This window comes from Callithrix jacchus, chromosome 16, assembly GCF_049354715.1.
Source record: "Callithrix jacchus isolate 240 chromosome 16, calJac240_pri, whole genome shotgun sequence".
Taxonomy (NCBI): Eukaryota; Metazoa; Chordata; class Mammalia; order Primates; family Cebidae; genus Callithrix; species Callithrix jacchus.
In genome coordinates, this window is record NC_133517.1 from 13,639,790 (window position 1) to 13,779,632 (window position 139,843).

A 139,843-nucleotide genomic window follows, 5' to 3' on the forward strand; every position below is an offset into this window, starting at 1 on the left:
AAGTGCTTGAGATATTCTGCAGACCCTGTACTCTATGCATCAGCTGGCACCCAAACGGATAAACTTGCTCATTTGATCTTGTGCCTTTCACCCAACCCAGGAACTGATTCAGTGTCAAGAGGACAATGTTGACTTTGATTTCATCTCTAACCCAACCAATCCTCCTTTCCCAAGTCCCTACCCACCAAGTTCTCCTTAAAATCCTTAACCCTAAATTCTTGGGGCAACCCATTTGAGTAGTGACTGTCTCGCACACAGAGAAGCTGGCGTGGTGTTAAGTTTTTTATTGCAATGCCATTGTCCGGGTGTGTAGGTTGCTTGTGCAGTGGGCAGGAATGATCTGTTGGGTGATTACAATTACAGCTTACCCTAACATGAAACGTAAGCACTCTAGTAAGATGAACACACTGCACTTTAGTTTTTTGTATCCGTCCTTACGCAGCTGAGGATTTGTTGTGGTTTAAAGTAGTGGTCCCAGGCCCATGGTTCTCTTTGTACTGAGTTTAATCTGCATACTGTGAAGATCGCTTTAGTATATTCACAAGGCTGTACGACCACAACACCTGATTTTTGTGGACATTTTGATCTACCTTCAAGTTGACTGACTTAATCTTTAAGTTCCCCGATCCTTCTGTATCAAGTCTCTCGAATCTCTCTAGTCAAGTTTATTTCACAGGTTATTGGGGAACAGGTGGAGTTTGATTCCTTAAGTTATTTAGTGATTTGTGAGATTTTGGTGTACCCATTTCCTGAGCAGTGTACACTGCACCCAATTTGTCGTCTTTTATTCTTCACCCCTTCCCACCCTTTCCCTGAGTCCCCAAAGTCCATTGTGTTATTCTCCTAGTGGCTTTCTGTGCCTCAAGCAATGGAACTCTGGCCAGCCCCTTTGAATGCTTAATAGCTAAAGACCATCTTTTTCCTAGCTGCTTGCAGCTAGCCATAGCCATATGACTAGGCACTGGTTAATACAGCTCTGACCACAGGTTGAGTCATTCCCTACATGCATGTTTTTCCTTTCTTCCCTCCTGATTTAGTAGACTTGTAACAGATAAAAGCCAGGGAAGTTATCTTGGACTATTAACGCAGAAAACTTCTGGATCAGTACCTCACATCCTCTGTATCAGATTGAATTGCTCATACTTGGACTGTTAGAGAAAAGCAAGTTCTCCTAAGCTGCTATATGTTTGTCTATTAGTATACCAACTATTAGTCACAGTCTTGGCTGCTATAAAGAGTGCCTTCCAAGAACTGAGGAAAGCTTGAAGGCCTCTCACTTTCCTCCAGAGGAGAAATAGACAGCCTCCTAAGAGCTTGCACTGATGGTCTGCTTGAGTTTCGGTGACAGCTATTTGTAATGAAATTAGTTGGGTGGACACCTTTCGAGACTCAAAGTTCCTCAGAAGAACCATCCAAAGTTCACTATGAAGAGATCCAAGAAATCCAACAAGAACTGGGACATTACCACATGTTAGAACCAGCACATGTAAGTCCAAAGTAGCCCATTATACTTCACCCCTCTACATTTGGGTGCTTGCCTCTCCTACTAGAACCTGAATGAAATGTCATCCACAGGATAAGCTGTCTTGTTTAGGCATATGAGACTTGGAGTCTTACAGTTGGCACCTGACAGTAATCACTTCAGCATACCCATAGAATGACACTCATGGCAATGCACCTGACAGCAACAACCTAAGGGTTGTCATGTGGACGTTGCCAGGGGGAGGGTGCTAAGTGGAAGTGCGGTATATGAATTGCATGCTTTTTTCAACAAGCAGTGGCATTCTGTCATGTCTGCTGCCACTAGACCTCTTAGTAAGGTTCCCCCAAGTATGCCCTACATATTTGCAGGAGCTAAGAAAATCTTCTAAGTGCCAAGACAATGGGATCAGGGTAGGGGAAATCTGAGGGAAATCACCAGCTGAACATCCACATCTATGTGGGGCCCGATGCGAGTATGGGGATTTCCCCACAAAATGCTGAAGGGTCTGAAACCTGTTGTAGGGGGTGGATCCAAGTGAAAGATGCCTTTGCTGTGGCAGTCATGATTGGCTGGATGTTCCTGACTGCACTTCAAGTAGCCACTGAGGTGGAGATTCTAGCACAGGCAAGCGTGTATCAGTTACAAAGTTAACTGAAACTAGAAAGATGCTAGGTGAACTCAGGTTGAAATGCAGACTGCTCCCACAGGCAGGTACAGGGATGGAGATCCCAGTTTGGCGGGTAAACCATTTGAAGGGCCAGTGATTGCCATATCGATGAGTCAGAGCTATCATGATTAAGTTGTCCCAAGACCCTAAGCCCTCAAGACCCCATGGAGACCTCTGGCGAGAAGAATGAAGACTGGGATGAATACATCTAGGTTTCCCATCTTATCTGTCCATCTGGTTGTCACCAAGATAAAAGTGGACCAACTGTACTCATGTAAGGTAGCACCGCAAGACTAGCCTGCACCTGCAAAGTGGCAGCACACCAGTGTGGAGCTGCATTACTGTGGAACCAAAGCTGGCAAAAAGATTCGGGCAGAAGGGCAGAGTCAGTCATGGGGTGGTATCTATGAAACATGGAGACAGAATGTATTGTACTCTGGAGTGGCACAATGGCATCCATCACAAACTACCTGGCCCTGAGGCAGGCCACTCTATGGTACCATTGAGGATCCGGCCATCCCCCAACAGATGGCTGTGGGCTGCAAGGGGTCCTGGCCAAATGAGGGAGACTCATCCTCATGTCTTTGTATTGACTGGAGGAACTGCAGAATATCCTCAGAATTAGAGGATGGAATATGCTATCTCTGCTGAGCACTAAAGGTCCCAACAATGCTTTCACTGCCAGAACAGATGCTACCTGTAGTCAGCACCCAACCAATGATATGGCATGCCGGGACCTCTTGGTAGGATAGCCAGTGTTTCAGGCAGCCCAAGCAACTGCCAAGTCTGGGGAAATGGAGAAACTGAGGGTTGTGCACTGAGGGGTAAGAGACAAGGGAGCCAAAGGAAAGGGGAAAGCCAAGGGGCCCATCAGGGTGACCCACCAACCAATGCAGTATGAGCTGGTGTTTGCAGGGCCACCTACTGTGAAAGTCAGTAACCTAGTGCTGTTCTTGTTGGACTGTGGCAGCTCGAGCCAGAACAGAGCTTCACTAAGGGAGCCTCGAGTTCAGCCCACTTCCCTTCCTGCACAGCAGTGGCTAACTGCAGCCTTGACCTCCTGGGCTCAAGCAATCCTCCTTCCACAACCTCCCAAGTAGCTGGAACTATAGGCACATGTCACCATACCTGATTAATTCTATAAAAAAAAGAAAAATAGTAGCGATGAGGTCTCACAGTGTTGCCTAGGGTGCTGACCAGTTTTAGAGTAATCACATTTGTGGGGCTGTAGTTTCACCTCCAAAGGCCACATCTCTTACTAGCATCACATTGGGGGTTAGAATGTCAACATATGAATTTTAGGAGACAGCAGCATTCAGACTATAGCACTAGTTAAGGAAGTTTTAATGGTGTATTTTAATTTTAATGTATTATTATTGCTTAAACTACAATGGTATTGATGTGGAGACATATTTCTGTATAGGGTGATCAAGTTATAGTAGTTGACCTTAATTTAGTTCCCAACGCAAACCTAAAATTTTCCTTAAAATGCAAATTAAAAATATTATGAAATGAAGATATGTCTGTTGCAGATGTTTGTTTTAAACAAGGAAAAAAGGGCAAACAAGCCTAGAGAAAATATCATTGTTATCACTACATATAGTCTCCTTGGCTTACATTCTTTTTAAAAATTCAGTAAAGTTCACTGGGCCTGGAGGCTCACACCTGTAATCCCAGCACTTTGGGAGGCCGAGGCAGGTGTATCACCTGATGTCGGAAGTTCAAGACCAGCCTGACCAACATGAAGAAACCCCATCTCTACTAAAAATACAAAATTCACTAGGTGTTGTGGCGCATGCCTGTAATCCCAGCTACTCAGGAGGCTGAAGCAAGAGAATTGCTTGAACCTGGGAGGCAGAGGTTGCAGTGAGCTGAGATGGTGCGATTGCACTCCAGCCTGGACAACAAGAGCAAAACTCCGTCTCAAAAAAAAAAATTCAGTCAAGTTTTCTGGAATTGTAGTTTATAGTATCTGTCCAATTGTATTGATTTTCTTCAGGAATTCCTGTACCTTTTATGTTGGATCCTGAAAGAGACTTAATCAGATTATTTCTCTTGAATACTTTTTCTCTTTCTTCATTGGAGCTCGATGGTGGAACTTTTAAGTTTCCTTTTTCTTCTTAGACTAGTTTACTTGAGGAATAAAATTTACATAAACAAGTTCTTAATAACCTATAGAGAGACTTAGACTCCCACACAATAGTAGCAGGAGACTTAAACACTCCACTGTCAATATTAGATCCATGAGACAGAAAATTAACAAGGATATCCAGGACTTGAACTCAGATCTGGACCAAGCGAACCTAATAGACGTCTACAGAACTCTCCACCCCAAATCCACAAAATACACATTCTTCTCAGCACCACATTGCACTCACTCTAAAATTGACCATATAATTGGAAATAAATCACTCCTCAGCAAATGCAAAAGAATAGAAATCAAAACAGTCTCTCAGACCACAGCGCAATCAAATTAGAACTAAGGATTAGGAAACTCACTCAAAACCACACAACTACGTGGAAACTGAACAACCTGCTCCTGAATGACTACTGGATAAATAATGAAATAAAGGCAGAAATAAATATGTTCTTCGAAACCAATGAGAACGAACTCACAACCTACCAGAATCTCTGGGACACATTTAAAGCAGTGCCTAGAGGGAAATTTATGGCACTAAATGCTCACATGAGAAGCAAGGAAAGATCTAAAATCAGCACCCTAATGTCACAATTAAAAGAACTAGAGGAGCAAGATCAAGCAAATTCAAAAGCTAGCAAAAAGACAAGAAATAACTAAGATCAAAGCAGAACTGAATGTGATAGAGATGCAAAAAAAAAAAAAAACCTTCAAAAAAATAAATGAATCCAGGAGATGGTTTTTTGAAAAAAATCAACAAAACAGACCACTAGCTAGACTAGTAAAAAAGAAAAGGGAGAAGAATCAAATAGATGCAGTAAAAAAATGATAAAGGGGATATCACCACCAAATCCACAGAAATACAAACTACCATCAAAGATTACTACAGACACTTCTATGTACATAAACCAGTACATTTAGAAGAAATGGATTAATTTCTGGACACTTACATCCTCCCTTACATCCTTCTAAGACTAAACCAGGAGGAAGGTGAATCCCTGAATAGATCAATAAAAAAGTGTGAAGTTGAGGCAACAATTAATAGCCTACCAACCAAAAAAAGTCTGGAACCAGACAGGTTCACAGCTGAATTCTACCAGAGATACAAAGAGGAGCTGGTACCATTTCTCCTGAAGCTATTCCAAACAATACAAAAACCGGGAATCCTCCCTAACTCATTTTATGAGACCAACATCATCATCTTGATACCAAAACCTGGCAAAGGCACAACTAAAAAAGAAAATTTCAGGCCAATATCCATGATGAACATTGATGTGAAAATCTTCAATAAAATCCTGGCAAACTGAATCGAACAGCACATCAAAAAGCTTATCCCTTATGATCAAGTAGGTGTCTTCCCTGGGATGCAAGGCTGGTTTAACGCAAATCTATAAACGTAATCATCATATACACAGAACCAAAGACAAAAAACATCTGATTATCTCAATAGATGCAGAGAAGGCCTTTGACAAAATTCAACAGCCTTTTATGCTAAAAACTCTCAATAAACTAGGTATTGATGGAATGTATCTCAAAATAACAGAAGCTATTTATGACAAACCCACAGCCAATATAATATTGAATGGGCAAAAACTGGAAGCATTCCCTTTGAAAACTGGCATTAGACAAGTGTGCCCTCTCTCACCACTCCTGTTCAACATAGTATTGGAAGTTCTGGCCAGAGCAATCAGGCAAGAAAAAAGAAATAAAGGATATTCAGTTAGGAAAAGAGGAAATCAAAATGTCTCTATTTGCAAATGGCATGATTTTATATTTAGAAGACCCCATCATTTCAGCCCAAAATCTCCTTAAGATGGTAAGCAACTTCAGCAAAGTCTCAGAGTTCAAAATCAATGTGTAAAAATCACAAGCATTCCTATACACCAGTAACAAAGAGAGAGCCAAATCATGAGTAACTCCCATTCACAACTGCTACAAAGAGAATGAAATACCTAGGAATACTACTAACAAGGAATGTGAAGGACCTCTTCAAGGAGAACTACAAACCACTGCTCAATGAAATAAGAGAGGACACAAACAGATGGAAAAACGTTCCATGCTCGTGATTAGGCAGAATCAATATCGTGAAAATGGCCATACTGCCCAAATTAATTTATAGATTCAATGCTATCCCACCAAGCTTCCATTAACCTTCTTCACAGAACTGGAAAAAAACAACTTAAACTTCATGTGGAACCAAAAACGAGCCCACATAGCCAAGACAATAATAAGCAAAAAGAACAAAGCTGGAGGCATCATGCTACCTGACTTCAAACTATACTACAAGGCTGCAGTAATCAAAACAGCATGGTGCTGGTACCAAAACAGAGATATAGACTAAAGGAACAGAACAGAAGCCTCAGAAGTAATGCTATACATCTACAACCATCTGATCTTTGACAAGTCCAACAAAAACAAGCAATGGGGAAAGGATTCCCTATTTAATAAATGGTGTTGGGAAAACTGTCTAGCCAGCTTTCCCAAAACCATTTATTAAATAGGGAATCCATATGCAGACAGCTGAAACTGGACCCCTTCCTTACAACTTATACAAAAAATAACTCCAGATGGATTTAAAGATTTAAACATGAGACCTAATACCATAAATATCCTAGAAGAAAACCTAGGCAGTACCATTCAGGACATCTGTATAGGCAAGGACTTCATTACTACAACACTAAAAGCAATGGCAACAAAAGCCAAAATAGACCAATGGGATCTAATTAAACTTAAGAGATTCTGCACAGCCAAAGAAACTATCATTATAGTGGACCAGCAGCCACGAAGGATACATTGAGATACCATCTCACATCAGTTAGAATGATGATCATTAAAAACTCAGGAGACAGATGCTGGAGAGGCTGTGGAGAAATATGAATGCTGGAGAGGCTGTGGAGAAATATGAATGCTTTTATACTGTTTGTGTGAATGTAAATTAGTTCAACCATTGTGGAAGACATTGTGGCGATTCCTCAGGGATCTAGAAATAGAAATAACATTTGACCCAGCAATCCCAATACTGAGTATATACCCAAAGGATTATAAATTGTTCTATTTAAAGACACATGCACACATATGTTCATTGTGGCACTGTTTACAATAGCAGAGACCTGGAACCAACCCAAATGCCCATCAAGGATAGACTGGATAAAGAAAATGTGGCACATACACACCATGGAATACTGTGCAGCCATAAAAAAGGATGAGTTCATGTCCTCTGCAGGGACATGGATGAAGCTGGAAACCATCATTCTCAGATAACTGACACAAGAACAGAAAACCACACACTGTATGTTCTCACTCATAAGTGGGTGTTGAACAATGAGAACACATGGACACAGGGAGGAGAACATCACACACTGGGGTCTGTTGGTGGGTAGATGCTAGGGGAGAGATAGTAGTGGGTAGGGGGATTGGGGAGGGACATTAGTAGAAATACCTAATGTAGATGACAGGAGGATGGCTACAGCTAACCACCATGGCATGTGTATACCTACGTAACAATCCTGCATGATCTGCACATGTACCCCAGGAACTTTAAAAAAAAAATTTTACAAAAAAATTCATTTTTCATCTTCAGTTTCTCTCTTTTTCTTTTTGCAATATACTGATCTTTTTTTTTTTTTTTTTTTTGAGACAGAGTCCCTGTCGCCAGGCTGGAGTGCAGTGGTGCGATATCGGTTCACTGCAACCTCTGCCTCCCAGGTTCAAGCAATTCTCCTGCCGCAGTGTTCTGAGTAGCTGGGATTACAGGCATGCACCACCATGCCCAGCTAATTTTTGTATTTTTAGTAGAGATGGGGGTTTCACCATTTTGCCCAGGATGGTCCTGATGTCTTGACCTCATGATCTGCCCGCCTAGGAATCTCAAAGTAGTGGGATTACAGACATTAGCCACTGTGTCTGGCCGGAATATACTGATGTTTTAACAGCTTTGTTAAAAGAATAATTGACATAAACTGCATAGTTACAGCATACAATTTGATAACTTTTGAGATCCACGTATCTCCATGAAACCATCAGTACAAATAATTTAGGGAATATAACAATCATGCCCCAAGGTTTTTCTTTGCCGCTTTGTAATTCCTATTTCTCTCCCTTTTCCTCACATTCCTAGTCTATCATGAACCTGCTTTCTGTTATTATTGGTTTGTTTGCATTTTCTAGAATTGTATGCAAATGGATTTTTGTGGTCTAGTTTCTTCAAAGGAAACTTCAGTGTCACTTTGAAATCCAGTTATATTATTGCATGTTTCAGTACTTCATTCTTTTTTATGATTTAATATGATTGCATTGTGTGGCTATATCACAAATTTTAAAATCCATCCACCTGTTGATGGCTATATTAGCTATCTGTTGCAATATAAAAGTTTATCTAAAAACTTAGTGGCATAAAACAACATGCATTTATTACCTGACAGTTTCTGTGCCAGGAATTTGGGAGTGGCTTAGTTGGGTGACTGCTCAGGGTTTTTCATAAGATTGCTGTCAAGATGTTGGATGCCTTGAAGCCATTTGAAGGCTTCACTGCAGTATTCAATTCAAAGATACTTCTATGGCTATTGGCCAGAGGCCTCAACCTCTAGTCTTCTGACCAAGGATCCTCTTTGCAGGAATGCTTGAGTGTTCTTTCTTTGTTTTGTTTTGATTCTTTTTGAGATGGTGTCTCACTATGCTGCCCAGGCTGGAGTGTGGTGGTGCAGTCTTGGCTCACTTCCACCTCCGCCTCCCAGGTTCAAGCGATTCTCCTGGCTCAGCCTCCCGAGTAGCTGGGAGTACAGGCACCTGCCACCACATGCTAATTTTTGTATTTTTAGTAAAGATGGGGTTTCATCATGTTGGATAGGCTGGTCTCGAACTCCTGACCTCAAGTGATCTGCCTGCCTAGGCCCCCAGAATGCTGAGATTACAGATGTGAGCCACCATGCCTGGCGAAGTGTTCTTATTACATAGAATCTGGTTACTACTAAAACAAGTGATCTAACAGCAGCGTGGGCAAAGAGGAAGCTGCAATGCTTTTTTTTTTTTTTTTTTTTTGAGACAGTTTCTCTGTATTGCCCAGGCTGGAGTGCGATGGCGTGATCTCAGCTCACAGCAACCTCCGTCTTCCGGGTTCAAGTGATTCTTGTGCCTCAGCCTCTCGAGTAACTGGGATTACAGATGTACGCCACCACACCCAGCTGATTTTTGTAATTTTAGTGGAGATGGGGTTTCACCATGTTGGTGAGGCTTGTCTAATTCCTGGCCTCAAGCAATCTGCCCGCTCTGGTCTCTCAAAGTATTGGGATTACAGGCTTGAGCTACTGCTCCCAGCTGGAAGCCTCAATGCCTACTATGACCTGGTCTTGGAAGTCACACATTGTCACTTTCCTCATATTATTTGCTAGAAATAAGTCACTATAACCAGCCCACACTCAAAGAGTAAAGAATTAGGGGCTGCTTTTGAAGGGAGCAGTATCAAATAATTTGTTGTAATATTTTAAAGCTATTGCAATGGACTTGAGGGTTGTTTTTAGATTTTGGCTGTTACAAATAAAGTGCTTATAAAATATATGTAAAAATATTTGTAGACATATAGTTTTATTTCTTTGTATGAATTGCTAGGAGTAAAGCAGCTAGTTTGTAAGATAGCATTATGTTTAAATTTTTACTCCTTTTACACTGAAGACTTAAGATATTATCTGTAATACCTATTTGTTCTTGGATTTCTTCTGATTTAGTACATTTTAAATTTTATTCTACTTAAGTTTTGTCACCTCATTTCTGAGTTTCTAATCTGAATGTTTTACCTTTTTTTGAAATTGGTAGTTTACCATTTTATCTGTTTTGTGTGTCTTTGATGTACTTTTTTTTTTTTTTTGTATGTTAGGATGTTATTCTACTTAGTTTTTCCCTAATAATGATTTTATGGGATTTAGATTTGATACCTTTCTGTTGCTTATTTTTGTGTCACAGTCTTCTTAAATGTTAGAAGGAGGCAGGATTTAGGATACTTTTTTTTTTTAAGAATGTAGGCTCTCACTGTGTTGCCCGGGTTGAAGTGCAGTGGTGCGATCATAGCTCACTGGTGCGATCATAGCTCACTGGTGCGATCATAGCTCACTGCAGCCTCAAACTCCTGGGCTCAGGCGATCCTCCTGATTCAGCCTCCTGAGTAGCTGGAACCACATTTGTGTGCCATCATGCCCAGCTCACTAAAAAGTTTTCTTTAAGAGATGGGGTCTTGCTATGTTGCCTGGGCTGGTCTTGAACTCCTGGGCTCATGAAATCCTCCTGCCTTGGCCACTAATAGTGTTGGGATTGTAAATGTGAGCCATGGCACCCAGTGAAGCTTAGCTTTTGTACCTTGTGTTGTTTTCATATGGCTTATAAAAATAGGGCCACTTGTGTATTTGTCTTACAGATTCTTCCCGAGTTTGCTCCATCTGGACTTTTTCTGTGTCTCTGCCACCCTGTGCTGCTGAGTGGATTCCACTCTCAACACTTTCAATGAGGGGCCCAGAAGGGATTCCACAGTGACCAGTTTCGGGTGGCCCAGGCTGCTCCCATGTCTTCACATCTTCTTACAGTGGCGCCCCTGCTCTCACCTAGATTCAGGCGCTGTTGTCAGTTCTGTCATACACTCTTCTCAGATCTGTCGTCTGCTCTTCTTCCTAGGGAGCACTGATACCTAGGTTCTCAGGGCCTCCTTGGCTCTCTTACTTTCCTTGGAGTCTTTCCTCTCAGATACTGATCCATGCCAGACCTTGGAGAGTTGGTGGTTTGTCTTTACCCACTTATGTCTTGGAGTTTGCTGATTAATTTTGTTCTCTGTTTTTGACTTTGCTGTCTAGTTGCTCTTTATGTGGAGATTTAGAGGCATTCAAAAACTATGCCTTTTCTGTTGCCACTCCTAGGTTTTCAAATTGTAAACTGTAAACTTAATGTCTATTTAATGAAGTTGATTTTGTTTGTTTTGTTTTTTCTTTTAATAATCATCTCCACAGAGAAAAAGGAGTTGGGATATAGAATGCCCATCCTTTCCAGGAGAAAGACCACTGCAGTTCCGAAAAGCAGGACTCAGGACACCTGGGGGAGCTGCCTCCCTCTCTGGAGCATGGCTTAGGTGTGGAGAAGGATTTCAGGACACTTCTGGGACTCTGGTAAAGTATCTGTAGAATTATTTTCCCTGAATGCCAAAGAAGAAATCCTATCTGAGTGTTCAAAACATTGTAATTACATTTCATTGAAATCCCTTTCTTATTCTTTTAGGTCACTGTAATTGGTGTACTCCTTTTACTTCCCTTTCATTCCTTGAATAATTGTGGCAAGTTAATATTCACATTTTTTTTTAACAGAGTCTCACTTTGTTGCTGAGACTGGAGTACAGTGGCATAATCATAGCTCACTCCAACCTCGAACTCCTGGGCTCAGGTTATCTTGCCTCAGCCTCTTGAATAGCTGAGACTACAGTTATACACTACCATGCCTAGCTAATTTTTTCTTTTTTTGAGATGGAGTCTCACTTTGTTGCCCAGGCTACAGTGCAGTGGCACTATCTTGCCTCACTGCAACCTCCGCCTCCCGAGTTCAAGCAGTTCTCCTGCCTCAGCGTCTTGAGTAGCTGGGATTACAGGTACATGCCACCACCCCCGGCTGATTTTTGTATTTTCAGTAGAGACCAGGTTTCACCATGTTGGCCAGGCTGGTTTGGAACTCCTGACCTCAGGTAATACACCCACCTTGGCCTCCCAGAGTGTTGAGATTACAGGCGTGAGCCACTGTGCCCGTCTGCCTGGCTAATTTTTCAAAAACTTTCTGTAGAGACAGGGTCTTGTGTTGCCTAGGCTGGTCTCTAAATCCTGGCTGCAAGAGATTCTCCCACATCCACCTCCCAGAGTGCTGGGATTATGGGTGTGAGCCACCGTGCCTAGCTATACTCACTTTTTAATTCATGCAGAACCTTTCTGCTTCTTTGTTTGTAAATGAAGGATATTTACTAAGAATGTTCTCAGAAGATGAAACCATTGAGTATACCACTCTTCACAAGAAATGTATTCATGAAGTGTTTATAGTGGCATATTCTGGAGATATTGTAGGTTTGCTTCAGGACCAAGGCAATAAAGTGATCACATGAATTCTTTGGTTTCCCAGTGCATATAAAAGTTATATTTATATTATACTGTAGTCTATTAAGTGTGCAATAACATTATGTCTAAAAAAGCAATGTACTTACCTTAGTTTAGAAATATTTTATTGCTAAAAAAAATGCTAATAATCATAGGAGGCTTCACCAAAGTATAATCTTTTTGCTAGGGGAGAGTCTTGCCTTGATGCTGATGGCTGTTGACTGATGAGGTTGTTGGTGGTTGAAGGTTAGGGTGGCTGTGGCAGTTTCTTAAAATAAGGCAAAAGTGAAGTTTGTCACATATATTTACTATTCCTTTCATGAAAGATTTCTGAGTAGCATGTAATGCTCATAACATTTGACCCATAATAGCACTTCTTTCAAAATTAGACTCAATCCTCCCAAAGCCTGCCACTGCTTTATCAATGAAATTTATAGGATATTCTGAATTCTTTATTATCACTTCAACAGTGTTCACAGCATTTTCACCAGGAGCAGATTTTATTTCCAGGAACCACTTTCCTTGTTCATCCATAAGAATTAACTCTTCATCTGGGTAGATGTGTCCAGATCACTAAAACTCTGTATTAGCAATAATGCTGTTTTACTTACTTATCATTTGTATGTTCACAGGAATAGGACTTTTAATTTCCTTCAAGAACTTTCCTTTGCATTCTCAACTGGCTTAATGGTTTGGTTCAAGAGGTCTAGCTTTTAGCCTATCTTGGTTTTTGTCATGGTTTCCTATAGCTTACTTATTTCCAGTTTTGTTGTTTTGTTTTGTTTTGTTTTTGTTTTTGAGATGGAGTCTGGCTCTGTTGCCTAGGCTGGCGTGCTCTAGTGCACTCTTGGCTCACTGCAAACTCTGCCTCCTGGGTTCAAACAATTCTCCTGTCTCAGCCTCCGGAGTAGCTAGGATTACAGGCACCTGCCACTAGGCCCAGCTAATTTTTGTATTTTTAGTAGAGACCAGGTTTCACCATGTTGGTCAGGCCTCGGCCTCCCAAAGTGCTGGGATCATAGGTGTGAAGCACTGTGCGCAGCCATTTTAAACTTGATTTAATGTGTGAGACATTTACCTGTTCTTCACTTGAGCACTTAGATGCCATTGTAAGGTTATTAATTGGCTTAATTTTAATATCGTTGTGTTGCAGGGAATAGGAGGCCTAAGGAGAAGGTGAGAGATGGAGGAGCAGTTGGTTGGTGGAGCAGTCAGAACACACACAACATTTATTAATTTTGCTGTCTTATATTGGTTTTGACTGTGGAACCTCAAATCAGTTACAGTAGTAATACCAGAGATCACTGATCTCAGACTATCATAACAGATTTAATAATGATGAAGTTTGAAATGTTGGAAGAATTATCCAAATATGACACAGAAGCACGAGTTTATAGGTGAGCACATGTGGTCAGAAAAATGGCGCCCATAGAATTGGGCACAGGATTGCCAGAAATTTTCAGTTTGTAAAAATATGCTATATCTGCAAAGCACAGTAAAGTGAAGCACACAAAAATGACGTATGCCTGTATATTCAGAATCTTTTGGCAATGAGATATTCTGGATAATTTTTGTGAATGTGGTAAATTATAGAGGAATGATGTTATAAACTCAAGATAATTTGGGTCTGAGTAGTAATGAGTACCTCATAGGTGGTCAGAGTCATATGTATGAGCAGATAGTAACCCTGAATGTTAGTGTGAAACATTTTGGTCAGGCAGATCTCTTTAGATTCTGGAAAACAACAAATTCATAAATATATGAGGAGTATATGCACTGGGAATACTGAAATTAGTGAATGGGTAAAGGAAATCGGAGAAGAAAATGTTAAGGAGAGTGTAGTTTAAGATTTTGATGTTTTATAAAATATTGGTTCTTCTTAGCATTTGTCACATAAATTTCATCATTATTATTTTGCCTGTAGTCATTAACAGCTGAAGAGAAGACGACTACAGTAAAGCACCTTGAATTATCACCTAGACCCAAGCAAGGTAATACTATTTTGTTGATTTCTTGACAGAGAAGATATAAGATTATATTCTTCTGTGATTATTTTTAAAATTTGCTTTCTAAAAAAGTTATGTGGTTTGGGTAGACTGTATTCATAGTTCAAAACCATCAAGACAATGTAAAAAGGTATTTTTGAGAACTCTTTCATCGCTGTCACCATCTACTGCATTTCTCCTGCCCACCTACAGATTATTAACATTTTTTGTGTGTCCTTCCTGAGTTCATTTTTATCACAGAGCCCAGTAGGTTAGCTCATGCTCATAGCTCCAGGGTTTCTTTTTTTTTTTTTATTTTAATCTGATTTGGGAAAGAAATGTGAACTATAGCATAAGAACTAGACTGCTTCAGGCTATGAAATCCTTTCTTGATGAATTAGGAAACTTTCAAGCTATAAGAAGTAGAAAATTCTGTTCAAACACTTCAGTGTTTGGACAAATGAGGTTGCATTTGTGTCCTGCAGCAGGACATCCAGAGGGCTAGACTCTTTCTGAATTCTGTAGCCTGAGTGTGGAATTGGTTCTCATGGTCAGGAGGTAGTGGCTGAATTCTTTAAGCTGAATTCTTGGAAGAGTGTAGGTGCTGAGGATTTTCGCCAAATCCGCTCTGCCTTTCCTTTGGGAAGGAATGTCCTTCCCAGTATCTCTACCTTTGGCTAGAAGCTATTACACAGGGTCACCTCCATTAAAGATGCTTGAGTGAAATTAAGGATTTGTAGATTGGTATGTTGCTGCTAAAGAAAACTGGGGTTATTAGTAATGAAGAAGGGGTGGATATCAGGTAGGCTGCTGGTTCTGCTGCCACAGTGAGCCAGCCCTGCTGTGAGTGTGTAGGAAGAGTGAGGACTTGTGACTTACTGGATCCTGCTCTGTCCCGGCTCTATAATCTTTGAAAACTAAGCTAAACATTTTCTGTCTCAGTTTTGTATCTGGAGAATTGACATAATCATTGGGTTATTATGAATATTAAGTGAGCTAAGAAAAGTAGATAAAATGCTTAGTTAAAAGGTACTTGATTGAGGACAGCAGTTGCTTTATGTCTGATGGCAGAAAGAGCTGTGTGAAAGCCTCTTCAGAGTTCTGCAGAGTGAACCAACTTTCTGCGACATTCTAAACCATATTATTATTTCAGTGACATGGAAGGGGGTTCTTTTCTATGCAAACGAAAAACAAAATTTGCCAAAATATTTCCTTAAAATTCATAAAATAGTTTATTATGGAATAAATTGGTACACATCTTTTAAATACTACTTTTAAATACTATAATCTTTTGATGGAACTGCAGAAGCTGTTGGCAGAGACAAGACTCTGACCTTATGCACACATTACAAAAGTATGTTCCCCACTCTGCTTCCCAGCTGTCTTAAAAATACAACCGCCTCACCCAAAATATAGTGTAGAATTTTTATCTTGGAATATTTGTTAATAGGATTTCTTAAACTAATACTTTAGAAGCTACTGTTAAAAATGAACCAGTTCTAGGAAATTCCTCAAGTCCCTTTTTCTATCAATCTCTACTACAAATAGCAAGCCTTTATTAAGTTATTGACTACTTTTTTGCTTAACAAGCCGCATATATTATAAAGTAACTATACATTCATACAAGCTCTTTTAACCTTTCAGAATATATTGATCATTCTGTAGAGTAGAAGATACATCAGAGTATTGGTCAAATAAGTACTGGTATGGGAAAATCATCCAAAATATCATTTTGTTATTAAAGACAAGATAACAACTTATTTAGTATTTCTTTCTCAAATTGAATTTACTATACATATTTTAAATCTCCAGAAAAGATTCAAACCATATCTGTTTAAAGACAAATATTTTCCTCCCATATATTATAAAGGTTTAGAAACCAAATTAGCTTGATCTTTGAATATTACAGCATTTGGCACTATGAGAAAAGGAAAAAGTTAAAATTAGCTGGCTAATAAATAATTACTAACTTTATTATTATTTCTGGACCTGCCTTTTTTCCCACTGGACCACTGGCTTCTTAAGGGCAGACCCCATCTGTTGCTCATCTTTATATCCCAGCTGAACTAGTTCCCAAAGGTTGGATCACAGCCTTTGGAAGTACCACAAACTGTGGGTGGCTTAATCAGCAGAAACTCTCACAGTTCTGTAGGCCAGAACTCCGAAATGAAGCTGTTGACAGGGTTGGTTCCTTCTGAGGGCTGTAGGGGAAGAATCTGTTCTAGACCTCTCCTTGGCTTGTAGATTACTGCCTTCTCCTTCTGTCTCTTTGCCAGGTCTCTTCACATTGTCTTCTCAGTGCAAGTCTGTCTTTGTGTCCAGATTTCCCCTTATAAGGATACCAGTCATCTTGGATTAGGGCCCACCCTAATGATCTCACTTGAATTTGATTACCTCTGTGAAGACCTCATTTCCAAATAAAGTAGCATTCTGAGGTACAGGAGGTTAGGACTTCAACATATGAATTTTGAGGGGGACACCGTTCAGCTCATAACACCAGGTGCTAGGACAGTGCCTGGCACACAGTGGGTACACCGAAATGTTCAGTCTGGCTAATATCCATCCTACAGTTCCATTGAAATGAGCCTTAATCTCAAGGATACTCTCTTTTCAGCAAGTAAAATGAGTTACTAGTCAATTCCTGGTAGTGGTTTAAATTATCTAGTTGTTCATTCAGGTGCCTATAATTCATGGGTTTATAAATCTAGAGTCCTGTTCTCTGAGGTTTTGAATGACATAACTAATGATTATCCTGTCTTTTAAATTAGATGGTACAAAAGCACCAGTTACATATACATTCCCTTAGATACTCACACCAAACTAATGGTGAAAGCAATTGCAGGTCTGGCTGACTTGGGAGCTTTGCATAATGGTTAAGAACACGGACTCAGAAGCTAAGCTGCCTAAGTGAATCTCTCAGGCACCACAGCTGCTGGCGAAAAAGAGGCATTACATTTGGGAAGTCATTTCCAATGAACGACTCATAACCTAGAAACTGTATGAATAAAGCTGGTAAATTCACCTAAATACAAAGGGAAAAGCAGCATGGCCAAAATGACACACATAAGTCTGGTAGGGTGGCACACGTCTGTAGTCCCAGCTACTTGGGGAGGCTGTGGTGGGAAGATCACTGGAGCCCAGGAGTTTGAGGCTGCAGTGTGCTGTGATCATGCCTGTGTATAGCTGCTGCAGTGCATCCTGGGCAACATAGCAAGACCACATCTCTTACAAAAAATTGCACATGTATACACAAAATTTAAAATTCAGAAAAACCAGGGAAAACATTTGTGGCTCATGTCACAGACCAAGGCTGATATTTCTAATAAAGAACTATCAGAAGTTAATCTAGGGGAAAAAAGATAACTATTGTAAAAATAATGATTATGAAGGGTCTGTTTTCAGGAAACATAAATGATTTTCAAACATATGAAAAGATACCCAGCCTCAAGGGCACTGAGAGATCATTTTTTTCTGATCAGTTCATCCAAAATCTTAGCATATGTCTGTTTGTTCTTTTATGTTCTTTTGAAGTCTTTTAAAAATGTGTACTTTGGTTTTACATATCTTCTAAGTTTCTTATAGGTATTTTTTTTTTGCTACTGCTTTAAATTTGATTTCTGTATTGCAGCTTGTACCTTGCTGCCTTTATTGGACTTTCTTATGAATGGTAGTAGATTTTCAGTTGATTTCTTAACTTTTCCATGAATTCATTTTATAATTTGAAAATAGTGATAATTTTCTTTTTGACTTATTTTTCAGATGCATAACAATGATAGAGATTGATAATGTCTCTTGCAAGCAAGTACTCAGCTTGGTTTTATTAGCTATTTAGATAGATGTAGATTCTTAAGGATATTCTGAATAGTTTATTTTTCCTTTTATAACATGAATGATAGATAGGCCACTTCAGTAATTCTAGATGTTTGTGGCACAAAGTAAGTGTTCAGTAAATGTTGACTATTTTATGTTTTTGTGCCTTTGTAAGTACTGTTTTTTCAGACATCATCTTGTTAGTGAATCCTCTTTTCCTGATCAGTGCAAAGTAGAACATTCAGTTTTTTTTGTGCCACCATTATTCTATGACATACACCTGGTATAGTGTTAAGTTTTTTTCGTGATTAGTATTTCCTTCCAGATCACACATATTCCTTGTGAGAAGGAGTTTCCTTTTCTTTTTTAGAGACAGGATCTTACTCTGTTACTCAGGCTGGAATGCAGTGGCACAATCATAGCTCACTGCAACTTCAAACTTTTTCACTTAAATTTGTCCTCTTGTTTCAGACTCCCAACTAGCTGGGACTACAGGGATGCACCACCATGCCCAGCTAATTTTTAAATTTCTTATAGACAAGCGGTCTCACTGTGTTGCCTAGACTGGAGTTTTCTTTGTTTCTTCATGGCTTACTGTATCAGAGGGCTTCTGTAAATATATATCTAATGAAGCCTAAGTTTATTTTCTGTAAAACATGAATTTTATAAATATCTAATCTCTTAATTTCATAGTGTTTTGAAATGTGTTTTGAAATATGTCAAATACCATACCACATAGGATATGATATATATATGTGTGTACATACATCTTAGCATTATGTCTACAATTATGAATGTGAACAGAACAATTGATTTTTATTAGTTATATATTCTTCTTCTGATCAGTATCAGAAATATTTGCTGTTGACTTTTGATTATGCCAAGATGAAATAGCTCCATTCTGTCTAGGTTTTCCACCTATCAGAATGGCTACAATAAAAAATAGTAACAACACCAAATACTGGTAAGGTTGTGGAGAAACTGGATCACCAGTACATTGCAGGTATACAGAAAATGGTACAGCCACTCTGGAAAACACTCTGGCCGTTTCTTAAAGACTAAACATGCAATTACCATATAACTCAACAACTGCACCCGTAGGCATTTGTCCCAGAGAATGGAAATTAAATTCACATAAAATCCTGTACACAGATGTTCATAAGCAGCTTTGCTCATAATAGGCCCAAACTAGAAACAACACAGATGTCCTTCAGTAAGTGAATGATGAAACAAACTATGGTGCATAGTACCATGTATACTATTCAGTAATAAAAAGAAGATACGTGTTGATATACACAACTGAGATGACTATCTAGGAAATTATGCTGAGTGAAAAAAGCCAATCCTAAAAGGTTACATAGTGATTTCATTTATGTAACATTTTTTTTTTCTTTGAGACTGAGTTTCACTCTTGTTGCCCAGGCTGGAGTTCAGTGGCTTGATCTTGGCTTACTGTAACCTCTACCTCCTGGGTACAAGCGATTCTCTTGCTCCAGCCTCCCGAGTAGCTGGGATTACAGATGCTGCAACCGTGCCCAGCTAATTTTTTGTATTTTTAGTTGAGACAGGGTTTCACCATGTTGGCCAGGCTGGTCTCGATCATCTAACATTCTTAAAATGAAAAAAATTACAGAAATGCAAAACTGAGTAGTGGTTGACAGAGCCAGGAGATGATGTGGCAATTAAAAGGTAATACAGGGCATCCTGTGGTGATAGAATTGATCTGTAGCTTTTGACCGGATCAATGTCAGTATCCTGGTTGTGTTATACTACAGTTTTGCAAGATGTTACCATTGGAGGGACTGGGTGAAGGGACACAAGGATTTTCTCTGTTATTTCTTACATATAGTTGTATGTAAATCTACTATTATCTTAAAATAAAAAGTTTAATTAAATACAAGGTTTGCTGTCAAGTGTTCTATGCACCCTGCTCCCAGAGCTCTTAACACGGCAAAGGAAGCACACAGAGGCATTCCTGTTATTCATAAGTTTGACTGTGTTTTGCATTTGAAAAGATTTTTTTGTTTCAGCAAATATCCAAGGAAGTTATACTTTTATAAATGTTATTTCAAGTCTTACTTTTCCAGTTTTCTTTTGTGCTCCAGTCATTTTCCTTTTTTTATATAACTTAACCAGTTCTACTTCTTTTTCTTCTTGGAACTTAGCTTCAACTCAGAGAATGTTAGTGAGATTGTACATAGCACTTTAGGCAGGAAGATTTGATGTAGACATTCCTTTTCCTATCACAGAGTTTTGTGTATTTGTGACTTTGGCAAAATTACATGCATAAGATTGTATTCTGATAAATAGCCATATAAGGGGATCATGTTTATGTGCTTTCTTTTTCTTCAACAGAAACCAGCACATCTAAGAGCACCAATGAGCTTACAGACATTACATGGAGTTCCAGTGGAAGTGATTTGTCAGATGAAGATAAGACACCTTCTAAACTACAGAGAGATAATGGACATGGCTCTAGAATAAACAGATTTTGTAAGAGGAGCATTTTGTGTTCAGAAGATGGGGCCAGTGAAGATAAATTGATAATTTTGTTAGAAATCCAGTTTCTGTTAAATATTGGATTTAATATTGGGAGAAACTTACATTCCTTTCTAGTATTTATCATTAACATTCCACCTATCAGAATGGCTACAATAAAATATAGTGACAATACCAAATGCTGATGAAGTTATGGAGAGATAGGATCACCAATACATTGCAGGTACACAGTAAAATGGTACAGCCACTCTGGAAAACAGTCTGGTGGTTTCTTAGACTAACTATGCAGTTACCATGTAACCCAGTAAGTGTACCCTTAGACATTTGTCCCAGAGAATGAAAATTAAATTCCTTTCTAATAGGATTTTACTGAGTCCCACCCTCTGTGCTAAACACTTCAGAAACATTTTCTTGTTTGATATTTCTCACGGTAACTGTAAGAGATAGGTATTATTTTTATAGTTAACAGCTTAAGCTTGGACTTACAAGAATGGATTGGGATTCCATTTTAGGTCTCTTTTGCTCCATAGCCAGTTCCTTCAACTTCTACACAGTGCTACACCCATACTGCCTTCTTGCCACCCTGTTATTGTTGGGTAAATACTGTGACAACCACTGTGTGATAGAGGTGTAACACACTGACAAATTTCTATTTAGATGGTGTTTTATATTGTGTCATGTGTTAGATAATTTAAAGCAAAGTTTCTCATCCTTGACACTCTTGACATTTTGGGTCAGTTGATTCTTTGCTCTGGGGAGAAGCACCTTCCTATGCCTTGTAGGATATTCTGTGTCCCTGGCCCCTACCTTCTGGGTCATGGTAGCATCCCAGCCATAGGGATGATAAACAAAGATGTCTCCAGATGTTGTCAAGGGTATCCTGAAGTACAAAAATCACCCCTAGTTGATAACCACAGATGTAGAATTATGGGAATCATGTCTTTTTAGAAATTTTACAATATACAAATCATCTAGAGTATTTAAAGATCTTAATGTTTTCAAAATAAGCTTGCGACTTTTAACTCTGACAGTTCATGATAGGTTTGTACAGACAGCTTCTTGGGAGGGTAGTTAAATTCTTTTGACCACTTTGTATCTCATTGTAGTAATTCAATACCCTTGACATTTTAGTAGTTACCAGGTGGAGTGGTGTTTTAAGATTATGTATAAGCTGATAGCACCAGACACATTAAATGAAATTTATTGTTACGTAACCCTTGGTTTGTCTTCATACATTTCAGAATACAATTTCAGTAGTACAACTTTGTGCTTTTTATGGGTAAATACTATGGTTTGCAAATTATATCCCAATAAAGCTGGTATTTTTTTTTTTAAAAGTTTATCTTCTTCTATGAATAGGGACATTCAGTACTTTCTAAAACTCTTAACAGTGGAAAGATGCTTTGGGCTAATTACTTAAGAATGAGTTTATAGTACTTTAAAATTGTTGACTTATCTTAAAAAGTTGAGCACTAAGTGACAAGTAGGTGATCCCTTGGGGTTTGTGTAATTCTGTATACAGCTTCTGGTTTATCTTTCTCTTCCCCCAACTCCCCATCCTCTGCTCGTCTCCTTCCCGTCCCCACTTCTTCCTGCCTTTTCACATTTACTGGTTAACAGCTGTTAATATTTATCAAGTTTTTGTTTGACTCAGACATTTGACTGAGTGTCAGATATGCTTATTTCCTTTGATGTCTGCTGTATCTTGTGTGCTAAGTAGTATCCTCATTTTAGAGAAGAAATATGGGACTTACAAGTCACTTGCCCAGAGTCACACAGTTAATAAGTGTGCCAGCTGGTAACCAGAACCAGGTTTGTCTAACCTGGATGCCGTGTGCCTCAGCACTATTGTGGTGGTCACCAAAGCTGGCGTCATATCAGAATTACCTTGTGAGCTTTAAAAACAATATTCCTAATGCTGAATACAAGCTCAATATATAAAAATCCATTTTAATTTCATATGAGTAACAAATTATAGGACAGTTTTAAAAAATGTTATTTACATTAATGTAACAAATATAAAATGTTAGATCTAAAATACAAAATGTGTAAGATATTTAGAATTATGTAAAAGATTAACAGAAATTAAAATGGAAATTTAAAAAAAGTAAAACAATATTCCTAGTCCTTTTTGCAGTCCTGCTGGATTAGTCTCTGGACCTTAAGGCCTGGAATTGGGCTTGAGAAGGAAGAATCCTGACTTAAAATTTCAAAATATTTTTCTCTTAAAAATACTTTCCCTTCCTTTTTTTTTTTGGAGATGGAGTCTCACTGTGTCACCCAGTCACTCAGGCTGAAGTGCAATGGCGCATTCTCTGCTCACTGCAGCTTCTGCCTCTTGGATTCAAGTGATTCTCCTGCCTCAGCCTCCTGAGTAGCTCGTGTTACAGGTGTGCACCACCACACCTGGCTAATTTTTGTATTTTTAGTAGAGACAGAGTTTCACCATGTTGGCCAGGCTGGTCTCAAACTCCTAACCTCAAGTAATCTGCCTACTTTGGCCTCCCAAAGTGCTGGAATTACAGATGTAAGCTGCTGTGCCTGGCCTCCCTTCCATATGGTTTTTACCAATTATCTAAAAGTTTATAAGGGCCGGGCGCGGTGGCTCACGCCTGTTATCCCAGCACATTGCGAGGCCGAGGTGGGTGGATCACGAGGTCAAGAGATCGAGACCCTCCCTGGTCAACATGGTGAAACCCCGTCTCTACTAAAAATACAAAAAATTAGCTGGGCACAGTGGCGCGTGCCTGTAATCTCAGCTACTCAGGAGGCGGAGGTTGTGGTGAGCCAAGATCGTGCCATTGCACTCCAGCCTGGGCAACAAGAGTGAAACTCCGTCTCAAAAAAAAAAAAAAAGTTTATATAACTTTGGGAAAATCTTTTAACTTATTGGACGGAGACCCAATTTCCTTATCTGTAAAATGCAAATTTAAGTGTAATAGTAGTATTCCTGCTTTATAAAAGTTTTGTGACTATAAAAGTTTGGTGATGAAAGTCCCAGATATTTCATAGCATGTATCACATTGCAATATGTATTAATCTGTGGAGTACACCAGGCTAGGAATAGTGCTGTTTTCTCTCTTGTATTTGTTTATTTTGTATTGTGAGTATCTTGAATGGTGTGATGGGCTCTTTTTAGGCACTTGCTTTGTCTAATGAATGAATGAGTGCTTCACAGATTTGTGATGCTGGCAGCAGCTCTGAGGGCACTTGTGTTTTTCCCTTGTCTCTCCCTGGCTTCCTGTTGGGAAGGTTCAGCAATCTGGAGAATCTCTAATATGCTCTCCTCCCTGGCTTCCATGACTAAATATGATGTTAGTGTGGCAAGTAGTTGCCATTATGCATCTGCTTCTCTCAATAGTGGTCTGACCTTCGGTCTGTTATGATCATTATAGTGGCTGTTTTTTTAAGAGAAGAGGTCTTGCTCTGTAATGCAGGCTGGGGGAGGGGTGCAGTGGATCATAGCTCACTGCAGCTCAAACTCCTGGGCTCAAGTGATCCTCCTGCCTCAGCCTCCTGAATGACTGAGACTACAGGCACATGCCACCATTCCCAACTTATAGTGGACTTTTACTGCATCTTCTGGAACAACAATACTTTTTTTTTTTTTTTTTTGAGACAGAGTCTTGCTTTGTCTCCAGGCTAGAGTGCAGTGGCATGATCATGGCTCACTGCAGCTTCCTCCTCCTGGGTTCAAGCAGTTCTCCTGCCTCAGCCTCCCATGTAGCTGGGACTATAAGCGTGCACCACCACGCCCAGCTAATTTTTGTATTTTTAGTAGAGACAGGGTATCACCATGTTGGCCAGGATGGTCTTGATATCTTGACCTCGTGATCTGCCTGCCTCGGCCTCCCAAAGTGCTGGGGTTACAGACATGAGCCACTGAAAAGTATTAATACTTATTTTTGTTTGTTTATTTCATTCCATACTTTTTAGCTTATTTTTTTCTTTTTAAGTTTTAAATTCCCTTCAGGTATTACAGCTAGCATTTAAAAAAATATGTTACCAGCTGGCAGCCTATAATATCAGCACTTTGGGAGGCTGAGGCAGGTGGATCACAAGGTCAGGAGTTCAAAACCAGCCTGACCAACATGGTGAAACTCTGTCTCTACTAAAAATACAAAAATTAGTCAGGCATATTGGTGCCTGCCTGTAATCCCAGCTAGCTACTCAGGAGGCTGAGTCAGGAGAAAAGGTTGAATCAGAAAAGGCTGAGTCAGGAGGTAAGGTTGCAGTGAGCCAAGATTGTGCCATTGCACTCCAGCCTGGGTGACAAAGTGAGACGCTGTCTCAAAAAATATATATAAGCTCACTTCATTAGAAGTGAGATTGTTGCTATCACACCTCCAAATAGGACCAAGATATCTAATTAGCTTTCTGAGTTGCTGAAGTAATTCCTAGGGAATACTTGTGCTTTGTATCATAGGGAAGGTTTGTGTTATCCTACCTCAGAGACTAATTTATCTTTAATTACTACTTTATTTGTTTAAGCATAGCAGATTAGAATCAGTACATTTGGTTACTTAGTTTATAAAAATAATTTGAGTTTGATAAAATTTTGTAAATGCAGCACTTAGATAATGTTTATGAAGTAAACTAAAGGCGGAAGGACTACTACTATTACACTTAAATTTGCATTTTACTTTCGTTGTTTCCTTACTGATAGTAGAAATCCATCGAAAAAAATCATTAGGTGAAAATATGCTTGAAAACATATTTTCTAATAGAAGACTGGTTAAATAAACTATGGTTCAACTATGTAATATGGAATACTATTTGTAGAAAAGAATGAGGATACATCCTGCTTATTCGTATAGTAAGTTTTCTTAATTATGTTTAGTGAAAGAGTTTAGCTGTGTAAGAAAGGAGGAAAAAATAAAATACATAGTTTATTTGCTTAAACATGCTGGGGAAACTATACAAGGATACAGAAACACCTACTAAAAATAGTTAAAATTGGGGTTGGAATAAGATTTGGAAGAATCAGTGATTTGAGATAAGAGTAGAAATGTACTTTTCACTGTTTAAATTTGTTTTTCTTGAGACAGAGTCTCACTCTGTTGCCCAGGCTGGAGTTCAGTGGTATGATCTCAGGTCACTGCAACCTCCACCTCCCAGGTTCAAGTGATTCTGGTGCCTCAGCCACCTGAGTGGCTAGGACTATAGGTGTGTGCCACCATGCCCAGCTAATTTTTTGTATTTTGTATTTTTAATAGAGACAGCATTTTACCTTGTTGGCCAAGTTGGTCTTGAACTCCTGAGCTTTGGCATTCCACCCACCTCAGTCTCCTCCCAAAGCACTAGGATTACAGGCATGAGCCACTGTGCCCGGTCCTAAATATGTTTTTTAAAATTATTGAGTGACATGGATATGTTAACTACTAAGAATAAAAGATTTAAAAGTGAAAGGCTGTGGAGATATATAATTAAGTTTAAAAATTGTATTTTTTAGATGAATTACAGTTTTTTGACTGGGAGATCGACAGTGACAGGGCAGATGCTAGTGACTGTAATGAATTTGAAGATGGCGAGGGTGCTGTGGAAATCTCGGACTGTGCTTCTTGTGCGAGTAGTCGGTCTTTGACAAGTGATGAGAAGCTATCTGAGCTTCCCAAGGTAAGAATGAATTCTTTCAAAACTTTTATTCTGTTTATAACGTTTGCTAATCATAGTCGTCTTGAGTTGTTGTTTTTTTTTTCCATCCTTCCTCAAGAACACCCACTTTTGACTTGGGATTCTTTTGTTCTTTACCTGCTTATCTCTAAATAACATGCTTGTGCTGTACTTCCCAACATGGATAAATATAGAGCTTTCTTCTCATTCACTTCCCTCCCTCACTGTACACTGAACCTTTTTTAATCCTACCATTCTCCTAGTACAGATATATAGCTTGATTAGATTATATTCAGCATTTATACAATTGTGAATAAATAACATTGATAACCAAGGGAAATGCTAATTATCATTATTATCCTTTGCAGCCATTTGCTTTCCCTAGACTTAATAATTATTTTGGTTTTTGTTCATCTGGTTTTATTTATTGATGGAAAAAATACTTTTTCACCATTGCCTAGCTCTCTTTGTTAAGATTTTCAGACAGCAGGCATTCTGTGAGTTTCATTGTTTTGGAGAACTCTTTCCTACAAAGTCCTGGGGGCTCCAGTTTGAACTCAGCATCCTCTCTGCTTTTGTGTACATTGTCACTCACACTTTGCTGTCATTCTGGGAATTTATTAACTTCTCTCCTGGATGGAGCTCTGTTATCCGGGACTTCACACTTTCTTCTTTCTTGGTTTTCACCCTATTTTGATTGAACACATCTTCCAGTAACTTCCTGAGGAATGATTTGGCATGTCTGAAGATGCTTTTGTCATATTTTGATATGTGATTAAAATTTTGTATTGAACTTTTAGGTTGGAAATAATTTTCCTTCAAAGTTTTGAAGGCATTGCTTCTTCATCATAGCTTGAGTTGCTGTCAGTAAGCTTGAAGCTATTCTCATTTCTTGATCTTTTAAGATTTTTTCTTTACTACTGTTTTTAAGCAGTTCGATTGTGATATGCCTTGGTATGATTTTTCCATTGGTGTTTGTCAAGCTTTTTCAATCTGTGGTGTTTTGGGGGTTCCCCAAGACCACCTTCAGGTTCAGCAGTTGACTAGGATGATACACAGGACTTGGCATATAGTCATACTTATGGCTATCATTAATTACACTGAAAGGATACAAATCTATTTTTATTTATTTATTTAGAGACAGGGTCTTGCTATGTCCCCAGGCTCAAGCGCAGTGGTGTAATCATAGCTCACTGCAGCCTTGATCTCCTTAGCTCAAGTGATCCTCTCACCTCAGCCTCCAGAGTAGCTGGTACTGCAAGCATGTGCCACCACGCTCAGCTAATTTTTTGTAGAAATGGGATTTTGCCATCTTGCCCAGGCTGGCCTCGAACCCTTGTGTTCAAGGGATCCATCCACCTTGGTCTCCCAAAGTGCTGGAATTGCATGTGTCAGCCACCATGCCTGGCCAAAAGGATACAAATTTAAATCAGCAGTCTTCCATGAGTCCTTTCCCAGTGGAGTCACACCGGATGTGCTTAACTCTTCCCAGCAAAATGTTTTGACAATATGTGTAAAGTGTTATGTACCAGGGAGCTCATTAGAGACTCAGTGCCCAGGGTTTTTATTGGGAACTGGTAACATAGGCACTGTCTCCCTAGAATCTACCCAAATTCCAGACTTCAGAAAGAAAATAGGTATTCAGTATAAACCATATTGTTTATACAGTTTAGGCACATTGTGCCACCCTTCTTATCATTTATGGATTGATGAAGATTCTCCTGAAATCTGTTTTCAGAAGCTAGGCAAGGACCAGTTTTGCAAGCAGGGTTTTCTAAGGAAAGCCACTTCAGGCCAACTATGTTAACTCTTTTCTGCATAGATGTGAGTTTGTAGTTTTCATCACATTTGGTAAATGTTTGGCTTTTATTTCTTAAGAAATTTTTTTTTTTCTGACTCCCCTTTTCTTTTTCTCCTGTGACTCCAATTACATGTATATTAATTAAGCTGCTTGATGATGTGTTCTGTCTCATTTTTTCAGTCATTTTTTTTACCTTTCATTTCATTTTGGGTGGTTTCTGTTGCTAAATCTTCAACTTTAATAACTTTTTTAAAAAAATTCAGTATATTCTGCGGCTAATACTCTCGAGTGTGTTAGTCATCTCTGATGTTGTATTTTTCATTTTTAGAAGTTTGATATCAGTCTTTTTATAATGTCCATGTTTTTCCTTAACATGTCATACTTTCGTCTGTATTTTGAACATATAGAGTATATGTATAATAGCTGTTTTTAATGGCTCTTTTATTAAATCTATCTGTGTCATGTTTCTTCTCCTTATGGGTTGTATTTTTCTGCTTTTTTGCATGCCTATAAATTTTAAAAATTATAAAATACAATGCACTATTATTTATTATAGTCATCATTCTGCATATTAGATTACTAAAGCATATTCCTTCTGTCAAAATGAAATTTTGTATCCTTTAATCAGCAACTTCCCTTTCCCCATCTACCTTTCTTTTACAGCCTCTGTTAACCAATATTCTACCCCAATTCTATGAGTTCTGCCGTTTTAGATACCACATGTAAGTTAGATCATGCTGTATTTGTCTTTGTGTGCCTGGCTTATCTGAGTTAACATAATGTCCTCCAGGTTCATTCATGTCAAAAATGATAGAATTTCCTTCTTTATTAAGACTGGATAGTATTCCATTGTGTATATGGACTACATTTTCTTTATCCATTCATCTAGACACCTAGATTGTTTTCAAATCTTAGCTATTGTGAATAGCACTGCAGTGAACACAGGAGTCCAGATATTTTTTTAACATACTGATTTCAATCCTTTGGCCCAGAAGTGGGATTGCTAGATTATATGGTAGTTCTATTTTTAGTTTTTTGAGAGACATTCATACTGTTCTCCATAATAGCTGTGTTCATTTACATTCCCACCAACAGCATACAGGGTTTCCCTTTTTGCTATACTCTCACCAACACTTGTCATCTTTCATCTTTTTGATAATAGCCTTTCCAACAGGTGTGAGATGATATCTCATTGTGACTTTAATATGCATTTCCCTGATGAGTAGTGATGATGAGCATTTTAATATGTATCTGTTGGCCATGTATACATCTTCTTTTGAGCAATGTCTATTTAGGTCCCCTGCCCATTTTTAAATTGGGTTCTTTGTTTTCTTGCTATTGAGTTGTTTGAGTTCTTTATATATTTTAGATATTAGCCCCTTATCAGATGTATGGTTTGCAAATATTTTCTCTCAACCTGTGGGTCATCTCTTGATCTATTGTTTCCTTTGCTTTGTATAGTCTTTTTAGTTAGATACAATCTCATTTGTTTTTTGCTTTTGTTGTCAGTGCTTTTGGGGTAATATTTTAAGAAATCTTTGCCCAGACCAATGTTGTGGAGCCTTTTCTCTGTGTTTTAGCTTTACAGTTTCAGGTTTTATGTTTAAGTCTTTAATCCATTTTTAGTTGATTTTTGTGTATGATGTGAGATAAGGGTCTAATTTCATTCTTTTACATGTGGTTAACCTGTTTGCCAACACCATTTATTGAAGATTGTCCTCTTTCCATTGTAAGTTCTTGGCACCTTTGTAAATCATTTGGCCATAAATGGGTGGGTTTAGTTCTGGGCTCTCTATCCTGTGTGATTGGTTAGTTGGTGAGTTTTTATGCTATGCTGTTTTGGTTACAATAGTTCTGTAGTAGATTTTAAAATCAGATGGTGTGATGCCTCTAGGTTTGTTCTTTTTGCTTTGACTGTTTGTTTTTTTTCTGTGGTTCCATATGAGTTTTAGGATTGTTTGTTTTCTTCTTTGAAGAATGACATTGGAATTTTGGTAGGCATTGCATTGAATCTGTATATCACTTTGGGTAGTATGAATAGTTTAACAATGTTCTTCCATTCCGTGAATATGGGTATCTTTCCATTTGTTTGTATCATCTACTATTTCTTTCACCAGTGTTTGTATTTTCTAATATATAGATTATATAGTATATAAATTATATAGTATATAGATTGCCTCCATAAATTTACTTCTGAGGAGTTTTTTTCCCCATGCTACTGTAAATGAATTTGAGTTCTTAATTTTTTTTTCAGGTACTTCATTGTTAGCATAAAGAAGCACTGTTGATTTTGTATCCTGCAACTTTGCTGAATTTGTTTATCAGTCCAAGTGGTTTTTTTGGTGAAGTTTTCAGCATTTTCCATATGTGAGACCATGACATCAGCAAACAGATGATTTCTCTTCTTCCTTCTGATATGGATGCATTTATTTCTTCCTCTTGCCTGATCACTCTGGCCAGGACTTCTACCTATGTTAAATAGTAGTGGCAAGAGTAGGCGTTCTTATCTTGTTTCTGATTATAGAGGAAAAGCTTTTACCTTTTTACTATGGAGCATGGCAGCTGTGGGCTTATTACTTATGGCCTTTGTTTTATTGATGTATATTCTTTCTGTACCTAATGTGTTGCCAGTTTTTATCATGAAATAGTTTTGAATTTTATCACATGCTTTTTCCATATCTATCAAGATGATCATATGGATTTGTCTTTCATTCTATTAACGTGGTATATCACATTTATTTATTTGCATATGTTGAACTGTCCTTGCATCCCAAGGGTAAATCCCACTCGATCCTGGTAAATGATCCTTTTAATGCACTATTGAATTCAATTTGCTAGTATTTTGTTGGTGATTTTCGCATCTTCGTCCATCAAGGATGATATGGTAGCTGGGATTACAGGCGCCCATAAACAGGCGCTGCTAATTTTTGTATTTTTAATAGAAGCAGGGTTTCACCATGTTGGCCAGGCTGGTCTTGAACCCCTAACATCAGGTGATCCACCCGCCTCAGCTTCCCAAATGTTCTGGCATTATAGGCGTGAGCCCCCATGCCCACCTGGAGTATTGTCTTTTAGGACATTTAACGGAAGTATTTGATACTGATAGGACTTTCCATATTGTTAAGTTGATAGTACTTTGATATTATTGTCTGGGTGTTTATAATTTATTTTATTGGTGCCTTCCAAGGACCATTTGCTATGGTTTAAATGTTCTCTCCAAAACTCCTGTTGAAATTTAATTACAATGGTAACAATATTAAATATCCAAACTGATATAGTTTAGATCTGTGACCCCGCTCAAATCTCATGTTGAATTGTAATCTCCATTGTTGGAAGTGGGGCCTGGTGGGAGGTGATTGGATCATGGGAGTGAATTTCTCATGAATGGTTTAGCACCATCCCCCCTTGGTACTGTCTTCACAATAGTGAGTGAGTTCTTGCAAGAGCTGGTCATTTGAAAATGTGTAGCAGCTGGGCCCCATGGCTCACGCCTGTGATTCCGGAACTTTGGAAGCCAAGATGGGAGGATCAGTTGAGCCTAGAAGTTAGCGACCCACCTGGGCAACATGGCAAGACTCATCTCTTTTAAAAAACATTAAAATAAATACATAAAAGTGTGTAGGACTCCCCTCTTTGCTCTTTTGCTTTCACCATGTGAAGTGTCTGCTCCCCCTCTCCCCCTGCTTTCACCATGTGAAGTGTCTGCTCCCCCTCTCCCCCTGCTTTTACCGTGTGAAGTGTCTGCTCCCCCCTCCCCCTGCTTTCTCCATGTGAAGTGTCTGCTCCCCCTCTCCCCCTGCTTTCACCATGTGAAGTGTCTGCTCCCCCTCTCCCCCTGCTTTTACCATGTGAAGTGTCTGCTCCCCCTCTACCCATGCTTTTACCATGTGAAGTGTCTGCTCCCCCTCTCCCCCTGCTTTCACCATGTGAAGTGTCTGCTCCCCCTCTCCCCCTGCTTTCACCATGTGAAGTGTCTGCTCCCCCTCTCCCCCTGCTTTCACCATGTGAAGTGTCTGCTCCCCCTCTCCCCCTGCTTTCACCATGTGAAGTGTCTGCTCCCCCTCTCCCCCTGCTTTCTCCATGTGAAGTGTCTGCTCCCCCTCTCCCCCTGCTTTCTCCATGTGAAGTGTCTGCTCCTCCTCTCCCCCTGCTTTCACCATATGAAGTGCTTGCACCCATTTTTGCCTTCTACCATGAGTAAAAGCTCCCTGAGGCATCCCCAGAAGCAGGTGTCACCATGCTTTCTGTTCAGGCTGCAGAACTGTGAGCCAGTTAAACCTCTTCTTTTATAAATTACCCAGTCTCAGGTATATCTTTATAGCAATGCAAGAATGGCCTAATACAGGGACCAGTAAGGTGATTAGGCCATGAGGGCCTTGCCCTCATGAATAGATAAATATCATTATCACAGTGGTGGTTTTGTTACCACAAGAATGTATTGTTGTAACAACACTTTCTGTCCCTTGCTCTCACCCTCACTTGTCCTTCTGCCTTCTGCCATGGGAAAGTGCAGGACAGAGGTTCTTACCAGGCGCCAATACCTTGATAGTGGAATTTTTAGTCTCCATAACTGAGAAATAAATTTCTTTTCTTTAGAAGTTACCAACCCTGTGGTGTTCCGTTATAGCAAAGCAAAGTAGACTAAGACACCATACCTATAGAGGGCAGCAGAGACATAGCAGTGAATTCTCATAACCTACATTTTTCAGGAAGTGTGAAGGAAATTGGATTTAGGTGAACTTTGTTATGTAATTCTCTTATACTTTATGTAGTGACCCCTGTGCAAATACAGGCTAATAGACACAATGCATATCAAATAATGTGAGTGAGATTCTGGCACTTTTGTAAGAAGGTGAACAACAGAAAGCTGCTGGCTGGCACAAATAAGAGATCTGAAAGTAGTTCATGTAATTTTAAAGGGAAAGCAAATGTGGCTTTCAAATTTGAAATATGGATTCATTTTTATGAGACAAATGTTTTGTTTGTATTCTTACCAGTAGGGGTAGGAGAAATGATTCAGTAACTCATAAAAGATGGAATTATGGAAAAGTTAAAAAAAAAAAAAAAACAGGCTGGGCATGGTGGCTCACGCCTGTAATCCCAGCACTTTGGGAGGACGAAGTGGGCAGATCACAAGGTCAGGAGCTTGAGAGTAGCCTGGCCAACATGGTGAAACTCCATCTCTACTAAAAGTACAAAAATTAGCTGGGCATGGTGGCGCATGCAGTAATCCCAGCTACTCAGGAGGCTGAGGCAGGAGAATTGCTTGAACCTGGAAGGTGGGGGTTGCAGTAAACCGAGACCACACCATTGTGCTCCAGCCTGGGCAACAGAGCGAGATTCCATCTCAAAAAAAAAAAAAAAAAACAGGAATAAACAAAATTTTATGTTACATGGGAGTATATTATAACCTTGTAGAAAGTGATCTGACACATCTTTAAAAATATTTCTGGCCAGGCACAGTGGCTCATGCCTGTAATCCCCTCACTTTTGGAGGCTGAGGTGAATGGATCATGAGGTCAGGAGATCAATACCAGCCTGATTAATATGGTGAAACCCTGTCTCTACTAAAAATAGAAAAATTAGCTGGGTGTGGTGGCATGTGCTTGTAGTCCTAGCTATTCAGGAGGCTGAGGCAGGAGAATCGCTTGAACCTGGGAGGTGGAAGTTGTGGTTAGCCAAGATCACGCCACTACACTCCAGCCTGGGCAACAGAGCGAGATTCCATCTCAAAAAAAAAGTTCTAAATTTAATGAGCGTATGTGTAATTTTCTATATTTTTACTTTTTTTGAGACAGAGTCTTGCTCTGTTGCCAGGCTGGAATGCAGTGACTTGATCTCAGCTCACTGCAACCTCCACCTTTTGGGTTCAAGTAATTCTCCTGCCTTAGCCTCCCTCGAAGCTGGGACTACAGGCACGCACCACCACACTCAGCTAATTTTTTTGTAATTTTAGTAGAGACGGGGTTTCACCGTGTTGGCCAGGGTGGTCTCAATTTCTTGACCTCGTGGTTTGCCTGCCTTGGCCTCCCAAAATGCTGGGATTACAGGTGTGAGCCATTGTGCCTAACCTATTTTTACTTATTTATATACAATTTTGAAAGTAATAATTTAGTTTTGCTTTTAATAGTGAATTAGAATAAAATGATATGACTGGATGTGTGCTAATTGTTAATGCCTAAGAACCGCCCATTGTTTTAATCTTTTTTACAGTGTAAACTGCACATAGCATACAGTTTACTACTTGACCGTTTTCAAATGTGCAGTTCAGTGGTATTGAATATAGTCGTAATGTTGCTTAACCATTACCACCATCTATCTCCAGAACTCTTTTCATCTTGTGAAATTGAAACTTTTTACTCATTAAACAGCAATCCCTCCTTTTGTCTTTCCCCCAGCTCTTGGCAACAACCATTCTACTTTGTCTCTATGTATTATTTTGACTGCTGTAATTAACTCCTGAATCATATAGTATTTGTCTTTTTGTGACTGGTTTATTTCACTTAGCATAATATCCTTAAGGTTAATCCTTGTTGTTAGAATTTCCTTTTTTTTTTTGAGAAGGAGTCTCACTGTCACCCAGGCTGGAGAGGAGTGGTGTAATCTTGGCTTACTGCAACCTCCACCTCTCAGGTTCAAATGATTCTCATGCCTTGGCCTCCCAGTAGCTGGGATTATAGGTGCATACCACCACACCCAGCTAATTTTTGTATTTTAGGTGGAGACGGGGCTTCACCATGGCCAGGCTGGTCTTGAACTCCTGACCTCAAGTGATCTGCCCACCTGAACCTCCCAAAATGCTGGGATTACAGGTGTGAGCCACTGTACCCGGCCTCCTTTCTCTCTCTCTCTCTTTTTTTTTTTTTTTTTTTTTTTTTTTTGTTGAGACAGAGGTTTACTCTGTCACCCAGGCTGGAGTGCAGTAGCACAGTCTCAGCTCACTGCAACCTCTGCCTCCCGGGTTCAAGCGATTCTTGTGCCTCATTCTCCCTAATAGCTGAGATTACAGGTGCGTGCCATTATGCCTGGCAGATTTTTGCATTTTTAGTAGAGATGGGGTTTCACCATGTTGGCCAGGCTGATTTTGAACTCCTGAACCTGAGTGATTCACCTGTCTCAGCCTCCCAAAATGCTGAGATTACAGGTGTGAGCTATCACGCTTGGCTCTCATTTCTTTTTGTGCAGAGTCTATAGCTGTTTTCTTCTTTGTATTATCATGGGGATTACATTTAATGTCCTAACCCTATAACATTCTAATTTGAATTTATACCAGCTTAAATTCAATAATGTACAAAAATTCTGCCTTTTTGCAGCTCTGTTGCCACTCGTTTGGGTTGTTGATGTCACAGAGTTACATCTTTTTAAATTGTGTGTCTCAAAACATAAATGAGTAATTCTTTTAAATTGTTTAAAGTATGTGGAAAACAATGTAGAGTTCAAAAGTTACAATAATAATATCTTATTGACTAATAACTTTTAAAACATGTATTACTCTCTGAAATTATGTAGAAAACAGTAAGTGACAATAATACTGACTTTTATATTTCCCTTTATTGAGATAATCATTTCTTCATATGGCTTCTAGTTACTGGCTAGTATCCTTTCATTTCAACCTGCAGGACTCCCTTGAGCGTTTTTGCATGGCAGGTCTAGTGGTAATAAATTCCCTCAGTTTTTGGTTATGTGGGAATATCTTAATTTCTCCCTTACTTTTGAACGAGTTTGGCCAAATGTAATATTTGGGATTGACAATTTTTTTTTTTTTTGAGACGGATTCTGACCCTGTCACTCAAGCTGGAGTGCAGTTGTGTGTTCATGAATCACTGCAGTCTCTGAGTCCTGGATTCAAGTGATCCTCCTGCCTCAGCCTCCCAAGTAGCTGAGGCTACAAGTGTACACCACCATGACCAGATGATTTGGAAAAAAAAAATTTTTTTTTTGGTAGAGACGAGGTCACACTATGTTGCCCAGGATGGTCTTGAACTCCTGGCTTCAAACAATCCTTTCACCCCAGCCTCCCAAAGTGCTTGGATTAGAGGCATGACTCACTGTGCCTAGCCTGTGTTTTTTTTTTCTCCTTTTTTTTTCTTTTAGTGCTCTTAATATGTTATTCTGCTGCCTTCTGGCCTCAAAGTTGCTGATGAGAAATATGCTCATAATCTTATTGATGATCCCTTATGTGTGACAGGTTGTCGCTTATCATGGGCCGGGCGCGGTGGCTCACGCCTATCATCCCAGCACTTTGGGAGGCCGAGGCGGGTGGATCACGAGGTCAAGAGATCGAGACCATCCTGGTCAACATGGTGAAACTCCGTCTCTACTAAAAATACAAAAAATTAGCTGGGCATGGTGGCGCGTGCCTGTAATCCCATCTACTCCGGAGGCTGAGGCAGGAGAATTGCCTGAACCCAGGGGGCGGAGGTTGCCGTGAGCCGAGATCGCGCCATTGCATTCCAGCCTGGATAACAAGAGCGAAACTCCGTCTCAAAAAAAAAAAAAAAAAAAGATTCTCTTGGAAGTATATTTGTTGTTGTTGTTTTGAGATCCACCCGCCTCAGCCTCCCAAAGTGCTGGGATGATAGGCGTGAGCCACCGCGCCCGGCCCTTGGAAGTATATTTGATTATAATGTGTTTCCATGTATATTTCTTTCACTTTATTTTTCTTGGAATTTATTGAGCTTCTTGGATGTTTTTATTCATATCTTTCATCCGGTTTAGGAAGTTTTCAGCCATTTTTTTTTTCAAATATACTGTTTCTTTCTCTCTTTCCGTTCCTTCTGATACTCCCAGAATGCATACATTGGTCCAGCTGATGTTTCATTTCCATTAGTATACTTTTCAGCTTCAGAATTTCTTTTTGGTCTTTTTTTTAGATTTTCTCCTTATTGATACTGTTATTCATGTAATATTTTCTTGCTGTTCTCTATATCTTCCTTTAGGTCTTTGAACAACTGTAAAACAATTGTCATAATGTCTTTGTCTGGAAGATCTGCCATCAGGTCTTTTTCAGGGACAGTTATGTTGTTTTGTTTTTTTTTTCTTTTGAATGTGTCATACTTTCCTGTATATTTGTCATTTTTTGTTGAAAACAAACATCAAAAACATCATTTGAATATAATGATGTGGTAAGTCTGGAAATGAGAGTCTCCCTCTTTCCCACTGTTTGCTGTTTACTACGACTACTACTACTATTATTATCATTATTATTATTATTATTATTATTATTGAGAGAGTTTCACTCTTTCATCTAGGCTGGAGTGGAGTAGTGCAGTATCCACTCACTGCAAACTTTGCCTCTTGGGTTCAACCAATTCTCCTGCCTCAGCCTCCTGAGTAGCTGGGATTATAGGTGCCTGCCACCACGCCAGGCTAATTTTTGTGATTTTTTAGTAGAGGTGAGGTTTCACCATATTTCACAGGCTGGTCTCAAACTCCTGACCTCAGGTGATCTGCCTACCTCTGCCTCCCACTTCTGATCAAGTAGCTTTCAGTAATCAGGGCACACATACCCTATATTTGTAGGCAAGAGTCCTTTTTGTCTGTCCTTGGTTCCTGTAAGCTGTGCGCAAGCTGCTCCTTGGAATGCATGCACAACTGCCTGTCATAGGGCTGAGAGTGGCAAACGGATAGCTGTTACTCTGCTAGTACCTGCAAGCAATTGAAATTATGTCCAGGCCTTTCCCTGGATGTTATAAGCCTTCAATAGATTCCAGAGTTTCAAAATAGTTACATAGGACAGATTCTGCCAGTGCAATGATCTTTTAGGTGGGGCAACACATTCATGGTGCTTCCTACTCCACCATTTTCCCAGAATCGTCTGATTGCATGTAATTTACATATACAGTTGAAAGAGTTTAATTCTGATGATCATGCATTTTACACACCTATCATATGACTATGTTTATTTAAAAACTGATAAAATTTAGTGCTTGTAAAGGGAATTCCAGAGTTCCTAGTCATGTTTTTTGTATTATTATATTTTAAAGATTTAATTATAGAAACATTGTACTGAAGTCTATGTTCCAGTGTGTTCTCATGATAAAAAGAGAAGAAGGTTGGAGATTGTGTTGAGGAGTGTATTTTTTTTTTTGCTGTTATTTTATATTTTAACTCATGTATTATATGATGTATCTGTTCATAACAATGGTATAGCATTTTTGGGCTTTTATTGTCTTTATGAAAGTAAGTAACTGTATATACCAATATCAATTGTTGCATCTGTGGCAGAAATTATGTTTTGTCTTTTCTTCATTTCCCGTCTTGTGTAGCTGAACTTTAGCTTATAAGATGTCAGGACAAGGAGTTTCTGTCAGTTTGTTCTTTTTCTTTCCATGAACCTTCTTCCCCTTTCACTAGCACCATGTCATCTCATTTCCCTTCATTGCCCTCTTTCTTGTCTTTTCATTTCCCAAATAATTCCTTTTTTTCTGATATAAGAAGGACTAGAACAGAAAAGGATTGTTTTAGGAAAATTGTTATAACTATGTAATGTTAAAAAGTAATAAGTCACTATGGGTGTGACTTTTATAGTCTTCTGGTATTATAAACAATTCTTAGGAGTTCTACTTTTAATGACAGAGTTGTGCATGTTGGACTACCTTTCCTGAAAATAACAATGACAACTTTTGGACAAAATATTAAAAAAAAACATGTATGTGAAGACACATAAGGAGGACAGAGAGTATGAAGAAACTGAAGGATATTGAAATTTGGAAGATAGACTGGTATAAGGTGAACGTTTCCGTTTTTGTGAATGTTTCCCAGAGGACAGGACTCAGTCATTGGTTGTGTAGGTGACAGCAGCTTGAATAGAAACCACAGACAGAGTTAGGGGTAACTCTAGCAGCTAGAAAGTTAGTGAGTGTAAAGTAGTCTTTCATAGAGAAAGGTGTCCTAAATTCTGCATAAAACTCTTAGGCTAAAATAACTAAAGATATTTTATTTGCACAAGAGAGACAGAGTTTAGAGAGGAGTATGGCCATGTTAACTACTTATAAAGCAGTACTCCTCAGAGGAACATAATCAAATCCAGAGTTTCTAAAAATGTACCATGCACAGTGTCCAGAATACAATCCATATTCAGTAGACACATACACAAACCGAAAAATGTGACCTGTACTTAAGTGAAAAGCCAATTAATTGAGACTGGCCTTGACATGACTCCTATGTTAGAAATAGCAGCTGTTATAACTCTTTTTAAGGATACATAAAGAAATATATACACCATGAATGAACAAATAAGAAACCTCAGCTGAAAAATGGAAACTAGATAAAAGGACTAAATAAAAATTCTATAAGTAAAAAGTACAATATTTGAAATAAAAACTGATTAGAGATTACAAAAGGCTAGGAAAAAGATTAAGGAGATATTGAACTTGATAGATTCATAGAAGTTATTTTTTCTTAAAAAGTGAAAAAGAGGCCAAGGCGGGTGGATCATGAGGTCAAGAGATTGAGGCCATCCTGGTCAATATGGTGAAACCCCGTCTCTACTAAAAATACAAAAATTAGCTGGGCATGGTGGTGTATGTCTGTAGTCCCAGCTACTTGGGAGGCAGAGGCAGGAGGATTTCTTGAACTCAGGAGGCGGAGGTTACGGTGAGCTGAGATCACGCCACTGCACCCTAGCCTGGGTTGTAAGAGCGAAACTCTGGCTCAAAAAAATAAAAAAAGTAAAAAAGAGATTTCAAAAAATGAAGCTAGCCTCAGTGGCTGGTAGGGCAATATCAAAATGTCTAACACTTGAAGTCCTAGAAATAGAGGCCAGGGGAAATTGGGTCAAAAAATTCTGGAGAAATTATGGCTGGAAATGTCCCTAAATTGGTAAAAAAAAAAAAACAAAAAAAACCATGAATTTACATATTGAAGAAGTTTAGTGAACTCCAAACAAGATAAATGCAATAAGATAGCACTTAAGCACATTATAGTAAAGCTGTTAAAAATGATAGACAAAAAGCTTGGCTAGGTGCAGTGGCTTATGCCTGTAATACCAGCATTTTGGGAGGCCAAGGCAGGGGTATTGCTTGAGCTAAGAAGTTTGAGACCAGCTTGGGAAATGAAATGAGACTTCATCTCTACCAAAAGAAAAAAATTTGGTAAGCACCCTGAGAAATGCTCATGAATGGTAGCTGACTTCTTATCAGAAGTAATGCAGGCCAGCAGGCTATGAACACCTTTAAAGTGCTGGTAAAATAAAAATCAACTCAGAATTCTATAGCCAAATTCTGTATTTTCTAACTAAGAAAATCTTTACAAGAAATGTTTAAGGAGATACTTCAATCTGAAGGAAAGTGATACCAGTTGAAAACTCAGATCTTCAGGAATGAAGAGCCCTGAAATTTGTAAAAATGTAATTCTTCCCCATTCCAGTAAGAAATATATAATTCTGACTTTTTAAAGCAGAAATTATAATGTTTTCATATGGCATTTATGCCATATATACATGTGACTGCTGAGCATTAAGAATAATGAGTCTAGGTAGACGGAGCTCTGTACTTACTGCGTTCTTATTTTATGTGAAGTGGTAGAATTAGCTTTAAGTCCACTGTGCAAAGTTAAAAATATTTGTTATGATTCCTAAAACAAACACTAAGGAAGAAAAAGATACAAAGGTGATAGGTAAAAAAAACAAGAGAAGTCAAAATGGATTTCTAAAATATATTTAGAGAATATATTTTGTATATATTCTATATATATAAAATATATTCTCTAAATATATTTACATCTATGGTATAAAGGAAGGAACAGTGGAATATAAAACAAATGAAGTGTGTATCAGTCTGTTCTCATGCTCTAATAAAGACATACCTGAAACTGGGTAATTTATAATGGAAAGAGGTTTAACCGACTCACAGTTCAGCATGGCTGGGGAGGCTTCAGGAAACTTACAGTCATGGTGGAAGGGGAAGCAAACATGTCCTTCTTCACATGGTGGCAGCAAGGAACAGAATGAGAGCAAAGTGGGGGGAAAGCTCCTTATACAATTATCAGATCTCATTAGAACTCACTCACTATCATGAGAACAGCATGAGGGAACCACTCCCATGATTCAGTTACCTCCAACCAGGTCCCTCCCACAACCTGTGAGGATTATGGGAAGTACACTTCAAGATGAGATTTGGGTGGGGACACAGCCAAACCATATCAGGATGAAAAGAAAACAAATAGCAAAATTCCAAACCTAGGTCAGTTCTATCAATAATTATATTAAGTGAAAATAGATTAAGTGTTTTATTTAAAGGCAGAGATTCACACATTGGATAGAAAGCAAGACCTCCATATATTCTGTCTACTAGAGATGCATTGTATATATAATGACACAGAGAGATTGAAAGTAAATGTATGAGAAAAGATGTAGCATGCAAATAGTAAGTATAAGATGGAGTCGTTATATTAATATTAGATAAAGTAGACTTCAAGACAGTATTATTGAAGGTAAAGAAGGGCATTTTCTAGTGATAAAACTTAGTAGAAATACATAGTAATCATAAATTTGTATGCACCTAATAAGATCTATAGTCATAGGTGGAAATTTTAACACTACTCTATAACTTATAGAAAACGTAGACAAAAAATCAGTTAGAACATAGAAGATCTAACTGAAGTAAAATACTTCAACCACCTTGACCTAACTGACATTTGTAGAATATCGTGTGCAACTAAAATAGAGTGTGCATTCTATTCAAGTATATGTCATATGCATACCGGGATAAATAATATATGGGTCCTAAAACATGTCTCAGTATATTTCAAAAGGTTGAAATCCTAAAGAGTATGTTCTGTAACTACAGTAGAATTTAAAATAGACATCAATAGCATTAAGATAACCAGGAAAAACTGAATATTTGGTAATTAAACAACATAATTATCCCTAGTCGATCCGTGAATTTAATATGGTTCAAATCATTATCTTAGCTGGACTTTTCTCTTCTGGTAGAAATTGACAAGCTGATTATAATATTTATGTGAAGATAGAAATGACCTACATTACACACAGCAATCTTAAGAGATTTACATCGTGGAAAATTTAAATTTCCTTATTTCAAGATTTAGTCTAATGATACAGTAGCTAAGACTGTGATATCAGCATAAGGATATATAGGTATATAAATGGAGCAGAACAGAGAACTGGTAAGTTATTTTTAACAAAGAAAGTTATCCAGTGAGGGAAAAGAAAGGCTTTTAAACAAAAAGTACTGGAACAACTAGCCATCGGTATGGATGAAAGTTCACCTTGACTCCCTACCCTCATGTGGTACACAAAAGATAAATCAAGATGGATCTAAATGTAGAAGCAAAAAGTATAAAACTTTTAGAAGAAACATGTAGAGAATAGGCAAAGGTTTCCTTGAGAGGATACAGAAAGCAGCAACTGTTTTAAAGAAAACACCTAACACTCTAAATTAAACTTCTTCAAACTAAAAAACTTCTACTTGTCAAAAGGCATTATTAAGACATGAAGAAAATAATAACAAAACCTGTATCTGTAAAGGATTTGTATTAAGACCATATAAAGAAACTCTTCAACTGAACAATGAAAATACAACTTGATTAATTGGAAAAGAATTAGTACAACCATTTCATGGATGATGCTATATTGAAAAACCAGTGAACACCTGAAAATGTTACCAAACATCATCAATCAATTATTAAGGAAATACAAAGTTAAACTGCAATGAAGTACTACTTTGTCTCGTTAGCTTAAATTAAAGAGTAATTCTACCACATGTAGAGCAATGAGAACTCTGAGAAAACTAAGAGTTTTTATACCCTAACCCATGACTTAGCAATTCTACTCCTAGTTATTTACTTAATAGAAAATAAAAATACATCTACAAGATTTGTTCAGAAGTGTTTATAATAGGCTGAAATGGGAACAGATCACATATCCCTCAGTTGGAGACTGGATCAACAAATAGGTATAATCATAAATGGAATACAACTTAGCATTGAAAAGGAACACTTGGTACATCAGCAACATAATGATTTTCAAATACATGATAGGTGAAAGAAAGCTTACACAAAAGAGTACATTCTGTATTCCATTTACCTCTTGTTCTAGAACAGGCAAAATTGATATATAATGGAAGAAAAAGCAGTGTTGCCTTCGATAGCGGGTTAAGGATTATTTGCGAAAAGTCAGAGGAACTTGCTGGGTGATAGGAAATGCTTTATTTCTTGTTAGGAATTTGAGTTAAATGCTGTATATATATATATATATATATATATATATATATATATATATATATGTGTGTGTGTGTGTGTGTGTGTGTGTGTGTGTGTGTGTGTGTGAAAACTTATTAAACGGTATGTCTTTTATCATATATAAAACTTACTGAAAAAAGTAAATACATATTAATAGAAAATACACTGAATTCTTGTTATTGATGTTCATGCTGAGGGTTAATGGGATGATGTGTACTGTCATCTGCAACTTTGAAATGCATCAAAAGGTAAGATGGATTGATGGATAGAGAAAAGTAATAAACTGGTCATAGCTAAATAATAACAGTTGTAAAGTCTTGGTGATATATATATATATTGGTTTTTACTATAGTATCTCTAAAAAATTTCTGGTTGAAGTTTGCATAATATTCTGTGTGACAAATTTAAAAAATCTTTTCAGGGAACATGGAACTGTGTTTTGTGTTTATGTAGGCAATTGTCATAATAATTATTAGAGAATCATAATATTAGAGAACTTAAATTTCTGATGTGGGTGTACAGTATCTCCTTTCACCACCACCTGAGTTTATTTCCAGTTGCTATAAAACAGTACAATTGATAATGAAGATTTTTGTTATTTTTGTCCTAGACATGAAATGTATTAGGACTAGCTTTTACTTTTTGGGAGACAGGAAAAGGCCCTGAGCATTGGTGTTGTATCAACAACCGTCCTAGGCTCAGATCTGCGTTCTACCTCTCACACGATGCTTGGCCCTAAGCAATGTATTTAACTTTTCTTTTTGAGATGGAGTCTTGCTGTGTTGCCCAGGCTGGAGTGCAGTGGCATGATCTCAGCTCACTGCAGCCTCTACCTCCTAGGTTCAAGCAATTCTTCTGCCTCAGCCTCTGGAACAGCTGAGACTACAGGCACATGCCACTATGCCCAGGTAATTTTTGTACTTTTAGTAGAGACAGGGTTTCACCATATTGGCCAGGCTGGTCTCAAACTCCTGATCTCATGATTCCCCCCACCTCGGCCTCCCAAAGTGCCGGGATTATAGGTGTAAGCCACTGTACTCACGCGGGTATTTAACTTTTTTTTGACCCAACTGGTTTGTCTGTCAAATGACTTCAATAATATATTCCTCACATAGTTACTGTGAAATTGGTGAGTCATGACACAGTGAACACCTAGAACATAGAAGACATTCAAGCAATGCCAGATTCATTTAGGATGCAGGTAGACATTCCTAGGTTTATAATAGATTTAGAAGCAGAATTCGTCTTTTACTGCTTCAGATCTCCTTTGAGTCTGAGTGACTACAGAACCCATAGACACCCGCCTGTAGTCATTAAATGCTGTGTTTCTGGTCTCTAAGGCCCGGTTCTATCTTGATTGGAAACTATTAGTTAAAAATTTGTAAGAAATAATACTGCAACCTTTGTTTAAGCTGAAAAAAATTTTTTTTGAATTTTAGTTTATTGGTCTTAGTTAATACTATAACCTTTACAGTGCCTCCAAGGCTGGCTAATTTTTTATTTTTTTTTTAGAGATTGGGTCTTGCTGTGTTACCCAGGCTGTTCTCAAACTCCTTTGCTTCAAGGGATCCTCCCACCTCAGCCTCCCAAAGGGTTGGGATAACAGGCGTTATCTGCCACGCTGGGCTCCAACTTCATTTTTTTGAATATGCAAATCTGGTTGTCCAAGCACCATTTGTTGAAAAGATTATTCTTTCCTTACTGGCAGGTCATGACACCTTGTGGAGTATGTATTGCATCTCTTATACAGAACATACAGTGGAATCTTTACTTTTTTTAATTCTGTATGACAGTCTCTGCCTTTGGCTAGGTTAATTTATGCTCGTTTGATTTTATTATTGATATTGTTGCATTTATGTACACCAGTTTACTTTCTGCAAATGTTTCAGGGTTTTTTCTCTGCTCTTTCCTCATTTCTTTTACTTTACAGCAATATTTTCTTTGGTAACATTTAGTTCTTCTTTTGTCATTTTCACCTTTTTTTTTTTTTTTTTGCAGACAGTGTCTCACTCTGTTGCTCAGGCTGGAGAGCGGTTGCAGAATGTTGGCTCATGGAAAACTCCACCTCCTGGGTTCAAGCAATTCTTGTGCTTTAGTCTCCCGAGTAGCTGGGATTACTGGCGTGTCCCACCACGCCTAGCTAATTTTTGTATCTTTATTTAGTAGATACAGGGTTTCACCATGTTGGCCAGGCTGGTGTTGAATTCCTGGCCACAAGTGGTCTGCCTGTCTTGGCCTCCCAACGTGCTGTGTTACAGGCATGAGCCACCTCGCCCATCCCGCAATATGTTTTTGAGTGAGATTTTATGGATTGCTTTAGTGCTTATCATATACATCTCAACCAAATTTCTCTCATGTTTCTTACTAGTTTTATTCCAGTGAGGCATGGAAACATTACCACTACATGGCTCTATTTTCTCTTCCTCCCCTTTATGCTATTATTATACATATTATATCTTTTATTGTTTTGTTAACAGATATAACAATTATATCTGTTATTATTTTTAATTAACATAATTTTGTCTTTTATACAAGTGAAAAGAAAGGAGAGCAAGTATACATTTATAGTGTTAGATGACTCATATATTTTTTGAGAAAGAGTCTTGCCTTGTCACCTAGGCTGGAGTGCAGTGGCACAATCTTGGCTCACTGAAACCTCCGCCTCACAGGTTCAAGTGATTCTCTTGCCTCAGCACCTCAGTAGCTGGGACTACAGGCACAGTGCTGCCATGCATGGCTAATTTTTTGTATTTTTAATAGAGATGGGGTTTCACCATGTTGGCCAGGATGGTCTTGATATCCTGACCTTGTTATTTGCCTGCCTCTGCCTCCCAAAGTTCTGGGATTATAGACATGAGCCACTGCACCTTGCAAAACTGACCCTTCTTATTTACCATTTCTGTTCTCTTCATTGGTTCCGAAGGAATCATGTTACCATCTGGTGTCGTTTCCTTAGTTTGATAAAGTTTTGTTCCCACACACCAATCTTCTGTTACTCACAGATAATAACATTTCTATATGTTGTAGGTACAGAAGTACCATTATATACATATTTTATGCAGCTGTTTTTTTAAATCAGCTAGGAGAACAAATACACACATATGCTGAGTTTTAATTAGATAATTACTTTTCTTGACACCCAGATTTTTCTTGTTAACTTAGGTGGATTCTTAGACCACCTGGCTTTAGCCTTAAGAAATTCTGTATGTGTGTTTTATCAGGTAGGTCTGCAAGCAATGATCAGTTTTTGTTTATCTAAAAATATATTTATTATGCCTTCATTTTTTTTTTTTTTTTTTTGAGATGGAGTTTTGCTCTTGTTACCCAGGCTGGAGTGCAATGGCGCGATCTCAGCTCACTGCAACCTCCGCTTCCTGGGTTCAGGCAATTCTCTTGCTTCAGCCTCTTGAGTAGCTGGGATTACAGGCATGTGCCACCATGCCCAGCTAATTTTTTGTATCTTTAGTAGAGACGGGGTTTCACCATGTCGACAAGGATGGTCTTGATCTGTTGACCTCCTGATCCACTCGCCTCGGCCTCCCAAAGTGCTGGGATTATGCCTTCATTTTATTGTTGGTGGTGTTTTTCTTAAGTTTTTTTGGAGAGGTTTTAGTTTTACAGAAAAATTGAAAGGAAGGTATGGATATATCCCTTCTTCCCCCACATATGCATAGCTTTCCTATAATCAATATCCCCCACCAGAATGGCATATTTGTTACAGTTGATGAGCCTGTATATACACATCTTTATCACTAGTTTCTATCAGGGTTAATTCTTGGCATTTTGTATTCTGTGAGTTTGAACAAATGTATAAAGCTATATATCCACCATTATAATGACATACAGAGTACTGACACTGCACTAAAAATTCTCTTTGCTCTGCCTAGTAATTACTCTCTACACCCTAATCCCTGGAAACCAGTGATCTTTTTACTGTCCTCATAGTTTTGCCTTTTCCAGAATGTCATACAGTTGGAATTATATAGTATGTAGTCTTTTCAGGTTTCCTTCTTTCATTTAGTAATATGTATTTAACTTTCTTCCATGTCTTTCATAGCTTGATTACTTATTTTTTTTCAGCACTGAATTATGTTTCATTGTCTGGATATATAACATTTTGTCCATTCATTTATTGAGAGACGTCTAGGTTGCTTATGAGTTTCGGCAATTGTGATTAAACATGCTATAAATTTACATATGAAAGTTTCCATGTGGACATACATTTGCAACTTCTTTGAGTAGATACCAAGCAAAGCAATTGTTGGATTGCATCAGTAAGAGTACTTTTATTTATATAAGAAACTGCCAAACTGTCTTACAAAGTGGGTGTAGCATTTTGCATTCCTACCAGTAAAAGCGTTCCTGATGCTCCATATTCTTGTCAGCATTTGGCGGTGTCAAAAATGTTTTGAATTTTAGCCATTCTAGTAGGTATGTCATGATATCTCATTGTTTACAGCATTCCTCTGGTAACATATGATGTGGAGCAATTTTTCTTGCACTTACTTGCCACCTGTGTCTACATCTTCTTTGGTGAAGTATCTGTTAAGGCTTTGGCCAATTTTTAATTCCTAAGGCAGAGGCTTAAGATTATTGATTTTAGGTCATTTTTCTTTTTTAATGCAGTCCTGTATCACTTAGTGATCAGAATACATCCCGAGAAATGTGTCATCATTAGGTGATTTTGTCCTTGGCAAACATTTTAGTGTTCTCACACAAACCTAGATGGTCTATCCTATTACACACTTATGCTATATGGTATAGCCTATAGCTCCTAGGCTGCAAACCTGTATAGCATCTTACTGTACTGGATACTGTAATCAATTGGAACACAATGGTAATTATTTGTGTATCTAAGTATAGAAAAGGTAAGGTACATTATAATATGACATAAAAGATAAACAATGGTATACCTGTATAGAGCACTTACCATGAATAGTGCTTATAGGACTGGACGGCACTCTGGGTGAGTCACTGAGTGAGTAGTGAGTGAATGTGAAGGTCTAAGACATTCCCATACATTACTATCAACTTTATAAACATGGTACACTTAGACTACACTAAATTTATTTTTAAAACTTTTCTGACTGGGCGTGGTGGCTCACACCTGTAATCCCAGCACTTTGGGAGGCCAAAGCAGACAGATCACCCGAGGTCAGGAGTTCAAGACTAGCCTGTCCAACATGGTGAAACCTCATCTCTACTAAAAAAATACAAAAATTAGCCAGGCATGGTGGTGGACACTTGCAATCCCAGCTACTTGGGAGGCTAAAGCAGGGTGAATTGCTTGAACTTGGGAGGAGAAAGTTGCAGTGAGCCAAGATCACACCACTGCACTCCAGCCTGGGTGACACAGTGAGACTCTGTCTTGGGGACAAAAAAAAATTGTTTCTTCAATAATAAATTAACCTTAACATTTTTATTTCTTGAACTTTTTTTTTTCACTTTTTGACTCTTTTGTAATAACATTTTATAGTAATTCTTTTGCAATAACACCTAGCTTAAAACACAAACATACTGTTTAGCTGTACAAAAATATTTTGTTTTTTTGTTTTTGTTTGTTTGTTTGTTTTCTCTTTTTCTGAGATGGAGTTTGCTCTGTCGCCCAGGCTGGAGTGCTGTGCGTGATCTCAACTCATATATCCTTATTCTGTCAGCTTTTTTCAAAAATTTTATTTTATATTTTTAAGCTTTTTTTTTGTTAAAAACTAAGACACAGACACACACATTAACATAGGCCTACACAGCATCAGGATCATCAGTGTCACTGTCTTCTACCTCATATCTTGTTCCACTGGAAGGTCTTCAGGGGCAGTAACATGGAGCTGTCACATTGTGTGATATCAATTCCTTCTTTTGGAATATCTCCTGAAGGGTCTACTTGAGGACCTTGAGGATGTTTTACAGTTAACTTAAAAAAAATAAGTGAAAGGAGTATACCTTATTATTATTATTTCAGATGGAGTCTTGCTCTGTCACCTAGTCTGGAGTGCAGTGGTGCAATCTCGCCTCACTGCAACCTCTGCCATCTGGGTTCAAGCTATTCTTCTGTCTCAGCCTCCTTAGTAACTGGGATTACAGGCACACACCACTACGCCCAGCTAATTTTTTTGTATTTTTAATAGAGACACGGTTTTGCCATGTTAGCCAGGGTTGTCTCGAACTCCTGACCTCAGGAGACCTGCCCACCTTGGCCTCCCAAAGTGCTCGGAATACAGGCGTGAGCCACCACGCCTGGCCATGGAGTATACTTAAAAATAATAATAAAAAGTATAGTATAGTAAATACGTAGATTAGTACCACATTCATCATTATCAAACATGTATTATACATAATTATATGTGCTATAGTTTTATATAGCCGGCAGCACATAGGTTTGTTTACAGTAGCATCACCATGAATGTGAAAATGCATTGCTCTGCAAGGTTACAACTGCCATGACATCATTAGATAGTAGTAATTTCAGCTCCATTATCATCTTACAGGACCATCATTGTCATATATGAGGTGTGTCACTGACAAAAACATCATTAGGTGGCACATGACTGTATATGCATTCAGTGATATAAATTTCTCCTATAAGCATTGCTTTCACTACATTCCACAAATTTTGATAAGTTGGATATTATTTTCATGTCATTGAAAACATTTAAAAATTTCTCATCAGATTTCTTCTTTGACCCTTGTGTATTTAGAAGTATGTTGTTTAGTTTTCACATATTTTGGGATGTTCTATGTATCTTTCTGTTAATTGATTTCACTAGTTTAATTTTATTTTGGTCTTAAAGTAGATGTTATATATTGTATGTTTTTAAAAAAATTTGTTAACATTTATTTTATGACCTAGAGTGTGATCTATTTTTATGAATATTCCATGTAATGTTGAGGATATGTATTCTGCTATTGTTGGAAGAAGTGGTGTATAAATGTCATTTATATCCAGTTGATAGGTAGTGTTATTGAGTTCAAATATATCTTTATGGGTTTTCTGCCTGTTAAATCTCTCTATTTCTGATGAGAAATCTTGAAGTCACCAGTTATGGTAGTGGACTAATTTATTTCTCTTTGCAGTTTACTAGTTTTCACTTTTTGCTTTGTGTTTTAACACTGTTGATAGATGTATACATGTTACATCTATCATTGTGTCTTCTTGGAAAACTGAATCCTTTATCATTGTGTAATACCCTTCTTTATCCTTGATAACTTTCCTTGCTTTAAGTCTGTTCTGCCTTAAATTAATGTGGCTACTCCTGCTTTGCATTGATTAGTGTTAGCATGATATATCTTTCTTCCATCCATTTACTTCTAGTTCATATGTATCTTTACATGTGAAGCAGGTTTCTTGTAAACAGCAAGCAGTTGGCTCTTGTTTTTAATTACACTTTGACAGTTTTTCTTTTAATTGGTGCATTGACTTTTAAAATGATCATTGGTATGGTTGGATTAATATCTACTGTATTTATTACTGGTTTATTATTTATTATTTGTTCTTTGTTTCTATTTTTATTTTCCACTCTTTGAGCATTTTGCATGATTTTATTTTTTTTTCTCATTTTCTTAGTATATCCTTTACACTTCTTTCTTAACTTTTTAAATGGTTGCCTTAGAGTTTGCAATATACATTTATAACTAATCCAAGCCAGCTTTCCAATAACACTATTACACATTCACAGATAATGTGATTATATTGTAATAGCAAAATTATCCTAATTTCTCCTTCCCATTCCTGGCATTCATATTACTTATATGTAAGCATACATAAATAAATATAAAGAGTATACATAATTAAATACATGTTGCAGTTTCTATTTTCAACAAACCATTGTCTTTTAGGTCAATTAAGAATTTTTTCAAAAATTAAAAAAAAATTTTACTGTCTTTATTCCTTCATCAGCTTTTCCTTTCTTTATGTAAAATGGAATTTCCAACCTATTTTATTTTCCTTCTGTAAAACTTCTTTAAACACTAATTGCACGGCAGTTTTATTGGCAACAAAGTCATTAGATTTTTGTTCATCTGACAGAGTATTTTTCCTTCACTTTTAAAGCATAATTTTACCCACTACAGAATTCTATTTTGGTAGTTTTTTTTTCTCAACAGTTTGTTTGTTTGTTTATTTATTTATTTATTTATAGATGAAGTCTCATTCTGTTGCTCAGACTGTAGTACCGTGGCATGATCTCAGCTTGCTACAACCTCTGCCTCCCAGGTTCAAGTGATTCTCTTGCCTCAGCCTCCTGATTAGCTGGGATTACAGGCATGTGCCACCACAACTGGCTAATTTTTATATTTTTAGTAGAGACAGGGTTTCGTCATCATGACCAGGCTGGTCTTGAACTCCTGGCCTCAAGTAATCCACCCGCCTCAGCCTCCCAAAGTGTTGGGATTACAGGTGTGAGCAACCATGCCCAGGCTGCTCTCAACAGGTTAAACATTTCACTCTACTCTCTTACTTGCATTGTTTCTGAGAAGTTGTGATCTTTGCTTCTCTGTAAATAAGGTATTTTTACCCCCTTGGACTTCCTTTGGAAATTTGTTTTTGTTACATTTTCCTGTACTTCAAAAATTATAATGTCCAAGTTTTTGCTTTTTTTTTTTTTTTCCTGCTTGCTGTCCTTAGTTTCTTGGATCTGTGTATGGTTTGGTGTGTGACAGTAATTTGGGGAGATTCTCAGTTATTGTTGTTTCAAATATTTGTAATGTTCCTTTTTGTCTTTCTTCTACTTCTGGTATCCCCATTAAGTGTATGTCTTTTATAGATGTTCCACACTTCTTGGATATTCTATTTTTTTAGTCTTTTCTCTGTTTGCTTTTCAGTTTTGGAGGTTTGTAGTATTCCATTGTATAGATATAGCACATTTTAAAAGCCTGTTCACCAGTTGAAGGATGTTTGGTGTTTTTACGCTTTTTGGCTGTTATTAATACTGTCACTCCAAAATTGATGTGCAGGTTTTTCTGTTAACATACAGTTACTGAAACACTGTTTCTTCCCACATAGAAAGCTGATGACTGAGACAATGAGTATTGCCAAAGAAGAAGGCTTTAATTGGGTGCTGTGGCTGATGGGAGCTCAGTCTCATATCCCTCTCCCTGACCAACTAAAATTAGGGGTTTATATAGCAGGGAAAAATGTAACAGTGTGTAAAAAAACAGGAGCTAGGGAGGGGCAAGGAAGCAATCATGATGAGGGGTCTTGCATCTCATTGTCTGGATGTGGTGATTGGTGAATTTCAGTTCTTTGATAATTTTCAAGAGCAGAAGGTCATTACATGAGGAAGGAACTCAGATAAATAAAAGTTTCAAACTTAAAGAATGTCTCTGTTTATGTTAAAAAACTATGGGACGTTGGGTTGGTTTCAGTATGTGTGCAGTTCTCTTGGATATATACCTAGTAGTCAAATTGTTAGATCATGTTATCTTTCTTTTTAACTTTTTAAGGAACTGGCATGATTTTTTCTAACGTGGCTGCACTGTTCTGCATTCCCACTAGCAATGTCTGAGGGTTTTCAGTTTCTCTACATTCTTATCAACACAGCCTTTCACCTCCTTGTTTATTATAGCATTCTAAGTGGGTGTGGAATGGTACCTTTTTGGTTTTAATTTGCATTTCTCTAAAGGCTAATGATATTTTCACGTGCTTATTGGCCATTTGTATATGTTCTTTGGAGAAATGTCTATTTAAATTCTTTGTCCATTTTTCAGTTGGCTTAATTGTGTGTGTGTTTTTTTTTTTTTTTTTTTTTTTTTTTGAGACAGATTCTTGGTCCATCACCCCAGGCTGGAGTGCAGTAGCCTGATCATGGCTTACTGCAGCCTCGACCTCCTGGGCTCAACCTGTCCTCCCACATCTGCCTCTCAAGTAATTAGGACTACAGAGAGGCTTACTGCCACCCATGGCTACTTTTTCTTTAATGTTTTTGTAGAGACAAGGGCCTACTATATTGACAAGTTTGTCTTGAACTCCTGGGCTCAAGTGAGCCTCCTGCCTTGGCCTTCCAAAGTGCTGAGATTATAAGCATGAGAGCCACTGTACCTCGCCCTTATTCATGTTTTTATTATTGAGTTGTAAGAGTTCTATATATATTCTGTGTATGTCTTTTTTTTCCAGGTATATGATTTGTAAATACTTTTTTCATCATTAGGTTTATTTTCACCTCCTTAATATTGTCCTTTTTTCCATAAGTTTTTAGTTTTGGTAATTTATATTTATATATTTTTTGGTTGCTGCTGCTTTTTGTGTCACATTTCAGAAACCACTGTTTAAAAAAAAGAAGAAGGTGGATCCCTTCCTTACAACTTATACAAAAATTAACTCCAGATGGATTAAAGATTTAAACATAAGACCTAACACCATAAAAACCCTAGAAGAAAACCTACACAATAGTCATAGGCAAGGACTTCGTGAGTAAAACACTAAAAGCAATGGCAACAAAAGCCAATAGACAAATGAGATCTAATTGAACTTCAGAGCTTCTTCACAGCAAGAAAAACTATCATCAAAATGAACCATCAGCCAACAGAATGGGAAAAAGTTTTTGCAAGCTACCCATCTGACAAAGGACTAATATCCACATCTACAAAGAACTTAAACAAATTTACAAGAAATAAAAAAAACCATCAAAAAGTGGGCAAAGGCTACAAACAGACACTTTCAAAAGAAGACATTTATGTGGCCAACAAACATGAAAAAATGCTCGTCATCACTGGTCATTAGAGAAATACAAATTAAAACCACACTGAGATACCATCTCATGCCAGTTGGGATGATGATCATTAAAAAATCTGGAGATAACAGATGCTGGAGAGGATGTGAAAAAATGGGAACACTTTTACACTGTTGGTGGGAGTGTAAATTAGTTCATCCATTGTGGAAGTTAGTGTGGCGATTCCTCAAGGATCTAGAAATAGAAATAACATTTGACCCGGCAATCCCATTACTGGGTATATATCCAAAGGATTATAAATCATTCTAATATAAAAACTCATGCACACATATGTTTATTGCAGCACTGTTCACAATAGCAAAAACTTGGAACCAAACCAAATGCCCATCAATGATAGACTGGATAAAGAAAATGTGGCACTTATACACCATGGAATACTGTGCAGCCATAAAAAAGGATGAGTTCATGTCCTTTGCAGGGACATGGATGAAGCTGGAAACCATCATTCTCAGCAAATTGACACAGGAGCAGAAAACCAAACACTGCATGTCCTCACTCATAAGTGGTTGTAACAATGAGAACACATGGAGATGGGAACATCACACACTGGGGCCTGTTAGGGGTTGGGGGGGTGGGGGAGGATTGTCGGGGGTGGGGGGATTGGGGAGGGATAGCATTAGGAGAAATACCTAATATATATGACAGGGGGATGGAGGCAGCAAACCACTGTGGCATGTGTATACCTCGTAACAAACTTGCACATTCTGCACATGTACCTCAGAACTTAAAATATTTTTATAAAAAAGGTCATGAAGATTTATACCTGTGTTTTCTTCTAAGACCTTTATAGTTTCAGCTTTTCAATTTAGATGTATCTCCATTTTGAATTAACTTTTTTGTTGGTATATTAGGTAGCTGTCCAGATTTATTACTTTGCATGTGGACATTCAGCTGTTGTAGCACCATGTTTTGAGAAGACTGTTCTTTTACCATTTAAAGGTCATGGGACCCTTGTGAAAAATTAGTTGACTATAGGTATATAGGTTTATTTCTGGATTTTCTATTCATTTCTGTTGGTCTATATGTCTATCCTCATGTCAGTTCCACCTTACCTTAATTAGTATAATTTTATAATAGGTTTTAAAATTGGAAAGTGGGAGACCTATAACTTTGTTTTCTTTTTCAAGGTTGTTTTGGCTCTCCTAGTTCTTTTCTGTCTATATACGAAGTTTAGAATAAGCTTTTCTGTTTCTGTACTCTTATCCCCAGCCTGTGGGTCTCTTGCCTGTCCCTTTCCTGGTGGTGGTGTGTGGGAGGCCAGAGGTGCAGTCCAAATGGAAAGAGGTTACATTCTTGTAGTGATCTAGTGGTAAGCATGGTGGAAGATTTCAAGATGGGACATGGTTAAAAGATATGTTTGTTCTAATTTTATGGTATGAAATTCCCAACATAAATTTAACATGACCAGAAATTTTGAGATTGTCAAATGAAACACCATTAACTACCTTTGAGAGAGTCATTGGAAGTTTGTATTCATATATGTTATAATGCAAGATGCAGCATCATCAGTAATGATTGAACCAGCATTAAATAAATGGCATTAATGAACTGCAGCAGATATATGTTGTCTCAAAACTAACATGTCCTAGGAGCCATGGCATTGTGAGTAATACTAGTATTGTTACCTTTTTCTTGAGTGACAGGAAATTAGCCAGGAAAAGCACATATAACAATGAGGAATTAGAGATGGTGCCTGGACACTGAGGAAAGTTCATGTGCATGATTGAACAATAAATAAATACTTAGACTATCTGTTTTCTACCTAATATTTTAAAACTTCACTAAAAAATCACTCAGGTGTTTATGGGCCCATGATTTTGTAATATACTTTAAAATCAATTTATTTATACATAAGGCCTCACAAAAATTTTTTGCCCAGGGCTTCTCTGTATCTTAAGGGTAGTCCTGCTCAAGTTTATGTTACTAGATACCATAGCAGCTGTTTTTATTGGTGGGTGGGGGTGGAGGGGGTCAGCTTGGCATTCTTTCAACTTAAATGGCTTAATGTAGGTGAGAATAGGGAATTACTTTCAAGAGTAAAGGACAAAATGAGTAAAATCAGTGGAGCTTGCATTGTTCTGGTTTAGATATAAAAGTACTACTTAGAGTGAATCTACATGAGTGAGAGGTCACAATGAGGAAGTAAAGAATTTCCTTAACTAAATCTATGAACTTGTTTTAGTACAACTGCTCAGAGGGTTTTTAAATATTTAATATTTAACATTTTCATTTGAAATTTTATCCAAGAATTAAGACTTGACACAGATTTGTGGGATTCAGTTTTTGGAAGTTTAGAGATTTTGTTTGTAACTTTTTTATAAAAAACAAATTGAAAATGTTCTAGTTTATGCTTTCATGAGATTGCTGCTTGTGTTTATTATATTTCTAGTGAGAATCAATTTACTATGCTCCTACTATTTTTCAATGGAGAACTAATCTAACATGCTCCTATTGAAAACTAATTTACCTTAATGTTTGTGTGATTCTAGCCAGAGAAAAATATTTGAAGGTGAAAATTTATTTACCATTCTTTTAATGTAATTAACCTACATTTTAATAATTTCCACATTTTTCTCACTTAACGAAAGAAGATCAGTAGATGAGAGTGAACTAAGTACTGGGGCTTGTGAAAATTTAAACAATCCACAAGATAAGGATATTCTTTCCATTTTGAGAACTTGTGTAGAGTGAAAAAGGAAAATCACTGTTTTTTATTTAAAACGAAAATTTTAAGTTGAATACATGTTGAGCATAACATAATTGTTTACATTCGTCTATTGCTGCTTTCATTTCTTTCCATGAGTGTCAATGTAGTCTTTCCATAATTGTATTCTAGTTGTGGTTTAATTTTGTGGGGCTTTTCCAGTTTTTCATGCTTATTATTTTTAGTGGCTATTAAAATTTTGTATTATTCCTTCTTTCTTCACCTTCCAAGAGGATAAACAGTTTCTAGCACAAAAGAGGTTATGGGCTTTATCAACGAATGTGTGCTTTCAAGGCATTTTGTCCCATATGTCTGCAAGTTCCCAAGGTGAGGTACAACTATGAGACTTGAAGTTTAAGTTCAGTTTCTGGCTTTTTCTCAGTGTGTACAATAAACAACAATAGGCCAGGTGCAGTGGCTCCTGCCTGTGTATTCCCAGCACTTTGGGAGGCCGAGGTAGGTAGATCACTTAAGGTCAGGAGTTTAAGATGTGCCTGACCAACATGGTGAAACCCCGTCTCTACTAAAAATATAAAAACTATCAGGAAATAGTAGCACCCTGTCCCAGCTACTCAGGTGGTTAAGGTGGGAGAATCGAGAATCACTTGAACCCTGGAGACGGAGGTTGCAGTGAGCCAAGATTGCACCACTGCACTCCAGTCTGGGCAACAGAGTGAGACCTGTCCGGAAAAAAATAAAACAACAACAACAACAAAAACCCACCAGAAATCCTTGGAGTGTCATTGTTATGTAATTAGGCGGAGACCTCTGAAGGCTTATCACCAGAAATACCAAGCACATGTTTAGAGGGCTGGGACTTCAGCTGCCAGAACTCTAGGGAGGTCAATGATGTAATCAATCATATCTGCATAATGAAACTCAAAACTCTGGATACTGCAGCTCAATGGGCTCTTCCTGGTTAGCAAACCCACCAGTGTGTCCAGAAGCTGATGCATCCTGGCTCCACATCATGGAGTCAGGAGAGGGTATGGAAACTATGTGTCTAGGACCTTCCCAGACCTCACCCTATGTCTGTCTTTTATAGTAACGAGTTCCAATTTTAGCGGTTTCCCTGAGTTCTCTGAGTTGTACTGAATTATTAAACCCAAGTGGACTGTGGAGGACCCTCTGTAGCCAGTCAGCTTGGGGAATGCCTGGCTCCTGAGACTGACATCAGAAGTGAGGGCAGCCTTGGGGAGGACTTTCCCTTCACCTGTGGGGTCTGTGCTAACTCAGGTAGTTACTGTCAGAATTGAATTGCAGTACACGCCATTCCATATTCCAATCAAATGTAGACAACTGTTCAAACCATGTTCAAAAAAGGCAGACATTGAGCTGTAACCAATCCAGCTGTTTCTGTACCTCACTTCCATTTTCTATGTATTTCTTTCCTTTTTTTGTCCATAAACATTCTTTCACCATGTGGCTGCACTGAGTCTCTGAGTCTACTCTAGCCTAGGAGGCAGATGAATTCACAAATTATTCATTGCTTGATTAAACTTTTTAAGTTTAATTCAGCTGAAGTTTTTCAACAACTTCTATGTGTCGAGCTAGCATAATTTTGGTTTTAGTTACAGACTGTAGTAATTACCTATCTGAAACATGAACATTTTATTAAAACCATTTAAGCTTAGGAATTTAGAGACTTTTGTTATGTCACAAAGTTCTTTTGCATGTCTTTATAGTAATTTGTACTAAGATAGCTGATTTTAAAAGAGCTTTCTATATTTATCTGTTTAATTTTTATAACTTGGAGCACTCTACCCAGAAGGCTTTGTCACTAAGTATCTTAATATTTCCTTAGTAATTTTCTTTCAATTTTATGGAAAATAGAAATTTTTTTTTTTGAGATGGAGTTTCCCTGTTGTTACCCAGGCTGGAGCGCAATGGCACGATTTGGGCTCACCGCAACCTCCGCCTCCTGGGTTCAAGCAATTCTTCTGCCTTAGCCTCGCAAGTAGCTGGGACCACAGGCACACACCACCATGCCCAGCTAATTTTTGTATTTTTAGTAGAGATGGGGTTTCACCTTGTTGACCAGAGGAAATTCTTTATAGTTTGGATGGATGGAAAGAACCCAGAAGGCAGAGTTTCTCATTTTATCACGTGTTTAGATGTGTGTGCCTGTCCTTTATTTGAAGGAGCTATACAAATGTTAGCACTCAAAACTGGTCCTTACAGTCCCGCATTCTCAACTTTTCTATGAGAGTGCCTGCACCTATGAGAAAAGGTGTTTATATAGTTTTAGTTTATATGATTTCATATGGGACAATAGCAATAAAAATAGATTGGGCCTGGTGAGATTTAAAATACTTTTACATTTTGGAGACACCAGGTAGAGAGAGAAAGGTAATTTTTGTTGTTTTACCCAATTTCATAAGCTAGAAATGGCATTTGTTTTTATAGTTTGCTCTGTCACCCAGGTGGGAGTGCAGTGGTGTGATCTCAACTCCCTGAAATTTCAGCCTTCTAGGTTCAAGTGATCCTCCTACCTCTGCCCTCCAAAAGCTGGGATTACAGGTGCATGCCACTACACCCAGCTAATATTTTGTATTTGTAGTAGAGACAGGGTTTCACCACATTGGCCAGGCTGGTCTCAAACTCCTGGCCTCAAGTTGTCCATCTATCTTGGCATCCCACAGTGCTGGAATTACAGATGTGAGCCACCATGCCTGGCCCAGAATTAAAAATGTTAAAACACAAAAAACATAAGCCCTGCCTAGCTCTGACAATGACAGAAAAAGAACTTCTAGGTAGCTAAACATTTAAGTTATCTAATATTAAGGCATACAACAAACTATATTAAGATAAAGAAAAAATGATTTAGTATTTATGTCTTTGTATACAGGCCTATCCCAGTACCACATGAAAACTTTTTTTTTTTTTGAGACAGGGTCTCACTCTGTCACCCAGGCTGAAGTGCAGTGGTGCCATCTCCACTCACTCCCGGGCTAAAGCAATCCTACCACCTGGCCCCCCAAGTAGCTGGGACTACAGGTACAGGCCAACACACCCGGCTAATTTGGATTTTTTTGTAGCGATATTTTGCCATGTTGGCCACAGGCTGATCCATTTGCTTTGGCCTCCCAAAGTTCTGGGATTACAGGTGTGAACCACCATGCCCAGCCTAGTTTTTCCTTTTAAAAATTTTAAAAAACCACTCTGACTGCATCCTCTCCCTCTTCCCAGAGAAATGATGAGTTACCATCAATGGCAAGTGGCAGTTGTGCCAAAGCAACACCAAAAACTAGCTTCCAATTCAGGAGAGAATGCTGCAACCCCTCGTGGTTTCCAGTGCCCTACAGGTTCAAAGAAACTTCTCTAGTAACAAACTGCAGAAATGATCCCTGCAAGTATAGTCTTAGCAATTTGTTTTGACTGTAAACTTCTCCCAGGTGTGAAAGTGGGGCTTTTGTTAACTAGAATTTGGAGACAGATATCAACACTAATTAATATTTTAAGATTAAGCAGGAGCCAGTATCACGTTTTAGATGACATAGGAGTACAGGAGTCAAAGCCCTGCATCTTAACAGCAAAAGAGTTAATTCACACTATTGATAAAGACCATATTTTTTTTTTTGAGGGAAAAAGAGAAAAAGAAGGAAAAAAAAGAAAAAGAGGGAAAAAGGAATATTACTTCATTCCTAAAATGGGTTTCAATAATGGCCGATCAATATTTTGAGTGTTTAAAGTGGTTAATGCATATTTTATATGTTTATAATGGAGACCTCTATTGTGTTTATTTGTTCTGGCTCTGAGTTCAAGTCCTGGATATCGTTATCAATTTGTTGTCTCATTGAATCTAAATCTCATTATGTGTCTTATGTATCTGGGTGTTAAGATCTCTTATTGTTACATTAATCCTTTTACCCTTGCATCCTTGTTGCTTTGAAATCTATTTTATTAAGTGTGAGAATTGCAACTCCTGCTTTTTATTTATTTATTTTTGCTCTCCATTTGGTTGGTGAGTTTTTTTCCATCCCCTTGTTTTGAGTCTTTGTATATCTTTAGATATATTACGTTAGATTTTGTGGATAATGTATATTTTGTGTGTTTAAAATGGAGAGCTCTATTGAGTTTATTTGTTCTGGATCTTAGTTCCAGTCCCGGATATCGTTATCAATTTTCTGTCTCGTTGAATCTAAATCTCATTATGGCTCTTATGTATCTGGGTGTTAAGATCTCTTATTATTACATTAATCCTTTTACCCTTGCATCCTTGTAGCTTTGAAATCTATTTTGTCAAATGTGAAAATTGCAACTCCTGCTTTTTATTTATTTATTTTTGCTCTCCATTTGGTTGGTACTTTTTTTTTTTTTTTCCCCAACCCTTTATTTTGAGTCTATGTATATCTTTGGATATACCGTTAGATTTTGTCTGTATCTTTTGATTGGGAGATTTGGTCAATTTAAATTTAGGGTTGCTGCCATTTGATATTAACTGGCTATTTTGTCCTTTCGTTGATGAAAATTCTTCTTTATGTTAATGCTCTTTACTTTTTGGTGTATTTTTAGAAAGGGTCATACTGGTTGTTCCTTTCTGTGTATAATGCTTCTTTTAGAAGTTCTTGTAAAGCAGGCCTGGTGGTAATAAAATCTCTGAGTACTTGCTTGTTCCTAAAAGATTTTATTTTTCCTTCAAATGTAAAGCTTAAATTGGCAGGATATGAAATTCTGGGCTGAAAGTTCTGTTGATTAAGTATATTGAATATTGGCCCCCACTCTCTTCTAGCTTGCAGGGTTTCCGTTGAGAGATCTGCTGTAAGCCTAATAGGCTTACCTTTATGGGTAACTTGATCTTTCTCTCTGGCTGCCCTTAATATTTTCTCCTTCATTTCGATCTTGGTGAATCTAACGATTATGTGCCTTGGGGTTGGTCTTCTTGAGGAATATCTTTGTGGTGTTCTCTGTATTGCCTGGGGTTGAATAGTGTCCTGCTTTGCTAAATTAGGAAAATTTTCCTGGATAATGTCCTGGAGAGTATTTTCCAGCTTGAATTCATTCTCTCCATCACATTCAGGTACACCAATCAAGCGTATATTAGGTCTTTTCACATAGTCCCATATTGCTTGGAGACTTTGCTCATTCCTTTTTATCCTTTTTTCTCTATTCTTGTCTTGTCATTTTGTTTCATTAAGTTGGTCTTCCACCTCTGATATCCTTTCTTCTGCTTGATCCATTCAGCTGTTTAAGCTTGTACATATTTCACTAAGTTCTCCTGTTGTATTTTTCAACTCCATAAGTTAATTTGTATTCCTCTCTATATTGTCTATTTTTTTCAACATTTCATCGAACCTTTTTTCCAAGTTCTTAGTTTCTTTACATTGGGTTAGAACAAGTTCCTTTAACTCCCAGAAGTTTCTTATCATCCACCTTTTAAAGCCTACTTCAGATAATGGAACACAGTCCTTTTCCATCAGGTCTTGTTTCATTACTGATGAGTCCTTTTCCATCAGGGCTTGTTCGGTTGCTGACGGGTTCTGATTTTGAGTATACTCGGCCTTCTTAGGCTGTTTTTTTCCCTTCATTGTAGATGACCCGACTTTCTAATTAGGTTTCTGAGTCAACGTCCGACTTATTGATTCCCAGTGCTGGGATCCGAGCAAGCCACTGTGGCAGCCTAAATAGCAGCGATAAGACTGATGGTGCTCTTCTGCCCGGGAATCTCTGGTCTGGCTTCCCTCTTGAGTCTGCAACAAGTGGCTCTGACTTCCCGGAGCTCCAAACTCCGGTCAGTAGGGGAAGCAGTCCCGTTGGCTCTGCATGAAGAGCTGCTGCGCTGAGACACCGGCAAAACCGCTGCGGCGGCCACAAGAGTTGCGCTGGTGACGCGTGGGGCTCCTCCACTGGGAATCGGCTAATCAATGAGTGACGAAAATTCGTCTAAAAGTGTGGCGTCCTCTCATTCTCTGAGCTTTCACTGGGAGCTACAATCCTGAGCTGTTAGTGGTCAGCTATCTTGGATCGATCTCCTGATAAAGACCATTTTTAATGGGCTGGAGGGAGTCTCTCTGCTGATGTCCAATCATTGGCCTGGAGAGGGTGATACTGGAGTTCATGACTCAACTGAAAGATGTAAAAGATTTTACAACCTTGCAGTGGTTTATTTTTATAGTTTTGATAAACCCCTTAGCTATAAGTCTGAGACTTTATTTAGTGTTTGATTTTTGAAGCTGTTTGTCAAAAGATGTTAGGGAGCTCAAAATATTTGATGACAACACAATCACTGGCCATTGTAACATAATAGTTGTTCATTTAACCAGAGTGAAATGAAAACCTTAAAAGCAATATAGAAAGTTACATGAATGTAAGGACCTTAACCCTTTTAAAGTTTAGTTTTGTAATAATTTTTAAAAACTAATTAAAACAACACAGGAATTATCTTAAAATCTTTTTGATTACTCTAGTTACCAGTTTTTTTTAAAAAAGTAATCTTCTTCAATGACTGTTTTTCCTTATAAAAAGGAAGCCTATTTGGATAACCTGACAGTCAAATCTGATTTTAAAAAACTTGAACTAGTCAGATACAGAAAGAGTATGCCCAGTGTAATGAGCAAACAGTGTTATCATAGAGGTCTTGGCTGGGACAATATATGACTCTTAGCCACAGCTTGGGAAGCTGCCTAATTATATTGAACACTTTGGACATATGCTGGTGCTGAAAAACACAATATTCCAAAGTGAAAGCCTCAGAAGCATCAACAGAAATAAAACTTTTTATTTGGCCTTCTCCTGCCCTTGTGTCTCTCAGTTCCATTTTCCCTAGAGGCTGGCCATAGAAATGAGAATCTTTCTTTTCCAGGTGGGCCCTAGAATCCATAACCTATTTTTCAGAGCCAGCCATAAAGCTTCAAAAATATTAATCTAATTTTTCCTCCACATTTCTAAGAACTGGTCATAAAGAAATTATCTGACCTTCCTTGTTGTACTGTAGATTATAGGTGCCCCATAGCTAGAAGGAAGAAAATGCCTACTCAGAAAGGTTAAGAAGAATCCAGACACACAGGTTTTTTGGGGGTATTCCCTCAAAGCCCATTAGAACTACATTATATCCTTTTTTTTTTAAACACACTTCTTACATGGCTGCCCATACTTTGTTGAACATAAGCAATGAAAAATAGATAATTTCTCCTATACACTGGGCCTTTATTTTGAAAACTCTCATATATAAATCCCAAACAAATATGCATGCCCTCTCTTTAATCGATTGGTGTTTTGAAAGTTGAATTTAAGCAAACCTTCAGAGGAATTAAGTTATACTGGAGGAAAACATTGCCTTAAAAAACAAACGAACAACCTTTAAAGATAAAACATTTTATCGTCAGGACATAACAACAGATTTAGAATTAGAAGAAGGAAGAAAACTGCTACTGGAGCCAACAAATGAATGAATCCAAGCTGGAAAATACTCTTCAGGACATCATCCAGGAAAATTTCCCCCACCTAGCAAGACAGGCCAACACTCAAATACAGGAAATACAGAGAACACCACAAAGATATTCTGCAAGAAGAGCAACCCCAAGGCACATAATCGTCAGATTCAACAAGGTTGAAATAAAAAAGAAAATACTAAGAGCAGCCAGAGAGAAAGGTCGGGTCACCCACAAAGGGAAGCCCATCAGACTCACAGCAGATCTCTCGGCAGAAACACTACAAGCCAGAAGAGAGTGGGGGCCAATATTCAACATTCTTAAAGAAAAGAACTTTCAACCCAGAATTTCATATCCAGCCAAACTGAGCTTCAGAAGTGAAGGAAAAATAAAATCCTTTGCGAACAAGCAAGTACTCAGAGATTTTGTCACCACCAGGCCTGCTTTACAAGAGCTCCTAAAAGAGGCACTATACATAGAAAGGAACAACCAGTACCAGCCATTCCAAAATCACACTAAATGCTAGAGAGCATCAACATAATGAAGAATCTACAACAACTAACAGGCAAAACAGCCACTTAGCATCAAAATGGCAGTATCAAATTCACACATAACAATAGTAACCCTAAATATAAATGGACTAAATGCACCAATCAAAAGACACAGACTGGCAAATTGGATAAAAAGCCAAAACCCATCAGTGTGCTGTATCCAGGAAACCCATCTCACATGCAAAGATACACAAAGGCTCAAAATAAAGGGATGGAGGAAGATTTACCAAGCAAATGGAGAGCAAAAAAAAAAAAAAAAAAACAAGAGTTGCAATTCTCATCTCTGATAAAATAGACTTTAAAGCAACAAAGATCAAAAGAGACAAAGAAGGCCATTACATAATGGTAAAAGGATCGATACAACAAGAAGAGCTAACAATCCTAAACATATATAGACCCAATGCAGGAGCACCCAGATACATAAGGCAAGTTCTTAATGACTTACAAAGAGACTTAGACTCCCACACAGTAATAGTGGGAGACTTTAACACTCCACTGTCAATATTAGACAGATCAACCAGACAGAAAATCAACAAGGATATCCAGGGCTTGAACTCAGACCTGGAGCAAGCAAACCTGGTGGACATTTACAGAACTCTCCACCCCAAATCCACAGAATACACATTCTTCTCAGCACCACATCACACCTACTCTAAAATTGACCACATAATTGGAAGTAAAGCACTGCTCAACAAATGCAAAACAACTGAAATCATAACAAACAGCCTCTCAGACCATAGTGCAATCAAGTTAGAACTAAGAATACAGAAACCAACCCAGAACCGCACAGCTTCATGGAAACTGAACAACTGGCTCTTGAATGTTGACTGGGTAAACAATGAAATGAAGACAGAAATAAAGAAGTTCTTCGAAACCAATGAGAACGAAGACACAACATGCCAGAACCTCTGGGACACATTTAAAGCAGTCTCTAGAGGAAAGTATATAGCAATAAGTGCCCATATGAGGAGAATGGAGAGGTCCAAAATTGACACTCTATCGTCAAAATTGAAAGAGCTAGAGGAGCAAGATCAAAAAAACTCAAAACCCAGCAGAAGACAAGAAATTACTAAGATCAGAGCTGAACTGAAGGAGATTGAGACACGAAAAACCCTTCAAAAAATCAATAAATCCAAGAGCTGGTTTTTTGAAAAGATCAACAAAATAGACAGACCACTAGCCAGATTGATTAAAAAGAAAAGAGAGAACAACCAAATAGATGCAATAAAAAATGATAAAGGGAAAATCACCACAGACTCCACAGAAATTCAAACCATCATCAGAGAATATTACAAACAACTCTATGCACATAAACTAGTAAACCTGGAAGAAATGGATAAGTTCCTGGACTCCTGTGTCCTCCCAAGCCTAAACCAGGAGGAAGCTGAAACTATGAATAGACCGATAACAAGGTCAGAAGTCGAGGCAGCAATTAAGAGCCAACCACTCAAAAAAAGCCCAGGTCCAGACGGGTTCACAGCCGAATTCTACCAGACACACAAAGAGGAGCTGGTACCATTCCTTCTAAAACTATTTCAAACAATCCAAAAAGATGGAAGCCTTCCCAAATCATTTTACGAGACCAACATCATCCTGATACCAAAACCCAGCAGAGACCCAACAAGAAAAGGAAACTTCAGGCCAATATCCATGATGAACATAGATGCAAAAATCTTCAATAAAATATTGGCAAGCTGATTGCAACAGCAAATCAAAAAACTTATTCATCATGATCAAGTAGGATTCATCCCGGGGATGCAAGGCTGGTTCAACATATGCAAGTCTATCAACGTAATTCACCACATAAACAGAACCAAAAACAAAAAACACATGATTATCTCAATTGACGCAGAGAAGGCATTTGACAAAATTCAACAGCCCTTTATGCTAAAAACCCTCAATAAACTCGGTATCGATGGAACGTATCTCAAAGTAATAAAAGCTATTTATAACAAACCAACAGCCAATATCATAGTGAATGGGCAAAAACTGGAAGCATTCCCTTTAAAATCTGGCACTAGACAAGGATGCCCTCTCTCACCACTCCTATTCAATATAGTACTGGAAGTTCTAGCCAGAGCAATCAGGCAAGAAAAAGAAATAAAGTGTCTTCAAATAGGAAAGGTGGAAGCCAAATTGTCTCTATTTGCAGACGACATGATAGTATACCTAGAAGACCCCATCGCCTCAGCCCAAAAACTCCTGAAACTGATAAGCAACTTCAGCAAAGTCTCAGGATATAAAATCAATGTGCAAAAATCACAAGCATTCGTCTACACCAATAACAGACTTAAAGAAAGCCAAATCAAGAACGAACTGCCATTCACAATTGCTACAAAAAGAATAAAATACCTTGGAATACAACTCACAAGGAATGTAAGGGACCTCTTCAAGGAGAACTACAAACCACTGCTCAACGAAATCAGAGAGGACACAAACAGATGGAGAAACATTCCATGTTCATGGTTAGGAAGAATTAATATTGTGAAAATGGCTATACTGCCCAAAGTAATTTACAGAATCAACGCTATCCCCATCAAGCTACCATTGACTTTCTTCACAGAACTGGAAAAAATCACCATGAACTTCATATGGAACCAAAAGAGAGCCCGCATAACCAAGTCAATTCTAAGCAAAAAGAACACAGCGGGGGGCATCACACTACCGGATTTCAAACTATACTACAAGGCTACAGTAATCAAAACAGCATGGTACTGGTACCAAAACAGAGATATAGACCAATAGAACACAACAGAGGCACCGGAGGCAACACAACATATCTACAACTATACAATCTTTGATAAACCTAACAAAAACAAGCAATGGGGAAAGGATTCCCTGTTTAACAAATGGTGTTGGGAAAACTGGCTAGCCATGTGCAGAAAGCAGAAACTGGACCCCTTCCTGACACCTTACACTAAAATTAACTTCAGATGGATTAAAGACTTAAACATAAGACCTGGCACCATAAAAACCCTAGAAGGAAATCTAGGCAAAACCATCCAGGACATAGGAGTAGGCAAGGACTTCATGAACAAAACACCAAAAGCATTGGCAACAAAAGCCAAAATAGACAAATGGGACCTAATGAAACTCCACAGCTTCTGCACAGCAAAAGAAACAGTCACTAGAGTGGATCGGCAACCAACCGAATGAGAAAAAATTTTTCCAGTTTACCCATCTGACAAAGGGCTGATATCCAGAATTTACAAAGAACTCAAACAGATTTACAGGAAAAAAACAAACAAGCCCATTCAAAAGTGGGCAAAGGATATGAACAGACACTTTACGAAAGAAGACATACATGAGACCAACAATCATATAAAAAAATGCTCATCGTCACTGGTCATCAGAGAGATGAAAATCAAAACCACACTGTGATACCATCTCACGCCAGTTAGAATGGCGATCATTAAAAAATCTGGAGACAACAGATGCTGGAGAGGATGTGGAGAAAAAGGAACACTTTTACACTGTTGGTGGGTGTGTAAATTAGTTCAACCGTTGTGGAAGACAGTGTGGCAATTCCTCAAGGCCTTAGAAATAGAAATTCCATTTGACCCAGCAATCCCATTACTGGGTATATATCCAAAAGACTATAAATCGTTCTACTATAAGGACACATGTACACGAATGTTCATTGCAGCACTGTTTACAATAGCAAAGACCTGGAATCAACCCAAATGCCCATTGATAATAGACTGGATTGGAAAAATGTGGCACATATACACCATGGAATATTATGCAGCAATCAGAAATGATGAGTTTGTGTCGTCTGTAGGGACATGGATGAATTTGGAGAACATCATCCTCAGCAAACTGACACAAGAACAGAAAATGAAACACCGCATATTCTCACTCATAGGTGGGTGATGAAAAATGAGAACACATGGACACAGAAAGGGGAGTACTAAACACTGGGGTCTATTGGGGGGAAAAGGGGAGGGCCAGTGGGAGGGGGAGGTGGGGAGGGATAGCCTGGAGAGAAATGCCAAATGTGGGTGAAGGGGAGAAGCAAAGCAAAGCACACTGCCATGTGCGTACCTACGCAAGTGTCTTGCATGCTCTGCTAATGTACCCCAAAACCTAAAATCCAATAAAAAATTAAAAGACAAAAAAAAGATATAACTTATATGAAAAGTTCATTACAATTACCTAATTTATTATTATTTAATAGTTTTTTTTTAACTGATGACTCTGGATTGAGCTGTTCTTATTAAATCAACAATATCAAGTGTCTTATTTATCAATAATCACTTGAAGAAAAATCTTTGTTTCGGGTGGGTAGTTTATAACCCTTGTGCCAAACTTTGACATCTTATAGTAGCTAGCAGAGATAAATATAAAACTACTTGACCAGAACATTTAAAAAATGAAGAAAGAAAAAAAAGTTGACTAATACATCTAAACAATAATGTATGCTGACAATTGTAAAGACATTTTGAATTTACTTTTTAACCCATCAGTTTAAAGCCAACTGATTGGTCAAAAGTCTACTTGTCATGTGAACTTGAGAAAGTATTCAGGAATAAGTTTCCAACTCTCTGAAAAAACATTTAACAACTTTTTTTGAAAGCCAAATTAGAACCCTGTCATATTGTTGGTACTCAAACATTATATACATATGTCGTATAAATACTTAGACATATGGACACACAGAAGTAGATCTTTGGGATTCATAAGATTTTTCATTTGCCAGTTTTTCTTCTCCATTTTAGAACATTAGTCTTTTGATTATTTGTTTCCCACTGTAAACAATTATCAATGAGGAAACTCCAAATTTGCATTTTTAAAGGGACAACTCTTAGGTGAAACAAGATGAAGGATTTACATTTTACTCAAGCCAAAAAAAAAAAAAAATGCTCTAAAAGTTCAGTTAACATGGCCAGGGAAAGCAGACACTCTAAATTGTGATTTTCCTAAAGAGTTTTTTTTAAATTGACTTACTGGCTTAATGGTGGAACATTTTAAGGAACAGAGCCAAGGAAGCATGCAGCTTCTAGGGCCTAACATGCAGGCACAGCTGTAAGGCAGAACAGATCTCAAAAAATCAAGGGTTTCACTTTTATATAAAATCCTCAGGACCTGAAAAAAAGAAAAACATTATGGGATCAGACAATGCCACGTTTTTATTATGCATTTCACTACAAATACATTTCCCCTCAGGTTGGTGGCCAGCAAAAGCCAAATAGCACATTCAATTATCAGCTCTTAGCTCATAGCAATCTCACTATTCAGTGGGGGTTTGGGATGTTTCCACACCTTTCAGGTGGCCAAAGGCATACAAATATCTCTTCCAATAACCAGCCCTAAAATTTATATCTCCTACCTAGCTATTACATACACCAAGGTCAAAAAATTTCTCATTGTGCAAAGTCATTTTTGACAACCAAAAACGCCATTAAGATCCAGTAATGAAATTTAAAAGGTGTGCAGTTTAAGATCTGCAAAAAACTTGCCTGTTTACAACTCTTGGGATTTGTTAAACAAAAATAGTGGTTCCTCCTGAAAACAACCCTGGTGGCTTTTCTGTTGTAAGTAATCCCCAGTTATCAGAAGTTATTTTAGATCTGTTATGTGGGCATCAAGGGTGGCAAGAGAAAAAAAGGACAGACAAAAGTAAAGTAGAGACAATTCAGTTGACTGAGAAGAAAAATATTTTCAAAAAACATGATTCAAAGAGAGAAAGGTCTTTTAGATTCAAACACACACACACACACACACACACACACATATTAGAAATATATGAACATATATTCCAAACATACAAATGTATATATATTCATGTTATATATATTTACATCTTTCTAATATATAATTACATTTAAATATAATTACATATAAATATAATTACATATATTATAAATTTGCTTTTAATTAAGTTCTTAATCATAGATACAGCTCTTAAAAAAATCTTTTTAAATATCCTACTACCACATCATAGTTGGGATAAACCGCTGATATTTTAAAAGTAACACAAATACCAAACAAAAAAGAACTAGACATAGGAACCAAACTCAGTTTGCTGTGGTGAACAGTGCAGACAGAATGTTAGCATTGGGTGGCCACTACCGCGCCTTCAGTTTGGCCTTGGCTAGCAAAAGATGACCTTGTTATGTAGACAAAACCTCTTAGGCTTAAATAGAAAAGTTTTAAAAAAATTCTTTCTGCTAACTGGATTTTTGTTTTCTTTCTACAGCTACAGGAGTTTTAGCCAATTCAGATGCCTTTTTTCCCACAATTTGGAACATTCATTTGGATTTGACCAGGTCAGAAAGAGATGGTCATACCTCACGGGAGAAAACTGAAACGACAACAACAAAACCCAAACATAAACAAACAACAACAGACAGGCAAAAGAAACAACTGCGCAATTCACATGATTACTGAGTGTTCTGATGGTAAGAAGAAGTTAAAAACACCTGGTTGGTCATCTTAACTTTTAGTCTTTAAGGAACATTTTCAAGACAAAACTCTAATTCAACTACTTACCTGGAAATATTGCTCAGGCTGATGATCACTCACTACCATCTTAGAGAAGTAGGAAAAAACTCACACTCACCTTCCTTGTCAGAAGCAAGCTGAAACTCAAGAAAGGAAGTGCCTGCTCTCCACCATCATGGAAGCAGGAAAGCTTGCCTTTTGTGTTGGAAGCGAGTAACCCTTCAGAAAAGGAGTTGTACAGCAAAATCAACCTTAGATTTCAACCAAATTTTGGGAGATCAGGGACTCTCTAGAGGGGAGAAGCTCCCCAACTTCCACAAATTTTCCTATTGGTTTGAGAAATGAAGATAGCCTAGGTTAATATTAAGCAATATTGAGATTTATCAAAGGCCAGGGCCGCCTTTGTAATATTTTTCTCTTCCTTTTTAAATCTTTATTGGTATAAAATCTGTTTTGTCAGAAACTAGGATTGCAACACCTGCTTTTTTCTGTTTTCCATTTGCTTAAATGATTTTTCTCCATTCTTTTATATTGAGCCTATGTGTGGCACTGCATGTGTGATGGGTGTCTTAAAGAGCATACTGGAATGGGTCATGGTTCTTTATCCAGCTTGCCCTTCTGTGTCTTTCAATTGGAGCATTTAGCCCATTTACATTTAAGGTTAGTAATGATGTATGTGGATTTGATCCATGCTGTTGGCTGCTTATTTTGCAGACATGTGTGTGTGGCTGGTTTTTAGCATCACTGGTCTGTGTATTTCAGTGCGTTTTTATAGTGGCTGGTGATGGTTTTTTCTTTCCACAGTGCTTCCTTCAGGAGCTCTTGTGAGGCAGGTGGTAATGAATTCCCTCAGCATTTGCTTCTCTGAAAAGGATCTTATTTCTCCTTCATTTATGAAGCTTAGCTTAACTACACATAAAACTCTGGGTTGAAATTTCTTTTAAGAAGTTGAATATTGAGCTTCACAATCTCTTCTGGCTTTCGGGGTTCCAGCTGAGAAGTCCGCTGTTAGTCTGATGGGTTTCCCTTTGGAGGTAACCTCACCTTTCTCCATAGGTGACTTTAACATTTTTTCTTTCATTTTTGACCTCGGAGAATCTAATGATTATGTGTCTTGGAGATGATCTTCTCGTGGCATATCTTACTGAGGTTCTCCGGATTTCCTGAATTTGAATGTTGGCTTGTCTGGCTCACTTGGGAATATTCTAACGATATTCTGAAATATGTTTTCCAAGTTGGTTCCATTCTCATCTCTTTCTGGTATATGAATCAGTCATAGATTTGATCTCTTTACATAATCCCATATTTCTCAGAGGTTTTGTTTATTCCTTTCCATTCTTTTTCCCCCATTCTTGTCTGCATGTTTTATTTCTGAATGCCAGTTTTCAACTTCTGAGATTCTCTCCTCTGCTTGGTTTATTCTGCTAGGTGGTCTTGCACATGAGATGGGGCTGGTCTGACCTCAGCACTCCTTAGTCTGCTTGCCTCTCCCAGGGCCCCAGCCTGGCCACACCTGCTTACAGGGCACTCTCGGGTGCCCACACACACTACAAGAATTTTCATAATACAGTCACACCCAATCACCATGTACTGTATTATGAAAAGTCTTGTACTGTGCTTCTCAGCTCTATCAGGTCAGATATGTTCTTTATACTGGCTCTTTTTTCTGTTACCTCCTGCAATGTTTTACAATGATGTTTAGCTTCCTTGCATTGGATTACAATGTACTTCTTTCACTCAGTGAACTTTGTTTCTACCCATATTCTGAATTCTACTTGTATCATTTCAGACATCTCAGCCTCAGCCCAGTTCTGAACACTTGCCAGAGAGTGCAATCATTTGGAGGAAAGAAGGCACACTGAGTTTTTGAGTTTTCAGTGCTCTTGTACAGATTCTTTCTTATGTTTATGGGATTATCAACCTTCAACCTTTGAGGATGCTGACCTTTAGACAGGGTATTTTTATTTTATTGTATTTGATTACATGACCTTTATAGTTTGATTGTGGTGTTAGGTGTATTCAGCTTTGCTTCTGGAAGATTTTAGGGGGCTGATGTTCAGCTACCAATTCCTAGACTATGTGCTTTAACTCTGAGGAAATTTTATTGGGCCCCAACTTTGTTTTCTGGCTCCTCCAGATTTGGAGTCCACTGTACTGAGGGACCAAAGTGCTGCACCTGCAGCAGAGTGCCTGTAACCCTGTGGGTGTTCACCGTGGTGGAGGCAAGACAGCTAAGATGAGGGCCAGGGGGCCCCTATTGTGTGCTGTTGTACTGGAGCTCTATTGGTTTGGGGTGGGGTGCTGGCCAGCACAGGCCTCGGTGCCTTCTGTGAGCCTCCCCAAGCATCAGTGGTTGCTCAGGATGTAAGAGGGTCCCTTTTTCTCTGTACAGCATTACCTTAAGGGCGAGGTGCTGGAGGAGGTGGAGATTTTTGGCTCTGTGCCTGCCATGGCTCCATCTTCAATAGCAGTTGGCATGGGCTGGGGTGTGTGTTGCACTCCTCTGTGCTGGTAGGGCAAGTGTAGAAAAATCTTGTATGAAGCAAGCCCCATGTAAACACACACCACCAAAGTGATGTAGTAAGTTTCCATATAAAGAGCTGCAGTATGGAGAGGCAATGTACAAACTGGCATATGCCTGTGGGGGCCACCTTGCTACAGCTCTCCGCTGGTCAGGCATGGTCCACTGGCACAGAAGCTATGGTATAAGCAGGTGTGGCCAGGCTGGGGCCCTGGGAGAGGCAAGCAGACTAAGGAGTGCTGAGGTCAGACCAGCCCCATCTCATGTGCAAGACTGCCCAGCATAGATCAGGTCTGAGAGAAAAAGTCTCTCAAGAGTGAAGCCGCAGCACAGCACAGCTGCTCTAAAAGACATGGCCAGACTCCTTTTTCAAATAAGTCCCCCTTTTTAAGAGGGAGACTCTCAGACCTGATCTATGCTGGGCAGTCTTGCACACGAGATGTGGCCAGTCTGACCTCAGCACTCCTAAAGTGCTGGGGTAAAGTGATTCATAAGAGCAATCTTAGAGAGACAGCTGTCCCTGCCCACCCCAGAGGGCTCCACATCAGCTGGACTGCTGCTTCACCACTTTGCTGGTTTCCTGTGGGCTCTACCGCAGAGATGCGGGTTAGCAATTACTTCATGCAATCAGCCCAGGATGGAGGGTCTGTGTTGTGGGCTCAAGCCAGGGTTCCCTGATGATCATGTGTATGGTACCCATGGGAGATGGAATGGCTTGCTCCTTAAGTCAACTGCAGCTTCTTGGAGGTGTCAATATGGCACTTAGGGTCTTTGCTCCATTGATATTCTGAGAGTAGCAAGGACAGTTCCACTTCAGAGGCAGTGGCAGAGAGGATTTCAGCTGCTCCTGGAAGCTCTGTCCAGGGAATTGCTGAGTTGCAACTGGCTTAATAGCTCCAGTGGAATGTTTGCAGAGATCCAGGCTGGGAGAACCTGCCCATCAAGGAGCTATGGAAACTGGCACCCACCTAACAGTCTGGCCACTTTTCCGTAGGGCTTCTGTGGTATGCTGGGGTCCACTACAGTCCCTACTTGCCTCAGAGTTTCCAGTACCTGAGAGTATCACTAATAAAGTCTGCAAAAAGGCAAAGATGATAGCCTGCCCCTTCCTCTGGGAGCTCTGTACAACTGAGGTACAAACTTGTTGCCAATCTAGTCACACCTACAAGAGGTGGCTGGACAAGTTGAGAAGTCATGCTTAGACAAGAGGAACAAGAAAAGGGTCTTGCTTAAAAAAGAAGTCTGGTCATATTTTTGCAGAGCAGCTGTGCTGTGCTGGGGTTCACTTCAGCCCCTGGTTGCCTCAGGCACTCTGAAGCCCTAAGGCTGAAATGGCTGAGTTTCCCAAACAGCAAATATGATAGTCTGGTCCTCCCCCTGGGAGCTCTGACCCAGGGAGGCCTGAAACCTCTTGCAGCCAGAGAACAGCAGTGAAGGTAGCTGGAGACCGTGATTGAAAGGCTCCACCCAGTGACAAGAAATGTGGTCAGGGACTGACTTAAAAAAGACTGGCCAAGTTTTTGTAGGGTGGCTTTGCTGCACTGGGGTACCACTTCCACCCCTGGTCAGCTTGGGCTCTCCAAAGCCCGCAGGCCAGGACAGCTGGTTGCCCAAACTCAAAGGTGCCGACCCCCCTCTCCCCTTTGGGACCTCTGTCCCAGGAGGGGATTCAAATCTCTTGTTGGCAGAGGAACACTGCTGGAGGTAGCTGCAGGTCCCATTTGGGAAGTTCCATCCAGTGAGGAGAAACAGGATCAGGGGCCTGCTTACAGAATAAGTCTGGCCATGATTTGTTCAAGCAGCTGTGCTGTGTGGGATCTCTTCCGCCCCTGGTCAGTTTGTATACTCCAAAGTCTTCAGGCTGGAATGGATGAGTCACCCAAACAAAAAAGATGGAGGCCTGCCCGATCTTTCCTCTCAGAGTTTACCTTGTATGATGACACTTAATCTTTAGGCTGTTAATTTTACTGTCAGCATTAGAGAGTCGTTCACAAAGAATCTCACTGTTATCTTTTAGGTTAGACACATGAGAATTGATTGCTTCCTGTAAATAAACCCGTTCATGTCTTGTTCTCTGGAAAGAGGTCTCTTTCTGCTACCTGACTTTGGTCACCATCATGTAGGGTAGCAGCTGGTCTACCATGAGATGACTACATTTCCATTTCCAGCCTTTCCTTCTGGCGTTTTTCATTCTTGAGCTCAGAACTGAGCATTTTATTCTCAGTTGTCAAAGTGATAAGCTGTTCACTGTACTGAAACACTGTTTTTGCTAATGTTTCCTCAGTCAGTTTTATAGCATTTCGAAGACTGTCATTCTTTTCTTTTTCACTTTCAATGTCTTCTAAATATTTCTTTTCCTTTAGCTGGTTCTGATGTTTTATTATGTCCAGTTCCAGTCTTAGCATGGCAAGTTCTTCTTGCAATATGCAATTTTCATGCAAGAGATCTTCGTCTTTCATTTGGCAAAGAGCAATCTAAGTAAACAAAGAGAACTTTTAGTTAGCCCTCAATAGAATGACATAATTTGTTCTGAAATTAAAGAGTAACCTGTATATTTGTATAATGAAAGAATTCCCGTAGAGAATATTTAACTGGAAAAAACATTGGACAAAACTTCAAGCCTAACAGAGTGAGAATTCCCGAAAGTTTAAATATTTATTTCAAGGTCATAAAAAATAAATCACTAGAGAATTTTCAAGAATCTCAAAATTGTAAAAGCCTTTCTCTGAGTTACAAAAACCCCAGAGGCATAAAATATAAGATTAACACATTTGACTATATATTTTAAGTTGCGTTTACACTCTGATAAGTGGATAGAAGCAATTTCTCAAAGTTCTTTAAGTTCCTTTGTCTGAAGAATGTTTTATCAACATTCTACTTTTCTAGTATTTGTACAGTCAGGCATAAGAATTACATTTATTCATCATGGTTAAATCTAAGCACTGTCCCCTTCTACATTGTACACATCTGCATCTAAGCACTGCACTTCTGCATACAACACTAAACTCATGTAAGATAACAATACTTAAAAGGAAAGGTTGAAAAATATGCAAGATGCAGCATTTTCCTCAGGTCTTCTGATGCTACTTCTAGTGATACTCCACAAAATCATAGTTCTTTCTATGGTATAAATATATAAATACAAAAGAAGTCTTTCATTTCAAAATATGAATGGTAAATATATTACAACTTATAGAGCTTTTCTTAGAACTCATGAGATTATTTGCCATTCCAATAACTTTTATTTCCTCTTTATAATGTTTAAAACAATAATTCGTGTTAAATAGAGGAAAATATACTGAACTATTTCTCTGGAAATAAAATACTTATCAATAAATTGTCACTAAATGTGTATTGTGGCATGTCACTGTTTCCAAAGCTCTTTGCACTGAAATGAGAAACTACATGGAGTAAACTGGTATTCTCCTCAAATGTAAGGATAGTGACATCCACAATATGGCCTCCGAATCAGCTATACATTTCCTGCTTTCCTATGAGTGAAAATAATAAACTGACCTTTCCATTAATATTCTAAGAAGATGAAATAATGTCCAAAAGCTGGAAAATCTGTTGTTAATAGTAAAACTTATTTTTGATAGTAAAAAGAACTTCAATTCTTATGAAAAATACCAAAAGTTTCTCCTTTGGATTGAGGCCATTGTGAATGTCACCACTAGACTGCTGCAGGCAAATGGAGTTGAATTAAGAACATGGCTTTATCCTATATATACATATATAGATAAATGATAAAAGATATGTACATACATATGTCCATATATATATATATATATATATATATGTGTGTGTGTGTGATATAAAAATCATTTATGCTTTCCAAAATACATAGGGTTGGGTTTTCAAATATACACATATAAAAAAATTTGAAAATAACCAAAGAAAATTCCTTAGAATTCATTTTTTTTTCAACCACTTCTGTCTGCTTCTGATAATCAGTCAGAATCTCAGCTAGTAATATTCTACCATTCTGTTCTTCAGAGAGTTGCTTCTGGTTAACGTTTTGTTTCTGCACAACCTAGAGATACAGTACGTTTTTGGTTTAATAGGACTGAAAAAGAAAGTCTAAAAGAGCAGAACCTCTTTTATAAAACTGTTAGAAGAAAGTAGCCTCTTAAGAAACAAAAAGTTTTAAGCCTCAAGAATCATTAGAATTTTAGTTGCATACGTAACAGTCAAATTTCTCTAAGAGGAAAAACAGTTCTTACCTACCGAAAGATACAGTATTGTGTAATAAAATTTCTGTCAAAATATTTAACACATTTCATTACAGTTTCAAAGCTATTTAGCCTGTATTTTAACATCAAAATCCATAAATGAGCATGAATGTCAGTAATTAAACTCAACTTATTTCCCATTTCTTCATTCTGAAAACACAGACTGAGCATCACAGACTGAAATGCCAAGGTTTACAAATACTCTAACTATAAATGTCATAGCACATTTTAAAAATTAGATAACAGTTTTGGTGTGTTTTACATCTAAATAACATACCACATTAAATCAAAGAAATATTATAAGTAATACTGATGAAACATAAAATTGAAAATATAAAATTTGTATCTGAAATTAATATACCTGATCCAAATTGTTTCTTACTGTCCTGAATTCCATGGCTCGTGTTTGCAAAGTCTGTTCGTGTTGTTGGTTCATTTCAAATTCTTTTTCATATTCCTCTTGTTTTCTTTTTAACTCCTCTCTACCTTTTTTGTACAACATATCTGCATTCCTTGTCTTCTCTTCTTCTTGTTTTAAGGCCGATCTACAGTTAAATACAGTTATAGTAAAAGTTGTTTTGTTAGAAAACAAAAAGTTTATTTTGTGATCTAGCTCTTCCTGTATAGGTTTATTATTCAAATAAAATCTCTGTGTTTTTGACTATTTTTTCTTTCTAGTTTTCATGCTTTTAATTTATTCCTTCAATCTCTCCCAAGGGATAAATACTTGAAAGGTAGAGAGGAACGAACATCTTGCTAATTGGTGAGTTTTTGTTACTAGTAACTCCGATAAATGTTATGGGAAAGGATATTAGAAATTATTCAGTAAAGTTACAAGTTGAAAATTACCTCTTTTTCACACAGTCATAGGAACTTCTTAATTAGGACAGATCATTTCAAATTAACTAATTAAAAAGAACATACTATTTACAAATAAACAAGTTTATAAATTCACTAGAAGAAATTTTAATTTTCATGAAATACTGCAAGTATCCCTAAAATGATTTACAGGGCAAGATGTCACCATCAGATGTGTTTAACACAATGTATATCTGCTGATTAATCCAAGACAAAGCAAAAGGGTCTCACATCTGTTAACCCAGCTGTCCCCAACCATGTTGGCACCAGTCAGTGGTTCTATGGAGGATAATTTTTCCATGGATCTGAGGTGGGGGGATGTTTCCAAAATGATTCAAGAACATTGCATTTATTGTGTACTTTATTTCTATTATTATTAATCATAATATACAATGAAATAATTATATAACTCATCATAATGTAGAATCAGTGGGAGCCATGAGCTTGTTTTCCTGTAGCTACATGGTCCCATCTGGGGGTGACAGGAGACAGTGACATATCATCAGGCATTAGATTCTCATAAGGAGTGCATGACCTAGATCCCCTGCATGAGTAGCTTACAACAGGGTAGGGTGACACTCTTAGGACAATCCAATGCCACCACTGATCTGACAGGAGGAAGAGCTCAGGCAGTAAGGCAAGTGAAGGGAAGTGGTTGTAAACACTAATGAACCTTTATTTCTCACCTGCCACTAACCTCCTGCTGTGTGGTCCAGTTCCTAACAGGCCAGGGATTGGTACTAGTCTGTGGCCTGGGGATTGGGAGCCCCTGTGTTAGCCCATACTTTTTATATTTATTTTCTGGAAACATTTTCCACTTATGTTCTTGATACCTATCTATTTTATAAACAACTCAGAAATGCCTTTTGGAACAAGACATGCTCTAATATTTAAGCAATGAAGAGCAACATGTATTTTAATGTAGAACAGAATTAATGTTAACTGGTATGACAGATGTAAAATAAATTCATCCTTAATCCCTTTCCTTTTTACTTTTTATTTCATGAAAGCTAAGAATAAAACTAGGAATTCCCAGGCAAAGCAACTGGGCAAGAGAAATAAAGAGCACCCAAACCGGAAAAGAGGAAGTAAAACTATCTCTTCCCCAATGATATTGTCTTATAACTAGAAAACCATAAAAACTCCTACTAAACACTCCTAGATATTTTTTTTAGACGGAACCCCTGTTGCTGCCCAGCCTAGATTGCAATGGTGTCATCTCGGCTCACTGCAACCTCCGCCTCCTGGATTCAAGCAATTCTCCTGCCTCAGCATCACTAGTAGCTGGAATTACAGGCATGCACCACCACACACTGCTAATTTTGTATTTTTAGTAGAGACGGGGTTTCTCCATGTTGCTCAGCACGGTCTTGAACTCTTGACACTAGGTGATCCACCCGGTTTGGCCTCCCAAAGTTCTGGGATTACAGGCATGAGCCATCATGCCTGGCCAACACTCCTAGGTTTGATAAATGAATTCAGTAAAATCTCAGAGTTTACAAAATAAATGAATATCAATCAGTATCACCACTATACACCAACTACAACAAAGCTGAGAGTTATTTCAAGAACCCAATCCCTTTTACAATGGCTGCAAAAGTGTAAAATGCCTAGGAATATACTTAATGAGGGAGTAGAGTGATCTATATAAGGATAACTGAAAAACACCACTGAAGAAATAATAGATGACACAAATGAAAATACATCCTATGTTCATGGACTGAAAGAACTGATATTGTAAAAATGACTAGAGTGCCCAAAGCAGTCTACAGATTGCATACAATTCCTCTCAAACTACCAATGTCATTCTTCATAGAATCATTTAAAAATGCTGACATTTATGTGGAGCCACGAAAGAGCCTGAATAACAACAGACATACCAAGCAAGAGGAACAAATATGTTGGTATCACATTACCTGACTTCAAATCATACTCTAAGGCTACAGAAACAATAATGGCATGATACTGGTATAAAAGTAGATACACAGATCAATGGAATAGAATACTCAAGTCAGAAATAAAGCCACTTACAAGAAAATGATCCTTGAGAAATGATACACAAAAATATGCTAGAGAAAGTACATGTTATTCAATAAATGGTGCTGGAAAAAAAAGCCACATGAAAAAGAATGAAACTGGATCTCTATCTCTAACCATATACAAAAATTAATTCAAGATAGATTAAAGGCCTAAACCTAAGACCTGAAAACACTGGCCAGGCAAAGAATTTATGGGGAAGACCCTAAAAGCAAATGCAACAAAAATGAAAGTAAATAAATAAATGAAACCTAATGAAACTAAAAAGCTTCAGCACAGCAAAGGAAATAATCATCAGAGTAAACCAACAACCTATGGAATGAGAAAAAGTATTTGCAAACTATGAATCTCACAGAGGACTAATATCCATAATCTACAAGAAACTCAAACCAATCAGCAGGAAAAATACAAATAATTCCATTAAAAAGTGGGCAAATGTCGTGAATAGACATTTCTCAAAAGAAGATATACAAATGGTGAACAAGCATATAAAACTCGCTAAACATCACTTACGAGGGAAATGTAAAATGAAACAAAATGAGACATCACCTCATTGTAGCCAAACTGGGATTATTAAAAATCAAAAAACAATAGATATTGGTGTGGATGTGACAAAAAGAGAACAGTTATACACTGTTCGTAGGAATCCAAGTTAGTACAAAATCTATGGAAAACAGTACAGAGATTCATCAAATAACTCATAAAGGTACATCCTACCATTCTATCCAGCATTCTCATTTCTGGATATCTACCCAAAATAAAATAAATTATTATATCAAAAAAACACCTGCATACATATGTTTACTGCAGCACATTTCACAATATACGAAGATATGGAATCAACCAGTATCCAACTGGTGTCTAGAATAAAGAAAATGTGGTGTCTATACATATATGCATGTGTGTGTGTGTGTGTGTGTGTGTGTGTATGCACCCATACCACAGAATATTGCTCAGCCATAAAGAATAATAATACAATGTTTTTTGCAGACACCTAGATAATTAGAGGCCATTATTCTAAATAAAGTAACCCTGGAATGAAACAACAAATACCACATGCTTTTATAAGTGGGAGCTGTGATATGGGACTGTAAAGGCAGAGTGGTGTAATGACATCAGAAACTCAGAAGAAGGAAGAAGAAAGATGAGAAATCAAAACTACCTATTGGGTGATGGGTACACTCAAATCCCAGACTTTGCCACTATACAATTAATCCATGTAACTTGTACCCCTAAAGCTGCTGACATAGAAATAAGTAAATTTAAACACGGAATAAAAAGAAGTAAAAAGTTTTTAAAAAGTATTCTGATTTGAGACAAATGGCCATTTCATGCTCTCTTGATTGAACTGTAAATTAATACAAATATTATTTTTTAATTTTAATTTTTAATTTCTGGAGTACATGTGCAGAATGTGCAGGTTTCTTTCATAGGTAAATGTGTGTCATGGTGCTTTGCTGCATCTATCAATCCATCACCTAGGTATTGACTCCAGCATGCATTAAATACAAATATTCCTGAAGACAATTTAGAAATATTGATCCAAGGCCTTTTTTAAAAAGTTTCCATATTTTAAATAAAAAATTCTATATTGAAGACTTTATTTAAAGTAAATAATTCAAAATCTAGAAAATAATTTATAGAAAAGATGCTCTGGACTGGGTGCAATGGCTCATGCCTTTAATCCCAATGCTTTGAAAGGCTCAGGCAGGAGGATTGTTGGAGGTCAGGAGTTGGAGGTCATCCTGGGCAACATAGTGAGACCTTGTCTTAATGAAAAGTTTAAAAAGCTAGCCAGGCATGGAAGTGTGTACCTATACTTCTAGCTATTTAAAAAACTGAGGTGAGAGGATCCCTTGAGCCCAAAAGTTCAAAGCTGTAGTGAGCTATGATTGCACCACTGCACTCTAGCCTCAGTGACAGAGCAAAACCCTGTCTAATAATAATGTCTAATAATAGTGTCTAATAATGATAATGGTAATAATGTTAATAATAATAAAAGATGTTCCTTGCAGCATTAATTCTAACACAAAAGAATTTAAAACTCCACATTCAATTTGTTAAATTATGAGATTTCTGTATGGCAGACTTCTATATAGCCATTAAAATCATAATATAAAAGAATATGCAATTATTAGAAGAATCACAATGAAGAATTTGTTATATTATTTCCAAGATTTTCATACTCCACAAGACCAAGACATTTTCTCCTGTTAAGCTCTAGAAAGTCACAATCACAACAATTCTCACAGATATCTTTAGTATTAAAAAGTTAAAATATTTTTTAAACTAGAATATCATACCTCAAAGTGGAGAATTCTTGCTCAAATTCACCTTTTTGATTCAGTAACGGTAATTGTGCTTCCTTTGTTTCAGATAGCTCCTTCTCTAGTACATGAATCATATTTTCCATTTGTTCCATTTCTATGGTAAGTTGTTCCCACTGATTATTTTGAAGTTCTAGTAAGTGTTCATCGGAAAGAACTGCATCCTGGATTTTTGACAGGCTGGCAGAATCTGCATCAGGGAAAACAAGGTAGAAATAAAATATATGAGTACTTTTTGGATATAAAGTCCTGTGCATTTTAACATTCACCCATCCATACACCAAACAGATATGCACGGATTTCCTACCATGTGGAAGACATTCTACTGAGCTTTGCAGAGAAAACAAACAATAACTCTGCTCTTGTTTAATTTTAAGTGTACTGAAGAACAAGGACAATAAAAGTGAAATTACAAATTCAGATGGATGCTGCAAGAAAACAATTCTATGATCACATTGAATTCGATATATACTGGGCTCTTGAAAAGAGATGGCTACACTGATTAATGAAGGACAAGAAGGAAGCAGTTAAGTAAAAGATGTAGAGAAATATTCCAGCCAGTATGGAAGATGCTGAAGCTCTGCTGCAGTCTCTTCTGGCCACAATGGAGCAGCAGATACTGATTTACCTTCTTGTCTGAAACAAAGACAAAAAAGACAAAATACATACAACAGTGATTTTCGAGAACATGGACTTCAGGTAATGAAGACAATGATCCCGTAAGACAGGAAACACATGAAGTAAGCCTTACCAACACCCCAGCTCCCTAACTTGACAAAGTTTCCAGGCCACCATACCAGGAGAAAAAAAACTGAGGTGCAGTCCACCAGATTCCTTGAGTTGGCACAATGAAGCCAAGAGTCTCAAAAAACCAAGGTAGACAGAAACCACAAAACAGAACACTGAAAGATGACAGCAGTACAGGAAAAGAACACTGGAGATCTGCAAAAGTACCCCCTGGGATATTTATTTAACAGAGTAATGAACACTACCTGCGTGCTAGGAAACTACTTGAGACCAGGGAAATATTTTCTTAAAAAAAGAGATTTACAGAAAAAAAACAAACAAGCCCATTCAAAAGTGGGCAAAGGATATGAACAGATACTTTACGAAAGAAGACATATATGAGGCCAACAGTCATATGAAAAAATGCTCATCATCACTGGTCATCAGAGAGATGCAAATCAAAACCACATTGAGATACCATCTCACGCCAGTTAGAATGGCGATCATTAAAAAATCTGGAGACAACAGATGCTGGAGAGGATGTGGAGAAAAAGGAACACTTTTACACTGTTGGTGGGAGTGTAAATTAGTTCAACCATTGTGGAAGACAGTGTGGCGATTCCTCAAGGCCTTAGAAATAGAAATTCCATTTGACCCAGCAATCCCATTACTGGGTATATATCCAAAAGACTATAAATCCTTCTACTATAAGGACACATGTACACGAATGTTCATTGCAGCACTGTTTACAATAGCAAAGACCTGGAATCAACCCAAATGCCCATTGATAATAGACTGGATTGGAAAAATGTGGCACATATACACCATGGAATATTATGCAGCAATCAGAAATGATGAGTTCGTGTCGTTTGTAGGGACATGGATGAATCTGGAGAACATCATCCTCAGCAAACTGACACGAGAACAGAAAATGAAACACCGCATATTGTCACTCATAGGTGGGTGATGAAAAATGAGAACACATGGACACAGAAAGGGGAGTACTAAACACTGGGGTCTATTGGGGGGAAAAGGGGAGGGCCAGTGGGAGGGGGAGGTGGGGAGGGATAGCCTGGGGAGAAATGCCAAATGTGGGTGAAGGGGAGAAGAAAAGCAAAGCACACTGCCATGTGTGTACCTATGCAACTGTCTTGCATGCTCTGCTCATGTACCCCAAAACCTATAATCCAATAAAAAATTTAAAAAAAAAATTAGAAGAAGTAGTGCCTGTTGCTCACAATATACCAGGAAGAGTGTCCATTCCTATGACTGATACTGGAAAAATTTCACAAAATAAAGAATAGTGTTATCAGAAACACTTTACCTCAGGAGTGGAAAGTTAGACCAAATCATAATGCAAGACCAGAAAGATCGGGTTGTTTATAAGTAAGTCAACTGTGTCCACAAATAAATCTCAAGCAGTGGTATGGAAGGTATTTTTTGAAAGCAAACTGCACTAGTAGGAATTCAAATTAAAAAGTTAAGACTAGGTCAGTTACGGTGGCTCATACCTGTAATCCCAGCACGTTGGAAGGCTGAGGCAGGCAAATCACTTGAGGTCAGGAGTCCAAGACCAGCCTGACCAACATGATGAAACCCCCTCTCTAATAAAAATACAAAGAAATTAGTTGGGCATCGTGGTAGACACCCATAACCACAGCTTCTCAGGAGGCTGACGCAGGAGCATTGCTTGAACCCAGGAGGCAGAGGTTGGAGTGAGTGGTGATCGATCTACTGCACTCCAACCTGGGCAACAGAGTGAAATTTGTCTCAAAAAAGAAAAGTCAGAACTGAAAACAACACTGAGTGGAAGTAAATACAGACTAGATATCACAAAAAAAGAAGATTCAAAAATTTGAGACATCAGAGAACTATGAGAAAACTTTAAGCAATAATATATAAATCCCCAAAGAGAAAGGTAGAAAGACAAACCATAAAGATAAAATGGCCAGAAACGTTCTAAACTTAATGAAAACTATAATCTCACAAATCTGGCTGGGAGACAGGAGATGAAAGTATACTACTCTAATTTTCTTATGCCATATATGATATGACATAATATTGCCTGAAGGTGAGCTGTGATAATTTAAAATCATACAGTACAAATTGTAATGCAACCACCAAGATAGCAAAAGAAGAGTTATAGCCAATAAGCCAATAAAAGAGAGATAAAACTAAATCATAGAAGTTATATAACTAATTGAAAAGAAAGCAGAAAAAGAAGGGAAAAAAGAACAGCTGGAACTAATGAAAATCAAACAGCATGATGACAGATAAACTTAACTATTAATATATCAATAATCACATTATAAATAAAACTGGCCTTAAAACCTAAATTAAAAGACAGATTGTCAAACTCTATAAAAAGCAAATCCTACTTCATGCTACCTATAAGAAACACATTTTACATGTAAAAATGCAAATTAATTAAAAGAAGAAAAAATAAATACCACACAAACAATTGACAAAAGAAAACTAAGCAGGAATAGTTATGGTAATATCAGCATAGATTTCACAGCAAACAATATTACTAGCTATAAACAACATCATTTCATAATGATAAAATGTTCAATTAATCAAGAACACCTAATCCTAAATGTTTATGTACTAGTAACATAACAGCATCAAAAACATAGGCAAAAAAACTGATAAAAGAAATTGACAAATTCACCGGTAGAGACTGAGATTTCAATATTGCTTACTCAATACGTGATAGAAAAAGGAGGCAGAAAATCAGCAAGATGACAGTATTCTTGAAGAACACTGTGTTTCTCAAGAACACTTAGTAAAACAGACCATATTCTAGGCCATACAATAAATCTTCATAAAGGAATTAAGTCAATGGATTTAAGTCATATAATGTATGACCCCTGACCACAAATGAATCAAATTAGAAATCAATAACAAAATATCTCATGAAAATACTCAAAAATTTGGAAACAAAGTAACACACATCTAAATAACCCTAGGTCAAAGAGGTGATGCAAAGAGGAATTAGAAACTATTTTGAACTGAATAAAAATGAAAATACTGCCTGGGCACAGTGGCTCATGCCTGCAATCCCAGCACTTGGAGGACCGAGGCAGGCGGATCATGAGGTCAGGAGTTTGAGACCAGCCTGACCAACATGGTGAAACCCCATCTAAAAATACAAAAATTAGCTAGGCAGGTGGCACACACCTGTAATCCTAGCTACTCAGGAGGCTGAGGCAGGAGAATTGCTTGAACCCAGGAGGCAGAGGTTGCAGTGAGCCAAGATTGTGCCACTGCACTCCAGCCTGGGTAACAGACCAAGACTCTGTCTCAAAAAAAAGAAAGAAAGAAAGAAAATACTGTACGACAGAATTTGTAGAATATAGCTACAACAGTACTTAAATAAAAAGTTAGCACTGAATGTTTATACTGAAAGACCCTCAAATCAATGGCCTTCACTTCTGTCTTAAGAAAGTATAAAAGAACAAAATTCAAAGAGAGAGAGAGAGAGCAAATTAAACCCAAAAGAAGCAGAGGAAATGATATAACAAACATCTGCTATGGTCTGAACATTTGTGTTCTCCCAAAACTCCTATGTTGAAACATAATCACAGAGGTGATGTTATTAGAAATTGCTGCTTTGTGGAGGCGACTACCTCATGGAACCCAAGTCCTTATGAATGGGATTAGTGCCCTTATCTAAGAGAGCCCAGAGAGCTCATTCACCCCTTTTGCCATATGTAGCACACAGGGGAAAAAAGGAAACCTAGAAACCAAGAATTGGTCCCTCACCAGACACTAAATATCCCGGCACCTGGATCTTGGACTTTGCAGCCTCCAAGAATGTAACAAATCAGTTTCTGTTGTTTATAAGCTACCCAGTCTTTGGTGTTTTGTGATAGCAGGCCAAACATGATGACATCCAAGACGAAACCAGTAAAACAGAGAAACAATAGGGAAACTCGATGAAACCAAACATTTTAAGGAGGTCAATGAAAGTGACAAACCTTGATCTAACCAGGCTGATCATACAAAAAAAAAAAAAAAGAACAAATTACTAATTTCAGAAATATGTAGATTTTTTTTTGAAACAGAGTCTCGCTCTGTTGCCCAGGTTGGAGTGCAATAGTACAATCTCCACTCACTGCAACCTCTACCTCCCAGGTTCCAGTGATTCTCCTGCTTCAGCCTTTCGAGCAGCTGGGATTACAGGTGCCCACCACCATGCCCAGCTAATTTTTGCATTTCTACAAGAGATGGGGTCTCACCATGTTGGCCAGGCTGATCTCAAAGTCCTGACCTCAGGTGATCCACCCGCCTTGGCCTCCCAAAGTGCTGGGATTACAGGCATGAGCCACCATGCCGGCCCAATGTGACATTTTTATAAATTCTACAGATATTAAAAGAATAGAAAAATAATAGTTTGAGTTTTATGTAACTAACCATGACAACGTAGGTTAAATGGACACATTCCTTGAAATGTAAAAATCACCAAAGCTCAATCAAGAAGAAATAGATAACCCAAATCACCCTATATCTACAAAAGAAAATGAAGTTGAGAAAACTCCAAGCCCAGACAGCTATGCTGGTGAATTCTATCAAACATTTTAGGAAGACATAATATAATTTTACACAACATCTCCCCACAAATATAAAGAGGAGAAATACAACACAGCTCAATCTACAATGCTAGTATTACCCTGAATCAAATGATATTGCAAAAAGAAAACTCCCTCATGAACGTTGACAAAAAATTTAACCAGTTTTTGAAGCAACCAAGATATCCTGCAATAGGCGAATGAACAACGTCTGGTACAGTCATACAGTAAACTACTATTCAATGCCAAGCAGAAATGAGGTGTCAGCTTATGAGAAGATGTGATGGAAACATAAATGCATATTACTAAGTGAAAGACGCCAATCTGAAAGCTATGCACTGTATGATTTCCTCATACAGGAACTCATACGACATCCTCAAAAAAGCAACACTATGGATACTGTAAAAAGATCAGTGGTTGCCTGGGGTTAAGGAGGACAGGAAAGGGCAGATAGGTGAAACATAAAGGAGTTTTAGAGCCATAAAAATACTTTGTACAATTTCCAAACCTACAGAATGTACAACACCAAGAGTGCACACTAATCTAAACTATGAACTTTGGATGATTATGACATGCCATTTTGATTCATCAGTCATATACTGTACCACCCTAGTGAGTGATACTGATATTGGGGAAGGCTATCTGTGTCTGGGGACAGGAAGTACATGGACAATCTCTGTACCTTACTCTCAATGCTGCTGTAAACCTACAACTACATTAAAATAGTCTTTAAAAAATATCTAAACAAAATTTTGGCAAACTGAATACAAATAAATATAGGACCATTGTTGCCCAGGTTGGTCTCAAACTCCAGCTTCAAGCCATCCTCCTGCCTTGACCTCCCAAAGTGCTGAAACTACCAGCATGAGCCACTGTGTCTGGCCCCAGTGATACACTTTTTAAAAGCCTACATCCTAAGCAAATGGGATTAATTCTAAAATGCAAGATTTGTTTAACATTAAAATATCAGTTATTCCCCTCATTAAAAAACTAAAAGAAAAGAGCCATATGATCATTTAAGTAGATAAAGGGCATTTGGTAAAATTCAACTTCATTCTTGATTTAAAAGAAAAACTCTCATCAACCTAAGAATACATATGAAATTCATCAGTGTGAGACAATGCATCTATGATAAATTTACAACTAACACCTATCACCACAACAAACTGAATGTCTGCAGTTCAAAATTTAGTAAGCACTGTGCTAAAGATTCTAGCCAGTGCTGTCAGACAAGAAAAAGAAATAAAAGGTATCCAGGTTGGAAAGAAGAAGTAAAACTGTCTTTGTTCACAACCATCATCACATAATAGGGGCAGATAAACTACAACCTGTGGGCCAGCTTCTTCTTTTTGTAAATAATGTTTTACTGGAACACAGCTGTGTTCATTAATGTATGTATCCTCCCTGGCTGCTCTCAGACTACAATGGCATAGTTAACTGCAACAGAGACTATTTTGCCACAAGTCTAAAAGATTTCCTATCTTGAGTAAAACAGTAGTTTGAGAATAAAAAGATTTAATAATCTTTCTTGTGTGTATAGAATCTGATCAAATCTTCCAAAGAAGGTACTAAAACTAATAAGTAAGTTTAGCAAGGCTGAAGGATACAAAAGTCCACATTAAAAAATCAGCTGTATTTTCATATACTAGCTACAAACAGCCTGAAATTTTAAAAAATATCATTTATAACTTCATTACAAAATGGGACACTGATGAATCAGATAAGATATGAAAACATCAAGGCTGGGGTGGCTTATACCTGTAATCCCAGCACTTTGAGAAGCCAAGCTGGGAGGATCACTTGAGGTCAGAAGTTCAAGAACAGTCTGGCCAACACGGTGAAACCCCATCTCTACTAAAAATACAAAAATTAGCTTGGTACAGTGGCTCATGCCTATAATCCCAGCTACTCAGGAGGCTGAGGTAGGAGAATCACTTGAACCCCAGGAGCAGTGGTTGCAGTGAGCTGAGATCACATCACTGTACTCCAGCCTGGGTGACAGAGTGATACTTTGTCTCAAAAAAAAAAAAGAAGAAAGAAAGAAAGATACACATATTTAAAAACTACAAAATATTACTGAGAAAATTAAATTTGACCTTTATAAATAGACAGAAACAATTTCATAGGAGTGGAAACATGCATTATCATTAGAATGTCAATCCGCTCCCAATTAATGTACACGTTCAACACAAACTCAGTCTAATTCCGAGGACAGTAGGCTTTTAAAAATACTAACAACCTGATTCTAAAACTCATATGGAAATACAAAAGATTCGGCATAGTCAAAATAACCCTTAAAATAGAAGAAAACTGAAGGGCTGATGTCAAAATTTAGTAAAAATTTGTAGTCATCAAAACAGTGTGATACTGTTACAGGGAAAGTATCTCTCAAAGTGTCTGGTATCAAAAGTGTTTTTGGTTTTGAATATTTGCACATATATCATGAGATATCTCAAGGATGGAACCCAAGTCTAAACCAAAATAACCTATGTTACATACACCTTATATGCAGAGCTTACAGGTACATTCGTGGAATTCTTTTAGTAAATTTGCAAATAAAAATGTGTGTACCTGAGGTCTAGTGTAAAATTTTCCACTTGTGGTATCATGTTGGCACACAAAAAGTTTTGGATTTTGTAGAATTTCTGATTTTGGATTAGGGATGCTAGACCTACACAAAGAAAGCCAGGTAAAGACAGTCCCCAATTTAAGATGATTCTACGTAGAATGTTTCAAATGTATGATGGGTTTATTGGGTAGTAAGTGGATTTTCAACTTATGATTGGTTTATCAGCTAAACTCTGGAAGAATATGTAGACCAATGGAACACACACACAGTCCAGAAATAGACCCGCAAACATACAGCCAACTTATTTTTCACAAAGGCACAATGGCAGTGTCATGGAGAAGAGACAGCCTTTTCAACATATGCTGCTGGAACAATTAGATATCCACATCCATAAAATGAACTTGCATCCACACCTCACTCCACATACAAAAGTGTACACAAAGTGGATTGCAGATCTAAACCTAAAACCTAAAACCATGACAATTCTTCAAGAAAGCAGAGAAGAAAATCTTTGAAGTCTTGTGCTGGACAAAGATTTTTTAGATATGAGACACAAAACAAAATCCATAATTAAACAAACGGATGTATCAGACTTCATCAAAATGAAAAAACTAATATATTATCAACAAAAAGTCAAGCCACAAACTGGGAAAAATCATTCCAAAGAGAATCTATTTTTAAAAACCTCTTAAAACTCAACAAATAAGAATAAAAACTATGTAATTTTAAAATCTTTATAAGCTATCCAGGTGGCAAATAAGCACATGCGAAGATGTTCAGCAGTCTTAGTCCTTAGGGTAATGCACATTCACACCATCATGACACACACAACATGTACCCATTAGAATGGCTAAAACTAAAAACTAATTAACAGCAATACTAACAGCTCATGATGATATGGAACAATAAGAATTGCCAAATACTGCTGATAGGAATGGAAAGTAGTACAAATACTTAAACATTTAGTAGTTTCTTAATAAGGGAATACAAAGGGACAGGAAGAAACTTTTATGGATGATGGGTTTGTTACTGCTCTTGATTATGGTGATGCTTTAACATGTGCATATATATGCCAAAACTTATCAAATTGTACATTTTCCACACATGTAGTCTATCACATACCAGTTATACCTCACTAAAGCTATCAATTGCAGGAATAAACATCTAAGACAATGGCGAGGTCACAGAGAAAAAAAGGTATTACAAGATGCAGGAGAGAGCTAGAGGATTCAAATCTTAACCTTATAGCAATGGGATGTGGTAAGCTGAGTTATGAGCAAGAGACATCAGATCTGAAATATTAAAAATGAACAATTATAGATTCAGAGTAGACCATGGTCTCTGGAAGTAGGGTAGCAGGAAAAACAGTTCTAAGGTGATTGCAGTACTCTTGAGTGGGAAAGAATGGTAACCTGATCTGAAAGGAAGGCATAGGTAAGAAGCAGAGTCAACAAAAACGCTGAGACTGCCCTTCACACTGAGAAAGGGACAAGAGAGTTATCATAGCTCTTTGGTAGACAATATATATTATTTCTCAGTCTGTTTTAACATTAAACATATTTCTGAGATAATCAACCTTATCACATGTTAGTGCTCTACCATGCAATGCTAAGCAATGTGTGTGAATATTACTGTAGGATACAAACAAGGTCTTCTGCTTATGTAGTACTCATACCATTAAAATCCATGTTGAGTTGTTCATTGAGCAACATATAAGTCTCATAATTAGAGTAAAGCGAATCATAATCCTCTGAGGCTACTTCGGATGGCCAACTTATGTCATCAAGATCATCCACTGAATGTATTTGGCTTTTGACCTGTAAGACAAATAATACTGTTTCAAATGTCCTCAAAATATTTATAGAATATACTAGATGTAAAGAAGTGGTATTTATTCATCTTTCTATATGAGAAAAACCACAGGCACTTCTTTTTGTTTTTGTTTTTTTAAGACAAAGTCTCACTCTGTCACCAGGCTGGAGTCCAGTGGCTCAGTCTCAGCTCACTGCAACCTCCGCCTCCTGGATTCAAGTGATTCTCCTGCCTCAGCCTCCTGAGTAGCTGGGATTACAGACATGCACCACGACACCCAGCTAATTATTGTATTTTTAGTAAAGACAGGGTTACACCATGTTAGCCAGGATGGTCTCAATCTCCTGACCTTGTGACTCACCCGCCTCGGACTCCAAAAGTGCTGGGTTACAGGTGTGAGCCACTGCACCCAGCCCAAGGCACTTTTAAAACAACAGATTTTTTTTAAAAGGCCATTAACAATGGGCACTGTTCCTTAAGCCCTTTTTCTTCTAACTAAATGTCTTTATAACAAAACATGCTCACTTTTCCTTTTGTAATGTGTTTTTTTGACAATAATGTTTTAGATAATTTACTTTTAACAGTACCTTGTTGTTTTCATTAGGTTTCTTTTCAGGCCTGAAAAAAGAACAATTCCTTTTAGACAAATAGCAAATACATAAAGTAAAAAGAATGTCCAAAACTAGTGTTATTATATAAAATCTCTGCATTTATACGTTATTCCTTCTATTCATTAAGTTTTCAGGTCATTTTTTAAGAGGTAATATAAATATAATCATTTTCACAAGGAGAAATAAACTACAAACAGAAAGAGTAACATTAAGTGAGAATAAAAATATGGTAATAATAATATCATTACAAAGAATTAAATTTAGATCAAGCTTTCTGAAAGTCAAGGCAAAAGAAAAAATGTTACTTGTATTATGTGATAGAAAGAAATATACCAGGACTTCTCATTGTTGTCTTTTTCAATAAAAGCAAGCTTTTACTGGCACTAAATCCTATCTGAAAAACATTACTCTTCTTCTTACATGAGGGGAACCCTTTTTTAACGATAATATTATCTTTTCCAGGACTTATGCAGGCACTATGCATCATCCTAAGTACTGTGCATGCGTCAAGCTCATTTTAGTCATCATAACATCTCTGTGAGCTAGGTAATATATTAGGGATTCTATTAAAGGAGAAACTAGGCGCAGAAAGACCATATAAATGTCCCCAGCCCATTGAGCTGGTCAGTAGTTGACAGAGCATTAAAATCCAAGAATACCGCCTCCAAAACATGTGTTTTCCAATATGCTGTGTAAGTAGTATTTATTTTCAAGTGTTTTTAAGAGATATGATAGCAGATTGAATCCATATTATCATTCCATTTTTGACCATAATTATAACTAATAATTTCTGAATCTTGCATTTTGTTAAAAAATGAATCTATACAGAGGCAAGTTTGGAAACCTACTACTTTCAGAAAACTAAAAACTTAGTTTTTTAAAGAAATTCATCAATGACATTCATTCATCTCTTCAACTGTTTATTCATGCATTCAACAAATACTCATTGAGCATACAATACATGCTGATGACTCTATTGGCACAAGGAAACATGGCTTTAATAGTTTAGAACTTTATAATCCAGAAGTAATAACCTGTGATAGTGTCAATAGTTTGCTTTTCTCAAATTCATGAACAAAATCATTCCCTACTCCCCAGAATCTAAACAACTATAAAGTTTATACACCTGGCCAGGCATTTCGGTTGCTTCCAAATCTTTGCTATTGCAAATAGCACTTTAGGAGGCCAAAGCAGGTGGACTGCCTGAGCTCAGGAGTTCACAACCAGCCTAGGAAACATGGTGAAACCTCCACGCTACTAAAATACAAAAAAGTAGTCAGGTGCGTGCTGGTAGTCTTGGCTACTTGGGAGGCTAAGGTAGGAAAAATTCTTGAACCCAGAAGGCAGAGGTTGCAGTGAGCCGAGATCACGCCACTGCACTCCAGCCTGGGTGACTCAATATAATAAAGTTTACCTCTAAATGAAGTTTTGAAAATAGCTGTGGTACACAGAACATGAAAGATGAAATTGGGAAAATGTCTTGAGAGAGAGTGTATTAGTTCATTTTCACACTGCTATTAAGAAATACTGAAGACTGGGTAATTACTTCATAAAGGCTAAGCTGCACTTTGGCCCCTTTTAGCCACAGCTGGACCTGTAGCAGCCCAACACAGAGCACCAAGTCCCGAGGCTGCACATAGTAGCAAGGGCCTTAGCCCACCCATGAAACCATTCTTTCCTTCCAAGCCTCCAGGCCTGTGATGGGAGTGGCTGCCAAAAACTCTCTGACATGCCCTGGGGACACTTTTCTCATTGTCATGGTGATTAACATTCCACTACTCATTACTTATGCAAATTTCTACAGCCAGCCTGCATTCCTTCCCAGAAAATGAAATATTTTTCTGTTCCACACCAAAGTCAGGCTGTAAAGTTTCCAAATTTATGCTCTGCTTCCTTTTTAAACAAAAGTTCCAACTTAAAACCATCTCTTTGTGAATTCATAAAACTGAATGCTTTCAGAATCAACCAGTTCATCTCTTGGAATGCTTTGCTGATTAGAAATTTCCATCAAATACCCTGAATTATCTCTGTCAAATTCAAAATTTCACAGATTCCTAGGGCAGGGGCAAAATGCTGGGAGCCTCTTTGCTAAAACATGCAAGAGTCACCTTTGTTCCAGTTCCTGAAAAGTTCCTAATCTCCATCTAAGACCACCTTAGCCTGGACTTCACTGTCCATGTCACTATCAGCATTTTGGTAAAAAAATATTCAACAAGTCTGTAGGAAGTTCCAAACTTTCCCACATCTTCCTGTCTTCCTTTGAGTCGTCCAAACTGTTAGAACCCCTGTCTGTTACTTGGTTCCAAAGTTGCCTCCACATTTTTCAGGTTATCTTTACAGCAGTACCCCACTATCCCTGGTACCAATTCTCTGTATTAGTCCATTTTCATGCTGATATAAAGACATACCTGAGACTGGGTAATTCAGACAGGAAACAGGATTAATTGATTCACACTTACACCTGGCTAGGGAGGCCTCAGGAAACATCATGATGGAAGGTGAAGGGGAAGCAGGCACCTTGTTCAAAAGGTGGTAGGAGAGAGAGAGACGTGAAGGGGAAAGAGTCCCTTATGAAACTACAAGCTCTTGTGAGAACTCACTATCATGAGAACAGCATGGGGGAAATTGACACCATGACCCAATCACCTCCCACCAGATCTTTCTCTCAACACCCGGGAATTACAATTTTACTTGAGATTTGGGTTGGGGATACAAAGCCAAACTATATCAGGGAGTATCCTTACTTTTAAAATATCTGAATGTCATTATTTGTATTTTAAAAATAGGAATTTTTGATTACTTATGATTTTGTTGGAAAATAAAATGATCTGGTAAATTTCTTTCACTTTTAGCCTAGTACTTAGTCAAAATATAAAAAGTTGCATTTGACCAGGAATGGTGGCTCATGCCTGTAGTCCTAGCACTTAGGAAGGCCAAGGCAGGTAGATCACAAGGTCAGGAGTCCAAAACCAGCCTGTCCAATATGATGAAACTCCATATCTACTAAATAAACAAAAATTATCTGGGCATGGTGGCACACACCTGTAGTCCCAGCTACTCAGAGGCTGAGGCAAGAGAACTGCTTGAACCTGGGAGCCAGAGGTTTCAGGGAGCAAAGACCGCACCACTGCACTACAGCCTGGGCAACAGAGCAAAATTCTCTCTCTCAAAAAAAAAAAAAAAGCTGGATTTGCCAGTAGAAAATTGGAATTACTTTTTCATAAGGTAAACGTGCATAAGAATGTTATTACTATTGTACAGAGAAGAAAGTGAACAAGGAAGAGAATTTAAAAAGAGAGAATATCACTACCATATACATACATGAACTGACAAAGAGACTAAAATCTCCCACTGAATATTATGTTAGGACTTGAGCAAAAGCTTCTAAAAATACCAAGAACAGAAACAAAACAATTATTTTTAAGAAATAAACTGTACAGAGAACTCCTCTGGTTAAGATAAGACTATAGATAGATAGATAGATAGATAGATGATAGATAGATAGATAGATGATAGATGATAGATAGATAGATAGATAGATAGATAGATAGATAGATAGATAGATGATAGATAGATGATAGATAGATAGATTTTCCAGAGACCTATTATTAACCAATTCATCCTGATCAAAAAATATAAGTCTACAATTCTGGGATTTAAAATACTTTCATTTTGAACATAGTTAATGGAAGGCAACTTTTAAATAGAAAATTTCCAGTTAAAGTTGACTCAAACTTTGGAAAGAACTGACCTGTAGCCATGATAACAAGAAGACACCCAGAGCCAGTTCTAAATCTAGTCAATTGATCAATGACCACTGGCGTTGCTCACCAGCCAATATCAATGTAAGCAGCTTCCTTCTGAAAGACAGTTAAGCAGCAGCTGCTCCATCAGAACAGACAGTGCCTGGCCAATATATGTCTTCCTATAGGAAGCAAAAAATTCCAACTCTGTTCTTTTTATTTCAAATACTGAAGGTTCACAATCCCTTGGAAAGAATTTGTAAGTACATTAAATTTACCACCCTAACATTTTTTTGATAAAATATCAGTCAAGTTTGCAATTCTTCTGAATCATTTTACCATAACTACAATGATCATAATCATCAGTAAAAGTATAGTGAATAACCACAAAATTGGGCTTTTCTCCCCAAACAAAAAACTAATATGAAGAAATGTAGCTTATTATAAAGAGCTAAAAGAATTTAAAAATACACATAATTGCCAGGCAAAATTGTTACAATGAACCATGTCAAACATTTTTCAAGTAATATCAATCAGTCAATCAATATACCCAGGATAAACTCCGTTCACTCATTGAATAAGTATTTATTAGGTAACTACATCTGATATGCTAGGCCTTTTTCTCTTTTTCTGAAACAGAGTCTCACTCTGTTGACCAGGCTGAAGTGCAGTGGTACGATCTTGGCTCACTGCAACCTCCGCCACCTGGGTTCAAGTGATTCTCCTGCCTCAGCCTCCCGAGTAGCTGAGACTACAAGAGCTTGTCACCACAGCAAGCTAATTTTTTGTATTTTTAGTAGGGAGGGTTTCACCGTGTTAGCCAGGATGGTCTCAACCTCCTGACCTCATGATCCACCTGACTCAGCCTCCTAAAGTGCTGGGCTTACAGGCATGAGCCACCACATCTGGCCACTAGGCCTTTTTCTAGGCAGTGAGGATATAGTAGTGAACAATAAAGATTCTATTCATGAGAATGCGATAAACACACAATAATAATGGACAAATAAGGCAACATATACAGTACGTTAGAGGAGAAAGACTAAAGCAGAAAAATAAAATGTTCATGTGTTTGAGGGGAAGGGTGGTGGGAAAGTTGGGGTGGCCAGAAAAGTCCCTGCTGAGAAACAGGATTTTAAGTAAAGGACTTAAAGAACGGAAAGAGTAAGCCAGGAGGATAGCTGAAGAAAAGGCCTTCCAGACACAGGTAACAGCCAAATACAGAGGTGTGCCTGGAGTCTTTAAGCAATAGGGACAGATAAAAAACAGCAAGAAGTTCAGTGAGGCTGAAGCAGAGCAAAGCAAGTAAGAAATAGAAGTTTAAGCAGGAGAGATAATGTGCCAGATGGTGTTCCGCCTTTTCGTTATTAGGAGGAGTTTTGACACATACTCAGAGTGAAATGGGAGATAATCAGAAGGGTGGGGCAAAGGAATGACACAATTTGACTGATGTATTAAATACATCCACTGAGTTAAGAATTGATTTAAAGGAAATTTTTTTTAAACCAGGGCAATCAGTTACCAGGTCTATGGCACTCATCTAGACTACAGACGATGGTGGCTCAGATGTACAAGATATGACTGGCTTCTGGATATAATCTTCAGGGAGACCTGACAAGATTTACTGGAAGATTAGATGTGAGGTGTCAGAGACAGAGGAAGATGAGTCAAAAATGACACCAAGGTTTTAGGCAGAGCAACCTGAAGGGTTGCCATTAACCAAAGTAGGAAAGATTAAATGAGGTGTAGATTTCAGAAAGGACATTAGTAGCCCCATTTTGGATCTGACTAGTGTGTGATACCCAATAACTAACTAAAGAGAGATGTCAAGGAGGCAGACTGACATAGAGATCTGGAACGAAGGAGAGAGATCTAAAACATACATTTGGAAATCACTAGCATATACACAGTAGAAAAAGTCATGAGGGGCTGTGGGTGGTGGCCCACATCTGTAATCCCAACACTGGCAGGCCGGCAGGCAGATTACCAGAGATCAGAAGATTGAGACAAGCCTGGCCAATGTGAGGAAACCCTGTCCCTACTAAAAATACAAAAATTAGCCAGGTATGGTGGCAACCATCAGTAATTCTAGCTACTCGGGAGGCTGAAGCAGGAGAATTGCTTGAACTCAGGAGGCAAAGGTTGCAGTCAGCCGAGATCACACCACTGGACTCCAGCCTGGATGACAGAATGAGACTCCATCTCAAAGGAAAAAAAGAAAAGAAAAACAAAAAGTCATGAGAAAGAAGACTGAGAACTGAGCCCTTGGAAACAACAATGTGCGAAAGGTGAAAGATGAGGAGAAGCAAGCAAAACAGACCATGATGAATGAACCAGAACAGCAGGAGGAAACACCTGAGGGAGTGAGGTCCTGAAAGCCAGTGAAGATGCTGTTATGGAGGACATGTCCTCCGATGGGTCAAATATTGCTGACAGATTAACTAAAATGAGGTGTAAGAAAAAAATCCCTAGATTTATTACAAAAAGAAATTGTGATAACCCTGAGAAAAACAATTTTGGAGGAGTGCTGAAACTGAAGACTTCTGGTGTGAAGCCAAGAGTGAATGGAATAGACAGTTCTTTGAAGGACATCACACTTAGGAGTCATGACTATGAATGAAGTAATTTTCTTCCACAGTCATGAAATAGTGATAGATAAGAAATAGAATTGTTCAAATTTTACATAAATAGTGCAGCTTTCAAATTTTATGTAACAATTATGTATTTTAAAGGTTTTAAAAATTATACAATATGGCGTTTTAAAATACCAGACCAAGGTATTAAATTCTTAAAATTATAGAACTAAAAGACCCCTTGAACATTTGTAGATTATATAAGCTGATTATCATTTTGCTCATGCTTGTAAAGACTAAGGAATACTAAAAGTTACAAGGGGATTATTTCTTACTTGACAAAAATCAGCCAATTCTAAGACAGTTGATACTCATCAAATATACAAAGTGATCACAGTAAAATACTGAGTTCTATTAATAGTAGTAAAATAGAAAACATGCAGGAAATAATCTTATTTTATAAGTGAAATTTTAAAAATTATATGAGATATAATTATATGAGTTATATAAATGAAAAAATTACATGAAGTCACTGTTGAAAAATATGCAACAATCCTGCAAGATCTGTACATGTACCCCAGAACTTTACATGCAATTTAAAAATATAACATAAATAAAAGTTAAAAAATATATATGGTGAGTAGAATACTGTAATATATTTTTTTTCAAAGGAAGGGTAATGTCACGCATCTAGGGCACTTTTATAAATAAGATGCACTGCATTAGCAGCACCTTCCTTTGAGCACAGGGGTCAGCAAATTAGCACGTGTGAGCCAAATCCAGTCCACTGCCTATTTTTGTAAGTAAAGTATCTTGAAACAAAGCCATGCTTATTCACTTGATAATCCATAGAGTCAATTAGCTGGGTGTGATGCTACACAGCTGTGGTCCCAGCTAATAGAGAGGCTGAGGTGGGAGGATCACCAGAGCCCAGGAAGTCAAGGCTGCCGTGAGTCACAATCATGCAACTGCATTCCAGCCTGGGTAAGAGTGAGACCGTGTCTCAAGAAAATAAATACATACAGTCCACAAAACCTAAAATATTTACTAACTGGCTATTTGCAGAAAAAGCTGGCAAAGATCCTTTTATGTATTTTAACAAGTTTTATCCAATATATTCAAGTGTTTATATGAAGTATAGATCCCCATGCACAATCCCTTGGCAATATTCAAATTGAGGTCCACTATTTCAGCACTCAGGCACCGACAGCAAAAATTTAATAACTAGCAATCTTGTGGCTAAAAAGGTACAGTGTCAATGTAGCATGTAGCTTCCACTTGAGACACAGCAGATATTACAAGAATTCTAACAAAATTATCTTAAGATGTGTCATCAAACTAAATGCTTTAAATACATGTTAATTGTGAAATAATCCACACACTCTAGATCTAACCACAGTTTTAAAAAATGGTTGCATACCATAATCTTTTCTCAGTATGAAAATTGAGGTATTTCCTATTGTTAAGGATTTAAACTAGCTCCAACTTTTTGATGGAAAAATGCTACATTAAATGTCCTTATACATATGTAACATATCTTTACAAATATCCTTACTATATGTGTGTGTGTAAATATGCTACTAAATTAACACTCAAAATATATTTACCAACAGTGTAAGAAAATGTCTCTTTCAATGAGACCATTTCCTGCAGCAACGCAGATGGAGCTGGAGGCCATTATCCTAAGCAAACTAAGGCAGGAACACAAAATCAAATGCCACATGTTCTTACCCACTAGTGGGAGCTAAGCAATGAGAGCTCATGGATGCAAAGAGAACACAGACACTGGGCCTACTTGAGAGTGGACGGTGGCAGGAGGGAGAGAACCAAAAAGCTACCTATTAAGTATTTTGCTTATTATGTGGCTGAGGAAATAATCTCCATAATACATATTACCTATATAACAAACCTGCACATGTACCCATGAAGCTAAAATAAAAGTTCACTAAAAGGAAAAGAAAATGACTTTTCCCTCACATTTGCCAATACTGGGTATGTTTCAAATAAATTAATGAGTGGAAAAAAATGATAACTCATTGCTGACTTTCATTTTTCTGATTACCAGACAAATGTTAATATCCTAGTAAAAGTATAAAATTTGTTCATCATGAATATTATCCCAAATGAGGATTAGTTTGATAGCACATAGTTATCTACTATTAAATGTTGCCATAGGCTTGCCTGTGATACTGTTCATTCTCTGTGCTGGAAGATTGCTGATTTTCAGGTTTTCTGCTCCTTCTTCGTTGAATTAAGCCATAATCACCACAGCCAGGAGCGACACCGTTAGTCAGGTTTTCTGGTGATTCCACATGATTACTTCCATGCTTCTGCATTTCTTCTTCAGCCTTGAGTGGAAGTTTGATATTAAAAATGGTTATTGCTTTATTGAATTCAAAGAACCTTTTTGTTTTAATTATTTTATCACTTGACTCAGTTTGTCATTATTTTGGTAATTAAAAATATTTCACACTTAAATTTGATCGTATATACAGAACTGTTACCATATAATTTTAAGATGTAATTATTATATCATTAGTATGTCATTGAAATTTTTGTAAAGTTTGCTTTATTTCTGTTTGAATGAATAAAACAATTTTCTAAAATTTCAAAAAGGGTCCTCCTTCATTTTGTGCTTTTATTCCCAACCACTCTTAAGAATCTAATATAAACATTGACCCCATTTGCCTTGTGGAAACACATAAATAAAAAGACAACGATGCAAAATGTGTCTTCTTCTGTCTTTACCGCCTGGATTTTCCATTAAACAGTCAGGTTTAGAGAATGAGACATTGATCTCAGGGTCAGGAATAGAAGAGATTTCCCTTTTCTGCACTAAGATATACTTCTCCCTGACTGCCTTTGATCGTTCTTTTTCCATTTGGTTCCTGGATATCAAAAACACGAAGGTGCTCACTGAAACATGGGAACCAAAGTTTGCCACAACACAAGGATCAGAGTGAAACTGCTGAGGTGCTGTCGAGGAATTCCAGAAAATGAGATGCTCCCCAGATTTCCCATTCAATAGCCATAACATTTTCTAGCTGGAGGATATACAGAAAAAGAAATTATCTTTTTTAGCCACATTATCTGTTGATAATCACGCTAAAACCAAGAAAGATAAAACTGATTGAGCCAAAGTTCCTCAAGTGGCATCACCTAGCATTTTACAGCACCATTCAGGATTATTCCACAACGATGAAGAGGATCTCCAGGGTTTGTCTCTTTTTAAAACTCAATCTACAGAACTCAGCTTTTTGAGTTAAATGCCAAATTTTTCACTGATGATTTATGCTGCTACATGATAGAATCATACATGCCTAAACTTACTACACTTTGTTAAACCATATAATGTAAAAATCGAATTTAACAGAAACATTTCAATATAAAGTTGTACCTCTCTCTCACAATCCTTATTTGTGTCTGGTTCTTGAGACATTTTCTGCAGATGCAAAAATAGAAGATTAATTTGCTTGTTGTATTTCTCAGATGTCTGCTTTTTAGGAGTGCATGTTTTTAAAATAATTTTATTCTTAAGTAATCAAGTGTGGACAATAAAAAATTGGAAAATAATTAAAATTTACCTATTAGAATAATTAAATAAAATTAAATAATTAAAATTAAGAATTAACTTTTTTTTTTTTTTTTGAGATGGAGTTTTGCTCGTTACCCAGGCTGGAGTGCAATGGCGTGATCTCGGCTTACTGAAACCTCCGCCTCCTGGGTTCAGGCAATTCTCCTGCCTCAGCCTCCCAAGTAGCTGGGATTACAGGCACGTGCCACCATGCCCAGCTAATTTTTGTATTTTTAGTAGAGACGGGGTTTCACCTTGTTGACCAGGATGGTCTCGATCTGTTGACCTCGTGATCCACCCGCCTCGGCCTCCCAAAGTGCTGGGATTATAGGCTTGAGCCACCGCGCCCAGCCAAGAATTAACTTTTGAATCTATGTTTAGCTACTGCCACATCACTGGCTTCTGACTAACTCATGAAAAATAACACACCTTAGCCAAAGGCAGAAGACAAACATGAACCAGCAAACTTAACTTTGTCACCATTTGTTTGATTAAACTTAATTCTTTATGTTTTAAGTCTACCAAAAATAAATTAGCAAATGATTTGTAATGTTGCAAAGGCTTCCTCACTTGAAAAAATTTTACTTCACCATACCCTAATAGTGAGCCCCTACTGTGCATTTAAGTCCTTTTCTAAAAGATTACAAGCTGGAGTGTAGGCACATTTTAAATTATTAGGAGCTGAAATTCACACCAAACAGAAAGAAATGCAAATTTTTACATTGTAATTGAAATTATACACTGTAATATGATAGTGTTATGCATCTAGACTGCCTGTTTAAATCCAGTTCTAATATATTCTGACGGGTATGAATGACAGTGGATAAAAATGTTTAATTGATATGACTGATTTTCTGAAACTTAAGTAAGTTAGAATGTTATTCTGTTTGTACATTAACACAAAAGGTCCCATTCTTCAAGATATACTCCTTGTTACCAGGCAGTTGGGTTGCTTTTAGACCTGGTTCTCTCTTTGAACAGAAACCCTGAGGTCAGTGAGAGGCAGAATGCATCTTTAACCTTGGCATCAGGGACGGACAGGATCAAACTGCAGGTTCTCAGTCACTGGCCATGATTCCTCCTTTACCACGCATCCAGCTCAGGGACCATCACTGTTACACTGTTCATAATTTCAGTTGCTTAATAATATTATCCAATAATTGATGTTACTTTCTTTATCATGTTAGAGTGTTTGTTAACAAAGTTCTGGATTTTTTTTTTGGTCTCTATTCCAAAGAGAAAGATTAGCTATAAACTAATCAAGAAGGCAAATACGAATTTATTTATTTATTTATTTTTGTTTGAGATGGAGTTTCGCTCTTGTTTCCTGGGCTGGAGTGCAATGATGCAATCTTGGCTTACCGCAACCTCTGCCTCCCAGGCTCCAGCCATTCTCCTGCCTCAGCCTCCTGAGTAGCTGGGATTACAGGCACCCACCACCACGCCCAGCTAATTTTTGTAGTTTTAGTAAAGACGGGGTTTCACCATGTTCGTCAGGCTGGTCTTAAACTCTTGACCTCGTGATTTGCCCACCTCAGCCTCTCAAAGTGCTGGGATTACAGACATGAGCCACCGTGCCCAGCCCAAGAATATTTAAAATAAGAATATTCTAAATTTTATAGAGGGTTATAATGTTTAAGTTAAATATCAAATATTAGAATATATTGATTCTTCTCTTAATAAGCTTGCTAAATTTATTAAAATAAATTTTAAGCATGTACTAAAAGATTCTTCAAAAAAAGAAATCGATTGATTCTCAAAGCCTAGTCTGAAAGGTAATTTCATTTGGACTATCTAATATTATTAAAGCAAAGAAAACAATATTAAACCCAAAATTTAAATTGAAAATTTGACATGCCTCTGGCTGTCTATTTTCACTTCCTTTAAGCCTTTGAGGCTCTTCCTCTGATGTCATCTTTAAGTCTTGTTCTGAAGAGAAATTCATATATTCAGTTAAAATGAACTGCTTACAACATGAAAAATTACTGCCTTTGTAAAACAGATTTAAGACATTTCATTTTGTTTCATAAATTGAGCATTTAAATGGAACTTAGTCTTTCATGAAGTAGTTACTTAAGAAATAATTCTCTAAAACATCAACAAACCACTTGGGGAGATATCAGATGTCACTAGATTGAAGACATACAAACATGTCAAACATTCACTCACAAATTCATTCACCCAACATAAATGAACAAAACCACCTCAAACATTCACTCACAAATTCATTCACCCAACATAAATTAACAAAACCACCAGAAACACAATTTTAAAATACAGAACATAAAAGATAACACAGTATATTGTTCTCCACTTCCTAACAGTACCTTATAATTGATTTCCAATATCACTGACACATTTATTAGTGTAGAATGTCTTCCTAATACCTAAAATATTTCCCTCCACTATTCTGACAAGTTTTTTTTATCTTTTAAAACAACGCTATGTAAAGCCTTCCTCGACTCTGCATGTCTTTCTCCTGATAAACAGGGACCTCTTTCCTTGAGGCTGCCTTAGTACTTTACTAATTTTTCTACTGCATCTTTACCACCTGAACTGTACATTATTGTTCCATGTCTGTCCCCTCTCCTCCAAGACTGAAGGGGACAGTCTTGCAAGTCATCTTTATATAAAGTCTTTATTTTACTCAGCAAATTTATTGAGTCCTGCTATACATACATACTAGGTGTTAGGGTTGAGAAACAATGAAAATAAAGCACATCAGGGTTGGCTTTTGTAGAAATCATGCACAAGTGGAGGCTTAAATATTGAGGCTAGCCAGATTAAAAGAGGTAGAGGACAGGAAAGGATGACAGCATGCCAGGAGGCAGCAAGATAGGGAGTAAGGCCTGAAAGAGTCAATGTATTTGCCTAGAATAGAAAGATGAGCGAGTAGGGCATTACCAGCCATTCAGTAATGCCAGAGAAACGGCACACAGGGAAAATGGCTAAAGATGGACAGTAGGGCAGAAGTCAGATAATGAAAGCCTTATTGTAATTTTAAGATGCTTGGAGGCTGGGCACGGTGGCTCACACCTATAATCCCAGCACTTTGGGAGGCCGAGGCGGGTGGATCATGAGGTCAAGAGATCGAGACCATCCTGGTCAAAACGGTGAAACCCTGTCTCTACTAAAAACACACAAAAAAATATTAGCTGGGCATGGTGGGTGCAAGCCTGTAGTCCAAGCTACTCGGAAGGCTGAGGCAGGAGAATTGCTTGAACCCAGGAGGCAGAGGCTGCGGTGAGCCGAGAACGCGCCATTGCACTCCAGCCTGGGTAACAAGAGTGAAACTCTGTCTCAAAAAAAAAAAAAGGTGCTGGGACATTAATGATTAAGAGTGGCCCCTGGTCCTATCTGCATTAGATATTGATCACTTTAAATGCAAAAATCCAATATTCCTAATGAACCATTATTCATTAACACAAAGTGATGGATAGCTCATGTGGACATGGCTGAGATGATACTATGTAGAAAATTCTCAATAATTCTTATAAACACTTGGATAGTCAATTCTATAATAAAGTTATAGAAATGATAAGAAATCACTATTTGGTGCTTTTTAAAGCTATAGTGTATATGTATATATATATGTGTGTGTGTGTATATATACATATGTGTGTATATATATATGTTTTATATATATACATATGAAAAACTAATAGTTGTGAATTCAGAGCAGTGAAAATAGAGCAAAGAAACCACACTGTGTTGGAGTTCAGAATCTTTAAATTCCTATCTAGTTTTCCCATCTAGTTCCTATTTTCTAAATATAATCCTGGTACTCTCAAGTTTACATTAAATACTAGCCTATACAAATACCATTCAGGACATAGGCATAGGCAAGAACTTCATAACTAAAACACCAAAAGCAATAGCAACAAAAGCCAAAATAGGCAAATGGGATCTAATTAAACTTAAGAGCTTCTGCACAGTGAAAGAAACTATCATTAGAGCGAACCAGCAACCAACAGAATGGGAAAAATATTCTGCAATCTACCCAACTGACAAAGGGCTAATATCCAGAATCGACAAAGAACTTAAACAAATGTGCAAGAAAAAAGCAAACAATCCCATCAAAAAGTGGGCAAATGATATGAACAGACACTTTTCAAAAGAAGACATTTATGCAGTCAATAAATATATTTTAAAAAGCTCATCCTCAGTGGTCATTAGAGAAGTGCAAATCAAAATCACATTGAGATACCATCTCATGCCAGTTAGAATGGCAATCATAAAAAAATCTGGAGACAACAAATGCTGGAGAGGATGTAGAGAAATAGGAAGGCTTTTATACTGTTGGTGAGAGTGTAAATTAGTTCAACCATTGTGGTAGACAGTATGGTGATTCCTCAAGGATACAGAACTAGAAATACCATTTGACCCCGCAATCCCATTACAGGGTATACACCCAAAGGTTTATAAAACATTCAATTGTAAAGACACATGCACACGTATGTTTTTTTTGTGGCACTGTTTACAATGGCAAAGACTTGGAACCAACCCAAATGTCCATCAATGATAGACTGGAAAAAGAAAATGTGGCACATATACACCATGGAATACTATGCAGCCATGAAAAAGGATTAGTTCATGTCCTTTGCAGGGGCATGGATGAAGCTGGAAACCATAATTCTCAGTATACTGACACAGGAACAGAAAACCAAACACTGCATGTTCTCACTCATAAGTGGGGGTTGAACAGTGAGAACACATGGACACAGGGAGGAGAGTATCACACACCAGGGCCTTTCGGGAGTGGAGGGCAAGGGGAGGGATAGCAGGGAGTGGGGGTATTGGGGAGGGCTAACGTTAAGAGAAATACCTAATGTATATGACAGGGGGGATGGATGCAGCAAACCACCATGGCACATATATACCTAGGTAACAAACCTGCACGTTCTGTATATGTACCCCAGAACTTGAAACATATATATATGCAACAAGCCTATACAAAAATGCTCTTTCTCTTCCTTTTTCTGATTTATATGTCACTTTGGTTAAAGAAGAACATAGAAATCCCCTGCTAAAATGGGTTCTATTTGGTTGCAGGCTGCAAGAGGGGAAGAAACACAGAGCACGTTTTTCAAAAATAATATTTTAGAAGTCTGAACTACGACATGAAGCCAAACAGGGCACCCTAGGACTGAATTTGCCGTACTTCTTTAATACGTTTCTTGCTTTCTTTGTTTTCTGGCAGCTGTGACTCACACAGGTCATGCAAAGTATCATTCCCTATGAGAAATACATCTCCAATGTTCATCTTTGTCTGTTAATATCATCTGTCCCAATTCCATGGACACTGACTGACTTTCGGTCATCGATGGTGACACACATGGACATTTATCATCAACTTTTAGATTATTGGATCTTAGACAAGTCTTATTACTGATAGTCGAACTAGTAGGACACAAGCTATAAATGCTGATTATCCAATGACCTACTGAAAATATCCTTTACAAATATCCCATTAAACATGCACAGAAAAAAAATCTGTCATTCCTGCTGAACTGCTGCTCTTTATTCTTCCATATTCACCAGAAAACTTCCTACTCCTTCCTCATGTCCAGGTTAAATGCTAATACACAACCTGGAAACCTGTGAATCATCTGAGATTTTTCTCTGTCCCCCAAACTTTTCTCATTCAGGCATCACCAAATCATGTTGACTATACCTCTCTTCTGCCTCTGCTTTATATTCCCACTGCTACTGGGAACATAAGCTTTTACAAAATGGCTTTTATTTAAAAAAAAAAAAAAACGCCAACTATCAGTGTTATTTCTTACATGAAAAAAAACAATTTAAGCAAAACAAATGAAAAAGGCAAAACACCAAAAAAGGCCAACATTTCAAAATGAATAACTGAGATTCTTAACTTTATTTTTTTCACCACGGATGGGTGAAAATCTTATAATACACTGATACCAGTCCAAGGATGTGTAACAAGGAAACATTAGCTGATTACTGCGAAAGCTTCCTTTGTCTCCTGCTTTCTTTACGTGGTTACCTTCCATCAATCCTCTATGAGGGGTCAAAAAACTACAGGCCACAGGCCAAATCCAGTCTGTCTTACGGCTTTGTAAATAAAGTTTTATTGGCACTCAGTCATGCCTACTTGCTTATATATTATTCACGGTGGCTTTCACACTGCAACAGTAGTGTTACGTAGATTTGACAGAGACCACATAGTCTAAAATATTTCCCACATGTTCCTTCACAGAAAAGCTTGCCAACCCCTGTTTTACACCATAAGCTGAAGGGCTTACTGCTCCAATTTAATCTTGTGACTCCCCTGCTCAAATCTCTCCAATGAGTCCCTATAGCAAACACTGCTGGCTCCCTACCAGTACCCATTCCTTATTCTTTCTTGCAGAAGAAACACAGGTCTATTGGGAAATTTATTATCCCAATATCCCTCCCGAGCTTCAGAAAGAGAATGATTGTTCTAAGCTAATTACATAATTACATTTGCTTTCCCAGTGTCTGGTTTGGGATGCGGTGTGGTCCAGCCAATGAAATGTTACGGGAAGTCCACTGCGTGCTTCTGAGTTTTCTCCCTATTTAAAAGATCCATTTAAAGAAAAGCAGCCCTGGTGAGGTTGTGTTGTGAGAACAAGATGTTTGGAGTTGTTGCAAATTAGCCAACCATGAAAGGAGATACGAACAAGACACTGCCAACAGCACAGATGAAAGAGGGACACAAGGGATCCTAAAGTATCACTGAACAACCAAAACAACTCTGGTTCCTACGGTTTTAGCCACTGCTCATTAGTCTTTGCAGCCCAAAGCATTCTACCTGGTAAATTTCCAATGGCCCACAGGATAAGAGCTACTCATTTCCTTAGTATTAAAAAGTCTATCATAAACTTGCCTTAGCTAAGTATTTGCCTCATCCCCAACCTCTCACATCTCAGACTTTTCAAAATAGCAAAGTGAACTGCTGAAAAACCCTGCAAAGTTCACTCAGCGTCTTGCCTTTTGCACTTGCTGCTCTTCCTCCCAAACGGGCAGTATCACTAGGTGTTTCTTCTGCCAAACCCACAATCTTGTTACGTGTTCCTTCTGCCAAAGGTCATTCTTCTGCTTCTTTAACATAGAAAACTTCTACTTACTCTGTATCTTTACGTAAATCCTATCTACTATTTTTTAAAGCTTTCATTTCTCATCACATATGTCTGGCACATAATCAATATAATGTATAATAAATCATAATTATAAGCTTCCAGTGGGCATCTAACACACAGTAAGCCCTGAATAAAGTAGCAAAACAATAAAAATGACAATGATAATAACAAGCTCCTGTCTGTATTTTTAATTGTTTGTGCTCTGTAGGTTTACAAAAATGCTTAGTATCTAAACGACATTTTATAGTTATTATTTGTCAAGTGGTCAAGTAAAAACATAAAAATGTTTTTTCTTTGTTAATTCTGTTGAAAAAGCACAGCAATGAAATGGAGACGGCTCTATTCTACTATGAACTCCTTGAAGATTAAAACTACTTCTGCTCCATCTTGGTCTCCTACAACCTATAAAATCTAACTTACAGAAGCTCTTTGATAAACATAGGCTAAATTAAAGGTGGCCTCATACAGTTTGAATTATACAATGTATTAGGTGTCCACATCCAGATAGCATACTAGCATTTTTGTTATTGTGAAGCATTTTTGTATGTTTATTATCATCTGCTGGGCCTAGAGTTGAGCAATTTGTGTATTTATTATGAAAATCTTTTGACAAATGGTAGCAGAGCACCTTGATTTAACAAAATTACCGTTATCATGACAACCAGCAGGTAGAAGAAAACATCTTGTTCCAACAAAGTAAATAAATCTCTTTCAGTTTCAAATTAGGAGGAATGAGGTCAGTAATAGTGAGACCTTGTTTGTACAAGCATACGTAACATGACCTGGGCTTCACTGTTCTTTTGTGATCAAAACTTCCTTTTTTTTACTTTTTTGTCTATGGTAGGACCACCCAGAACAGGCATCCACAACTCCCAGGCCACAGACTGGTAAAAATCCATGGCTGTTTTGGAACCATGCCACACAGGTGGAGGTAAGCAGCAGGCAAGCCAGGGAAGCTTCATCTGTGTTTACAACCATGGCCCATGGCTCATCTTACCACCTGAGCCCCACCTCCTGCCAGATCAGTGACAGCATTACTCATTGGAGCATGAACCCTGTCGTGAACTGACCACGTGAGGGATCTACATTATGTGCTTCTTATGAGAATCTAATGCCTAATGACCTGTCACTGTCTCCCTTTGCCCCCAGATAGGAACATCTAGTTGCAGGAAAACAAGCTCAGAGCTTCTTTGATTCTACATTATAGTACGTTGTATCATTATTTCATTACAGATTACAATGTAATAATAATACAAATAAAGAAGCACAACAAATGTAATGTGCTTGAATAATTCTGAAATCATCTGCATTTGTCCCTAGTCAATGAAAAAATTGTCTTCCACATAATGGGTCTCCCGTGCCAAAAAGTTGGGGACAACTGACTTAAAGTAATTCACTGACTTTACCTGGATTGCTGTTTTGAGAAGAGTTTTTTGACATCTGTTTTTCTTTGTAGTCAGAAAGTAACTGGCAAATTCTATGTATAAAAATGTAACAAATAAAATGACTATATTAATGCTGATACAAAATTTACTTTCCAAATGTAAAATTCTTAGAATATTTCTACAATATTAGAATATCAGAACTTAACAATATTATCCCATCCACTTATGTGTACATTCTACAAACTTCTCATTCAGCTTCTAATTGAAGAGGACAAAAAGTAAGGTGAAATACTCATAAACCAAGGGCACTGTGACTCCGTACATTAATTTGCATTAGCTGGACATAACAGAAAGTGCCCCAACTCCAAATAAGTCCTAGCTCCACAAGGAACAGCTATTTATTCTTGGAAAATTTACTTCTCTTAGGCTCAGTGTCTTCCACAAAGTGAGAACTTTGCTGCCTTTTTCACTGGATTGTGATGAAGATTAAACAAGATACCATGTTTTAAATGCTCAGAGAAATAGTAGAGACATGGAATAATCTGTTCCTAAACTCTATGACTAAAATTATCTTGGAATCCCAAATAAAACCCGATGTGTGACCGGGCGCCATGTCTCACCCCTGTAACACTAGCACTTTGGGAGACCAAGGCAGGCAGATTATGGGGTCAAGAAATCAAGACCATCCTGGCCAACATGGCGAAACCGCATCTCTACTAAAAATACAAAAAATTAGCTGGGCGTGGTGACACACGCCTGTAGTCTCAGCTACTCAAGAGGCTGAGGCAGGAGAATTGCTTGAACCTGGGAGGTGGAGTTTGCAGTGAGCCAAGATGGCGCCACTACACTCCAGTCTGGCAACACAGCAAGACTCCAGAACAAAAAAACCCAATGTGTATTTTGTTCAAGGTCCTAAGATGGAAACGTAGTTTTCAGGGAATGTTAGTAAGTCTTCATTTTGCTTATTAGTTGTCCTAATCTTTATAGCTTATAATTCAGGGCATCTCAACTATTTCATAGCTTGTAACTAAATTTATTCATAAATATCTCATTAAAGTTGATAACGTGACTGTCCACTATTGCAGAGTTTATCAATCACACCAAGGGCAAAAAAAACAATGGATGTCAAGATGTGGCTTGGACCAATGATCCTTCTCTACAGACTCACACTCTGAACCAGCAGATGTTTTTTAAGATGATGCTTCATATCCATGTTCATCTCCAGCTGACATGGAAGACCAAAACCCTACATTTCTTTTTAGGTTCCATGAAGAAGTTGCAATTTGACATTCTCTAATTTTCAAGATACTTACTAACAATATATTTTGTACACAATACCCCACATATTATTCAGCTCTGGTGTCATCTCACAGACCAGCTTACAGGAATATTTTTGTAGCACAAATAGCAATTTCAATATTTAGGTGGCACTCGTTTTGCTTCAATTCACACCATTTCCTTAAAGCTAGTCAGCAAACAGTCAAATGACCTTCCAGTGACTAGGCAAATATGGAATGCTTCAAAAATGTGTGCAGCCTCCCTATGCAGGGCCATGCTAATTTCCTCTGTACTGTTCCCATTTTAGGATATGTGCTGCCAAAGCAGGCACAAAGCCCTACTTTTACAAATGGACAGTGATGAGTCATGGACAAGGTTTGGCTCTAAGTCCAACTAACCTACTTGAGATCCTGAGAATTCTCTTCAATGGCTTCCTGTGAGGTAGAATTTGAAAATATTTTTAAATCTTGAGGAAGAGATGTAAGCAGTTTTCATCATTATGGAAAACAGATCACTCAAGGGGCCAACCACAACTGGGCGCCCACACTCTGAGGAAGGTTAATGTCGGACTTTCTGTTGCCTAAGGTACTATACAGGGTATAGATGCTTCAGGATACAGATCTGGTATCAAAGAAGAAATCAAACGCCGATCTCTTTCTGCCACATTATTTGAAGCTCTCTGATAGTTTAGAACAAGCCCAACTAATATGTGCTAGAGAAAAGACCAACCTGGAACTCAAAGGATCTCTTACCATGTAGGTGTCAGTTACATCTGTGGTAAGATGTGAGTTCCACATTAGGTTTTGAATGTCAGGGGAAGAGTCAATTTGCTCACTTCATGTGTGGATAAAGGCAGGATGCCGAGCTGCCAGAGCAGGGTGCTGGTACCTTGAGAACAATGGCTGAGCACATAAGCATAGGAATGTGAACTAAAAAACGTGGTAACTTTGAAGTCTATGTATGAAGACTTGAGGGATCTGAATCAATAAGGGCATCTTGGTGTCAAAGGTCAACCATTACCAAGCAGCAGGACCAGTTTCGGTGGCAACAATGCAGCAACAGAATCAACAGAAAAAACAGAACAATTAAAATGTCCTTTGTCTTCTCCTCCTTCTGACATGATAAAAAGGATTGTCTTCTTTGGGCTTAGTGAACCCCTTTGGTTCTTGAAAAATTCAAAGAGTACATAGAAAATAGTCCCCAGAAGACAGTATAAGACTTCCTGCTAAACTGGACATCTCAAGACCCAAAGGACTAACCAGAAAAAATCAAAGATGTGACATTATTTTTTATCCCATGCATAGGTGTTATACTTGGAATAAAATAAACAATGTTGGGATCTCTAAGGATAAAGGTCTTAAAAGTCCCGAGATAAAGAATCCTGCACCCATTGATTCTTCTAACTAGTCTAGCTTTTTGTTTGATTTCTAGCTGATGCAGGGGACCAACTCACTGCCACTTTAAAACTACCTTAACCAGACTATGACATCTCACCTGATATATAAGATACAATGGTTATAATTATTTTAAACCTCAATTTAGTGTTAACTAGCCTTTTAATGTGAACACTTACATGTCATGATGACTGGAAATTGCGTAATCTTCAGCAGTCCATCCAGATGCATCTTGAGAGAATACATCGACATCTTGCTGAAGTAGAATGCTAACTATACTTGCTGATCCACAACACACAGCAAGTATGAGAGCAGTTCTAAAATGACAGGGAGAATTTCTTCCTTAGGAACTTTAGTAAAGCTATTATAAAGGCTAGTTTGATATACTCTACCAATTTAATATCTTGCCTGCCCATGCAGAATTAAACATTTACATGCACTAAAAGACGTAAGCATCTTGAGTGCCTAAGTGTTCATCTTTGTAAAATACCACCAGGGTTAAAAGGAAGGGTCAGAAAGGAAGACTCTTATCTCAGTGAGGTATTGCACAGTAGAAGTTACTAATTTAAAGGCCTTGATGAGCTAGGCACTGAATTAAATGCCAGTCTTGTGTGAATCTAAAACCTAGCTCTTTTCTCTTTATCACCCAGCTACAGCTTGCCTTTATTAAAGGAAAAGCGTATCCACTTAAAACTGTCTTCACCCCCTCTCTCCATACCAATTTAAAAACATCAAAATACACTGGAAATAAAAAAGAAAAAAAGCTGATGAACCCAAAGTATGTGGGAATCGCAATTAATTGTCATGTAGGGATAAGCAAACATTAATATTCTTCAAAAAAAGGCAACTGAAAGCAGAGTCATTCAAAAGACAAAATGATTTTCAACTCCTATTTATGTTTAATATAGCATATTTAATGGAAGAGCGTATAAGAAGCAGAGGTTAAAAACTACTAGAAAGGTTTAAGAAGTTCAGTACTGAGTCATAAAGTAAACTAAAAGTTGAAGTTCATACTTCATAACACTCATAGGAACTCCCGTTAGCTAACGTAGGATCATATAACCAAAAATGTCACATAACAAGTAACATCAGTCCATATAATAAGAGAAGATGAATCCTACTAAAACTGTTCTTTATGTGAACTAAAAAAAGTGGTAATTTTAAAGTCATTGTATGGATCGCCATGTGACTGCTTATCCCAGTCCAAATAACTGCTTTTCCCCTTAACTCATTGATGTTGACACTCATCACTACGTCCCAACAAGTAGAAGTGAATCTTATTAATTTACTACTTATGACTTGAGTGACGATCACTCTAAAACACACAGATTAAAAGAATTAACTATACCTTCCAAATCTATCAAGTGCATTTAAATTAGCTTTTTTCTTGATTAAAAATTTCACCATTTGCTCTTTTTGTCGATGTACACCCAGCAAAAGTGGTGTCAGGCCACTCTGTAAAACAATATAAAGCAAAAACAATATGTAATTCAAAAAATCACATATTTCTCAACTGAACTGGAAACTTTATATAAGATCCTATGGACTTACACACGCAGAAAGGAAATAAAACGTCGCTTCCTTCTCGCTCTTCTGTGCTTTCCCACACGCTCCTCCTTCCCTTGGGAAACACCTCTCCTCAGCCTCATCGCATTAACTCTGGTCATCTTAAAAACTCACTTTAAACACTTACTGGTTCCAAAATCTTTGCTTCTAATCCAGCATTTGGCATAGCATTATTAGATAATAATATATTTTCCCATCTAAACAAAGAGCTGCTTAACGGCAAGGCCTGTATCTTTTATCTCTATATCCTCAAACCTTATGACATATTGTTGTGTATAAAGCAAGAATTTGCATGTAAAATGTTTCTTTAGTTTCACATGTTTTACCAAAACATCAAGCTCCAACATACAACAAAAATTGCTATTAAGACTCATACTGTCCATTTTTCAAGGATTTTTCCAACATTTATTCACTTAAAATCCATTTGTATTTAATTTTCCCAGATTGTTAACTAAATAGATAATGAATTCAGACTGCTCAAACTAAATTAACAGAATTTCTATCTGTATTCTTAATAATTCCATAGTTTTTAGTGTTTAAAACTGCCATCCTGATTAAGTCAAGGCTCTACAAATTTAAGAGACATACTGGATAGTCCATAAGACAGCTTCAGTTGACAAAAAAGATTTAGAATTTGCTACAATTCTGATTGAGAAAACTCTGCTCTTAATAACGACTTACTGACCTAAGCACTTGAATGATGACAAAAAGACGCAAAATCCCGAAAGGACCATCCTCTACTTATTGAAAGACTACTCACTGCAAATTTCTAAAGACCTTCTTAACAGCAGTGAATAACTGATGGTAGGAAGGAAAAATTATTATTCTGTAAGCTTAGAGATACTTCCAGTAATATTCATTTTAATGTCCCTACCACGGAGATAGAAGTCAGATTAGGCCAGGTGTAGTGGCTCACACCTGTAATCCCAGCATTTTGGGAGGCTGAGGTGGGAGGACCACCCGAGCTTGGGGAGGTTAAGGCTACCATGAGCTGTCACTGCACCACTGCGCTCCAGCCTGGGAGACAGAGTGAGACCCCATCTCAAATAAAATAAATAAATGAAAAAGAAAAAAAAAGACTAATATTATTGGAAAGGAAAGATTTAAAGGAATTAGCACATATCCAACTCCAACTCTTCTACAGATATTTTAAGTTTCTGAGATCCATGAATTTACACATTAAACTTATCTATTCAGTGGTTCTTAGGTAGGAGCATCTGGATTTTAAGGAATTTGTTGCTGTTGTTGGTGTTGTTAGAGACAGGGTCTCATTATGTTGCCCAGGCTAGATTCAAACTCCTGTTCTCAAGCTATCCTCCCACCTCAGCCTCCCTAGCAGTTGGAACTACAGCCATGCACCACCATGCCTGGCTTCAAGGAAATATTTTTAAACATAGGTATCCAGGCTTTATTAGACTTAGTCTATCAAAACCTTCAGGGGCAGCCTAGACTTGTAGATCATTTAAAAAGTTTCCTCAGGTTACTGGGATGCACAATTCTGACAACTAGTGCAACACACAATTACTTCAGTCTCATCTCCCACCCACCTGACAAAGTCCCTTTATCACTTAAGTATTTGGCCAAAAAAAGGAAAGAGTAGGAAAGACACTCATTTGCTGAAAACACCACATAATTTTCCCAGGTACGAGTAGATCAGGGTCTAGTAAACTCAAAATCCAACTTGATCTTGTTACTTATAAGTGCCTTATGTCCCACCTTCCTATAAAGACATTCTAGATTTCAAAGCAGAGTTGAGACTCTAATTGGCCATTTCTATCAGAATAGGATAATAAGTCAGTTGATTACTTATTATTCCCTCTGCTCAAGGGTTTCCCACTACATCACCACCTATTCACTGCCAGTCTGGTTCCTCAGAGGTCTCCGAAAATTGATCTCTAGGGATTTTACAACTCACTAACTCCCTTTCCCAAACTGAAAACTGTCTTTCTCTAAAACTGAAGAGATCCTTGTGTTACCATACAAAGGAAACAGATAAATGAACAACACCACAGACACACACACACACACACACACACACACACACACACCCTCTTCATAGTTTTTTCCTCCATTATCTAATTGAAAAATTGGCCTCAATATTTCTGATTGCTCTCTTTTTCCCTTTTCATTTTTGCCTCATGAACAATCAGAAATATCTTAAGCCTTGCCACTGAGAGATACATCACTTCATGTATACTACTTTTTTTTTTTAGGAACTTGCCAAAGCAGCAGGATTTCTATTCACTGAAATGTAGTTTCATTTCTTGGAGTTTTAAACCTATTTCCAGGGTAAATTTGGTCATTTTACATTGATTAGAGGCAAAAACAAACAAACAAACAAACAAACAAACAAAACCTGGGAGGAAAAAATTTAAAACAAAATAATTATTACCTTTTACAATTTGTGTTTTAAAAAAACAATTTACCACAAGTGCATTAAAAAAAAACCGTACCCTCGAATGTTTCCTTAGAAGTAATAATATTTAGCATAAAATATTAGATAATAATTAAGTCATTTCTAAATATTTTCATTCAGGTTATGCTTGAGCTTCCAAATATGAAAAACTGACCCTTACACGGGTCAGTGCTCAAACAAATGCATTTCAGTATTTTGAAAATAAAACTGGTAGATCTATACCTTGTTTGCTGATTCAGTGTTGGCACCGCACAAAAGCAGTGCTCTGGCCAGTAATTTGTCTTCATTGTAGACCGCGTAGTGTAGCGCGGTATTGCCATACACATCCGGAATGTTTGGATCAGTGCCATGTTCTAGTAACATTAATGCACATTCGTCTTCTTGGCATTGTACGGCCTGCAAGTATGATAAAAAAACAAATTATAAGCCCTCAGAATTCAAAATAAACATTCCACAGCTTTCATCAACTAGTTATATTTACTTGAGGAAACTAATTTTTATTCTATGTACTGAAATCAAATCCATCTCACACTGATTAGCTGACTACTGCATACCTTTATTAGAGCTGTCCTCTTTTTGCTATCCAAGACATGAAGGTCACATTGTCTGTCCAACAGGAGTTTTACTACTTCTGGATTTCCATTGGCACAGGCCAAATGGAGAGCAGTCCTGTGAGAGTGAGAAGCCTTTTTAGGAAATTGTAGTCCACTATTTAAAGCTATATCAATGATTCATGTAATTGCAAACATTGAATAGCCTGCTATTCCTCTTCCTTCAAAACAAACATTTAATTTTCCTGTGAAGAAAGCACGCTAATTATTACCTCTCATTACTCTCCGTTTTAATGAAAAAGCAGCCAATTTGAAGAGAAAGATCATGGCCTTTAGATTCCACTCAACTTGGGATGGAATCCTACTTTAAGCTCTGTCCCTTCCTAGCTGTTGCTTAGCCTTTTTGGGTCTCAATGTCCTCATCAATAAAATGGGAATTAACTATTCTATTCATTTATGTATTTTCAGCTGTTAGTAAACAATGTGCAAAAATAGCGCATGCACATTTTGATATCCGGAAAGGCAAGTCTTTTTCCATTCTGTTACAAACAATTTATCACAATAATAAATGACAGCATGTGTAATTTAAGAGTGCTAAAACTTTCCTATTTTTATTTGGCTTAGGTGAAAATGAGAAATAGAAAGAGCTCACATCTTAAGAAAAATGAATCTTCCTAGTCAAGGACACAAACCATCTTTCCATTTCAGTTTCCTTCCAAGGTTCCTCAGTAAAGAACATATATACATAGGGTACACTGATATAAAATGCATGCTAGATTTTATTTGAAGAATATTTAGCCCAGAAGTTGACATCTTATGGGACTTAGTTCTCAATATACCTTTCTATAATGTAGATAACATTGTTTTAAAATGCTTACATTAAAAATAATTTGCTGCATCAACTTAATTTTACAAGTTAAATCAGTTTGAAACAGTCAGTGTTCTATAAGGGAAATTATAACTGGATTGGAAATGAACTAAAATTTTGGGTTCGTGTTGCTGCTCTTAAAGAGGCCTGCGCCCCGACCTCTGAGTTTTTCAAACTCTGGGCGGTGTGGGTCCTGCGGAGGAGAGAAATCCAGCCCCTGACCCCCCGCTGTGCCAGGAGAGCATGTCCCTACCCCATGTCCCCACATCCCACCTCCTCCCAGCCCAGGCCAGGTTACCTCTTCTTTTTGTCCCTCTTGTTCACGCCGGGGCCCCTGAGCATGACGATGAGATCCGCTCTGGGGACTTTACCCCACCAGGCAGCTCTGTGGAGCTTGCCCAGATCTTCTCGACGGACGTGGTACCTTGGCTCCCTGAAGGCGCTGTCGTCGTGGTCTCCCCAAGCGCCCACGTTGTTCTTGCCACTCCCCCAGCAGCAGGGGAAGCAAAGGCAGTACCACTTGCCCATCTTGCTCCTGAGGCCAAAGGGCTTCTTCAAAGGGGGAGCAGATGGCTTTGGAGAAACCTCAGCCCCCATCCGCTTCCACCAGCCCGAGGAGCCGGGTAATAGCTAGCCAATCGCCTCTGCCGACAAGTTTCACCAACAAGCAGGAAACTCCAAGTTTCCAATCTGTCAGAGGAGAAAGGACAAGGCCAGCCAAAACCTTGCCAAGCCCAGGGGGAGAGGCCAAGACCAGCGAGGTTTGAAAGGCCACACCCACCCAGGGGAAGTCCACGCCCACCCAGGGGGAATCCCCGCCCACCCCCAGGGAAATCCCACGCCCACCCAGGGAAAGGCCAATCCCCCAAGGAAACACCCAGCCCAGCAGGGGAATTCCAAGCCCAGTCTAGAAAAGGTCAATCCCAGCAAAGAAACGCTAGGGGAGAAAATGCCAATCCACTGGAGGACGACCAAGCCAAGCGACCAACGCCAAGCCAAGCGACCAACGCCAAGCCAAGCGACCGACGCCAAGACAGGCTGTTACAGGCGCATGCATGGAACGCCAACACGCGTGTGTTGCATGTACCATAGTGCGCTTGTGGCGTGCGCGTGTGGCGTGCCCGTGCAGCAGGCACGCAAGCCAGCCGTTACACACGCGTGGATACACGCGCGTGAGGCGTGCGCGTGAGACGTGCGCACCTCAGGCGGCGTCTCTGCACGTGGCACAGTGGCCGACATGTGTCACCGCATGTGCAAGTTCTGGCGCCACAAACGTCAGTGGCGGCCTTGTGTTCCCACCAAATTGTGCGGGAGTTGGTCAAGCTCTCAAGCCATTGAGAAGGAGACGCAGCTACTGGGAAAAAGCCTCTAGAAGCAGGACCGGGACTAGAGCGCCAGGAACTTGAGGACTCTGACAGTCTCCTCTGAAGAAAGCCCCCAAGGCAGTTGTGACGGTGCTGTTGTGGGGGGTGGGGCGTGGCAGCTGCAGCTGGGAGCTCGGGCTGTCGGAGCTCGCTACAGATGGCCTCAAAATCAATCGTAGAACAGGCCAAGCGCGGTGGCTCACACCTGCAATCCTAGCACTTCCGGAGGCCGAGGCACGGGGGTACTGCCTGAGCTCAGGAGTTGGAGACCAGCCTGGCAACACTGTGAAACCCGAAACCCCGCCTCTGCTAAAAGTACAAAAAATTAGCCGGATGCGGTGCTGGGTGCCTGCATCCCAGCCTCAGGAGAGGCTGAGGCAGGAGAAATGCTTGAACCTGGGAGGCGGAGGTTGCAGTGAGCTGGTGGCGCCACTGCACTCCAGCCTGGGCAATAGAGCGAAACTCCACCTCCAAAAAAAATCACGGAACACAAGCCACCCACAAAGCCCCGCGCGGGGCCATCAGTGACGTGACACTCAGGGGCCACAGGTTTGGGGCTGGGTGGCCAGCTCCCGGCCGGTGCCCCTACACGGTGTCCAAGCCAGGGCCAACCGCTGTGGGGCTTCTGGCAGAGGCTCCACTCCCCTGGCATGCAATAGGGGCACGGGGTGTGGGTGGCTGTCTCCAGGCTGGCAGGCAGGGCTTGGAGGAGCACCTATCCCTGAAGGCAAGATGCAAAAAGGAGGCCCTGTGTGCAGATCCTGGGACCAGGATGCTGCAAGCCCTGGGAAGCCAGACTGAGGCAACCCTGGCAGCAGAGTTGAGCTGGATCCAGGCAATGATCCAGCTGTGACAAGCACAAGCGGGAGCAGGCAGACACGTGGGCAGGGGCCTGACTGACGGGGTGCTCACCAGGGGGCACCTACCCATCTGCCCAGGTGGTCTTGCAAGTCTCAGCACTTATTAGGCACCTGATTATGGTAGACATCTGAACAAAGCCCCAAGCTGCCCTGGGGAATGTGACCAGGGCAATAGATCAGGAAGGACAGTCAGGGTGCCTGGCATGAATGAGGAGGGACCAAAGAAATGCCAGACCCTTCCCACCAGCTACGGGTCTTAGGTCATCTGTATGGGGGCACTCTCAGTGGGTAGAAAACCCAGAGGTCCCACAAGGCTTGAGCTGCATCCAAACCTTCCTGAGTCCAGCCCACCCATGTCCCAGGCCCAGGGGTACTTTGAGCTCTGAATTGAGATAAGGAGGGGCCAGGTGGCACTCCTCCTATGTCCCAGGATCTGGTCAAGGAGGTGGTGCCCTGTCACTGCCTGGCTCCATCTGGTCCCAGTAGAACAAGAAGGGCAGGAAGCCCACAGTACCCACCATCTGGGCCACCAACACCCAGGTCCACAGTGTGGCCACCTGAGTCAGAACCACCTGCTTTGGGGGCAATAGCATGAAGGCTCAGACAGGACCAGCACGGTGGAACAGTGGAGGTGGGCAGGATTGCTGTGTGGAACCAAAGGGCCCCTCTCTGGAGACTTGGACATAACCTCGCCATCTTAAAAGAACCTTTTATTGTTGGGCATGGTGGCTCATGTCTGTAATCCTTGCACTTTGGGAGGCTGAGGTGGGTGTCATGAGGTCAGGAGTTTGAGACCAGCCTGGCCAAGATGCTGAAACCCCATCTGTATAAAAATACAAAAATTAGCCAAGTGTGGTGGCGCATGCCTATCATCTCAGCTACATGGGAGGCTGAGGCAGGAGAATCGCATGTACCCCTGAGGCGGAGGTTGTGGTGAGCCGAGGTTATGCCACTGCACTCTAGCCTGAGCAACAGAGCAAGACTCCATCCCTCCCACCCAAAAAAGAATCTTTTATTGACACCCACAACATTTTACCTATTTATAGGGTACAGGTGAGTGTTTGTTACACAGAGTGAATGTGTATTCTGGCTACTTTGAAATATTGTTTTGCTATCAGACATTACAGCTTATTTCTTCTAACTGTATGTTTGCACCTAATAGCCAACTTCTCTTCTTTCTCCCTTCCACACACCCAGTCTTCATAGCCTCTGGTATCTGCCATTGGATTCTCTGTGTCCATGAGATGAAGTTATTTTTAGCTCCCACATGTGAGGACCGTTGTTATGTGTCTTTCTGTGCCTGGCTTATTTCACTTAACATAATGCCTTCCAGATCTATCCATGTTTCTACAAATGACATGATTTCATTATTTTTTATTGCCAAATAGTACTCTATTGTGTTCATTTCATACATTTTATTTAGCTATTCATTTGTTGATAGATACTTGGGTTGATTCCATATCTTTGCTATTGTAAACAGTGCTATGATAAACATGTGAATGCAGACATCCCTGTGCTATATTGATTTTTTTTAAGACAGTCTCACTCTGTTGTTTAGCCTGGAGTTAAGTGGCACAATCTTGGCTCACCAAAAACTCCACTTCCTGGGTTCAAGTGATTCTCCTGCCTCAGCCTCCCCAAGTAGCTGAGATTACAAGCATGTGCCACAATGCCCAGCTAATTATTTTTTGTATTTTTAGAAGAGACAGAATTTCACCATGTTAGCCACACTGGTCTCAAGCTCCTCACCTCAAGTGATCCACCTGCCTCAGCCTCCAAAAGTGCTGGGTTACAGGTATGAGCCACCACACCTGGCCTGAACTCTTTCCTTTGAATAAATACCCAGTAGTAGGATTGCTGGACCTACTTCTATTTTTCGTTTTTTAGAATTCTCCATACTGATTTCCATCATGGTTGTACTGATTTGTGCTCCTACTGACAGTGTAACAGAGTTTCTATTTCTCTTCATTCTCACCAGTATCTGTTACTTTTCATCTTTTTAATAATAGCCATTCCAACAGAGGTGAGATGATATCTCATTGTGGTTTTGATTTGCATCCTGATCAATAATGTTGAGCATTTTATCATATACCTGTTAGCCATTTGCATGTCTTTTGAGACATGTCTATTCCTGTTCTTTGCCCATTTTTAATGGGATTGTTTCATTACTTTTGGGAAATTTGAGTTCCTTGTATTATTCTGCATATTAGTCCCTTGTCAGGTGAGTACTTTGAAGTTATTTTCTCCCATTCAAGGATCTGTCTCTTGACTGTGTTGTTTCTTTTGCTGTGCAGAAGCTATATTCCACTTATCTATTTTTGCTTGCGTTGCCTGTGCTTTTGAGATATCAGCCATAAATTATTTGCCTAAACCAATGGCTTGAAGCATTTTTAGTATGTTTTTTCTAGTTGTTTCATAGTTTCAGGTCTTACATTTAAGTTTTTAATCTATCTTGAGTTGGCATCTATTTTCTACCTGAGAAATGGAAGTTCAGAATGATTTTGCTGAGATAGTAAGAAGACTGTGTATAACTAGAGGTAATGGTCAGGAGAAATCCATTGTGTATGAATAAGGAGGCTTTGTTTTGGTTTTCTGTTTTTTGTTTTTTGAGATGGAGTCTCACTCTGTCACCCAGGCTGGAGTGCAGTGGTGCGATCTCAGCTCACTGCAACCTCCTCCTCCCGGGTTCAAGTGATTCTCCTGCCTCAGCCTCCCAAGTAGCTGGTACTACAAGCACATGCCACCATTCCCAGCTAATTTTTGTATTTTTGGTTGAGATGGGGTTTCACCATGTTGGCCAGATGGTTTCAATCTCTTAACCTCATGATCCTCCTGCCTTGGCCTCCCAAAGTGCTGGGATTACACGTGGGAGCCACCATGCCCAGCCAATAAGGGGACATTCTTGGTCTTCTGAGAAGAGTGAAAGAAGTTTATGGGAGGGCTTGGTTCTGGAAACAAAATTGCAGTTAGTTAAGACAAACACATTCTTGTGTTCTATACCACAGCTGGGTAACTCCAGTTAACAACAAAGAAAGAATTAAAGCTAGAAGGGAGCAATCTGAATGTTCTCACAACAGAGAAATAATAGCTTCATGAGGGAACTTATATCCGAAGTACCCTGATTTGATCACTACTTAAACTATACGTGTATCAAAATATCCCAGAGCAAAGAGAAGTCCCAGCATACCCTCTAATTATATACTTTATTGTACACAGAAATTCAAGAAATGTGAATACACAATGCTAATGTTCATATGTAACCACAAATAGGCCTGAATATCTAAGAAATTCTGAGAAATATAAACCAAGTTGGAGGATTCACAATTCCTGATATCAAAATGGCAAAACTGCAGGTATCTAAAATACATGCTACTGTGACATAAAATGCCACTGCTGTGCTCCAGCCTGGATGGGAGAATGACACTCTGTCTCAAAAGTATATATATTGTGAGAAAATTTCAGGGAATCATGAGTGATAACTGGTTGTTACCAAATATGTACACAGAAAAAAATACTAGGTAGCATAAAAATACATATCCAAACTAATATTGTGCAGAGACCTTGAATAGACATCTCTGCAAAGATGATAAAAAAAAAGGCCAACAGGTAAGAGAAAAGATCCTCAACATCATCATTCATCAGAAAAAAACATACTTCAAAACCACATTCAGGTCAGTTGTGGTGATTCACACCTGTAATCCCAGCACTTTGGGAGGCTGAGGCGGGCAGATCACTTGAGGTCAGGAGTTCAAGACCCGCCTGACCAACATGGTGAAACCTTGTCTCTACTAAAAATACAAAAAATTAGCTAGGCATAGTGGTGCACACCTGTAATCCCAGCTACTCAGGAGGCTAAGCCATGAGAATTGCTAGAACCCAGGAGGTTGCAGTGAGCCGAGATCACATCACTGCACTCCAGCATGGGTGACAGAACAAGACTCTGTCTCAAAACACACACACACACACACACACACACACACACACACACACACACTCAGAAGCCATTTCACTTAATGGAATGAAAGTTACTAAAAAAAATGTTTTAAACTTTTTCTGAGACAGGGACTCACTCTGTCACCCAGGCTGGAGGACAGTGGCATGAATCAGGACTCACTGCAGTCTTCACCTCCCGGGCACAAGTGATCCTTCCACCTCACCCTCCTGAATACCTAGAATTGCAGGTATGCACCACGATGCCTGGCTACAAAAAGAAGAATGCTGGTATGAATTTGGAGAAAAGGGAACTCTTTTTTCCAGTTGAAGGAAAGATAAGTTAGTATATGCCTTATGGTAAAGAGATGGGAGTTCCCCCAAAATTTGAAAATACAACTACTGGGAGGCCAATGTGCGTGGATTGCTTAGCTCAAGAGTTCAAGATCAGCCAAGGCAACACAGTAAAACCCTCCATCTACAAAACTTAGCCAGCCGTGGTGACACATGCCTGTGGTCCCAGGTACTCAGGCTGAGGTGGGAAAATTTCTTGAGCCTGGGACATAGAGACTGCAGTGAGCCAAGACTGTTACACTGCACCCCAGCTTGGACAACAGAGTGAGACCTTGTCTCAAAAAAAGAAAGAAAATATAACTACCATATGATCTAGCAATCCCACTACTGGGTATACTTCCAAAGCAAATGAAATCAGCATCAGAGATCAGAAAGACACAATGGAAACAGAGATTTACTTCATTAAATGCTTTTGGAAAAACCGTTCTTTTGCATATGCAAAAGAATGAAACAGGACCCTTTTGTTACGCAATGAACAAAAGTCAACGCAAAATGGATTTAAAACCTCAGCACGAGACCTGGAACCATGAAGCATCATAAAATTCCTGTAAGAAAAGATAGAGGGGCCGGGCACCATGGCTCATGCCTGTAACCCAAGCACTATAGGAGGCTGAGGTGGGCAGATCATGAAGCCAAGAGATTGAGACCATCCTGGCCAAGATGGTGAAACCCTGTCTCTGCTAAAAATACAAAAATTAGCCAGGCGTGGTGGAACCCACCTGTAGTCCCAGCTACTCAGGAGGCTGGGGCAGAAGAATTGCTTGAACCCAGGAGGCAGAGGTTGCAGTGAGCCAAGATTGTGCCACTGCACTCCAGCCTGGCAACAGAACAAGTCTCTGTCGAAAGAAAGAAAGAGAAAGAAAGAAAGAAATAAGAAAGAAAGAAAGAAAGAAAGAAAGAAAGAAAGAAAGAAAGAAAGAAGGAAGGAAGGAAGGAAAGAGAAAGAATAGAGAAAGCTTACTTTCAGGGCAACTTAAATCCATCCTCACAGGTTGCAAAGAGAAGGGAGATGGGACGGGATGGGATGGGACTGGATGGGAAGGGAAGACAGGATGAGACAGAGGGAGATGGAGAGGGAAAGGGAAAGGGAGAAGGAAGGAAAAAGGAAGGAAGAGAGGGAGAGAGGGAATACACCGGGTTGCAATCTCATTGAGAATGGAATCATTTGTGAATTTTTTTTAATTGGGCACCAAAATTCCAAGCAACAAAAGCAAAAATAGACATGCATAGCTCCACCAAAGTGAGAAGTTTTTGCAAGACAAAGGAAACAACCCAATGAGAAAGGCTGGGAGAAAGTTTCAGGGAATCGCCTATCTGCTAAGGGGCTGTTATGGAATATATGCAACACATTAACAGTACTAGGTAGTAACAATAAAACAAATGATCCAGCCAAGACTGGGCAGAGACCCTAAATAGGTATTTCTGCAAAGAGGGCATTAAGCAGCACAAAAGCTTCCTTCCCCTGGTCAGGTGGCTGTGTCTGGAGGGACTGAGAGGTCAAGTGATGCAGGGGGTGAAGAAAAGTGTCCCCTGTGTTCCAAAAGTGGAAATGCAGATTTTTTTAAAAAAATTAGCAGTCCAGGTGTGGTAGTTCACACCTATAATCCCAGCACTTTGGAAAGCTGGGGCAGGAGGACTGCTTTGAGTTCAGGAGTTTGAGACCAGCCTGGGTACCATGGCAAAACTCCATCTCTACAACAAAATACAAAAAAAAAAAAATTAGCTGGGCATGGTGTCACAGGCCCAGTCACTTGGGAGGCTAAGCTGGAGAATCCCTTAAGCCCAGGAAGTGGCGGCTGCAGTGAGCTGGGATCCACCACTGCACTCCAGCCTGGCCAGACCCTGTCTCAAAAAAATAAAGAAAAAAAATCAGCAAACCTTGGAGGTGGCTGGGATTCTTTTCCGTCCACCTGAGGCTTGGATGCAGCACAATCAAACCGGGGTCTGGCTCCAACACGCAACCTGGGCAGGGCTTCCCCTGCCTCCCACAGATAGAGCTCCACTTTCTCTGCATTCACATGGAGGAGTTTCCCCAGAAAAAGTCCTAAGGCCTAAAATACTACAGCCTTCTACGCTGCCACCCTCAAAAGCACCAGGGGAATGAACACTACTGTAAAATACATACTAAAGTATTAACAGAAAAAGTGAAAAATGAGTGAGACCCTGACAAGAATAACAGAGCATTCCAGAGAATGAAAGCTTCTGTACTCACAATGAAGAAGAAACACCCCAGGAGCGGCGCTGGGATGAAAGCAGTCAGCACTGCGGACTGGAGCTGTCTCTTCCAAGGACGCAGCCCCAAGTCATCCCAAAGCTGCCGCACTGCCCCATCTGGCGAGTCCTAAGGGACCTGGAGCCCTTCTCCTCCTTGCTGTGGACGCCCTACATGCCACACTGTGCCTGCTGGTAGAACACCCGTGTGCACCATGTAAGGGCAGAAAAGCCAGTTTGGGCGCCCCCTGTGGTCACAGTGTGCAACGCAGGATGGTTCCGCCTCACGGTCATGGCCTCAACACTGAAATCAGAATGAGTGACAGGCCGGGCGTGGTGGCTCATGCTTGTAATCCCAGCACGTTGGGAGGCCAAGGCGGGTGGATCACGAGGTCAACAGATCGAGACCATCCTGGTCAACATGGTGAAACCCCGTCTCTACTACAAATACAAAAAATTAGCTGGGCATGGTGGCGTGTGCCTGTAATCCCAGCTACTCAGGAGGCTGAGGCAGGAGAATTGCCTGAACCCAGGAGGCGGAGGTTGCGGTGAGCCGAGATCGCGCCATTGCACTCCAGCCTGGGTAACAAGAGCAAAACTCCGTCTCAACAAAAAAAAAAAAAACCAGAATGAGTGACATACACCTGGGAAATAACTGTCCTGTAACAAGACTGTTGTCATTTAACTACCAATTTTCTTATCCTGTAACTTCTTATGGGATCAAGAAAATTGTGTTCCAAAGAAATGATGTTGCCATGTTGCTGGAGATGTGTTATAAAACCACGTGTGTACCTATGCAACTATCTTGCGTGTTCTGCACATGTACCCCAAAACCTAAAATGCAATTTAAAAAATAAATAAATAAAACAACGTTGAATACTTCCTATGAATTACCAGTGGTTTGCTTTGTGAAGAGGTTTAAATTCACATCTCTGTTGCATTTTGGAATGAGTGGCCTTGATGTCAATACCTTGAGAGACAGCCCTCAAAAGAACAAGAGTCTTCACCTCCCACACAAACTAAAAAATGTAAACTTAATTTTATCATTGTTAATAGGAAACAACTATCATGAATTGCTGCATCAATAATGCCTGTATTCTAACCTCCTCTCTTCCCTCAGGCACAGGAACAAGTGGAACATACTCGTCTGGGAACCAGTTTCATTAATGCTATTGCTGTATCTGTCCAAAGATGAGTAGCAGCTTCTGTTACCAGTTTCACTACCTTTAGGAGCTTCAGATAATATATTGTGATATTTATACTTTTTAAAGAGTTAATTATAAGACAAATTGCCACTCTAACTTTCATGTGAAATCCAGTTCATACATAATAAAGCTTGCCCGTACATATATGGCATTGGGCATACACCACACATGTGTAATAATGCCAGCCATGCCTTAATCAAGGGACAAGAATGACCAGACACTTCCCACATTCCTGTGAAAGCAAACTGAGGCCTCACACAGGGCTCCTGACTGGAAACCAGGTGAGACCCAGACCTGCCCATGACTCTCCTCCCTCAGTGGTCAATCATTCAATTATTAAGGGACCTGTGGGGATAGACACCAGGCTCTCTGAGGCTTCAGATGCCCCAGAAAGGCTGGCTGCTCTCCTAGAAGTAGAAATCCTGGTCTTGGATGAAGACATTCCTGCTGCATTTCTCCTTAAATATATTCTGTGTGTGTGTGTGTGTGTGTGTGTGTGTGTGTGTGTGTGTGTGTGTGTTTGAATAAACACAATTGTCCCACAGAAACTAGAAAAGGGCCTGACAAATATGTGCATAGAGTTTTGATGGGATAATTTGCTAACTATATAAAAAGATATAAATAATATGTAATTAAAAAAAACAGTGCAGTAGCTCACACCTGTAATACAAACACTTTGAGAGGCCAAGGCAGGTGGATTGCCCGAGTCCAGGAGTTCAAGACCAGCTTGGACAACATGGAGAAACTCTGTCTCTACCAAACAAAAAAAAAAAAATAGAAAAATTAGCTGGCCATGGTAATGCACACCTGTAGTCCCAGCTATTTGGAAGGCTGAGCTGGGAGGATGACCTGAGCCAGGAGGTAAAAGTTGCAATCAACCAAGATTGCACCATTGCACTCCAGCCTAAACCATAGAGGCACTGTATCAAAAATAATAATGTTAAACATCTGACAAAATATCCTTCAATATTTTTATTTAGTAGTCATCTCAGCACTCCTGGGACTGCTGTGAGTAATCAGTGAAATCTGTCACAGCAGAGGCTCTTTGGGGTCTCCCAGTCAAGGCCATGTGGAGCTGCAGAGGCAGGATCAGGGAATCTAAGCATTTGCCTAGGGCCTCTTCCTGCCTCCTCACCCTCTGCCACATTCTTCTCCACATCTGACTCTGCGAAGGCCCATCATCTGTTTCCTGACTCCTCCATCACCTGCACTAACGCTAATCCTCCTTCTCCACCAGTGACAAGCTCCTACTCTGCTTGTGTCTGGGCCACAAATCTCCAAATCCAGAATGCCCTCAATCCATGTGGTTCCCTGAGTTAGAACACAAAGGTTCAGCATGACTGTCATTTATCCCATCATTCTCCAGAGCACTCCATCTCCCCATCCACAGGACTCTCCCCTCATTCCCCCATGGAGCCCTGGCAGGAAATACTAGTGACCCACACTGCCATTTCCAGGGCTTAGAAGTGCCATGTTCTGAGCCAAGACATGCTTCCCACCTCTTTTGTATCTACTGTACAACTCATATTTTATATTTTACTATATTTTATTATTTTGTGTTTTGTTTTTTGAGATAAGGTCTCACTCTGTTGCCCAGACTGGAGCACAGTGGCATGATCACAGCTCACTTCAGCCTCCATCTCCTCAGCTCAAGCAATCCTCCTTCCTCAGCCTCCCAAGTAGCTGGGCATGAACAATATAGGCATGAACAATAACAACTGGCTAATTCATTTTATTTTTTGAAAGACAGGGATCTCACTATGTTGCTCAGTCTGGCCTTGAATTTCTTGGCTCAAGTGATCTTCCCATATTAGTCCCACAAAGTTTTGGGATTACAGGTATGAGCCACCATGCCCAGCCTGTAGAGAGTTTTTATCATGAAGTGGCGTTAGATTTTATCAAAAGCTTTTCTGTATCTATTGAGATGATTTGGTTTTGCTTTTCATCTGTTTATACACTGAATCGCACTTATTGATTGCAAATGCTGAAGCAACCTTGCATCTCTGGAATAAAGTCTATTTGGTCAAGGTGAATTAAGTTTTTGATGTGCTGCTCGATTCAGTTTGCTAGTATTCTATTGAAGGTTTCTGCTTCTATGCTCATTGGGGATATTGGCCTTAAGTTTTTTCTTTGTCATGTCTCTACCTCAGAGACATGACAGATTTTAGTGTTAGGCTGATGCCAGCTTCACAGAATGAATTAAGGACGAGTCTCTCCTCCTCAATTTTTTAGAGTAGTTTCAGTAAGGCTTTGAATTCAAAATTCAGCTTTGAATCCATCACGTCCCGGGCCTTCTTTTCATTGGTAGGTTTTATATTACTGTTTCAGTTGGTCTACTCAGGGTTCCAATCTCTTTCTGATTCAATCTTGGGAAAGTGTATATTTCCAGGAATGTATCCATTTGCTCTAGATTGTCTAACTTGTATGTATAGAGTTGTTCATAGTATTCTGAGGGTTCTTTGCATTTCTGTGATATCAGTTGTGACACCATCTTTGTCATTTTCAATTCTACTTATCTGGATCATCTTTGTTCTTGGTTGATCCAGCTAGCAGCACACCAATATTGTTTTTCTCAGAGAAGCAACTCTTGGTTTTATTAATCTTTTGTATGGATTTTTGCATCTCAATTTCATTAAGTTATTCTCTGATTTTAGTTATTTATGTGTTTCTCACAAGCTTTCAGGTTGGTTGGTTCTTTTGTTTCCAAGTTCCTTTAGGTTACTAGTTAATTTGAAATCTTCCTGATTTTTTGATGAAGGCATTTAGAGGTATAAACTTCCTCTTCATATTGCTTTAGCTGTGTGAAGAGAAATCCCAGAAAACTCTGGTAAGCTATGTGCCTATTTTAATTAATTTCAAAGTTTCTTTTAAAATTTCTGCCTTCATTTCAATGTTCACCCAGGATTTATTCAGGGGCAAGTTAATTTCCATGTATTTGGTTTTGTTTTGTTTTATTTTAAGATGGAGTCTTGCACTGTCACCTGAGCTGGAGTACAGTGACTCAATCTTGGCTCACTACAACCTCTGCCTCATGGGTTCAAATGAGTCTCCTGCTTCAGCCTCCAGAGTAGCTGGGATTATAGGCACCCACCACCGTGCCCAGCTAATGTTTTGTATTTTTAGTAGAGATGGGCTTTCACTACGTTGGCCAGGCTGGTTTCGAACTCCTGACCTTGTGATCCACCTGCCTCAGCCTCCCAAAGTGCTGGGATTACAGGCATGAGCCACCATGCCTGGCCATATTTGTGTTATTTTAAGAGATCTTATTGCTATTGATTTCTACTTCTATTGCACCGTGGTCTGAGAGTGTCCTTGATAGAATTTCAGGGTTTTTTTTTTTTAATTTACTGAGACTTGCTTTATGACTGAGCAGATGATATATCTTAAAGTACGTTCCATGTACAGATGAGAAGAATGTATATTCTGTGGTTGTTGAGTGGAGAGTTCTGGAGAAGACTACTTAGGTCTAATTGGTCAAGTGTTGAGTTTAAGTCCAGCATTTCTTTGTTAATTTTGTGCCTTGATGATCTGACTAACACTTCGGTGGGGAGGTGAAGTCTCCCACTATTATTGTGTGGTTGTCTATGTTATTTTGCAGGCCAAGAAGAACTTGTGCTATGGATCTGGGTGCTTCAGTGTTGGGTTCACATATATTTAGGATAGTTAACTCTTCTTGTTAGCCTTTATCATTATGTAACAATGCCCTTCATTGTCCTACCTAATCTCACTGGTTTAAAGTCTGTTTTACCTGATGTAAGAATTGCAACTCCCAGCCAGGTGCAGTGGCTCATCCCTGTAATTCCAGCACTTTAGGAGGCAGAGGCAGGTGGACCACCTGAGATCAGGCATTCCCCTTTTGTATGCATACTTATTCTCATATGAAAACCAGTGCAATGCAAAACATCCCAGTTATAAGCAAGTAAGTTGCTAATTCAAAGGTGCAGTAAATTCCAAGAAATGGCAGCCCATATACATGTTCACTATTCCAATGTCTGCAATCAATGCAAAAAAAGGTGGCCTGTCTGTACTTGACACAAGGGCTCTCTAGTCCTGGCTCATACCATTGAATGAGACCAGGTTATTAAATTTTCAGGAATTTTTGAGAGTTAATTGTTAAATAAAGTCATTATTAAAATGCATTAAACTTCCAACTAAATTATATTAAAACAATAGCAATACCTACAACTCTTCATATTCTAATTACTTTACTATATTTTATTATCTATGCTCATGATGCATCTACTGTGTCTACATGGTGGAAATACCACATGATGGTGTGCTACCCTACATCTCATCCCAACTCATCATTCAGTGATATCAGCTTGGTAGCTTGAATCTGGCCATGACAATCCTCTTTACAACACAAAAATGTGCAAATACTACCAGCCAAGCTTTTGCATTTTTCAGAGTCAGTTGCTAAGCATTTACCACCACACCACTGGATCTAGAGAACCAAAACAAGTTCTCCATTACTCTTGACAAGTCACCAAAAATACAAGATACTATGGGATTAGGTAGCAAGTCTATGGGATCAGAAAAGGCCTACCAGAGAAAATATTGCTTAAGCAGAGTCCTGGGCAATGAGTCAAGGTTAGACCCGTGAGCAAGCAGGGCAGAGAAGAAGTTTTGCCAAGCAAGGGGAAAATAGGTTGCAGGATGGAGACTCATCCCAGAAATTCAAAGAAGCCCAGGGTGCTAGTTACAGGGTAAAAAGAACTGAGGCCAAAAAAAAAAGCAATTATTGCGCACTGTAACAAAACATGCTTGGCCGGGTGCAGTGTGGTTCACGCCTGTAATTGCAGCACTCAGGGAGGCTAAGGCCGGTGGATCACTTGAGGTCACGAGTTCGAGACCAACCTGGCCAACATGGTGAAACACCATTTCTATTAAAAATATAAAAATTAGCTGGGCATGGTCACAGGCACCTGCAATCCCAGCTACTCAGGAGGCTGAGGCAAGAGAGTTGCCTGAACTCAGAAGGCAGAGTTTGCAGTGAGCCAAGACTCTGCCCTTACACTCCAGCCTGAACAACAGAGTAAAACTGTGTCTCAAAAAAAAAACAACCTCATATTCATAACTGCATTAAAAAACATTGTGAAGATACTAACTGTTTTTAAGCATGGGAGTAGAAGGAAGAGAGGTGAGAATTGTTAAATGATCACATTTGACTGAACCGGAGAACAGACAAAAAGATTATCCAAGAAAAGATGCAGAGAAAAGTGACCAGAAGGCAGGCCCAGCAATTCCAAGCTTTCCTGATAACATAGCACTAATAGCAAAATCTTTCTGAGCATGCAGCCATACTGCATTTTTATTTAATGATCATTCAAATGCTCAACTCCGCTAATACAGACATTATACCTATACAAGGAAAAGGAACACTTTAAATGTAAGATAAAGTGTAGATACATGTAAGTTTCCAAACTATTTCCACACTTCAAGGGCTCTGCAGCCCACTTCACAGACCACGGATGAAGCCTGCTCTGGGAGATGAAACCGAGGATGTACAGGCAACAGGGTCTGGTGGGGTCCATGTGGGGCTGCTCCAGATGCCACTCCCAGGGAAGACCTCACTCAAGCTAAGACAACCACACTAGGAACAACCTCTTCAAAACTTGGCACCATGGGCTGTGACAAAATTCCCCCAGGTCGCCTACTGAAGACAGCACAGTGATTGGGCAAAATTTTCTGGCACTGATTTACACCAGGGGCAAACGGAAAGCATAAAACAGAAAATGTTAATGTGTATGTCAGTGTGCTCATGCAAGTGTGTGCATGTGCATGTGAGTATGTGAGAACACAAGTGTGCATGTGTGAATTTGTGTGTATGTGTGCACGTGAATATATGTGTATCTCGAGTATGTGAGCATGTTGGTATCTGTGTGTGCAAGTGAGTGAGCATGTGTGCACATGAATGTGCATGTGTGTGTGTGTGTTTGCACTCAACAGTCTGGGTGCTGGTTCATGAGAATGGAGCACGGAGGAGCTGCTGGTGTCACCCAAGGCTTTTGATAACAAAGAATATTATTTTCTTTCCAGTAAAAGCAAAACCCAGCCCTCCAGCATACCCTCTCAATCTCTCTCAATCTCTCATCATTGCCCCTGTCTGATGTGCCCCTGCTGCTCTCTCCTTCAGGATGCTTCCCTCTGCAGTGCTCCTTTGTACCTCTTAGATTGCGCTCTCCTTCTTTCAGCCTTCTAATCATCTTGTACATTCTGTTTCTCACTCATATTTGTCTCTTGTCATCACTGTCCTTTCCCCTCTCCTCTGTCTCTCTCCCTTCTCTCTCTCTTTTCTTTTCTCCTCTCCTCTCCCCACCCTCATTCATCCTGTGGAGTTTGAAGCCATCACACCACATATTTTCCATGTGAGCAGAAAATGGAGATACACGAGCATCACTCCCCTTCCAGGAAGTCTTAATTCACAGATTCTGTGGTCGGGCCACAGAGGTGATGGTAAGTTGCAGAGCACCGAGTGCTCTTTTCACCATGCCTCCCTCAGGTGGGGCTTTGGGGTCTTCAGGTGGCTCCTCTGTCCCAGGTGCCTTTTCAGAAAGACACATGGGAATAGGAGATTTTCATCATTTGTGGTTTTAAGGAAACCAATACTCATATGCAACAGAATGAAATAGGACCCTTGTGTTACACAACACAGAAATCAACTCAAAATGGACTAAAACCTCCACACAAGACCTGAAACTAGAAATCATTATAAAACTATAAGAAATGGGCCAGGCACGGTGGCACACACCTGTAATCCCAGCTCTTTGGGAGGCCTAGGCAGGTGTGTCCCAAGGTCAGGAGTTTGAGACCAGTCTAACTAACATAGTGAAATCCTGTCTCAACTAAAAATACAAAAAATTAGCCAAGTGTAGTGGTGTGTCCCTGTAATTCCAGCTACTCTGGAGGCTGAGGCAGAAGAATTGCATGAACCTGGGAAGTGGAGGTTGCAGTGAGCTGAGATTGTACCATTGCACTTCAGACCTTATGACAGTGCAGGGCTTCCTCTGAAAAAAACAAAAACAAAATTAAGAAAACAAAACTATAAGAAACGATGGGGAGGTGACTTCCAGGACAGCTTGAATCCAAGCTCACAGGTTGGAAAGGAAAGATAGAGAGGAAGATGGGGGGAGAGGAGGGGGAGAGAGAGAGGAGGGGGAGAGAGAGAGGAGGGGGAGAGAGAGAGGAGGGAGAGAGAGAGGAGGGGGAGAGAGAGAGGAGGGGAAGAGAAGAGGAGGGGGAGAGAGAGGAGCGGGAGAGAAGAGGGAGAGAGAGAGGAAGGGGAGAGCACAGGCTGATTCCGCCTCAAGGTCTGCATGAGCCCAGACCATGGTCCCAACCTTCAGTTTCGACCTTGGAATTGTTGTTAAAAGGGAGAGGAAGGCTGACAGTGTTTTCCACAGAAATTATTTCTCTTGCACATCTTCATTACAGAAGCAACTACAATAATGTCCGCTTGCACACACAGGCCCTTACCCTCCGTGATGGGCCAGTGTTGGGGGGCCGTGTTCAGGTGTTAGGGATGGGGTATCGAGTCAGCAGAGTGACATTGGGAAGGGTCCATGGATCTCAGCCCAGCTCATTAGCTGGCGGCGGGAGGCCTGTGGCTGAGCAGCGATGAACCATGTGGTTGACTTTGGAGGCTGCAGGCCCTGTCCTGGCTAAGGAATGTTGAGAGTGGGGTGCAGGTGGGAGGCAAGGTCTCACCTCCCTCCCTCTCATCTAGATTTAGTTGGTCTTTGGCTGGTTCCATTAGACAATATTCAGGTGTGTGCTTACAACCAATGCCTCCCAAGGGCCTGCTGAGATGCAGCCTAGGAGAGACTGGGCAGCCAGGACGCCACTTGGCAGCAACGCTGGTCTGCAGAGCTGGGAGACCTGCCCTGGGCTCCTCTGCCCTTCCTTGGGGCTCTGAATTGCTCCCTTGGCTTTCTGGCGGCCTCATGGTACTGGATTCCCACTAGCCTTGGGTTTTGAAGATTCCAATCCCCATGTGTTTGGGGCATTTCCCCTTTTCTCTCTTGTTTCAAGGTCTTTACCAAGAGCCACCCTTGACCCATGTTGCTCACCACATCTGCCCCACCCCAACTCCCTGGCCAGCATGGGAGCTGCTGGGGACCAAGCCCTGAGAACCCCCCCATCCCTGCCCCCTTGCAGCCTTCTCCACACTGTTCCCACTGATGCCCAGAGAGATCCTGAGTTATGACTCCCCACCTCCCAGTCTAGGGGGCTGAGGCAGTGCTCCCACCTTGTGGTGGCCCAGCTGAGAACAAATGATGCCCTCCAGTGCACAGTCAGGCTGGGATGGGTCCTTTGCTTCCACAACGGAAACCTAGAGGGAAGTCAGTCTGTGGGGAAAAGAGAGTTCTAGGTCGTCTATGCCCGGAATGGTTTATTTTCAAGACAGCTGCTCAATCTAGCCTTCTACAGGATGAAGGAGCCAAGTGTCCATCATTAGACACCCATGGAGAGTGAAAGGAGGGAAGAGAGGAGGATCTTTCAGCTGTGGATGGCTCTTTGGAGCCACCTTCATGGGAGGGGATCAGTTCTGGTTCTGTCGTAGCCTCAGCCCTGTAGCAAAACCTTCTTGGGGCTGTGCCTCTCCCCAGGCCCCTGCCAGTGAGCCCGACCCTTTGCACTTACTTCTTAACATTAATTAACCCTGTCCCACTCATGGACATTGTCATCTTGGTTCACCCATTCCCCTTCCTCCTGTGACAGGACCATTGCTGGCAGTGGACAGATGAAGTCCTTGCTCCAGCCTCCTTTTGGGCTCTGCCTCCCACTCCCCAAGGGGAAGGGTCCATCAGAAAGTGGCCCATGCCATGGTACATGGTCTCTTCACGGCCACACTGGGACTCTCAGGTAGAAATTAGCCTTCCCCCTTTATGAATAATTAACAAGTCGTAATAGCACCTGTGGAAAGAATGTCCTCTTCCTTGCTGGTTGCCCCTCCCAGACCACACAGATAGCAACATCCAGGGTGCAGGCTGCGGCAGGGCATGCTGTGGTGGGCAGCAGCAGTGCCCAAGATCTACAGAAAAGCCACAGACTCTGCCTTTGGCAGGCTCTTTCTGCGGTTAGCCCTGTCCAGGGCAGAATGAAGGTCATTTCTAGTCTGTCTCCTGGGCAAGCTCTTCAAATCCAGGGATGAAATACATTCTGAAGGGGCCAGCCCTCGTTTTGATTTCATTGTGTCCCCAAATCCAGGACTTTGCAGGTGACAGGGAATCAGGCTTCTAGTGGGCATACATTGCTTTTTATCTATAGGTGGAGAAGATTCCAGAAGGAGAAGATTCTCTGGCTTCCCTGTTCTCTCTGGGCAATTGGTTCCTCGGTTCTTTCCCCAGCTCCATATTGTCTCAGTCTCCTGGATCCCAGCGCCCCTCCAGGCCTTCTATGTGGGCCCCTAGATCACACTACTCACCTTCACACTCCCACAGCTGAATCCAGTGGCCGGCTTGCTGATGCAAGCTCTAATTCTCAGCCAGAGCAAGCCCTCGGATAGCCCACTCAGCCTTTTCACTTCAGATGGTACCATGTGGGTGTTTCCTGGCACCATTTTCTCTCTGGGTTCTATATGCTCCCAATGCAGGAGGTCCCGGGATACTCCTGTGTGCCTGGTGACATCCAGCACTGTGTTTCCGCTCCACTGAGATGTCCCATTTCTCTCATCGCCCTTCACAGGGCATCAAGTCTCCAGCAAAGGGAGGCAGCAACTTTGACCAACCAGACAACAGGATCTGCAGGTTCAGATCTCACCAGGAATAGCCCAGACTTCAGCTTGCATTTTTGAGTATCAGGGCCCCAATCCCTCAGGGACTCAAAGTTTGGAGTTATCCTAGCCCTGCCAAGAAGTAAGGGTGCTGGTGGGAAGTGTCTGCTGGCTGTTTATGAACCTCTGGTGTCCCGGGCCTCTCTCCACTGGACATGGCTGCATCTCTGACTTACAGATTGCAATGTGCTGCCCTGCATAGCTGAACCGTTTCTGACATCTGCTAGACATCCTGTCCATGTGCCCTGTCCCGTTTTTGATGACAGTGAGTTCCCATAGCCTATGCTTATTCACAACAATAGTGCCTAGGG

At 39.0% G+C, this 139,843-nt stretch overlaps 1 protein-coding gene, 2 long non-coding RNA genes and 2 other non-coding genes across 6 annotated transcripts; 2 read left to right on the forward strand and 3 right to left on the reverse strand.

Annotated features, from left to right (window-relative positions):
* Nucleotides 1–11,271: 11,271 nt before the first annotated feature.
* Nucleotides 11,272–22,802, forward strand: LOC118148614 (uncharacterized). Its single transcript, XR_013527843.1, has 3 exons — nt 11,272–11,429; nt 14,320–14,386; nt 20,546–22,802. It is a non-coding gene; the product is annotated as an uncharacterized LOC118148614 (long non-coding RNA).
* A 3,362-nt stretch (nt 22,803–26,164) lies between these two features.
* On the forward strand, nt 26,165–98,795 carry LOC118151049 (uncharacterized). Of its 2 annotated transcripts, XR_013527845.1 has the most exons (4): nt 26,165–26,305; nt 70,856–71,057; nt 78,571–78,616; nt 98,614–98,795. It is a non-coding gene; the product is annotated as an uncharacterized LOC118151049 (long non-coding RNA). The 2 variants fall into 2 exon arrangements; XR_013527844.1 differs by lacking the exons at nt 78,571–78,616; nt 98,614–98,795 and having other exon boundaries at nt 70,856–78,515.
* LOC118148741 (small nucleolar RNA U3) lies at nt 59,892–60,098 on the reverse strand. The gene has a single exon (XR_004735647.1). It is a non-coding gene; the product is annotated as a small nucleolar RNA U3 (small nucleolar RNA).
* Nucleotides 75,772–120,853, reverse strand: LOC144579696 (POTE ankyrin domain family member A-like). The gene is made up of 14 exons (XM_078352504.1): nt 120,132–120,853; nt 118,969–119,083; nt 118,637–118,810; nt 115,781–115,887; nt 114,612–114,749; nt 111,782–111,852; nt 105,110–105,180; nt 103,075–103,119; nt 101,859–102,025; nt 93,341–93,371; nt 92,617–92,758; nt 83,052–83,265; nt 78,215–78,398; nt 75,772–76,095 (listed from the first exon to the last, which is right to left on the reverse strand). Exons 1-14 carry the CDS (start codon nt 120,428–120,430, stop codon nt 75,772–75,774), a joined length of 2,082 nt encoding a protein of 693 aa, XP_078208630.1. The 5' UTR covers nt 120,431–120,853.
* On the reverse strand, nt 113,264–113,369 carry LOC118151073 (U6 spliceosomal RNA). The gene has a single exon (XR_004739212.3). It is a non-coding gene; the product is annotated as a U6 spliceosomal RNA (small nuclear RNA).
* Nucleotides 120,854–139,843: the final 18,990 nt, after the last annotated feature.

Excerpts from the sequence above, each read along its gene's own strand:
- LOC144579696 (XM_078352504.1), bottom strand. The coding sequence starts at position 120,430 with ATGGGGGCTGAGGTTTCTCCAAAGCCATCTGCTCCCCCTTTGAAGAAG. Across the intron at positions 92,759-93,340 it reads AACCTAATGAAAACAACAAG|GTCAAAAGCCAAATACATTC; the intron begins GTACTGTTAAAA and ends TTTGTCTTACAG. Across the intron at positions 83,266-92,616 it reads ACTCAACATGGATTTTAATG|ATTCTGCCAGCCTGTCAAAA; the intron begins GTATGAGTACTA and ends TCCCTGATGCAG.